Source organism: Zootoca vivipara, chromosome 9 (assembly GCF_963506605.1).
Source record: "Zootoca vivipara chromosome 9, rZooViv1.1, whole genome shotgun sequence".
NCBI lineage: Eukaryota > Metazoa > Chordata > Lepidosauria > Squamata > Lacertidae > Zootoca > Zootoca vivipara.
Window position 1 is genome coordinate 40,963,505 of NC_083284.1, and position 144,179 is coordinate 41,107,683.

The 144,179-nt window shown below is 41.4% G+C and overlaps 2 protein-coding genes across 3 annotated transcripts; both read left to right on the plus strand.

Annotated features, from left to right (window-relative positions):
* The first annotated feature begins 37,624 nt into the window (after positions 1-37,624).
* On the plus strand, positions 37,625-82,973 carry GUCY1A1 (guanylate cyclase 1 soluble subunit alpha 1). Of its 2 annotated transcripts, none has more exons than XM_060278673.1 (9): positions 37,625-37,647; positions 64,663-65,020; positions 68,737-68,798; positions 69,736-69,794; positions 71,232-71,941; positions 72,795-73,280; positions 73,768-73,911; positions 78,605-78,759; positions 80,282-82,973. In XM_060278673.1, exons 2-9 carry the CDS (start codon positions 64,775-64,777, stop codon positions 80,481-80,483), a joined length of 2,064 nt encoding a protein of 687 aa, XP_060134656.1. In that variant the 5' UTR covers positions 37,625-37,647; positions 64,663-64,774; the 3' UTR covers positions 80,484-82,973. The 2 variants fall into 2 exon arrangements, with proteins under 2 accessions (XP_060134656.1, XP_034968216.1); XM_035112325.2 differs by lacking the exon at positions 37,625-37,647 and adding an exon at positions 45,247-45,416.
* Positions 82,974-92,193: 9,220 nt separating this feature from the next.
* Positions 92,194-135,163, plus strand: GUCY1B1 (guanylate cyclase 1 soluble subunit beta 1). Its single transcript, XM_035112309.2, has 14 exons — positions 92,194-92,377; positions 92,936-93,009; positions 112,198-112,298; positions 114,327-114,445; positions 117,670-117,867; positions 123,797-124,027; positions 124,666-124,782; positions 125,021-125,154; positions 126,405-126,602; positions 128,434-128,671; positions 129,924-130,064; positions 130,809-130,963; positions 131,612-131,738; positions 132,897-135,163. The coding sequence occupies exons 1-14, from the start codon at positions 92,375-92,377 to the stop codon at positions 132,918-132,920; spliced, it is 1,860 nt and encodes a 619-aa protein (XP_034968200.1). The 5' UTR covers positions 92,194-92,374; the 3' UTR covers positions 132,921-135,163.
* The last annotated feature ends 9,016 nt before the right edge of the window (positions 135,164-144,179 follow it).

The window sequence follows — 144,179 nt, forward strand, 5'->3', positions numbered from 1 at the left end:
GAGGGAAGGTGTAGTGGGGTTTAAAACCTCCGTTTGATCCTCACAGCATCCCTGTTGAAAGATAGCAACTTGTCCAAGACCGCCCAGTGAAGTTCATGGCCAAGTGGGGATTTCAACCCAAGTCTTCCCTGCCTTAGTCTAAGGCTCTAACCACTACATTGGCTCTCTTGTAGTCTTTAAGGTACCAGAGATCTCTTACTTGCTGTAACAGAGTAACACAGCCACGCCTTTGGATTTTTCCACTCCAATTTGTATCCCACTGTCAGGTGAGGACTTGGTAGGATATTGGGCAACAGTCCAGTCAGGCTGTCAAACAGTGACAACAGCCGTTACTCTTTTGCAAACAGAGCTCTGCATAAGTTATAACTTGCCAGTTGTGCTACATTTTTATGTCCTTGTATGTATATATTGTTATAGAGGTGTATAATATTTTTGTGCCCTTCCCCTCCTTCTTGGACATTGTCTAGTCCAGGGGTTCCCAACAAAATTTTCTCGAGGACCCCTCATCGAGCCGCTATTGTGACAAGGACCCCCATTAATTCCTAATCCTAAAATTAAAAAGTGAGAGCCAAATTAAGAGTCTTTTTATATTTTATATGTTTTTTACAGTTACAACAGAGTACTCCATCAGTATACAGTTAGTTTTAATTTTCAGTTCTTAATGAGATGAGTTAAATCTGTCCTTTGAGTCCATTATTTCTGAAATATTAGGTTCCAAACTTGAAACTTTCACTCTGAAATCCGACCGCATGTCGAGCCGATTCCTATATTTGTTTTTCCTGAAACACATGGAAGAAAATGCTTGCTTTGTTTACAAACACTACTGTTTTGCAAAGAGGCAGCGCGCGCCAGGGAGGAGGGAGGGGAATGGCGAAGACAGGGTACCTGCGCAGTAGCGCACAAATGAAGCCGACGCGCGCAAAGCATCTTGGGGAGGTGAGCGTTAGTAGAATGTGCACGCTGCCTCTTTGCAAAACAGACTCTGCGCTAGACTCTGCTCATGCAGGAAGCGGCCAAAACAAAAAATCTGTTATCATACGAAATATATTTAATATATTATATTTTTTATTCTAATAGCATCTTGCGGACCCCTCTGGCATAGCTCGCGGACCCCTGGGGGTCCCCGGACCACCTGTTGGGAACCACTGGTCTCGTCAGAAGCTGTAGCTGCTTTGGGTGTTTAGCAGTGCATTTATATCATCTTCCAGATAAATGTCTATGAGCCTACACAGGAAGCAAAGTTTTAATTCAAAGAGGCAGAGTAATTGTCACAGGGGACATGAGGAATCAGGGCTTATCTCTGGAGGGTGGACCTCAAAGTGGATCAAAGTTAATGAAGAAGGAGTTGAAGCTTGGCAGCATTGTTTGGGACCTGCCTTATTTTGTAGAGAGTCTTTAGTATCCATGAGAAATAAACAACAATCTCTCACTGATCTTTCTGAATCCATGACAGGCAGCCACCACAACTGCCCTCGCCACAAGCTGGCCCTGCACAGGGGCGTCTTAGCCATAGAGGCTACTGGCGCAAGGCGCCACAGCAGCAAGTTCTGGAGGGCGTTGGAGGGCGCCTCAAACATGCCGCGCCACGCCTGGAGCCTCCTCCCTGCCAGAGGAGCCACCTCAAGCCCCGCCGGCAGTGCCGCCCTCGCCCGCCTCTTCTCGGGCTGCGGACACCGTTGCGGGGAAGCCGGCTGCAAGCCTCCCGTCGGCGTGGCAGCCAGGGATCCCTCGATGGCAGCGCCACACAGCCTCTTCTGCCGAGCAGGTGGAGGCAGAGCACAGCTGGCAGCATCCCCACCCATCGGGCCACCCCCTCCGGCTGCCCGCCACGCCTGGCCCTGCCCAGCGGAGTGCGAGTTGGCAGCGTCGCCGGCGTCGGTCCTGCCCATGGCAAGCAAGAAGCAGAAAGCGCGCCATGGTGGCATGGGGGAGGGCGAGGTGGGCTGCAGAGGGGCCCGAGGGAGAGGTGCTGCCTGCCCAGAGGGAAATGTGGGAGTGGGGGTGGGGGTGCGCCTGAAGGATCCCTGCACCATGGCACCAGATAACCTTAAGACGCCCCTGGCCCTGCACACCAAACAGTTCCAAACTTGCTTAGCCATCAAGGCTTGCAACCAAGGAATCATGGGAGGAAGAGTCCTGGAAAATGCCTCAGTGTCACAAATTCCTCAATTTCGTTTCAGGCGAATGATAACAGTAAAACAGAGCATAGTCAATGTCAGGGTCAGAGTACCCTTATCTGTGTCACTAGTCATGGGTGAAGAATCCCAGCTATTTTGATGGCCATTTTGATGTCCAGAAAGCACAAACCATTTAGGAACTGCATGACTGCAAAATGATATTCCAATGGAACCAGTACCATTTCCCATTTAGGATGAAGCATATGGGTAATAGGGAATGAATGCAACAAAGGCACGTCCAGAGTATTGTGTTTTTAGGATGTGTGATTAAACAGCATACAACCAATTTCATGTTGTGCAATTAAAGTGGGATTGTTGCTCTTGCACAACAAACCTCAGACTTTCTTTGGTAAGGTACCTGGTAGCACCCAAGAACAATTGCTTGGCACAATGTTGTTCAACCTCCACACAAACCAATCAGAATGAATACTTAATAGGCAGGTTATCTGTAAACAAATCTCCCTCCCTGCCAAGCAATAATCTATGTATAGCTAAAATAGAAAAAGCAGAAATTCCTTTACCATTTTTGTGGGAGTTGATGTTTTCTAAAGGTAAAATATTTTCCCAACAAACAGGTTTATTGACATATTTGGTGTGCACATTCTTAGCTGGTTTAAAAGAATAAAAGGATACAGTGGTACCTTGGGTTAAGAACTTAATTCGTTCTGGAGGTCTGTTCTTAACCTGAAACTCTTCTTAACCTGAGGTACTACTTTAGCTAATGGGGCCTCCCACTGCCAGTGCTACCGTGCCGCTGCAGCACGATTTCTGTTCTCATCCTGAAGCAAAGTTCTTAACCCGAGGTACTATTTCTGGGTTAGCGGAGTCTGTAATCTGAAGCGTCTGTAACCCGATGTACCACTGTAATTCCTTGGATGCCTAGATCCAGGTTTAGGGCAAATACTCTCTTGGTGAGAGAGCCCAGGAGATATTTTAAATCACAAAACAGACAGCAAAGCTAAGCAAAGAAACAGAAACTCTTAGACCTTTTGAATATCCCCAGTTATGTTTCTCTCCCAAGCTTCCCATTTCTTCCTCTTTAGCATAGAAAAGGCCACACAGTTTGGTAAGTTAAAATGGGTTTTTAATTGCAAACTCTCCAAAGCTCAGATTCATGTGTTCCCAAGGTACAAAGCCTTCCTGGGTCTATAAAGATTGTGTGTATCTTTATTTGGATATGGAGAAACTATCTCCTTGTTGTGGAGTCCATCCCATGGAATACTGTGAGCAAAGGCAAGCAGGAAGCTGTCAGGCCTTTGCTGTAAGTTTGTACCCTTCTTTAATAAATTGTTACACCTGATCACTCTGTCAGTTAGGGCATCATTCTATGCATCCAAAACTCCTGAGAGTCCTCCTATAGCTCTGCCGAGTGTTTCACATGGTAGACTAAGGGTTTCTGAATTATTTATGTAGAAATACAAATATGTCCTTCCTAGTTGGTTACATGGTGGGAAAGAGAGAGAGAGAGAGAAAGAAGAAACAAAGAAACGCTCCTTCCTTCCAAGGTGAGGTTGTGTGACCTAGCTGAGTCTAGGAAAATAGCTTACTTTCGAACCATGCATGCTGCCTTGGAGCTCTTTGGAGAAAGAAAGAAAAAAGGTGGATAGAAATGCAATAAATAAATATCACCTCGAATGCCACAGATTCTCCATCTCTGCCCTAAGTTTTTAACCCAGGCTTCCTCAACCTCAAACCTCCAGATGTTTTTGGCCTACAACTCCCATGATCCCTAGCTAGCAGGACCAGTGGTCAGGGATGATGGGAATTGTAGTCTCAAATCATCTGGAGGGCCGAGGTTGAGGAAGCCTGTTTTAACCTATATGGTAGTCCAGGCATCCCCAAACTTCAGCCCTCCAGATGTTTTGGACTACAATTCCCATCTTCCCTGATCATTGGTCCTGCTAGCTAGGGATCATGGGAGTTGTAGGCCAAAACATCTGGAGGGCCGCAGTTTGGGGATGCCTGTGGTAGTCTGTAGGGGTTTGCTGTTGTTGTTCTGTTTGAAATATTGGGCACTTGAACTAGCTCCATCGTCCTGCCATTCTAAAAGCCACCCTGTGAATGCAGATTCTGTTAAATGAAACTATTTTCATTCATAGCACATCATTTCACTGAGGTAAGTGCTAAGTAATCAGGCCTGGCAAAGGCTGATAAAGAATGGCTGTTAGGACCCCCCCCCCAATACTCTTGTTTCTAATTATGTAGAGTACTGGATAAATTTTAATTTAAAATATGACCTAAATACTAATTTGCTTTTTCCTAGAGAAAAAAATGTATTTGTAGAAATTTATAGATTGGACTATCAGGAGCCTAGAAATGCTTAATTTTAGATATGTATTGTCTGTTAGAAGACACTGAAGGGGATGCATTTAAAAGAATGAAACAAACACATGAAATGACCTTACTTTTTGATTATTGCCAAAGCACCTGTTGTTAACGTGAGCCAAACTGTGAAGCAGCCTGTAGCTCAAGCTATGTCAAGTAACATGTTTATTTGTCTAGACTTGGGGTCATGGCAAGATCCATAAATCATGAATGCTATCATAAAACTAGACAATAAAACATTCCAATGTAATTGCAGTAACCAATTATGCAAAAAATGAATTGCATTGTATGCCGGCATTACTGAGCTAGGAATATTTAGTTGAACTCCTAACCATCTACTATGGGTGCATCAGAATTAATTTGGGATAGTCTCTTCTAGCCATGGTCTTGATGCCTGTGAAGCCTCCATTCATAGGAGCCAACTCCTAGGGGCTATGTGCACTTCAGCCCCTACAATAAAATATTTGAGGGGGCCAGGCCCCCATGAAGTTGTGTACACTGGTGTGTGTACACTGCATCATGTGATCGAATATGTAGGGCAGGGCTTACCTGGGCCCACACAATATTTTATCCAAGTTGGCACCCATTCTTAGCATGCTGTCTGATTGTCTTCTGTACATGTAAGGGAAAATGGTGTCATCTTGCCCTTTGCCTCAGGCAGCAAAATGTCTCAGGCTGGCCCAACCCAGCAGGAAATGGTGTTTTCTTGGCTCTCCTCTCGTTTCCCTGCTTCAGCATTCCTTTTTCTCTCCTCCACTCTAGCACTAGCCCCCTTTCCAACCCTTGGCTCTTTTCTGTCATCAGTATTCCTCAGGCTCTGTTGTTGCCCCAACGCCACTCTGGCTTTCTGTCTGCCCCCCCCCCTGCAATGTTTCATATTTCCCCATAAGAATTAGGCCCTCATGTAGGGGACGTGGGTGGCACTGTGGGTAAAACCCCAGAGCCTAGGGCAGTGTTTCCCAACCAGTGTGCCTCCAGATGTTTTGGGACTACAACTCCCATCATCCCTAGCTAGCAAGACCAGTGGTCAGGAATGATGGGAGTTGTAGTCCCAAAACATCTGGAGGCACACTGGTTGGGAAACATTGGCCTAGGGCTTGCCGATCAGAAGGTCGGCGGTTTGAATCCCTGCGACGGGGTGAGTCCTGTTGCTTGGTCCCTGCTCCTGCCAACCTAGCAGTTCGAAAGCGCAAACTGCAAGTAGATAAATAGGTACCGGTCTGGCGGGGAGGTAAACGGCGTTTCCGTGTGGCTGTTCTGGTTTGCCAGAAGTGGCTTAGTCATGCTGGCCACATGACCCGGAAGCTGTACGCCAGCTCCCTTGGCCAGTAAAGTGAGATGAGTGTCACAACCCCAGAGTCATCCACAACTGGACCTAATGATCAGGGGTCCCTTTACCTTTACCTTTTAGCTTATGTACGAGAAAGTAAAAGGACACACTCGGGTGCACACATGCCTTGCTGGGCTTCTGATATTAAACCTCTTCTCTCCCCTAGTGCCTTAGTTTGTAAGAATAAAAAATGCATCTCTCAGCATAGCCCTGCCATGGGTTTGCACCATAAGTTTTATTGCATAGTTTACCACTGAGTATGAGTTTTTCTCTTTCACAAAGCCAGCATGCAATAGTGGTTAGAATGTCAGACTAGGATCTGGAAAGCCAGGGTTCAACTCCCCACGCAGCAGTATTGCTCACTGGGTGACTTTGGGCCACTCACAGTGTCAGGGAACATGCTGAGGAGGGTTGCATTGAGGAGGAATGGTGGGAGCCTCCCCCTCCCCCTGCTCCTGATCAAGATCCTGAATCTTCCCAGGAGCAGGAGGACAGTATAGATTTGGAACAGTGGTTTGCAGAGGGACATAGTTCAGAAGGCAGAAGCTGGGAAGTACTGGGTGGGGAACAGCTAGGAGGAGAAGAACTGCAGAAAGCGTCCATCTGCTCAGGCCAAGGTCAAGGAGAGCAGATCAGGTTACAAGACGTGGGAGTGATGGGGGTGAGAAGGGAGGAAGTGCGTGGGACCCTTAATTGGGAGCACCTTCATTCCTAGGAATGGATTCTTTGTTCTCTTGCTGAGATTACTGTATTGAAATTTCTAACTGGTAAGAGACTGCTTTCTCTTTGTTCTGCTTATCTACTGCCAAAGTTTGGGGGGGGGGGAGGAAGCTGAGTCTCTTTCAGCCTAACCTATCTCACAGGGTTGTTGTGGAGATTAAATGAGATGGGAGAGAACCATGTATGTGACCTTGAACTCCATGGGGAAAGAGGTGGACTATAAATGCAACCCATCAAGCATTTGTAACTAGGGTAGGCATTCCCTAGATTTTTATGAGGGGTTTGGGTGGTGTGTGAAATCCAGGTTCTAATTCCTGGCCACGAAGCTCCTTAAATAGTATTGGGCAACACACCAGGTCTCTGTGCAACTTACTTGGAAGGCTTATTTGGAGAAAGGGGAGCGTACGAATGTAGCAAATATAATAATAGATTAATGTGTATGCTTCATTTTTCCCTATAGCCTAAGTAACACTAGTATGTAAAGACAGAATTCAAGTGGGGGAAATCAAATTAGAGGCTTAGAGAAACTCCTGCAAAGTGGAGAGATTAAAATGTCATTTTAATCCTCTTTGGTTAAAGTGCGGACAGATAAAAGAGGATAATGCAGAGCCTTACAAAACCATAGAAGATGACACAATGACAGTCACATGCTCTTTTGTGATAATGCAAGAATTATAGGTAATCAATGAAATTAAAAGAAAACCAGTTAACTACTGCTTAAGGATTTCCCCCCATTACACAACCATCTATTAGTGTGCAAGGCTTAGACTGAAATTATAAATAGGGTACATAGTCTACCAGCCTTGTAAATTAAGCAGGGAAATGAAAACAATTCCTCATAATGAGGTTTGCACAGGAGAACTTTACAGTGAGTTGTTCCCATAGAACTTTGTGGATCATACATGGAAATTTGAGCAGTAATATTTGTGTAAAAGATGTTTATTCATTAGATAGTAATTTTGGGATATGTGGAATCTTCTCATCTTTCCATAGCTGTACACCAGTATTGTTTGCTAGATATGTACGTGTGTGTCTATATAAAATGGCATAATTTATGTTGGCGGTTTCTTAAGAGAGATGCTTGGGCAGTGTTCTTTGGTGCCATGGAGCTTTCACTGTTGGATTCCTCAGGGTTTGATTTCATCCCCTATGCCAGGCATCCCCAAACTGCAGCCCTCCAGATGTTTTGGCCTACAACTCCCATGATTCCTAGTCAACAGGACCAGTGGTCAGGGATGATGGGAATTGTAGTTCAAAACATCTGGAGGTTTGGGGATGCCTGCCCTATGCTGTTTAACATCTACATGAAGCTGCTGAGTGGGGTCATCTGGAGTTTTGGAGTATGCTGTCATGACAGCAATATGTTGATGACACACAGCTCTACTTCTCCTTTACATCTGCAGGTGGGCAGTGGATGTGCTAGACTCTAGACCAGGCATGTCAAACCTGCGGCCCTCCAGATGTTTTGGCCTACAACTCCCATGATCCCTAGCTAGCAGGACCAGTGGTTGGGGAAGATGGGAATTGTAGTCCAAAACATCTGGAGGGCCGCAGGTTTTACATGCCTGCTCTAGACTGTTGTCTTGCCTTGGTAATGGACTGGATGAGAGCCAATAGACTGAAGCTCAATCTGGATAAGACTGAGGCACTGTTATTGGGTGGTTCCTTAGACTGAATGGATGGGAGATTGCCTGGTCTTGATGGGATTACACTCCCTCTGAAGGAGTAGGTTCGTAACTTGGGGGTTACTCCTGGATCCATTGCTGTCAGTTCAGGTGCTGCAGGAATTTCCACAAACGTTCTATTGTTAGCATTGCTGTGTTTGTCTCCTAACCTTTTATCTCTTTTTTCAGCCCTGGGCTCCTTTGAGAGAAAGGGTAGCATATAAATTTAATAATAAAATAAAAATAACCACTTTATGATTATTCTGCCTGAAGAGAAGACTCAATACTCCCAACAAAACCTATAGTTGATTTCTGTACTTGATACAACCTTCCTTTCTTCCTTCCTTCCTTCCTTCCTTCCTTCCTTCCTTCCTTCCTTCCTTCCTTCCTTCTACCAGTTTCTCATATGTGTCTGTGACTACTCTGTCTTTTTTTTTTTTAAAACTGCATATAGCCACGGAAAGTTAAAATGGGTGATTGGCTGCATAATGTGACCCTTACACCCCAAAGGAGTTTATGCAAGTGTTGAGTCATAAAAAGGCTGGCTTGTCTCCACAATCCATTTTTAGACTCTGGATTGAAAGATAGCGTGAAGCTTGTTATCCTCCTGAATAATGCTGACCTAATATGGACAAATTCTTGCATGAAAGGTTGTGAATCACATGTCAGAAAGGATTACCGAGAAAGAAAAGAACCTCCTTCGTCGGCATGCAGAAAGCGGCCACAAAGTGCCAAAAAACATTCCTAGCATCAACATAAAAGTGTGACACCCCTTGCCCCACGCTGCCTTTTTCACAGCTTCTGTCAGAACTATTCCGTAGGCATTTCTTCCTTAAAAAAATAATAATAATCCATTTGAGCTGGCTCTTCAGTGTTGCTCTGTAAAATCAAACAATTTGAAAGCATGATTAAAATGTTGCTCCTTCCCAACCCGGTGCACTCCAGATGTTTTGACCTATAGCTACCATCTTTCTTGAACGCTGGCAGTGCTGACTGGGGCTGGTGGGGGTTGGAGTCCACCCCATCTTGGTGGGCAGCCGGTTCAGAAGGCTGACTCACCCAAAATGTCAGCATCTTTTTGCTCAAGCTGGCATCAGACACTGATGTCACCCAAACGAATCATCCAAACTCCACTGGGAGACAGAGAGGCAAGAGCTGATTTAAACATTCAGGAATTGCACAGAATAGAGTCCTCAGAAAGCTTTGCTATCTGCACATGAGAGGTTGTTAGTTTGAATACACCGCCTTATCAGACTTTCTTGGCAACAATTTATTGCAAGAATCATAGTGTTGGAAGGGACCCCATGAGTCATCTAGTTCAACTTCAAAGAGTAATAATAATAATAATAATAATAATTTTTTATTTATACCCCGCCCTCCCCAGTCAAAAACCGGGCTCAGGGCGGCTGACAACAACAGAACCACAATAAAACATAAAAACAATTAATTAAAATACAGATTAAAATACAGTATTAAAATTTAAAGTGCAGCCTCATTTCAAGTAGGCCATAAGTGGCTGACACCAACAGAACCACAATAAATCATAAAAACAATTAATTAAAATACAGATTAAAATACAGTATTAAAATTTAAAGTGCAGCCTCATTTCAAGTAGGCCATAAATCCAAGCCATGAGGGAGAAAAACACAGGGGTCAGGCTCAGTCTAACCCAAAGGCCAGGCGGAACAGCTCTGTCTTGCAGGCCCTGCGGAAAGATGACAAATCCCGTAGGGCCCTGGTCTCCTGGGAAAGAGCGTTCCACCAGGTTGGGGCCAGTACTGAAAAGGCCCTGCCTCTAGTAGAGGCCAATCTAGCCATCTTATGACTCGGGATCTCCAGAATATTATTATTTGTGGACCTTAAGGTCCTCCGCGGGGCATACCAGGAGAGGCGGTCCCGTAGGTACAAGGGTCCCAAGTCGCATAGGGCTTTAAAGGTCAAAACCAGCACCTTAAACCTGATCCTGTACTCCACCGGGAGCCAGTGCAGCTGGTAAAGCACTGGATGAATGTGATCCCGTGGCCGGGACCCTGTAAGGAGCCTCGCCGCGGCATTCTGCACCCGCTGGAGTTTCTGGGTCAGCTTTAAGGGCAACCCTGCGTAGAGCGAGTTACAATAGTCAAGCCTGGAGGTGATCGTCGCATGGATCACTGTGGCCAGATCGGGGCGAGAGAGGTAAGGGACCAACTGCTTGATGCGGCGGAGATGGAAAAATGCCACCTTTGCTGTGGATGCAACCTGCGCCTCCATGGAAAGGGAGGCGTCAAAGGTTACACCCAAACTCTTGACAGAAGGCGCTGGTACCAATTGAGCCCCTGCAAAAGATGGGAGTTGGCCCCCCAACCCCATGTCGCCCCAACCTAGCCAGAGGACCTCTGTCTTCGAAGTATTTAACTTCAGTCGGCTCCCACGTAGCCATCCAGCCACAGCTTCCAAGCACCTGGTGAGTGTGTCCGGGGCCGAGGCAGGGCAGCCGTCCATCAACAGATAGATCTGGGTGTCATCAGCATATTGATGCTAGAGTAGAGAAAGGGATGCAAACATGAAGCTCCCATGTTCACAAGATCTTCCTCAACTGAGCAAAGGAAGTTGCCCTCGCACTGAGATGAATGGATCGTTGCATTTTTTCTCCATCTTGTGTATTCTCCATCACATCAGTCCAGCGTGTCACACCAGTGTGCTTCAAGATCAAGCATTGTACCCAGTCAGAGTTCACAGAGAAATTATGATAAACACGTTGAATTTTTTACCGTAATTCAAACACAGTGAATTAAACACAGTATTAAGATTAGTTCTGTTGTCAGTCTGGAAAGTACCTGAGAAGGAGCTAGGCTTTCTACAGGTGCAAAAAGCCAACATATTCCATATTCAAATAGTCTTATTGAACAGTAGCAAATAGAAATAAGGATTCTTTAGAAAATTAAGTGTAGGGCAAGATATTATAGCAATGGTGTATTCCAGCATGACATCAGTAGATTTAAATGAAAAGTTGGTGCAACATATTGGAAAAATACCCTTTCTTTTTCTTTAAAGAAAAATGGAACACGTATGGTCTGTTCATCCTTCAGCAATATGATTGCCCAGAGCTATTCGTCTCAATATGAATACTCCAGCTATGCAGGGCATGCATGAAAATTGACAATAGCTTAGACTTGTCTACTCAGAAGCAAGCCTCATTGAGTTCAATTGTGCCAACTCACAGGTATAATTCTGAAGCCAAAGTTTGTCACATTGGAAGATGTCAACCTAACAACAGTGGAAGTCGCCATGCTAGAATTCTGGCTTCTGTATCTCACAAGATTTGTAATTAGTGTACTTATTTGCTTCTAAGATGTAACCATGAAAGCATTTTGTTATTACCTATAACCTTAAGCTTTACATATGTTATATCCATGATCTTCAGTCCAGCATTTCCCTAGAATAGTCATTGGGCAAAGAGCCATAAATGACGTGTACTTTTCTTTTCACAACACACGAGTCAAGAGGATCATAAAATAAAATAAATATGTGTAAGCAGTGTTTTATGAAAACTGAAGAGATTCTGGACCCTTCTAAGACTCTAAATGAATGAACCGGTCTAGTTTCTGAGTTAGCCATTGGTTTAAACTTAAACCTTAAAGATTATTACTAATATGAGCTGTCTGTGTGCAGTGTTTATTCAATCTGGCAGGTTTCATCTCTGGATTCAATGCACTGAAGTAGAAAGAAATAAGGAAACTCTTTTCCTTTTGTTGAGTAAACACATAGTACAAGGTTCTGCTGTCCAAACAAAACCACAGGTGAGCTCACATACACATGCTTATCAACTGATGAGTTCTGCATCAAGTGATGAATGTTTGCATGTATGAAATAGCCAGAAAAGATAATAAAACATCTGGAGAACTACCTTATCACCTCCCATTATCCCAAGACACACAATATATTTCAACAGAGGAGCTTCACATCTGTAACTGAGGGTCATCAAGTGACAATCAACTGAACGATATGTGGGATTTTCCTAATTCTGAATATATTGATGAGTAATTAGGATAACATAGAATGAGAATTGAATTGAATCTTTTGAGGAGCTGGAGATGGCTTTCATAAGTGGTTCATGTTTCACAAGTGTACAGTAAAGTTGGTAGTACAATAGCTTTATAAACAAGCATTTTGGTTTCCCTGTGGATGTCCCAGTTCTCAAACCAGTGCTGGGTGGTAAGCCATCTACTTACATTAGAATTTGAAAGAATTATTGTTTGTATTGATCATTTGATTGTAATGTTTGCTTTTTGTTTTTGTTTTTTTTAAAAAAATGCATTAAAAAATACCAGGGAGCTATAAAATAATAATAATAATAATAATAATAATAATAATAATAATAATAATAATAATAAATGATCTGTTCAATTAATGCTCCGTTATTCAGCCAACTGCACTTCCTGTCTCAGATGCATGTAGAATAAATGTCCAGTCGGAACCAAGTTGAGTTAATGATTGCAATAAATGGGAGTGTTACATAAAAAGGTCTTGTACATTTTGTGTGAAAAATCAATTCCGAATGAGCTGTGCAATTAAATGGGGTTGATCTGTCATTCTCTAAAGATCATGACAATGGACAATGCCAATAAACAACATAGATTCAAATGAGGTTGAGCAAGGACACGACTTGTGTGCCAGTTGAGCTTAATAGGCAGCATGACAAATTTGAAAAACCACGAACTGTGTAGGCTGTTTATGCTGGCCAGATTTAATATGTTCCCCTCGATGATGGTGAGAGGAAGATATTTGGGTCTCCCAGAATCAGAGCGTCTCTGCAAATGTAGTAAACAAGAACCTGATACTTTGGAGCATATTTTCTTTTCCTGTGAATTTGGAACTCATGCCAGAAGACAACTATTAGAGGCCTTGCAACTCAATTGGCTGATTTCCAAACTACCAACCGTTCAGGTCCTACTATCGGACAGGGATGATCAAATTACTACAGCCGTAGCTGAATTTTTGAGTGCTGTCCATGCAGAAAGGCTGGGCCATTACAAAGAGAGTTAGTGCTCCTTAATTGGTAGGTGGTGTGGCAGTGTTCGGTGTAGTATTTATATATATCTATACTCTTCCTGGAGTTAAGGAACTGACTGGGATAAGCCTTGCTCAACTGAGTCTGTATTTTATATAATCTGTATATAAATTTTATGTGATAATGTGTGGTTTGATATGCCTAATAAAGGATATTTGAATAGGCAGCAATTATATTTCAAGCGGAACCCTTTTGGTTTCAAAGTTCTGGAAATGCGGTCACATCCAAAACTATAGCTTTTTAAGACAGAAGCTTCTCAAACCTAGGAGAACAAGAAATATGAACAGCTCCCAGAAATCTGCTAGGGGGGGGGATGTTTTCCCATATTGTAAGTGATTCTTATGAGAGAGATGATTATTCCACTAATGCCCTATTTGCTGGATTCCCAGAGGCACCTGGCTGGCCAGATGTGTCTTTGGCCTGATCCAGCAGGGCTCTTATTAATGGAAGTATGCAAGGATTATAAGCTGGATGTGCAATTTTAACACCATGCAACTGACAGGCAGTATGGCATTTTTGGACTGGCCTCAGAAAGCTTCTTGGTTGGCTGGACTTTTGCCTTTACCTGGTCAGCAGAGTCAAACCTATGTCCAAGTTCCAGTTCTTCCAGTTTTCACTTCCAGCAGGCTACTGATCTCAAGGACCCTGAATTGGATAAGACCACCCCCCCCCCCCCGGTATGGAATATGCAGAAATGGCAAAACTTACCCGAAAAAATAAGAAATCAAGATACAAACTTTTTGAAATAAAAGAATGGAAATGGTTTGTTGAATATTTACAAACAAACTGTAAACTGATAAGAACATTGGCAGGATTGTTGTAATAACCTGTAGTTTGATGAGAGTACACATTTAAAGTAGATGAATAAATGATTAAGTTAAGTTAATGAGGAATACGCAGAAAAATAAAAATAAATAAATTTAAGGAACCACAGAAAGAGGGGGAAGGAAGTCGAGTTTTAAAATATTTAAATGATTGTAAAATTATTGAAATGTATAAAATTGAAAATCAGAAAAAGATTCCCCCCCCCCCCCGCACAGAACCAGCCTTCCCTGCCTGACATCCCCTTGCTTGCAATTGTGTGCTGATATCAGAGAACATTCTTAAGGAAATCAGCCCTGAGTGCTCCCTGGAAGGACAGATCGTGAAGCTGAGGCTCCAATACTTTGGCCACCTCATGAGAAGAGAAGAATCCTTGGAAAAGACCCTGATGCTGGGAAAGATTGAGGGCACTAGGAGAAGGGGACAACAGAGGACGAGATGGTTGGACAGTGTTCTCGAAGCTACGAACATGAGTTTGACCAAACTGCGGGAGGCAGTGGAAGACAGGAGTGCCTGGCGTGCTATGGTCCATGGGGTCACGAAGAGTCGGACACGACTAAACGACTAAACAACAACAACAATCAGAGAACATTATAGCAATTGCATCTATGCATGTATTTCCTGAGGTTTTCTCAGGAGTTCTAATCCAGGCACCATAAAAACCACCCAAGGAGGCAGAAATATACTCTGAGTTATGAAGTATTGACAATCAAATTACACCCCCCCTCCCTGTGCTTAATAAAGGTTGAAATTTCAGTTCAGGCAGTATTTATTTGTTTTCAAGACTAATTATTGCAGTTGGCAGTTTTGCCATGCAGGAGGGATGAGTCAGAATGAATCCATATATCCACAAGCAAAACGAGAATGTTGCAAAATAGAATAGGGTGCAGGCAGCATACAGTTGTGTAACAAGCAACACCACACTGTTGGTACATGTGAAGCCTAGCCCTCAACATTCATTATGTAAGTGCCGAAGAAGAACCCTGCCAAATCAGACCAAAGGGCAATCTTGTCCACCATTATGTTTCCTCCAATGGCTAACTGGATACTCCTGGGAAGCAGAACAACAAGACATGAGGGCAATAGTCCTCTCTGGCTGCTGCCAGAGACCTGCTGTCTCTAGTCATGGAGGTAACATATAGCCAGTATGGCTAGCATCCACTGATGGCTTTCTACTCCATGAATTAGTCTAATCCTGTTATAAAACCATCCAAGTTGCTGGCTGCTACTGCATTTTGTGGGGACGCAGGTGGCGCTGTGGGTTAAACCACAGAGCCTAGGGCTTGCCAATCAGAAGATCGGTGGTTCGAATCCCCGTGACAGGGTGAGCTCCCATTGCTCGGTCCCTGCTCCTGCCAACCTAGCAGTTTGAAAGCACCTCAAAGTGCAAGTAGATAAATAGATACCACTCCAGTGGGAAGGTAAACGGTGTTTCCGTGTGCTGCTCTGGTTCGCCAGAAACGGCTTAGTCATGCTGGCCACATGACCTGGAAGCTGTACACCGGCTCCCTCGGCCAATAAAGCGAGATGAGTGCCATAACCCCAGAGTCAGTCACGACTAGACTAATCAGAGGTCCCTTTACCTTTTCCTTACTCCATTTTGTGGCAGCAAATTCCACAGGTAAACTATGTGCTACATTTTAAGGACTCTGAGACCACTTTAAACAGTCATGGCTGCCCCCAAAGCATCAAGGGAAGTGTAGTTTGTTAAGGGTGCCGAGCATTGTTAGAAGACCCCTATTCCCATCCCAAAGCTAACATCCCCAGAGTTCCCTCTGAAAATGGATCAATTGTTAAAGCATTCTAGGAATTGCAGCTCTGGGATCTCCTAACAACTCTTCTCTCCTTAACAAACTACACTTAGGGTGATTCTTTGGGGGAAGCCATGACTGTTCCAAGTGGCATCATAGTGTTTTGAATGTAGGGTGTGAATGTGGTCATATAAACATACAACTTCAAGATCAGCAGAACAGCTCAGGGTTGCATCCCATCTACTCGAGATGTCAGGGAATGCTTAGCCTGTCATGGCCCCCGTCAGTCAGAGGAAGATGAGACTGGGGCTGCCAGCAGTGACTCATGTTCCGAATGTGATAATGATTGGTTCTGGCTTTTCACCTAGTGAATGTGGAGAGACACAAGAAGATACCATAGGAGCTTCATGGTCCAATAATTCTATTTTGCCATATCGCATTTTAAAAATAGACACAAGCTTCAAATGTCAATGTCTCTTTCCCCATTTTCATTTATTAAGAAGTGGGGAGGGTGTTTCTTGAAACTGCTTTTTGGTATGCAGGAGCCCTAACATTTTGCTGATGGTGAAAGTCTGCTAAAACTAAAATCGGGGTATTGACGTGAAGTTCTCCTGGTGGCACGCAGGTGAGGGTGGAAGCTGCAGGCTCACATTTTATATCTTCCAGTAATCTTCACTGAGCTTCTGTTTGTTTCATGAGATATTGATTGGAAAAATATACTTTGTTCCTTGTGGTCTGCCAAGTAAGTAGTGCATGTTTTAATGAGACAGGATAGCTCTCTCAAAGTGGTCATCACTGTCAAAGAAGCAATATTCCACAAACCGCGAGTGCTGCTTAATTAATTGTCATTTGGTGGATCACAGGCAACCACTAACAGCATAAGTTTGAAACCCAATTAATGGATGTAGTCTCCCTTGCTGCTGCTGGGTTTATTTCCATTTGTAGAAACTAGGGTCGCATGATATCCTTTGGCTCTGTGGGAATACATCTCTCTCTCTCTCTCTCTCTCTCTCTCTCTCTCTCTCTCTCTCTCTCTCTCTCTCTCTCTCTCTCATTAGCTATAGTTATATTAGAAATGGGTGAGCTTGCCCAAGCTCACCTCAGATTAATTCAGAAATAGTCCAAGATCTTTGGGGGGTGGATGGGAATTGGAAACTTGTGGGTCTTTTTTTTTTTGAGGCAACCCAAAGTCCAGAAAAACATCTGCATAACTTGTTGATATTACTGTTGAGAGTATGTTCTCTTTTCTGCACTACTGAGAGTGCATTAGGTGGATAAGTCACAATCCACACACACACACAATTACGCTACCTCCCAAAGCTCTGCATGTTTTCAATTTGAACTTAAATGAGAATTGACAGTGGTGAGGTAGTGAGGTTCATAAACTAGGCCATAAAATCCTGGGGTTAAGGTCCAAAGGTGGGTGCCACCCTCCTTGCAGACAATGGGATGCTTCTGAACTAACAAGCAAGCTCAGTGCTGAGATAATACAAATATGTATTGACAGTTACTGTGCAGTTATATTAAAAAGTTATTTCAGTTGTCCTTCACAGCTCAGCTTCAAGGGCATGTAGAGATGGCACTTTAGAACTGAGATACATACAGAGTCTAGTGATCTGTCCCAGAGGGAATGCCACTGATACATTTTTGAGGGTGACTTTCCTTTCCCCTGGGACTCTTACAGAGGTTCAGTGCTGCAAATTACAAGCCTGGCTACTTCAATTAGTCTTCCAGAGGGATGGGGAAAGAATCAATTAGCACAGCTGATTTGTTCCATTGCATGGAAAAGTCTGCATTCACCTCATGCAACCTGGTCTTCGGAAAGGGTCCACCACTCTAACACAGCAGTCCGTTAGCATGCGGCTGGCAGTCTTCACAAGCTGCGTGGCTATATGCAAAGCGGAAGTTCACAAGGCATAGCGGAGGGCTGGTCATATCAGCAGTGTTGTCATATGACATTTAGCAAAAGACATGATGTGCAGAAAAGAAGAGAAGAGAAAAGAAAAATACCCAGAAAACCAGATTTATAGAAAGCAATCTCTGAAGGTTTTTGCAGGTGTCATTTTTAACATAACCAATGTGTAGCTCTTACAAGGTTTTCCTCCAGAGAGCACGCCTTTCACAAGGAAACAGCATTTTCCAAGCATACATTTTATCTCTAGAAAAATTCCATTCCTGCTCCATCTGCTACTCAACAAAATTTGCTGTGGCTGCTTCTGTCATGTGGAATGCAGAGGCGTGAGTGCCGCTGGGGCACTTATTGGCTAGCACCCATGACGTCAGTGGTGATGGATAGTACAATTACAGCCACATACACACACCTGTGCTGTTCTATAAACTTTTCAAAAGTTTGATGTTATTTTTCAAAAACTTCTCCAAATGTTTAGTGTTATGCATCAAGGACTAATGCAGCAGGGAATGTCACAGCATCCTAGCCCCATAAAGACAACAAAATAGTAATAAGTAGCAGCAAGGCTCCTCTTGCCCACAGAACAGTAAAGTACTATAGACGAAATTTAATGAATCCTTTTCCTATTTCTATTTGGGTTTTTTAAAAACTCTGTGCTTCCTCTTTCCAGTCTAAGGTTGTACATGTCTTTAAAAAGAGTAGCAAACAAAACTGGGCTATTTCCCTACAGGATTTTTTCTTCTTCCTTGGAGCAAATATTATATGCCAATGGAATGTAGTACCACTGGTGCCAATTGTTTGAATGTAAGCACTAAGGAGAAGGAGACAGATTTAAGGTGCTGGTTTTGACCTTTAAAGCCCTTTACGGCCTAGGACCCTCGCACTTACGGGACCGTTTCTCCCTGTATGCCCTGCGGAGGACCTTAAGCTCCATAAATAGTAACACCTTAGAGGTCCTGGGCCTGAAGGAAATCAGATTAGCCTCAACTAGAAACAGGGCCTTCTCAACACTGGCCCCGACCTGGTGGAACGTTCTGTCTCCTGAGACCCTGCGGGACCTTTATTTATTTCCGCAGGGCCTATAAGACAGAGTTGTTTTGCCTGGCATTTGACCTGGAGCCAACCTGTTCCCCTCCCCCATTTTCCCTTTCTTTTTCCCTTTTGTATGAGGTTGCATTTTTAATTTTTAAATTTAATGTATTTAGTCTTGTTGTTGAATTGTATTTTAACTAGTTGTTTTATATTTGGTGTTAGCCGCTCTGAGCCCGGCCTTGGCTGGGGAGGGCAGGGTATAAATAAAATTATTATTATTATTATTATTATTATTATTATTATTATTATTATTATTATTATGTTTCCATCATGCGGAATAGCCCTAAGACTTTCTGCAAGTTGGATCTGCCCATCTTCTTGATCAATTTTTCAATTGGCTGCTCTAATCACATGGGACACAGGCATGTTGCTTTATTCATAAGGACATAGGGAGAATCCTGCTGAATCAGATCAAGGCTCCATCTAGTCCAACATCCTGTTTCTCACGGACGCCAACCAGATGCTTATTGGAAGCCAGAGTATGAGGTCAAAACCCTTCTCTGGGTGCTGTCCCCCAGTGACTGATATTCAGCAGCAAGCTGCTTCTGATCCCAGAGGTTGCATATAGCCATCGTGGCTTGTACCCATTGATAGCTTCACCCTCAGTGAATATCTGAGGCTGTGAAACACAAAGATGCACATTTCTTTCCAAACAGGCTATGTTGATTTCACATGTAAGGCAGAGTGACTCAAACACATAACAGTTGTCCAGTCTTTTTAAAAACAAACAGTTAAAAATTACAAGTAAGTTATTTCCAACTGGCAATGCCGATCCAACTGCAGAAAAGTTAATAAATCTGGCTTAGTCATTCATAATCAATTTTATGTCCATTGGAAAAATAATAAAAGGTTTTTTGTTAATGGCATTTTCTTTCTGTGGGTTTCAAAACACAGAACAAGCTACACTGTGGCAGTCACGTGGCAGTAGCCAAACACATTCTGGTCAAGCTAGGGAGGGTGAGGGCATATTCTAAGGCTGTCGTCTCCTTATTTATGTAGCTACATTGTAATCAACACACTTTATTGATGGGAACCTGAAATGCATGACTGCTTGTCCTCCCTCCAATTCATACATAAAGACATATAAAGTCTCCCCCTCAAGTTCTTGCTGTCCTGTGATATCACCCAAGTCCTTAGTTTGAGTTACCTAAAGAATGTGTGCATGTGAGTCTCTTTTCTGCAAGCTGTTTATCAATGAAGAGCTTTTTATATCCTGGGGGGAATTATTGGGAGTGACCCAAGATGGGTTTTTTTTCTTTTTCTTTTCTTTTTTCTTCTCTTTTTTCTTTTTTCTTTTCTTTTTGTCTTTTTTTTGTCTTTCTCTTTTCTTTCTTCTTTTTAAATTACCGGTAGTTTTTATTAAAGATTTTCTTGTTTTACAAAACAAACAAGAAAACGTGCATACAATGACTCCACTTTCTTCTTTTCTTTTTAATAGTGTTGCAACTTTTTCACTTGCCACCCCGAGCTGCTTTGGGAAAGAAGGTCAGGATAGCAAATAAATACATGAATAAATAAATAAAAGAGCAGGCAAGCTATCTAGGCGAAGCTGGTGGCAGACAGGGACTGTTATCTTGGGATAACAACTCTTGAGAAACAACCCCTGAAATAATAATATCGGAGGCTTGGATCCAGCATTCTGCTCACACCGCAGGGTTTTCCCCCTTGTTCCTCCCACTAAGGTCCCAACCCTTGGAAAAGTTGCTCCTGAGGGTCATGGGATCCTGAGATATGATGTGGGGCTGCTCTGGGTGATGAGGATTGGCTGGAGCTCATGGGAGCTGTCGTTCAAAACCTCTGGAAGACACAGAGTTGGGAAAGGCTGACAGAGAGCATTAAACTTTGACATATGTTAATGCCTTCAACGCTGTCGCCTTTTAAAACTTTAATGAGGATATTCCGTTGGTTGTTTCAGCTTGCCTTTACATAACCTTCACCAGAATCGGTGTTAATTGGAGAAGTGTTTGTTTTAATCCTATTTTGCATATATAGGATTAAAGCAAAATGTACATTGAGATCCATGCAGTTAACTGACGTTTTGAGATAGTTGCCACCCAAACACAGTCTAGAAATCTTTGAAACACTGAAGCCTTGGAATGCAACCCATGCAAGCAAAAGCATTTACCCAGAATCTCAACGGATGAAACCAAACATCTAATTTACCATCTGTTGAACTCGGCTTGCATTTCAGTAGAAATTTCTTTCCCACAGAATACTTTCAAAGTGCTGTGTGACAGAACCATTTCCTTTCTTTAGGGGCAACACAGTTAACCAGGGAGGGGTGGGAGCTCAGCAATAAACCATCTGCTTTGTACAGTATGCTGAAGTTCCCAGATTCAATCCCTAGTATCTCTCAGTAAGGCTAGGAAAAAACACCTGTCTGAAACTGCAGAATTTATGGGCTGATTTTGAATATACCTGTGTTTAGTTAATTTCTTAGATTGAATTTGTTCAACTAGGCTGGTGGATAATTAATGGAAGCCATCTAGTAAAACTGCTTCCTATTATTTCTGTCTTTGAGCTGATCTATCAAAGGTAACAGCCACACAATATATTTAAAGCACATCCACACCCCATTTGACCCCTATGTGATGATATGCCACTGTGGATCAATAAAATGCCATAACTGTAGAGTAAAAGGTTCTAATCTGCTAGAAGGTAACACGGTTATTTTTTTAAAAATGCATTAACATTTTCCCACTCCCCTTTTCAACAAATGTCTCATGTTTATTTCAAAAGCCATGTGGCCTTGAATTTAAATTAATCAATGAGAAATCTGTTAGAATGTGATGCATTTTTTAAAAAATAATCTGGCATCTTTTAAAAATGAAACAGACCCAAAAAAGGCCTGCATTAACATTTCTGGCAAGGTTTGTTGCCTCATGAGTTACAATTTTGTAGCACACATATAACCAGGCATTGTTTAAATCTATATAATCTTCACCATTTCCAGCAAGGAAGAATTCTAGTGGTGCTCCTTCAGTTAGGGTGGCCATGGGTATCTAGGGGCAATCCATCGGGAATACAATTGTAATTTTGAGGAGTTAGTTCAGGCATCCCCAAACTGCGGCCCTCCAGATGTTTTGGCCTACAACTCCCATGATCCCTAGCTAACAGGACCAGTGGTCAGGGATGATGGGAATTGTAGTCCAAAACATCTGGAGGGCCAAAGTTTGGGGATGCCTGAGTTAGTTGATCTAGATCTGGTCAAAGCAGTCACCCAGAAAAAAACATTGTCACTGACAAAAGAAAACCTAGAGGCTGCAAATAATTTTTTGAAAGTACTGGTGGAGCTGAACATTCTCACCTCTCTTGTGGGCAATTTTTCCATTGGAGAACAATGAGAGAAGTTGCAAAAGCCAAGCCCACACCCCCTGAATGAAGCCTGATTGGTTGAATGTGAAGAGGTTGCCTGCAATGCCTTTCACTCACAAAGCCCAAATGGTTAACATAAAATAATAATAAACAAACACTGTGCTTTATTTTTATTTACTATTAATTATTTAAATCATTTGCCTTCCTTCTACCTACAGTTTATATTTCTACAGTATAGATGTTCAATGTATTGTGAACCTTTAAACACTTTGCATGTGACCTTATGGAAACTCCGCCTTAAATCCATCTCCCAGGACATTCTATACAAGATCTCAAAGCAGCTGTTTTATTACAGAGAAATTTCAGGAACAGACTGGAAAGGGAAGTTGCTGAATTGGAAATCATTACCAAGCTTAAAACCATGGAAGCACCTGGGATGAATAGAGATATCGGATTCTTATCTCATTATGCATGATCAAGCTTTCTTTAGCACCTCAGCCCAGGACTAATTGCAGCCATCAGCAGCCATTAACACCCATCTACAGGTTTACCACTCCCATCAGCCCATCTCCCATTCCCACCCACCCCCACCACCCTCTGTATATATATAGGGTCTGACACTTCTGTTTCTAGTGTATCTGAAGAAGTGTGCATGCACACGAAAGCTCATACCAAAATATAAACTTAGTTGGTCTTTAAGGTGCTACTGAAGGAATTTTTTTATTTTATTTCCATGTCAGATTGCATTGCACTGGAGCCAGGCTAACTATGCAAGCCTAACCATGTATGTCCATGCAGTAAGTTGGAGGGGCTTATTTCCAGATAAGCTGAGCTAGGATTGCAGCTTGATGCTTTATTCAGGTGTTATATCTCCTCTGTATAGAACTACATGGGAGCAGATAGGGAGCATGCCAAGCATCCGTAGGCTTTGCATCACATGGTCCAGCTATCCCCTCCCTCTAGCACTGGCACATGGAACATGATAATCTGCAGGGAAATGCTCTCAAACAAACTGATTTGGGATTAAGCCCCACTGAGCACAGTGGGAATTAATTCTGAGTAAGCAACCTTACATTTCTAATTTCTAATATAAACAAAATCACTTCCATGCAAGTTTATATAGCAATCCTGAAAAACAAATTGGATCAAAGAGAACTAAATTGAGAGCCTTGTGTGAGCTAAACATATGAGCAGATTTTAAAAATAAAATAATGTATGTTTGTGCTCAGTATTCCCTGACTTCATTTATACTGACATCACTGGGAGACCTAAATCTGAAGACTGGTTTTGGCCTCCTGACAGCTAAAATGCAACAAAAGCTCTTTCAGATTTGACTGAGGTAATAAGTGGTTTGTACCATGGACTTTTGTCTAGAAAACCAAACATATCTCTTTGTGAAACCCAACTTCTGTTGTGCCCGGGACATTTGGTTTTTAGAAAGACACTACAAGGCATATGTGTTATTTTGCAGATATATTATTTATGTACAGTATTGTACAAAGGTTTGCTTATTTTGGAACAGATGCACATTTCAAGCATATTTTTTTAATGATTATTGATGCCATTGATACTTTAAACCAGGGGGAGCAAATGTGTTGTTGAAGTGCTATTCCCATCTTCCTTTCTCATTGGTCCTGCTGGTTGGGGCCGAGTTGGAGATGAACACCACATTACTATCCATGCTTTATGCCCTAGTCATAGCATGATGATGTCCCTAAGGGCTGCAGGTTTTGAAAATAGGATAATTCAGACCACCAAGCTACAATCATAGTTTGACTGTTATGACTCTCATTCACTTGTCCCGTTGACTGACGCTGACACATGCTTGGTAACTAATGTGAAATTCATGGAATAAAATTATTTAATTATGCATACTTAAGGGCCATATTGTACCATCAATTTTTCATGGGCTTCTCATTGCTGTCAAGAGGGAGCTACTAAAACATTGATGGCACATTGCAAACTGGTGTGCTGTGTTCTATTTTAAACACAGAACAAAGAAAGATTTTTCTGGAGTGCAATCTAAGGGGAATAAACTGCAAACACCCCTCCCCCAGCATGTCATGTGAGGACATAAGACAAGTCAAACAACAGTTCACATTTTTGCCAGTAAACGCAATTGCATTAGGTCAAAAAAATTCCACAACGTTAGAGTTATAGTGCCCTAATACTTCAAATAAACCATGCAAAAGTGTCAAGGATCAATTCTGCGTATACTTGAACTCAGTGGGGCTTACTTCTGAGTAGACTTGCAGAAGATTAAAGTACTTTCCTGCTTGTCTGCTGTTGCTATCACAAAGCAGCTTTCTGCAGATAGAAAGGCTGGTTTATTTCCTTTATACTGCAACAAAGTCCCCCCTCCTTTTTAAAACACCCTTCATTTTTCTTCTTTGACTCAACCTCCTTGAAGCTTTCCAGAACTGGCTTAGAGAAGAAGACAGGAATGAGCAAAATATTATATAGCTCTTTAGGCTTTTCTTCTGTCACAGAGAATAATAGCACGATTTATACCGTAGCTACTGCTATGCAAGCTGTTACAAGAAACAGAAAATGTCACACACTTCTTAAATTGCCAAGAACAGAAAACGAAACTTCAATTCCTAGATGCTGGACGTTTCCACATCAGAGTTGTATGCAACCACCTGGGTCCATCAGAGCCACACACAACTGGAAATTCAGTTCTTTTAATATTTTAATGCAAACCTACATAATTTTCACTTTTGAAAACAAGACACAAACCAAAACATGGCCATCCTTCAAAACTCCCACGTCTCTGAATTTTGTGATGTAGTTGTCCAAACAAATAATGTGCACACAAAAGTTTATTGTCAGGTAAGACATGGATAAAATGGCATATATTGATGAAAATAGAATTTTAAAATGTATTATACTTGGGGAAATTGCTTGAAAAGTGTGTATCAGGCAAAATTCATACAAAAAATGAATAATGCAAATTTGAACTATAATACTGTTGAATTTTCATGAGGATTTTTTAAAAATGCAAATTGATGCAGAAATGTGGGCTACTGAACTAAAGTTTGGAAAAATTAGAAATTGAGAAAAACTAAAGTGAGGGGGGTTGCTTTTCCCTATGCACACAACTGCCTAGAAATTTTGGTGTTGGTTTCCACAATTTGCTGAATCCACACTCTGAAATCTTTTAACTTTCAGATCTCAACCACAAAACATGGGTGAACAAAACCCAATTGGCATGATTGCTACTGGAGATGCAGTTGGGACACGTGGAATGAACAATTTCAATCCCAAAGGACTATATAACCATCAGTCCATGTCTGGAACATGTGAGGCCATAGCAAGAGACATCAACATACAATATATTTAGGCACCAGGCAAAAGCTTTCCTCTATAACCAGGCCTTTAGTCTTTAACTATCAGTGGCCTTTTAGAAATGGGTGAGATGTTTTAAAATGTATTTGTCTTTCCTGTTGTTTTTAATGTATCTATGGGGGGGTGTATTGTCTATTTGTTTGGTTGTAATTCGCTTTGGGTTGCCCTGGGCAGGGTAGAGCAACTGACAAACTAAAATAAATAAGGAAATAAAAGCCATCTCTTAGGTGGCCCTCCAAAAGTTGCTGGGCTCCAACTTCTATCAGCCCCAGCCAACATGACTAATGGTCAGGAATGATGCAAGCCCATCAGCAGGTGAAGGACCAACAGATTAGCCACCCACCTTAAATTATCTTGATCTATAACTGCAAGCAAGCCGTGCAAGCAAGGCATGCCTTACAATACATTGGGCATCACAAATAAAATGTTGATTTATAACTAAGATAAGGTGTATTAGAAAACATTTTTTTAAAAAACAACAACAATACAATACCCATTCTTTCTCAAGTGTCCTTCTTCCAAATTTCCAAACTTTTGCATTTAAATTAACATAGAAGGCATAAAAGTAGAAACAGCAGTTGGGAAGCCACATCTGCACAATCTCAGAAAGAGATAGCCAAGTTCCACGATGCAATTAAAGACCTTTAGACTTGTTGGTGCTACAAAAGGAAAAGAAAAACAAGCAAATGTACTGGGGCCCAGAGGCAAAATATTTCCTTTCCAAGATTAATGAGTATTTTCCACATTTGAGAATATTGACCATGAAGTTCTATTAGCAGCTCATGATGAGATTTTTGGTGTTTGCGTGTGCATGGGTGGGGCGAATAATCTTAGAAATAAATAGATAGGGAGATAGATATCTGCTTAAGTTACGGTAAATAAAGTAAGGCAATAGTGAGTACTGTATGAATAAACAATTCATCACTCTTGAGTTTAGCAAATATTCTTTTTGTACAGGAAGCCAAAAAAAGCATTACTCTTCTAACCATAACTATGCATTTAAACAAACCAAGACTGAAAAAGCTGAGTGTTTGTTTAGTCTTGTTTAAAAAGAGAACCACAAATTCTATCTTCCAAAGAAAACTCTAAAAAGGAAACCCACGAGCTTTTCATGACTGCACGTTAAATTTGCTCGTGGCAAACGTGCGCATATGATTATGTCCTACACGTGTTTAATATCTGTGTAGAGGGGAAATGTGTATATTGGCATGTGAGGGCTCCAACAAGTACTTATTTTGTTGCAAGTGCTTGGGCAAAGAAGCTGTTCTGACTGCAAGATAAAACACAGCTAATGACTTTTTCTCCATTTCCCTTTGCATTGAGTATCACCATAAAGGTTTTCGCAAGCCCATTAGCACAAACTTCAGTCAGAAATGGGAATTATAATACTCTTCGATAAAAGAAACTGCCCATGTGTGGGTGTGTAACTTTCTCTATTGCTCGAAATTTGGGGTAGAAAAACCTATTCATCTTAATTTTAGTCTCTTATTTCACTCCTTATGCATGATAAAAAGCATCTCTCTCTCTCTCTTTGAACAATACCCCTTTGGGAATTAACAATAGATGATGTAACATACCTCACTTTTTCTTCAGTCCAATTACCAAATGCAATCATCCATCTCACCAAGAAAGGAAGAAAAAAAACTATAAAGGAAGATAATTGCAAATAATTTTCACTTTTTTTAAAAAAAAATATTTTATCAAGGAAATAAATGCTTTTATTCTTAAGCTTCATTGTGAGTAAAATATTCATTAAAATGGTTAGGTATCACTCTCTCATTTATGCTGGGCAGTTTTGGATTGCTACGCAGTTCACCAGACAGGAAGCTGACATTCATAGCTGCCAAGTTATCCCTTTTTTAAAGGGATTTTCCCTTATGCTGAATAGGCTTCCTCATGAGAAAAGGGAAAACTTGGCAGCTATGCTGACATTTGATCCCCATGGAATCCCATTCAGAGTGATGGTCCGAACATTTTGAAATAGCAGAAACTTGGATCAGTCCAAACTTCAGGATCCTGCTGGCCAACTAGATACCCATGAGCAGCCTGCAAATATTGTATAGCCTTACCCTCCATGATTTTGTCTAATCCTTTTTAAAATCTGTCCAAGTTGGTAGCAATCACTACTTCTTGCCTAGAAGCAAACTGCTTGGGACCAAGGGGACTTCAGACCTCCCAATAAAATCATTGAGCCCCCCTGCATCAAGTTGATGGACACAGCCATTCAAATAGTGTGTGCGCACAACATCATGTGCTCAGTTATGTGGGGCAGGGCTTACCTGCCACCCCCAATATTTTATTCAAGTTGGCACCCCTGAGTTCTTGTGGGAGCAAATTGTTAAGTTTAACTATGCAGTGTGTGAAAAAGTGCTTCCTTTAATCCAGGCATCCCCAAACTGCGGCCCTCCAGATGTTTGGGCCTACAACTCCCATGATCCCTAGCTAACAGGACCAGTGGTTGGGGAAGATGGGAATTGTAGTCCAAAACATCTGGAGGGTCGAAGTTTGGGGATGCCTGCTTTAATCTGTCCCAAATCTTCCAACAATCAGCCTTGTTGGATGCCCCAGAGTTATAGCATTACGAGAGAAAATCTTTTCTTTATTCTCTTTTCCTTAGTTTAAATAATGAAAGATGTTTGGCATACTCTCATTCTTTCGTTATGAGAAGCCTGCAAAGATGTGATGTCATGGTGCTGGTAAGTCCTTGTTTTGGAGCTGATGACAGACTATGAAAGACCAGTGTCTTCAGAAAGTGCTTTCATCCGCAGTCATGATGTCAGATTATTTCAAGACCTACATTGACTGTTTTCATCTTCAGAAGGGATGAGAAACCATTGGACTTCCAGATGTTGTTGGCCGGGGTTGTTGGGAGTCTAGCAGATTGGAAAGACCACAGGTTTCCTATTCCTGACCTACAGGAACATCTCCTGATCTTAAACAGTTTATTTTTATTTAAAAAGCTTATTTGCTGCCATTCAAAATATTCCCACAGCAGCTTACAGCACTTAAAACAACCTGGCAACAAGCATTGAAATAGAAGCATGCTGATTTTTTGGGGGGGGGGGGTGGTTTGAAAAAATATGCTAGTTTTACAACCAGGGCTTTTTAAAAGCTGGAGCTCACAGCTCCAGCACCTCTCAGGTGGGTACCATTACCATTCTAAGATGATAAGGCAGAAGTTCATGGTGAGCTCCCGCACCTCTTTTCCTTGAAAAACAGCATTTTTCTAGAATAGTAATTCCAAGCCTTAAGTAGAGAGGAAGGGCTGTAGGGAATAAGAAATTATTTTAAAGGAGCAGACCATAATCGCCTCAAAGCCAGATATTAATTTATCTATTGTATTATTTCTTAGATACATTTATCATCTGCCTTTCATCTAAAGGTCCCATGACTGGTTACAAATAAATAATAATAATAACCATGTCACAATCTGTTAACCATCAAAATAAAATCCCTAAAAGCAGAGACAGTATAAATTTACTGAACATAAGGGTAAACAATCAGAATTCAAAAAAAGGTTGAGTGCATGTTTGAAAATAATAATAATTTTGTTTTTCCTTTTACACTCTCTACATGTCCACGTGTTTCACACACAATGTTGCATTGATAAGCCCCGAAAATCTGTTTACTGCTGCTCACTCTTGATATACTAAATCTTAAGCAGGTGAATGAAATAGTAGAAATGTTTCTGCAAAGAGAGTATTTAATTTCCTTCACCATGGGATACTTACAACGCATGGCATAATACAGCAGCTGGAGGCACAGAATTAACACATCATGATAGAAATATCTAAATAACAGCACAGAGCAGCCTTCCTAGATCTGGTGCCCTCTAGATGTTATGCAGTACAACTCCCATCTCAGCCCTGGCCAGCAGTGCCAATGTTAGGGATGATGCGAATTGTAGTTTGAAGCTTCTGGAGAACAACCAGTTGAGGAAAGCTGGAGTGCAGGCATAGCAGTCAGAAAGACACACTGGAATCAGTCCAGTCCTTTTAAACACAAGCTGATTATGCAGTGTTGCAGAAAGGTGACCTTCATACAACAAAATATTATAAGGATATTATGCATGTTACTAATGGCATTTATAAATGTAAAGGAACTGCAGTCAAAGTTAATGAATATGTATTATACAGGTGGTGCACTTGTTGCCTTCTAAATGAAATCTTGTAAGCATTTTGCCATTTTCAGATGGCTCACTTATCATTGTGAATTCCTGTGCTAACATTTGGAATGAAAGCTCAGCCGGCATTTAGACCTCAACTGGGACAGGCAAAGGGAATTGTAACTTCGCTTTTGAGGTTTGAAATCTAATTACAGTACAAAAAAGGCAGGGGTACCTCAGCCCTAAGATATTTCATATAGCTCTTCTTTTATTTTTGCTCAAATGTTAAACTGGTTTATCAACTAGCCAGATAAAGGAAAAGATACAAGGATGTGGGGATCGTGTATGAAGAACCATTGTTCTGAGTTTATACTTATAATGCAGACTTCAGAACAAGTACCTTCCATCTTGCCTACCGTGTACCCTTTAAAAATTATGTTTAATGCATAATCATAGTGGTTAAAAGATAGAAAGTTTTCCCCTCACCCTTTCCATTCGTTATGGGTAAAGTAATAAACACTCCATAATCATTCATGGTTGTCCTTTTTAAATACAGTGGTAACTTGGTTCTCAAACACCTTAGTACTCAAATGCCTTGGTTCCAAAATGTCACGGTCCGGTCGGCGGGCGTCAGGACCAGAGGCAAGATGGTGGTGTAGAAGCAGGAACAGGTGCAGGGCTGAGGGTCCAGCAGCAGGCAGTCGCAGGGTCAAGGAGCAAGGCAGAGGCGAAGACGAAGGTCTGGGAGTCAAGGAGCAAGGCGTTGACAAGGCGAAGGTCCAAGGAGCAAGAAGCAAGGCGAAGGTTCAAGGAACAAGAAGCAAGGCGAAGGTTCAAGGAACAAGAAGCAAGGCGAAGGTTCAAGGAACAAGAAGCAAGGCGAAGGTTCAAGGAACAAGAAGCAAGGCGAAGGTTCAAGGAACAAGAAGCACGGCGAAGGTTCAAGGAACAAGAAGCAAGGCGAAAGTACAAGGGTCGAGGATCAAGGCGTCGGCAAGGCAAGGGTCCACGGAGCAAGGTTCAAGACGTCGGCAAGGCAAGGGTCCACGGAGCAAGGATCAAGACGTCGGCAAGGCAAGGGTCCACGGAGCAAGGATCAAGACATCGGCAAGGCAAGGGTCCACGGAGCAAGGATCAAGACGTCGGCAAGGCAAGGGTCCACGGAGCAAGGATCAAGACGTCGGCAAGGCAAGGGTCCAAGGAGCAAGGATCAAGAGGCCAGATGCAACCAGGCAGGGATAGCGTTGCTGTGGCCAAAAGCTGAAGGGAAATGCTGGGCTTTTATCCTTCCCAGCTCCTGCCACCAGGTGCAGTGAGGTATCAAGTGGCCTCACCTGAGTGACTACTCCTTGCCTCTCCAGCACAAGCTGAGGTCTTCACCTGTGTGGCCATGCCTTGCTTCTCCAGCACAAGCTGAGGCAGGCCCCAGTCCTGCAAAGCACTACAGGCCCCAGAGCCTGACTCCTGCCCATACTCCTGACACAAAACGCCAAAAACCCAGAAGTAAGTGTTCCAGTTTTCAAACATTTTTCAGAAGCTGAATGTCCAACGAGGCTGTCGGCTATTGTTTCTGGGGTGCCTGCACCAATCAGAACCCATGCCTTGGTTTTCAAACATTTTGGAAGTCAAACAGACTTCTGGAACGGATTACGATAAGTTCAAGAACCAAGGTACAGTGGTACCTCTACTTACGAATAACTCTACTTACAAATGTTTCTACTTACGAACGGAGCTCGGCCCGCCATCTTGGATGTGGTTTAGATAGGATTTTTTCTACTTATGAATTTTTAGATAGGGTTGCTTTGACTTACGGTTTTTTTCTCCCAATGCATTCCTATGGGATTCGACTTACAATTTTTTTCAACTTATGAATGAATGTGCGTTTGGAACACATTAAATTCATAAGTAGAGGTACCACTGTATTAGACGCTTTTGTTTTTGATATTTATTTTGCGTTTTTGTTTTTTGGCTTTTCAGTTAATTTGCTTTTGTGACTGTATGGAACCCAGTTCAGCTACTGATTGATTGATTGATTGATTGATTGATTGACTGATTGTGTGACTGCGGAAATGGATAAAAGCCCCCCATCCAAACAATGACTATCATCAGTGCAGGTTATATTTTGGAGGGGTCATCTAGAATACTGTCTTATTTATTTTATAGTACAGTACATTGAATATTGCTTTAATTTTATGGATCAATGGTCTCATTAGATAGTAAAATTCATGTTAGATTGCTGTTTTAGGGGTTGTTTTTAAAAGTCTGGAAAGGATTAATCTGTTTAGCATTACTTTCTATGGGAAAGCGTGCCTTGGTTTTGGAATGCTTTGGTTTTGGAACAGACTTCTGGAATGGATCAAGTTTGAGAACCAAGGTACCACTGTACAGAAATGGGGGCAGGGATAAACCATAGCAGATTTAGTGACACTCATTGGTTCTGCCAGTGCATCTGCACCATGTTGACCTCCCAGCTGCCTCACCCCTTTCCTTCCTGCTTAGTAGTAGTGACTTGGCTGTTGTGTGTACCATCGCCCCAACATACCATCCACTACTGGGAATAGAAAGTCTAGATCAACTAGTATGGAATTTATAGGTGTGGCCTTGTGTGTGCGCACAGTAGTTAAAGAATGGGAAGAAAAGACTGAGTAGTTGATGGAGCCATGGCTCCTCCAGTCACAAGTAATGACCTGCAATGGAGAATAAGCAATTACCAGCCAGAAAATATACCAATAATAGTATAGTGCTGGTAGCTACTCTTTGCATTATAGCTTATGCTGCACCAGTGGGAAACTGACCTTCTATATGTTGCCAGCTTCCTTTTACTGTTTTTATAGCCTTCTGTCAATGTTTTGAGTGCATCTGCACTTACTTTTCCCCACTTTGAGTAATTACGTCTCATTCTACTCCTGGCAACTGTCTTCCTTCTGTTCCATCCATATGTTGTCATTATTTCTTGTTTGCATCCATTTCTTTCCCCACCACATATAGTGTGTTGGTTCCTTAAGCAGTGGGTTGGAGCCATATAGCAAGGATCTAAGTCCCAGTGATTTCAATGAGCCTTTAGTCTGGACCCAACCAAGTAGTGGCTGGCAGGACAGGGCAGACCATGGTGGGGCAGCATTGCTCAATTGGTTTCCTAATGTGGAGCTCAGTGCTGGTAAATGAGAAGGAGGGACGGGGTAGGTGGGAGGTCAGTGCAGAATGGGGTCAGCACTGGGTGCATGAGTCTAGCTGGAGCAACCCAGTTAGATGGGTGGGGTATTGTTGTTTTTGGATTGTCTCTGTTGCTGTGCCACAGCTGAGCCATCCACGCGCTCCTGATGCTGCACCTGTACTGCACCAACCTCCTTGTCACTTCACAGCTGCATTAGGGAGCCAGGTGAGCAATGATGCTGGATTGTTATATGTGTTGCTCTTTAATAATAATAATAATAATAATAATAACAATAATAACAATAATAACAATAATAATAATAATTTATTTGTACCCCGCCCTCCCCGGCCGGAACTGGGCTCAGAGCGGCTAACATCATACAAATAATACAAATGCACAAAAACAAGCAACCATATAAATAATACAATATGCATAAAAACAAGCAATCGGTCGATTAAAATGCACCCCAGAATTAATTCAAATAAATTAAAATTAATGTTAAAACTGGACAAACGACAATCCTCGGGTTAAACTTGAAAGCTGTGAATACTGACCAGGACCAACTGTTTCCACTAATATTATAAGGGCCTGTGAGCAGGCTGGGAAACCTCCTTCGTGCTTGTTCTTATACAAAGAGAAAATGAGTCAGACTGAACCCTAACCAAAGGCCTGGCGGAACAGCTCCGTCTTGCAGGCCCTGCATGAGGATGTCAAATCTTTGGGGAAGGGAACATTATTACAACGTGTTGTAAGATGGCCTTGAGAAGCAATCCATTGCAGTGATGCAACTGACAATTTCGAAGTGTAAGAATGACTGCCCCAGAACCATCCCCATAAGGAAATTTGGGGGGGGGGGAGAGCAGACATTTCTATTGATCCATTACACACAGCAGCAGCAGCAGCAGCAGCACACAACATCATACTCAATTGATTAGGGTCAATAAGCAGTCATAGATTGCTTCTAGATGGGGGCAATGAATGCATTAATACTGCAAACAGATTGTTTGGATGTTGCCAACGGACCTGTGCTCTGCCATGTTCCCCATCCATTGCACCACTGTTCAGCTGAAACATGGTGTGCAAGTCTTCTAAATAAATACATACTGAAAAGCAGTGCATTTCCATATAACACTTGCCGGGGGGCGGGGGGGGGGGGACACAGCAAAATATAACAACCGAAGTAGCAGTTTTAATCCAGCATCACCAAGAGGAATGCAGATTCCCCAACCCTTTGATAACAATTTACTGCCTGATAGGACTATGATAGGAGAATATGAAGATGCTAAATTTGACAATGGTATTCCAGTCATGAGGGCACTGAAGAAGTCATGCCCGAAATTTTGAAAATGTGTGCGCTGTTCTTTTCCCCCTGAAGAGTTGTTAGGTCTTCTTCCAGTGGTTACAAAAGTGAGTTTAATACTAGAACACAAACTCCATTTTGACACAATTTAATGTAAGTCCATAAAAATGGAATCCCACACAGCTGAGGTCAATGTGCTATTCATATCTGCGGTGAGTTCAAAGAAATGGACCATCTTTCCCAGTACACTGTGTAATATCTGATTCTAAGGCTTCCTGAAGAAAGACTGTTTCTTCAAAATGGTGGGAGGGGGCAGGTAAACACACAAACTCTCTAGAAATAGCTTTATCCATGTTTGGTTATGTATGTTCATAGTCTATAAATAAATCTGCAGCGTATTAGAGGAGACTGGAATAGGCTGGAACTCAAGTAGCACCTTAAGTTTCCTCATAATAAGAAAGGCATTTCTCCACAAAAGTAGCTGGAAGATACACTTCCAAACAGCATAGCTGAAAACAAATTTATATTTGCAGGAGAATCTATTCAGCTTTAGGTTATTCGGTTTCACGAAGAGAACTTCACAGCAGGCTGAGATGATACCGAGATTATAGATAACATCATCCAAGTCAAAAGCAGAAGGATGGTGAATGCAATCCCCAGTGTCCTCGGCGTCGTTTATTTCAATGGCACTCTGTGTGTCTCATATTCCCTAGACTGGATGCATTTGGGGACAAGGCATCATTTTGAATTTTCAAGCGGCATCCGACTCCTTTTGTGTCCCCAATGGTGCTTTGGAATTGTGCTTTGTGAATGACAGCCCCTCTATGCTGCATAACAAAAGACTTCTGAATGCAAGGGGAGCTTCAAAAGCAGTTTGTGTTTTAACAGGCAACAAAGGGAGGGGAGGATTTGCTGTTCAACGAGGGGGGGAGAGGCAAAAGTTCCATTGGTTAAGCAAAAGCCAACTTTTTCTTTATGCGAATCAGAAAGGGAGTAGCCTAAATTAGCACCCTGGATCACAGCACTGACTCACCTGTGTGGGAACTGTCAAAGCAGGCATAAAACAACTTCTATGGAATACAGGAAGTCAGTCTTCCATTGGTCTATCTAGCACAGTCCTGTCTACATCAGCGATCTCCAATCTGGTGTCTCCAGGTATTTTGGACTACAACTCCTATTGTCCCTTTGGCCAAGGTGGCTGAGGCTGAGGTGAGTTGCAATCCAACAACTTTCTGGAGAGCACCAAGCTGGGGAAGGCTGGTCTGCCATGCAGCTCTCTAGGTTCAGGCTACAGTATTTCCCAGCTAAACATGGGAGATGCTAGGGATTGAACCTGGGACCTTCTGCATGCAAAACATGTGATCCACCACTGAGCTATGCTCCCTGCTATTCCCCCAAAAGTTTTCTCCATTCACTTCACTGGATTTTTTTAAAGGGATGATCTCTTGCCTACCAGACACTGTTGGACTCCAGAGTCCATCATTCCCAACCACTGGCCATGCTGGCTGGACTGAAGGGAATGGGGCAATATTGAAGGGTCACACAGAGCCTCCACCTCTGATTTATGGGAGGTATTCCATTTGGATTCTGCCCATGACTATCACTTGTACATTAAGCATTAGATTTCATCTTAAGTAACTAAAAGGCCAGATGACTGAAGCACAACTTCACACACAGCAGTGAGTGCCATAGCAGGTCATCCAGGTCTTTGCACTGTGCAAACCAGCTCTGACACATGTTTATCTAATAAGCTATTTTTAAAGAGTCCACTTCTAGTGATGGGGCCGTTACAACTTCCCTTGCAATTTGTTCCATTTCCTAAATATTTTTATGTTTAGAAAACTCTCTCTTACACTTATCTTTCTTCCTGCAACTTTATCCCACTTCCTCTAGCTAACTCCTCTGTTGCCATGGCGAGTCACTAGCCTCCAAATTTTGTCCATCTGTGAGCTTGAAGACAGCTAGAAGGCCTCCCTTCTGTTCTCAGGACTAAATCTTCCAGAATGCGACATTTCTGTTTAATGTGTCATGACAGATTGCCATATATTAGAAAGTGTTATAATTTTGTTTTCCATTGCCATGGTTATTTTTTCATTTCCTGATGTTTAGTTTCGCATTAGGCTAGGTTATTTGCCCATATGTTGGAAACATAAAGAATAGTTACTTGCCGAAATATCCAGAGCAGGAATGGGGAACCATTTTCAGTCCAAGGGCTATGTTGCTTTCTGAACAAGCTTACAAAGACCACATGCCAGAGGTAGGCAGGGCCAGAGGCAAAGACGGGTAGAGCAACTCATCTGAATTTCACTGTTATGCAGCTGCCTAATTTCTACACATGCTCTAGCCATCATCCAGACAAGAGGTGTTTTCAGAGTTCAATGACACATTGTAGCCAGGAAAGAACACTCAAGGAGAATGCAAAGCAAGGCCAAGGAGATGTGTACCCTGGGGAGAGGAGATATGGCTTGGGGAGAATCACAAGGGCCAGCAAGATGCCTTGGGGGGAGGCTGCATTTTGCCCTCAGTTCCCCATCTCTGATCAGTCACTGAGTTCAGCCTGTACTGAGGTACAGTGAGTTGGATTCCAAGAATGCACATATTCCCATGAAGACTCAAAGTGTGGTGTAGTGGTTTGGATGCTGGACTAGGACTTAGAACACCCATATTCAAATCCACATTTGTCCATGTAGCTCACTTGCATACCCTCCAACATTTCTCCAGTGAAAATAGGTAAAAAGGTAAAGGGACCCCTGACCATTCGGTCCAGTAGTGACCGACTCTGGGGTTGCAGCGCTCATCTCGCTTTATTGGCTGAGGGAACCGGTGTACAGCTTCCAGGTCATGTGGCCAGCATGACAAAGCCGCTTCTGGCAAACCAGAGCAGCACACGGAAATGCTGTTTACCTTCCCACCTATTTATCTACTTGCAGTTTGTGCTTTCAAACTGCTAGGTTGGCAGGAGCTGGGACCGCGCAACGGGAGCTCACCCCATCACGGTGATTCGAACCGCCCACCTTCTGATCGGCAAGCCCTAGGCTCTGTGGTTTAACCCACAGCGCTACCCGCGTCTTATTATTATTATTGTTTATTATTATTATTATTATTATTATTAATTATTATTATTATTATTATTATTATTATTATTATTATTATTATTACCCTGCCCATCTGACTGGCTTGCTCTAGCAACTCTGGGCAGCTTCCAACATATATAAAAACATAATAAAACATTACACATTCAAAACTTACCCAATCCAGGGCTGCCTTCAGATGTCTTCTAAAGGTTGTATAGTTCCTTCTCTCCTGGGCTTGGGGGGGGGGTCACATAACTCTATACCCTCCAACATTTCTCCAATGAAAATAGGGACATCCTAAGGAAAAACAGGACATTCTGGGATTCAATCAGAAACTGGGATGGCTTCTGTAAATCTGGGACTGTCCCTGGAGGACAGGGACACTAGGAGGGTCTGCACTTGGTGACCTTGGCCTGTCACTTTCTTTCAGCCTAACCTGCTTCATAGGTTTGTTCCAAGGATAAGAAGGAAGAAAGTGCCATATATATCAACTTAAGCACCTGCTGGATTGGTAAGTGCCTGCAAACTTGATAAGTGTCTTTTCAGTGATGATTCTGATTTTAGGTATGCTTTCATCAGAAAGGTACAATTTAACACTCTGTGTTTTCAAGTGCCAGGTGGAAAACCTGGCCTTTTGTTGGAAGGCATTTGAATTGGCTGAAGCTATTTGGGTTATTTTCTGCATTGCTGCTGCAGAATTACTGCATCAATGAGTGATTCTATTTTTCAATTTCTTCCGCTGCTATTTGTGTATTTGCTCCTTTTGAAAACATTGTTTACATTCTTAAAGTTGTTTTAAAGTATACATTGGTTGTTTTGAGTTTATCTAAAAGTATTATGGTGTACACAGGAACTGATCTGCTGCAGAGACTTCTCAGCCAGCCCTTTGGTGACTTTTAACACACAAAACCAGGAGCCTGACGAATAGCTTCCAAACAGAAATGTACTTCACTTTAACAACCACCAGTGTAATAGATAAGAAAATGTATCTGGTTAAGGCATACTGGGTCCAAATGCATGTAAAGTCTTCCAACACATTTCATACAAAACCTCCTAATTAGATATTAGCAAAAGCAGTCAAACCCCAATATCTGCTGAACTTTCCTGCTGTTTGCAGAATCTGTATTTTGCTGTGATTAATCAGATTTACAAGAATTTAACCTTTCCTGGACAGTTCGTTCTAGCAGCAATGATGGCTCCTGCAGCACAGCGACAGTGAGGCTGATAGCTTCTTATGCCAGTGTGGAATTGCACCAGATTCTAAGTCACTTCTCTGTCTGCTGCCCACTGCTCAGCATCTGCTGCTTAGGGAAGAACTGGCTCTGAAAATGACTCAGCACCCCAGTCATTGGTTTGGACATGTTTGTTGCAAACAGGAATAGGGACATAGCTCTGGGGCAGAGCATCTGCCTTGTCTGCCAATGGTCCCTGTTTCAATCCCCAGTATCTTCAAGTTAGGCTGGAAGAAACTCCATCCGAAATTCTGAAGAGCCACTGCCAGCCAGTGTAAACACTATTGAGCTAGATGGACCCAGTGGTCTGACTCAGTATAAGGCAGCTTCCTACGCTTTTGAGGGCCTATTATATAACCATGAGTGACGAGTACTAGGTAGGGTGAGCATTGGAGACCCAGCCAGTAAGACATTTGATTGGCATAAGTAAATCTGTAGCGCAAAGACTCTCAATTATCTAGCTTTTAGAGATGTAACACTTTAACCTTTAATTTGGTTTAATCTATTTATTTTGCTTGTACTAAGAAGCCAAAGTGACTTTCAGAATGTCACATTTTTGTACAGATTCGTCTATTTTTGTCTCTTTGGGCGAGAAAGGCTGTCATTTTCCTTTTACGGTTATTGCATGTAATTACAAAAGAATTCACTTTAGAAGTGAGCATTGTCCCAGTTTTAACATTCCTTTTGTTCTAATGCCCTTTACAGTCTGAGTATGCCTGCAGATATCACCCTTATAAAAAGGAGTACTAAGTTCTTCTTATAAGTGAACAGTGTTGTATTCCAAAATTACATTCTAAATTAGAAGATGCATCTTTAATGAGCTATACTTATATTTGCCATGTTGGCTATGACAACCATAGCCATACCATAGCCATACCATAACCATGCTGACCAGGTCCAACGCAGAGACCCACTGCCCCACCCCAGATCGGGCCCTGAATCAATTTGTGGGTAGGGCTAATGATAAAGTAGGGCTTAAACATGCATAACATGCAGCCAAAAATATTTCATGTTTATAAAAATGAGCTAGGACATTCAGATCAGGAATATAAATTGAACAGCTTTGCTTGCTAATTCCTTTCTTAGCTAAGTGGTAATGAAACACGTCCACCTACATAATCTTGCATTTTTAAAATATATTTTCATGCTATTTTTGTCTACTTACTCTCTAGAATAACGCAATTTTATTTAATGAGGACCCTGCATTGCATCCATGATTATGTATGAAAGGACGTCATGCCCAGATTAGCAAATGAAATGCAGAACTTTGGCTGAGTCAAACAAAGTTCTCCAGTCTCAAAGCACCTTCCCTATCCGGTATTTGTTTTAGGGTGCCCAGATTTGCCCTAGGACTCGTTGGTGGCAGCAGTTGTTAAGAAACAGTCTTTGCCAACAGTTTACATTACTAAGTGGGCCTATTAATCAACTACAGCACTGTGAATGTAAAAGCTTAAAAAAAAAAACCCAGAGAAAACAAGGGTAAAAAGAAGTAAATTGTAGGCAGAGACCAGCAACTGGATAATTCCCAAAGGACAGCTCTGGCCCCTTGAGAAGTAACAGGTTTCCTCCGGTTCCGGTTTCCGCCTGCAGGAATGGCGGACCTGTTTTCCATCTCTCTGACCTTCGTAAGGAATTTGGCGGTTGCTAGGGGAGTAAATGGCAACCCCCTACCCTCTCCGGGGGTTACGGAGAGGGGCCGCTGGCCCGCGATGCCCCCAGACCCACTCCGACTGTTTTTGGAGTGGGGGGAGCTTGGGCTGAGCACTTACGAGGGCCAGGACTCCCGGACGCTAATCTGCATGGCGGGGATTTCCATGGTTAAAGAAGATAATTAGGCTTAAATCTATGGACATACTTCAGAAGGAGGGGAAGAAGCGCTGTTTACTGCTGAGAAATTTATGCTGCTGAGGGAGAGGAGTCAAAGACTGTACTGCATCTGGAAGAAGGATTGATGGGGACGGAGCGATAAGGGAAGTGAGTTTTTATTTTTTTTCTTCATATTGTTGCCTCGTACCTTCCCGGACGCGATGTCCTGGCTTGTTTGGAGTGAAAGAGAAGCAAAAGACTGTGTGAGTTGAACTTTATAACTGTTGTTACTGAGCATATTTTTTAAAGATGTGGAGTTGCCGATGAGAAAAGCCCCCCCCCCCTAGTCGGACGGAAGGAGTTCTGGACGCGCTCGGAGGATTTATGAGCTGTGACGCACTTTAAATTGGAGCAGCGACCTGAAGCTAAGTTCAGCTATAGGGCAAGGAGATCCATTAATTTACCAAGAGTTTATGGTTTGATGTTTGGGTCTCCTGCCTGGAAAAGCTGTAAATTCTATAATGATCGTAAATCTTCATGGCTATGAGAGAAAACGAAAGTGATTTGAGCTTTTTAAGATGGCGCTGCTTCGAGCTGCTTCGACGCAACAGGGAGCTCCATTAAGAAGATTTATGGGGAGGCTGGACTGATTAACTCACACAGGGGAAAGAACATCTGTGAAACTTTGTTTGATATTTATCTCAGCAGCTGGGAAACAATCGGATGAAAGTGGAAAACATCTATGTGACTGTAAGGGGAAGATCTGGATTATTATGAACTTGGAGGACGATTTGAACTTTAGAAAAAAGACGGCAGTAGACAGTTGCGAGGAATTCCCAATTTCTTGAAGCATGGGAACCCAAATAAAAAATTCTTTAGATGATTTGGCATAACATTCGGTTTGATTGATATATATATGTGTATAATTTGAAATATTGAATGTGATATAATTGGTTTTAATTGGAAAATTAATAAAAATATTTTTTTTTAAAAAAAAGAGAAGTAACAGGTTTCCTCCTAGCCAACTCAGATGCAGGAGTGATATTAGGAATGTCCTGACAGTGCCGTCTTAAGCATATCTGACGCCCTCCAGCGCCCCCCCCTGCCCGTTTCCCAGTGGGTTGTTATGTGGCGGCCGCAGGCGCTGCAGCGCAGCGCTCCCCTGGCGGCCCTGCGCCACCCAGCCTTGCCATAGGGCCAGCCCTGGGTCCTGAAAACAGGATGTTGGGAAGTAAAGAGGGAAGCTAGCTCACCATTCTCTATTCTCTTCCCTTAAAGGCTCTCCTGTTAACACCATCTGTTGATTAAAGGTTTAAAATAAAATGTATAAGGGTACAGTATTAAGAAAAAGTTTTCTTAATACAAGAAAGAAATAACAGGAGGAAGGCAGAATAAAAATGGTTCATTGTTAAGCATCTAGAAAACACAGGGACAACAACACCATGACATAATTTTACTATGAAGTGCCTACAAAATCTTCTTTGGGTGGGTACCATTTTTTTTTGTATTTTTTTTCCTCAACGAAGTTGGGAGTTGTGGCTATTGTCATTATAAAATATCCGTCTTTGAATTTTGCATGTTTATTGCAAAAGCTGTGTGTGTGTGTGTGTGAGTGTGTTTAAAAAAATCCCATTCCAATCAATGTTGGTGTTTAAGAAGAATTGTCAATGGTAGGCTCATTTGCTATGTTGAAATAATGAATAGAGAAAAATCTGCACACTGCCTCAAAACATGAGACCTGCATCAGGGTCATCCAATTAAATTGATAAGGCAGCAGGTTCAGGAAGGCTAAAGGAAGCAGCTCTTTGCAGAAAGTATAATTACCTATGGGATTCATTGGCAGGGATGGTGTGATGGCTACTGAAATGGGTGGTTTAAATAATAATAAAAATGTTTCAAGTACCTATTAGGTCTGATATCCAGCAATGCAAGCTCCTTGTTTGGATGCATTTTTATTTTTATTTTTGCTATCAGGTGTTTGGTAAAAGCAACACAGAATTCTTGCACTTCCTTGCCATTTGCTTCCGAGTAAGAGGTAAAGGTAAAGGACTCCTGGGCGGTGAAGTCCAGTCATACTTCACTATCAAGTTGCGGCGCTCATCTTGCTTTTCAGGCCAAGGGAACCGGTGTTTGAGCATAGACAGCTTTCCGGGTCATGTGGCCAGCAGGACTAAACCAACTAAACCATGACGGAAGCCAGAGGGCACAGAAACACTGTTTACTTTTCCGCCACAGCGGTACCTAATTATACTTGCACTGGCGTGCTTTCGAACTGCTAGGTTGGCAGGAGCAGGGACAGGGCAACAGGAGCTCACGCCGTCATGGGGATTCAAACTGCCAACCTTCCGATTGGCAAGCCCAAGAGGCTCAGTGGTTTAGACCACGGCACCACCCACATCCCTTGTCTGCTTCTGATTACCAGTTGCTGGGAATCACAAGGGGCGAGAGTGCTACTGCACTCAGGTCCTGCTTGCAGTTTCACCATAGGCATCTGGTTGGCCACTGTGAGACCTGGATGCTGGCCTAGATGGGCCTTGGTCTAATTCATTCCTGGACCACAAACTCCTCCACCCAATAGTAACCCCTTCTTATTTGTATTAGGTTTCAATTAAGATTCAGTTGGTCCCCCCCCCAATTCATTCCTTTGCAACTGCCATCCAACAAAACTTTTTAGAAGTTTCCTTAGGGTGGTTCATTACTGCTTAGCCATGAAGAAGAGTGGAAGACTGGTGCAGAATAATAATTCCCAGCCTAACCTACATCACAGATTGTTGTGAAGATAAGAATGATAAACCATTTTATAAACTACAGTGTATTACAGATGTGATAAATAACACAGCCTCAGATTGAAATAAATGAGTTCAACTTTGAAAGCCGGGGGGGGGGGGAATCTAATCCAAAACAAATCTTTTCTAATAACAACAACAACAATAACAATGACATACAATAATTATAATAATGATGTCAAAATGTTTTTGGCATTTATTACCACTTAAGAACATAAGGTTTTTCATCTGTATAAATCAAAGTAATTTCAAAACTGCAACCAGTCAAATGTTAGTCCAATTAATGATTCAGCTTCCTGAATGAGAAGGGTTTCATCTGTGTTCAATTTGTGTGCATGTATTTACACTGAATGATTTTTTTAATACACACACAGAGGATTTTCCCATAAAGTGAAGAGTGGATCCAGATGTTTTTAAAAGAAAAAGAAAAAAGGAGGCATTTCGTGATCAGCTTCTTGAATATTTGCATTTGTTTGTTTATTCATATGTAGCTAGGGCCAAGCCACAATGCATTATAAAGTTACAAAATACAACATACAAAAGAACATGCTAAAATCCAGAGCAAAATGAGGGCTCAGGGATCAATATAAAAAGGTAGGCACAATTCCCTATTTGTAAAATTCATAAGCCAAAGCATAATGAGGAGTTGGGTGGGTGTGCCAAAACTGGGCTGCTTTTCCAAAGAAGAGGAAACCCAAACTTGTTGCATGCACACAACTCCACTGGAGAAAAGCAGGTACTGGTAAAGATGTACAGAATGATCAGTTTCAAGACACTTATGCATTTTTTTCACTTTAATGACAGCATTTCCTTTCTTACCTGCGTTTGCACCTCTAGCTATATGAATATCAGTATCATAATGCTTGCACTCTGCCCCCCCCCAATATTTACGTCTTATCACATTAATGTGTGTGCACCCATGTGGCATGTGTGCACACTCAGTTCCCCACTTAGGATAAGGAATCCTAAACTGTATCCTACACAAATCAGTTTGACATTTTCATGAGCAGCTGCCCTATTTTTTTTCTTAAAAAGAAAAAGGAAAAAGAGGTATTATCTATATAGGAAGAGAGATTTTCTTGGTAACATTCAAAGGCCTTAGTTACATTTGGTTATCCTTACATGGGGAAAATGTTGGGTGGTAGCCACTTAAAGTTTACTCAGCATATACCATTGAAAATCAGAGGTTTCCACATGCACACTGACTTCTCCATCCTCTATCCATCCAAAAGGGATTTCACATTACAGCCAGTCAAAAACAACTGATGGTGCAGAGCATGAAGTCTTGAGGGCCATATAGACAGGTCTGGAGGGCTCCATTTGGATCTTGGGACTGAGGTTCTCCAATGCTGGTATAACTGCTGATAATGGCAGGCAATTCATGACAGCTTGCACCTCATCTATAGCACCCAATCTGTAGGGTATCTGTAGCATCTCCCCTTCTGCTTCTCCTGAGCATAGTCTTTATTGCAGGTGTTTGACAATGGCTGTGGCAGGCCACTCCCGGCTCAGAAGCAAGTTTCTGGCATGATGCCAAGTTGAAAAGGTCCATATAACTTGAAGAGATGGATTAACGGGGCTGTCCTTCTCATTACATAGGCTAAGGCAGTGGATGCTGGGGGTGGAGGTGGGGGAGGAACGCAGACTGGAGGAATGGAAGAGTTCCCAGTGGCATCCAGGTATGTTTATCTGTTTGGGGCAAGTGACATATGATGCAGTGTGGTGTAGTGGTTTGAGTGCTGGACTAGGACCTGGGAGACCAGGGTTCAAATCCTTGCTTAATCATGAAACTCGCTGGGTGACCTTGGTTCAGTCACTCATTCACTCTCAGCCCGACCTACCTCACAGGGTTGTTATGAAGATAAAATGAGGAAGACGACGGGTGCCACCACCTTGAGCTCCTTGGTGGAAAGATGGGATAGAAATTCAATAATAATAGTAATAGTGAAGGTGTTTGAAGTTAACGCCCAACCATTCTAGAATAAGGGGGAAGGCTTTACGTGGCAGCCAAGAACCTATCCGTGTTTGTATTTAATCGGCAATTGAACACAGCAGAACCCAAGATGATGGGAAGTCATTAATCTTAAAATGTGCCACCGAATGAGTGCCTCGCTCTTTCTTCTCCCCCCCTCCCCCCGCACCTTGCTATCTTTCCTCCTTTTGTGTCGCTTCGGCTGTCCCCCCCCCCCACTCCGCTCCTTCCGCGGCGGCTCTTCCGATTGGGCGCCCAAGAAAGCACCTCCTCGCTTGGAGCGAGAGGCCGGGGAGGGGCCAGAAGAAGCGGCTGAAGCCAGCTGTCCAAGCGCACGTTTCCAACATGAGTTCGCCGGGGAGAGGCTGTCGAGCTGGGAAGGCGAGCGGCGCTTTTTCCTCAGGCACCGCCGCCGCCGAAGCAGCAGCAGTCGCCTGCCGCGCGAGCGCCGGGCGAAGCAAAAGGGGAGAAGCAGCGCGACGGGGTGAGTGGAGGAGGCGAGCGCCACAAAGCAGGCGGCAACGGGGCGAGCGCGCGGCGGTGGGGCTGCTCGGATCGGCGGCGCTGGTGCGCGCGCGCGCGCGCGCGGCCACCTCTAGCCGAGGCGTCGAGTAGAAAAACGTCTCGTCTCAGCCAGCCGGGGCAAATGGGGACCCTGGACAGCGCTAGGGCGCGGAGGGGAGGGGCTGGCGCTGCCTGGCGCGCCGGCCGGGGTGTGGCCCTCTCTCGCCCTTCTTCGCCTGCTCAAGCGGTGCCTGCGCCGCTCCCTCGGTCTAGCGCCCAACCTTAACCGGGCGCTACCACTTCCCTTCTACTTCTGCCCTAAATTGCTTCGCGAATGCCTTTCTCTGGACATGGTCCACTTAAGGCAGGTGATGGGGGAGCGAGGGGTATTGTTGCCGTTTCCCTCACCTTCCTATGCGCACCATTCCTTTAGTGCCCCCCCCCCACGCGGTTGGTGGTTTGGAAGCTCCGCAAAGTCATGCCAATAGCAAAGCGGGTTCCTCAGGCAGGACTCCTCTCCGGACCTCCCCGCCCTCTCCAGACGGGCCGCTCTCTCCTTTCCCGCCCTGCTGCTGCGAGGCAGGTTCTGCGCCCGGCGAGAGGCTCGCGCGCTCCGAAGGAAACCGGAGCCGCCGCGGGAGCCTGCGGGCCCCGCCTTCCCCTCGGCGCGCCCGTCCCGCTCTCGCTCTGCCTGGTTCCCACGCTCTGGCCTCGGGAACGCGGCAGAGGGTGAAGCGTCCCGGGTCAGGGCAGCAGGGTCAGGACGAGCTCCGGACTTCCAGGCACCGGCAGCGGGGCAGGTTCGTGGGAAAAGGCGGAGCGAGCTGCTTCCACCCTCACCCTGTCAGTAGCTGGAGGGAAGGTCGCTGCCGAGGCCGGGCCGGCCTTTCCTTGGGCCGAGTCAAGAGTTGTCCTCAGCGCCCCGAAAAGCAGCTCGCATGCTGTGCAAATACTTGCTTAGGCTGGATAGCTGCTTCTTTAAATGTTATTTGTTCGTTATTGTTTCATAACAAGATTTGCTCGGCGCTTTACAACTCTAACGGTTCTCAAAGCAGTTTGCAAGGATCTGTTGCATTTTTTATAAACAAACAAACAAACAAATCATAACTCCCCTTTCTTCCAACGTCAGGATACTGTCCGAGGTTCTTCGCCCCCTTTTAGCTTCACAGTTGTCACTTTGAGATCAAGGCCAAAATCCCCACTCAGCCATGAAGCTCATTGAGTGACCTTAGGCCATCAAGTCTTTCGGCACAGCCTACCTCGCAGGGCTATTGTGAAGATAAGATAGGTAGGTAGCTGTGTTGGTCTGCGTAGACAAAACAAAATAAAAAAAGAAGTGTGCATGCACACAAAAGCTCATACCAATAATAAACTTAGTTGGTCTCTAAGGTGCTACTGGAAGGATTATTTTTTATTTTGTCTCTCTTGTTATCAATTAAAATAAGGAAACTAAAACTAGAATCAGTAGTTAACAGAAACAAGGAGGAAAACAGCAGATGAAACCTTGGTATAGTGTCAAATGATCAGGAAAAATTAATCTGAAATGACACAACCCAAAATAAGGCATTTATTCCTGTTAGAGAAGAAAGAAGGAAATGTACTAGCTCATTTTCATGGGAGGAGGAGAATGTCACTGCTTTGGCACCAACACTATCTCTGGTCTGTGGAAAACTGTATCTGTAGATTTTTGTGCATCAAGCCCAACCAGGCCAAGGCTGGTTTTTTCCTGGTTATTTGGCCATTGTATCTGAGTATGCAAAATAAACAAAACAAAACTCCAGTACCCAGTTGCTTCACTATTACCACCTTTCTTGGAGATAGCTCTAAAGTAGTTGCACAGGCTGCATCTTAGAGTGCAAGTCTGGCTGATTTCAGACATTAATTTATTGATACTTGCTTCACATTCTATAAAGAAACATCCTCCTCCCCCATCCCAACTCTTGAAATGTTGAACATGATGTAGGTGTAGGCTATATGGCAAAATGCTGCTTGTTTTAACTCTCCTTTCTTGTCCTTATGAATTCTTTGCGTCGGTCTCATCTACATTACTTCCAGCAAGTTTAGAAAATAAGTTCTTATTTTAAAACCAACTGGACTAATTGGTGCCATGCTATCGTATGCTCTGCGCTTTGGAAATGTCTATTGAAAGCAGAGTTAAAGTAGAATTAATCTCTACAGGTTAGAAATATATTATTTTTCTGGTTTATGATTGAGCACTTGGGGACAGTATTTTAATGTTTATCAAAGGCTCCATTGTTGAATCTGCTGTTTCTGCCTTTTGAGATCATGGTTGTGAAGCGAAAGCTAAGAACTGTTTAAAAAGTTGGCTAAGCCTAAACTGTTTAAAAGTTGAAAGTTTCTTTGTTTCTTAGCAAATTTGCCCCTTTTCTAATCCAGTATGAAAACATGCAACTAACATATGAATAATAATAAAAATTAGTATGGTTTCTATTAATTATCTAACTGTATTATTGAGTGGTTGGAATTTAGGTGGCACTTTAAAGACTTCACAGCACAGCTCTTTGCATCTTTACTCAGAAGTGAGTCCTGCTAAGTTCAATGGGACTTACTCCCAGGTAAATGGGTATAGGACTGCAGCCTAACATATTTACTGTGGCATAAGTTTTCATGTCCCTGTTTTGTCAGGTGCATCTGACAGAAATGGATTCTGGTCCACAAAAGCCTATGCCAGAATGTATTTGATAAATTTTAAGAAACCACCAGAAACTTTGTGACTTTATTATACTTCCTTATGGGTTGTAATTTGCCACCTACTTGTTGTTGGCATCCATCTGTCTCAAGAGGCAATGGGTTGCACCTCCTGGGAGCCTGGGCAGTGTGTTTGGAGGTCCATCCGGCAACTCCTGCAGTCAAGCTGATGCCAAATGTATTGCTCTGCTTTTGTTTGACCACATCATTGAGGTCAAGAGTGGGGGTTCTTGTCGTCTGGGCCACCTACTGCATGTGTTTTATTCTACTAACTTTAGACAGTACATTGTGTAATACCAGAACAATGTATGGTAGTAAGTGAGGTTAATAAGGATTATTTCATGATACATCTTTATGCAGTCACAAAAGAAGGTTTTATTATTTAGCTCCCTATCTCACTGGTTAAGGAAAAATGAGTATACTACAACAATTAACGCTGTTGTCAATATATATTTTTGGGGGGGGGGAAGGCAACAGTTTTGTTAATGGACGGCTAAGATCAGTTTCAAGGGTATGTAATTTATTGAAGGATTTGCATGTCAGGTCCAAAATAAAAATGTGGATGTGCAGAGTACAGTTTGTAATGTGTTTTGTTTTGTTTTTTTAAAATCCAGACAGTCTGGATAAGGGGTTTATGGTTATGCTTCCTACTGTTTGAGTTCATAGAATATTGTGAATTCTGCATTTTTAATGTTATGAGATCAACACACTCAAAATGCAGCCTGACCTTTGAGTGAATAACTACCACCACCACACTTTGGGTTGGTACTTGATTAGAATAATTAAACAGATCAAACCTGAAATGTTGCAAGTTCAAGTATATGTCTGTGGAATTCACTGCTGTGGATTCTGATGTGAGTTTTGAATACCTAATGGATCGTTCAACCTTTGTTGACATAAAACTGTCAGTAGTAATTACAGTTTTGTAATTGGATTGTTTTGTATATTTTTAAAAATTAATTATCTTGGGACACTTTGTTTAAAAGGTAACATGCATTTCTTTGATAAATGATTGAATAGTAGTTTTGTGGAAAATACAGAGGAGTGGTATGAATAAATTAAAAAACAAAACAAATCAGAAGGTGCTGCCTTCATATTGCAGTTCCTAGATTGGTGATGACAACAACTCTGATAGGGGTGGCAGCTACTGGAAAATATGGCTTCTTATATAATAAAACTAATATTTGTTTGAAATGGTTACATTGGCCAGTATACTTTTTATGCCATTAAGGAGAAGTCATATATTGTTTTCACTGCTATCAAAAAGTAGTGAAACAGTCAATTTGTCTTCAATTTTTTATCAAAAGGTAGGGAATGAAATCTTGTTCCTATGTGTATTGCTGTGATTCTGGAGCTGAGATTAGGCTTTATTATACTCTGTCAATCATGAGTAGACCAGATAGGCTGCTAGATTAAAGACAGGCAGAGATACCCCAATCAGCTCAATTGATCATTATCTCTAAATAGAAGAGCAGTCAGAAGATTCCTTTCACTCTACAGTTGGGAAGGAGAAGAAACAAAGCGGAAAAGGTCACTAAATGATAATAGCCAGATAATTATTTTGGTGCTCCCCCGCTGACATTGCAGTAGACTAGAGTGTAAAGCTGACATTGCAGTAGACTAGAGTGTAATGCCGTTGTTGAGCAGTTATTCAAAATATTTTTATACTGAGTAATTATTTTTATTTATCAGTTTATCAGCTATATGAACTCCTTTGAGGTAATCCATGAAGTACACAATTCTGCTCCTGTGGCACAAACATTTGTTAGATTGCTATTTAATAACAATAGGTACATTTCTTTATTTTCATTTGTCTTGCCTTCTTTTCCCTTGGCCCCATATGATGCAGTCTCCATCACGAAGAAACAAAGTTGATAACTGGGTTTATTAAACCTTATAATGCTTTGGAGGGCATTGTTTGGAACCTCAAAGCTGCAACAACCCACCAAGCAAAAAAAAAACAAAAACCTGTTTGCTTGGAAGTCATACCCCACTGAAATAAACAGGGCTTAGGGCCAATTCACACCAGTAGGTAGGCTCCACACAGGGCTAGATTCCACACATAAAGTAGAACGAGCCTCAGTCTTGTGTATGTTCCCTGCAAAACATATATATATATATATATATATATATATATATATATATATATATATATATATATGATACAGAATATATGTAGGATTTAGGATTGTATGTTTAGGATTGCGTCCCTGAGGGAGCAAGCTAATCATAACCGACTATCGGCTGAACCAATCTTGCAAAATGTTCTGCCAAAAAAAAAAAAAAGAGCAACATATTTCATGGATATAACCTTTCTTGCCTTCTGTGTAGAGAGAGAATAAATCAAAGTGGAGGCCCATGTACCTTTCTCAGATGTTGTTGTAGAGGTCTCTTTCATCGCTCAGGGTTTACAGCTGCTAAGTGCTTCTGTTGCAGCAATCACATTGGGCAGCAGCTGAAACCATGTCTTTAACCTGAGTTTCCCACCCTCTTTCTTTCTTGTGCAACTATGGATTTTCTCACCTCAAATGCATACGGGTATTGAAATAAATCTGTTGACTTTTACAGCTTCCTGCGAGTATGAAGACAGAACATGTAGGGAATTACAGTAGTTAAGTATCGTTTTGAATTTTTTGAATGGTTTAAAACCAACAAGAGTTCAATATAATTCATCTGAGTTCCACTTTATGTTTATTTTAGTAGAGTAGTAGGGGAGCGTGGATAGGCATGGAATGGATATGAAAGGTTAAGAGAATAATGGCTTTATGTTTCTGTATATTACAAGTCAGGGATAATACACATAAACAGTTTTTGGAAGGGCAGATTTATCACTTGTATTGCTATATCCTTTGAACACAGTCCAGCCCATATAGTAATTAGGTCACTTGTAACATGGAGAATCTTGGAGAATAATTTGGTTTGTTTATGTGTGGGTGGATATGAATGGGGCTAAGTATCATTTCTTAGGTCCTTCTGTTCAAAGTGCCCAGGGTCCCAGACATGCCAGCTCGAAAGTGATTGCTTAAATAACATTAATTCTATAAATATGCAAGAAAAATGTTGCAATAATGAATTTATTACATTGATAGAATTTGGATGGAAATTTCCATTTGCCCAGTTTTTTTAAATGTTTTAGACAGCACTCCCTAAATGCTATGAAATACAGTTCACAAAAAGGTTAGTTATGTTAATCTTTATTGCTTTTCCCATGAATTCAAGGAGGTTAATGGCACTGCAATAAATATGCTACCTTTTACAAAGCTTGGACATACTCAGCCACTACTGATCCTTACTAAACTAGACTAGGTCTTCCAGATGTTTGGAATGCAAGTTATATCTATACCTCTCAGGGTGGGGTCTGAGATCAGCACCCCTGCCCCGCCACGCCCAGGGAATGTATCACCAAGTAGGGATGGACATCTGGTCATGTCAATTTTGCATGTGTTTATTCATGAGTCTGTTCTGCCCCATTCGTGCATCAGTCTGCATTTTTTTTAAAAGTCCATAGAAAAATGTATTTAGATATGCACTTTATAAAATATATATTTAAATGCTTATTCTATCTCAATGTGCACATTTCTTGACATATTGTATCACAAAAATGTATACTTTTTTGCATTTTGGTGCATTTTTAAAGCTGAGAACTATGTTAGCTATTTCAGAGAAGCATGAAATCCAGTAGATAATTACATTCTGATCTGTGCATTAGTCCAGAAGGTGTAAGTTAGGTCAGTTTGCTTAAAAGTGTGACCTGAACGAAATTCTTCACCCTCTGTACTGCCAAGAAAGGGGGTGAAAGAAACACTTTTGAATTTAGACAAAGAGAGATACAGTTGCCTTGTTTTTGGACTTGACTGGTATAAGCCTTAGGGATGTCCTGTTGCTTTTGACAATTGATGCCTGTTTATAAACTTGCTTCCCATTCAACACAACTTGTTTGTTTGAAGATAACCAGAGCATACAAAAGCAGTACAAATCTCCAGGACTCTTTCCTCACAAGGACACTGACCCTGTGAAAGGCTATTCCCTGGCATTTTCTGTGGCTTGGGAAAGTGGGCAACATGAAACACTATTGTGTAATATGAAAACACAAAACTTTTTCACCCAAAAGCTTCACAGTATCAGTGAATTGTGTCGCCTTTCCGTGGAAGAGAATTACAATATTTCAAGTAACCAATGGACCAGTGCTACTAAGTTAGTAAATAAATTGGAGAAGCTTGTTCACATTTATTTATTAGCCTGCCTCCCCCACCCCCACCCCGACAGGGACTAAATTCAGCTTACAGATAAAATAGGAACAGCTAAAAACATAACTAATGAGAAATATTTAACCACAAATTTAATATATTTAGTTCATTTAAAAATACTGTGGCTTATGGAAGGAATGTTTTTTGGTCTCAGTGTCAGATGAAAAATGGGGAAACCATTGTACACGTTAAGCTCTACTTGGTTGGTTAAGCTTCGTTAGGAAAATTCAGAAATTGGATGGTTTCTTTTCCATCAGTTTTGATCTTCTCCATTGATCCCTTGATATCATCCTTGAAGCTGTTTGAGTGAGATGAAGTTGGTGTCAAAAAGGTGAATTAAAGGTCTGTGAAACGTTAAGACAATTTGCCAAGGTGACATTAGAGTCATTTTAGATGACTTAGAAAAAGATGAGTCTGGGGGGTTTCCTCTAGTTTTTAAAGTTTAGCTATCCAGTGAGTCTTATAATTGCTGGCCTAGTTCCAAATCAAGCTGAAGGGAGTTAGCAGTCTCTACTGACTACAATAATGTTTTGCACGTCTATTCTAGAATGACAAACACAAAGATAAAAATTAGAAAAATCACAGGATGGGTGAGATTCTAAAGAAACACACCAGAAAATCCAGCAGAAAGGTTACACTGTGTGTGTGTTTGTTACATGGAAGGGGGCTGGGTAGAGGCCAAACAGACTAGAATTTGATTAAAATGTCAGTTAGTTAAAAGTGTTATTTATAATCAAAGCAATTTATGCTAGTTGGCATGATGATGAGTTCCAACAGTTAATATGCTGTACTTTCCCTTTTTTCTTAGTGTACTGAAACAGCTCAAAATGAACCTGATAGCACAGATACTATGTCAGGATTTCTAAATGTATTTCATCCACAATTTACATAAATATAACATTGAGGAGTACAGTATTCAAATGTGCAATCCCTCCACATATAGTCTGAAATGGTACAGTTTTCAAGAGTGCTATGTCAAAAGATCATTCTGAATAGGACAATATGCTTTCAGAGTAGTAAGTCTTTTGCAGTAGAAACAACAGTCTTGTGGCAGCTTGAAAACTATCAAATGCATTACATTGTTATGTGCATGTGGAGTGGCTGGTTCAATGAGACATACACACACAAGCTTCTTAAGTGGTATGACAATGTTATGAAATAATAGGATGGGTTGTTGTTTCTTTTTTTAAAAAAATGAACAAATCTACATGGCAATGTAGAAGGCATGGCACCACTAATTCATCACCTCAAGTAAAAACCCAAAATGTTCATGATTGTTCATGTGTACCCAGTAAACAGGAGCATTTCGAGCTCAACGAAGGGTTATAAAAGAGTTAATGCTTGCATTGAGTCAAAAGCACATTGATTGTCTAGAGGCCTAGACAAAGCAAATAGTAATTAAATAATCTCTTTCCAAGCCAAAGGCTTCCAGTGACCTAGAGATGATTAATATAGTTAATATGCCCTTCAGGAAAGAAAGGGGTTGCTAAATATATGTTTCAAATAGACACATTTAGCATCAGTCAGTCCAGTGCAATGTAGTTCAGTCTGGTGATATCCTTTCCCCCTACAAGTCTTGGCTGGGGTGGGGTGGGGGGGAAGAAAGTGCTTTGTAATGCAAAAGACAACAAAGATAGATGAGAGAGTTAGGCAAGATGTCAATCGTGGCTTTTTATTTCCATAAGTACTGCTTATAACCTCTAGTATATGAAAACTGTACATATACAGTTGGGGATGTGAAGAAGGATGTTCAGTTTTGTACATGCATTGTTGCTCACAGTGAGTGCATAATGTGTGTGTGTGTGTGTGTGTGTGTGAAAACTTCAATAAAACATTAAGTAGGAAAAAAGACAACAAAGTGGACTGAATGAAAAAAGAAAAGGAAGGAGCTACTATAAAGTACAAACTGTATACAATGCATTAGTCATATGGAAGGGAATACCTGTTGCCCCCCCCCAAAGCATTGGAACTATATGGGTGTAGCAACATGCTTTGTGGTAGAAAAGTAAGAAAACTGATTGAGTATATATTGGAAAATTGTTCTGCATGGTTATCTTTTTTTAAAAGGGATGTAACAGTTGTTTAGATGGGAGAGGATTTATTTTGATCCTGTAAATCTGCTTTCCTGTTATGGAACAAACACTGACCTTCTCCACAAAAGCTAAAACTGTATTCTGTGTCTGGCACAGCCTGTATGACACCGGCAGCTCTAGTGAGACAAAATGGCTTGTAAAAAGCTGGTTTTTTATACTATTGATCCATGTAGCCTGTTATCCTCTCCACTGATTAGCAGTGGTGCTCTAGGGTGTCAGAAAAAAGGTCTTTCTCATCTCTGCTACCCAAGATCCTTTTTAACTGGAGATGCTAGGAACCAAACATGGCTTTTGTGCATGCAAGGCATGTGCTTTACTGAACCACAGCCCAGGGTGCATCCAACGAGGTTCTTCTATGTTGGAGTGGGAGACTACGACAATGATGGTGGCTGCTGGCAGCTGTACTGTGCTAAGCTGAAGTTTGTGTTCAATTAATAATGATATAATACTTTATTATTTGTACCCCGCCCATCTGGCTTGAGTTTCCCCGGCCACTCTGGGGAGTGGCTCTCTTCAAAGTGTAGATTGTGAAATTGCACAAGTTCTAGGATCCTTGTGCTTCATCCTATTAGTTCTAGTGCAGAAGTCTTCCAATACTGGATTGCTAGGCTCTGCTTGTAAACAATTATTTGCAAGAAACTTGAGCATATTCCTTGGGTTTAAGAAAACATTTTTTTTTCTGTTGAAATTAGTAAGAACAAATAATTGTAAATCAAAATACTTCACCTTTTACCTAAACTGAGAAGTGAATTGTGCTCATTTGTATATTTAGTGCTTGAAAAGCAATGCACACTGATGCAATTCATTTCATTCATTTCTAAAATCTTTATGCTGCCCTTTGATGGTTTATAAAAGGAAAACAGTATCAAGAAGAATCAAAGCCTCATTATAGCTTTATACACTGAACACTGCAATCATATACATGTCTTATCAGAAGTAAATATTGCTGAATTCTATGGTCCTTACTCTCAGGAAATTGTGCATAGGAATGCAAAAGTATTTGTTTAAAACAACCATATAATACAAACAGGTCGTTGTCAGCCTTTTAAACTCAACGGGGGAGGGATTTGGGAGGGATTTGCAAAATTGATAGTGACAAGTAGCAAGATCTTTTAAATGGTTTCACCTGTGCTGTCAAATTTTGAAATTCCCTTAGAGCCCTAGTTAAGGTGGCAGGTGGGATATAAAAATTTCATAACAAAGTGGGGGGGGGGAACAAGAGAGAAGGTGAGGTTTTTTTTGTACCTCTGCCCTAGGCCATGTAAGTACAATCAGATAGAATGAAGCCCAGAAACTAATTGGCAACCTGCAACAACAGTTTGCTTCTTAGGGTGGTCACTTAACACATATCCACAAAAGAGGACACTGATTTGTGTAAAATTTGCTTCCACTAATTTGTATGTACAGGTACAAATGTAGAATTGATTACTACAATTTTAATAGTTGTACAATATAGTGAGAAAGACTGGACAGGTGGTCTGTGTGCTTGCTTAGTCTGCTGTCCAGGTGCTGCTTTTGATGGGCAACTTCAAGGTCCCTGCTCTCCCTTCTTATGGGTCTTTATCTTTGAAACCAGACAGCTCACCAACTAGAGGATTCCTTCAAACAAAGGACTGTTCTCTGTAAAGGAGAGCATATGAACACCTTATTGTTTTTGCCCATTGTGGCTGATACAAGTCAACATCCTAGCTGTTGAACAACGAAGGGGGTTAAAATACTTGTATAACTTGTTATGGATTACAAATGAATATTAATATTAATGTCACAGAGCAAGCATGGCAGTTAATGAATATTAATTCACTTGTTCCCAGGGGCCACTCCAAACTTCAAACTCAGTTATTTTGAAACCAATGCATTCACAATTATAATCTTAAGGTACTTTATTCTTAATGACACAGAAGCTAAACTACATGGGATATGGGAGATTTGTGACTGGTTCTCACTTTTAGTTTTTAATTAAAAATAGCCATGGGGTGCTTTGAATTGAGTTGGATCAATGGCTCTGTGGGAGGGGCAGTCCAGCAGTTTTGGTGCTGACTCCTTCCTCTGTATTACAGCTCTGAACTAATTTAGAGCTGCCTGTGGCTGCCTTGAACTGAAAACTAAAATATTGGGAGGTTTAATCAAAGATCTCCTGCAGTCACGTGTCATTTGGACTCAGTTTCTTTCAATAAATTGCACATTCTGCTGTAACCAATAAGCCATACTTTGGATAGTAAATTCAGTCTATGAATAGCATACTTGCTAATAGGCCAGAAGTATTATGTACAATACTGACTTATTACACTGCAAGTTTCAGCTGCTAAAATGGGACAAACCTTTAAATGGTGTGTGCAGGTTTCTATAGAATCATTCTGTTGCTTGCTCCATTCTATGTTCTCTAGCTGACTGTTGTTCACATATTAAAAGAAAAATGTGTGAGGCAAACTTCTTGTGTTTGTGTTTATTTATAATGTATTTCCATAATTTCATTTCAGGAGTAACTGGATAGGTGGTGGAAAACATTTGACATTTTAAGTCAAATATTAACAGCTCTCATATCTCAGCTCCAGCTTTGCTACTTTATTGACAGTGTCTTGTCACTTTGGAATATGCTCCTGTTGTCAGCTTGATGCATTGCTTGCTATGTAGGATTTAATTCTCTGCTGCAAACTAAGTTTAAAGATTCTGTCCCCAGTGTGGGGTGTGGGATGGGTGTGTGAATTATCAAAACTAGAAAATTGGATGCTTTTATTTCAGTTTTAAAAAAAATCACAGAAAATAAGTTCTTTAAAAAGAATTTGTCATGTTTTGGCTCTAGTTGAAAAGAAAACATCAAGGTTTAGACATGTGTGGTGTATCATTCATCTCCTCTCCCCACCCCACCCCACCCCAGTGCATCTCCAATTGTGTTCCTTCCTAGGAAATAATCCAAATCCCCAGAAGTAATGCATACCAAAAGCTAGATTTACTAGGCATTTCAAGAATGATAATATGCCACCCCAATCTCTGAGTAGTGCAAGATTCCAGGGGGTTCCAGGAGCTTACCCAGGGTTCAGTTTCCTTGGAATGAGGGAGAGCAGATACACTCTGGTGTCTTTTCAGTACAGTATGTGGTTTATTTCTACATATATACAACCTGAGCCTAAAATGGAGGGGATTGCAGCATTAAAACGCCCAGAAGGTCTAGCTTCTCCCATAGCCACAGCTTTGGAGGCATGCACAAATCAAGCATTGGCCTCACTCTCTAGCTAAGGCACCCCCAAACTTCGGCCTTCCAGATGTTTTGGACTACAACTCCCATCATTCCTGACCACTGCTCCTGTTAGCTAGGGATCATGGGAGTTGTAGGCCAAAACATCTGGAGGGCCCAGTTTGGGGGTGCCTGCCCTAGCTTCTGCCTGCTTCTAGCCCAGCTTCCTCACACACTACCTATTGTGCTTCTCACTATCAGACAGGTGAGGGAGGAGGGGGCCCACCCATTTGATGTCTGGCACAAAGCCATTTCCTTTATTATACTAACTACCGGTATCATGCTTCGGCCCATTAATGCAACAAGAAGCTGGTCTGGCTTTCTCCAACAATTGAATCCTCCATTAGATTTTAACCCTTGCTGGATCCAGGATGCCCCAAATTAGAAGGGACCCTGGCATCGTACAGACTAACCCCCACCCTCCCAAACTCACAACAATAACAATTATCTGGTTTGTTCCACCCAGATTTTGATGTGAAAGACTGAAGTCTGCATAAGCAGAAGAGATGAGCAAAAGCAGGCATCTGATGCAGTTAAATCAGTGTCATACTCCTTTCTCCCCATTGGTTGGTATATGAAACCTGTGCCAGCCTGTTAGGAGAATGGTGGCTGGGTGGGTACTGCTGGGGCAGAGGATCTTTGCTTCAAGTAGCCAATGTGACACAGGAAGTGAAAGCAATGATATTTTACACTTTACACCAGAGATGGGGAGCTCCTGTTGCTCTTGGACTCCAGCTCCCATCAGCCACAGCCAGTAGGGCCAATGGCCAGGGATGGTGGGAGTTGTGGTTCAGCAACATGGGAAGCAGGCACAGGTACCTGTATCTCCCATCTCCAACACCCATTTATAAAGCCTTCCTTCCCTCGGTGGTCCTGCCTCACCAGAGGTACTCCTCTTGCTTACAGATGCATTTGCAGTCTTAAATGGAAAACTAGATATACGTAAAGTTTATGTTCCTGTCATGATTCCGTAAGACTTGTCTCCACACAGCAGTCTTCAGACATTTATAATCATGTTAGCCCAGACTCCAGATTTCTGGAAATTAACTTTATGCCTAATACAAAATTAAGTAAGTGCCTCCAGAACATGACTAATCTATATTTTAAAAATAATAAGTAAGTACAAAAGATCATCCTGCCAACCTAGCAGTTCGAAAGCACGTCAAAGTGCAAGTAGATAAATAGGTACCGCTACAGCGGGAAGGTAAACAGCATTTCCGTGTGCTGCTCTGGTACGCCAGAAGCGGCTTTGTCATGCTGGCCACATGACCTGGAAGCTGTACGCCAGCTCCCTCAGCCAATAGCGCGAGATGAACGCCGCAACCCCAGAGTTGGTCACGACTGGACCTAATGGTCAGGGGTCCCTTTACCTTTACCTTTTTACAAAAGACCAATAAGTTATGGGAGAGACTTTGTGTTTGAAGGTTAGTATTACAAGATTAGTCCTGAATTTGATAAACCTTAAAAAATAGTCTTAAAATGTTTTTCCATGCAAAAAATTATTGCATGCATTGTGGTGTCAGAATCAAAATGAATTCTAAAGAGTTCCTTAATTTCATGTTTTACTTGTCATATATGTTCATATTCTGTTCCTGTCTGTTGTTTAGAAAGTTTCTACCACACCATGCACGGTAGTAGTAAACATTAGCATGGGAGAAAGGATGGGCCTATTGGGCAGTCTTACCATCGCACTGAGCCTTGATGAGGACATTGTTTCTATATTTAGTTGCTTTATGCAGAGTAAACATAATGGTGTGATTTATGAACAGACAGTAATACAAACAGATGTTATGCATGCACAAGAGATAACTATGTACTGTATGTAGAGCTTTGATACTCTTTTTTTGTTTGTTTTTATACTCTTGTTTCAGTGTAGCTCCCCTGACCCTGCAGGCTTGCAAAATATTAACTTAGAAGCAGCCCTTAATTGTTTTTAAGTTACAGTATCAATACCACACTTCACTATCCTCCAAATGGTTCAGTAATTTTGCTTCCTTTGTTACACTGTACCGTGTTTTGTCTGTGAATACTTTCTTTCTTTGGGTGTTTTCCAATGCAACCTTATAGCATTTAAAAAACTCTACTGCCTTGCTAATACCGTAAAAGAACAGCTATTTAAGCAGCTATTAAGTTAACATTTCTTTGTTTTGTGCCTACTGAGAAGTAAGGAAGGCTTGTACCCTCCAATATCACTGGCATTTAAGGTCTGATGGCTTTTTTATGGGTAATGTTCATCCCTTGAAATCCATTGACTTGTTATTTAAGTCCATTCTGAGTATAACTTAGTTGATAATAATCCTATATGTATGACCACATTTCTATCTGTGCAGAAGACTTGTTTGTGTAGATATTTACATGTAGAAGAATGGCAATTATTTTTTCATACCTTCTGAAATCTCCTGCCATTTCCATATGCTGCCTTTCTTGACTAGGTTTTGCTGACACTGACAGGAGCTTGATTTTCATAACTTAAATAAAAAGAACACTGCATAGAACATAGCAATAGATGTAAATATTGCAGTTTTCCCCGTGAACTACTGTGTTTTACCTTATACAGTACTCAGTTTACCTAGTATGCAATCCATACCCAGCTGAAATTATTTTCCATGGACTGTAATGACTTCAGCCATGGTTTTCAAAGAAAGCCAAATCTTTCTTTTACACATCTTCATAATAAAGCTAATGGCTTCAGAACTATTTTTGTAATACTTGTTGCCCAGATAGATCAAAATAGTTTGATTCTGCCTCCTTGTTCCAGGAATATTTCCCAGTTACTTGGCAACGAAAAGTAACCCTTTGAGAACTCCTTTGAAATAACAATAACCCCAGTGTACCAATCAACCTCCTTTTGTCAGACAATGAGTAAGTTTGGTTCTGTGATACATAGACAATGCAAGTTGGGTTTGGTGAGAAGATGCTTGTTTTCTCCAAGCAGCCAAGGTAGCTTGGTACTCAACAGAGATTCAGCCTGATTGAGGTGGAGTTAAGGCTAAAGAAAGTAGCTATGTGACAAATATGGCTTCATTTGCCCTTACTTGTTCTTGCTCTTTCCTTGTGGCAGGCTGAAACCTGGAAAAGTTGAGTGAATCTTTTCTGGAGTGTTGAGTTCAGAGGATCATCTTGATAGAGGGAATTAGACCAAATTATTCTACATTTCTATGGTTCTATCACTGTCCTGTTTATCTGAGTCCATTATTGTTTATCTCTCTTATAACACTGTGTGCAAAAATGAAGGGGGTGGGGTGGCAAACTGTTCAGTAAAGAATAAATAAATGTGTTTATCTTGGACACACAATGTGCTTCAGTTTGTTGAGTTTTGATCTTTATTTAAATCATGCATAGCCTCTTATTCTCTATCCCACCCTCTCAAATAGATCTTGCACATAATATCAAGTTCATATGGAGTACACACTCCATATTCTCTTCTGGCATGTAAAGTTAAGCCAGCTTGTTTATATAATCTAAGTACTTGTCAGTTTGTGTTTTTTTGAGTGTCGTGTGCGATTCTGTTTGCTTATGTATATTATCAGTTTGGGTAGATCTTTTGCCAACCTGGCTGGGTGTGCTTTTGCTTTGTTAATAATATAATCAGATTGGTTGGGGGACATAATGATGATATAGCCAAACTGGCTTCTTTTGCAAAAATAAACTGTTTGTATATCCAGGGCTGTACTGTGTATATCTGCACACTTTAAAGACAACAGAAGAAGACAATCTACACATATAATTGAAAATGTGTTTTGCTGTGCCTTGCACAAATCAACCTAAAATCTCTTGTGTAGGTTGAGAATGAGTAAAATTGAGTGGATCACACTTGCAGTGATGTTGTGAATAGCAAAGTAGTATGGGTCATATCTATCATTCTCCAGTGGCTAGTGCAGGAGTCCTTGTGCTAATGAATGGGCAGAGTTGCATAACAAAATATTCCACCTAGGAATTGCACTAGCAGAAGTTTCTTACTCAACAGCAGGTTTTGGTTGAACAATCTTAGGTCATGTACTTGTGTTTTCTCTTGCACCACAATGTTCCGCCAGCACTATGTGATTTTAACTTAATGTTGCACTGGATACAGTCCTATGTATAATGTCCTTTATAATGTTTCAAATATGTTCGTGCACTGCAGGGGGTTGGACTAGATGACCCTTGTGGTCCCTTGCAATTCTACAATTATATGATTCTACCAGATTAACATTTAGATCATGAGAAATGTTACCATGTTCTGGCCAAACTTTGATGCATCCAGATGATTGCAAAGTGATAGCAATGGAAGAATCCAAGCTCGTAGTTGCTGGTACTTAGCATCTGTTTTACACATTATTTTCAGAATATAACCTACTGCCAAAACATGTGAAGGAAAAGTAGGGAGTTAGGTTTTGTACATTACCTTACAGGGTATTGAAGACTGAACTTTAGTTATATTCACAAATAGAGTAGGTTATTTTTGTTGTTGATCTGGAGACGTTCCAAATTTTCTGTACATAAGGTACATAAAAGGTAAAGGGACCCCTGACCATTAGGTCCAGTCGTGACCGACTCTGGGGTTGCGCGCTCATCTCACATTATTGGCCGAGGGAGCCGGCGTACAGCTTCCAGGTCATGTGGCCAGCATGACAAAGCCGCTTCTGGCGAACCAGAGCAGCGCACGGAAATGCCGTTTACCTTCCCGCTGTAGCGGTTCCTATTTATCTACTTGCACTTTGACGTGCTTTCGAACTGCTAGGTTGGCAGGAGCTGGGACCGAGCAATGGGAGCTCACCCTGTTGCAGGGATTCGAACCGCTGACCTTCTGATCAGCAAGCCCTATAAGACTAGCCAAATATTGCTCTTCAGCCTCCAGCAACAAATAAGATACCAACCTTTACTCATATTATCTTATTTTAGTTACAGAGGTGGAATCTACACACATATAAAAAACTCTGTGAAAGTGCTTTTTTAAAAAAATGTTTTGAACAATACATTGAATTTTCATAGCTCACTGTTGCCATGCAATATACATTTGTATATTGCACTTTACAACACATTTAAAACATTTTATTTGCAGCTTTGTAGCTGAGTCCTTAGTGCCATTACTTCCTGTAATTGCACCATAATGGCCGTGCTAGTTGATGCTGCTAGTTAATTGCCCCCCCCCCTCCAGCAGCAATCATTGCAGAGGTTGGTACTGTCCCCATTGGACATGCCAGGCACACTGTCACTCACTAACAAAAGAACACAAAGTTGGAAGTGTCTTTATGGTCAGTGAAGGTCTTCTAGGATTGTGCCAATTAATTTGGAGAAGCTATAATTTATCCAGCTGATCTCCAGGTGAATTTATTTTGAAATGATATGCATCCACCAGAGGAGAATAAGAGACCTACAGAAACACCTGGTGGCAGGGGGTGGTCTGAGGGGGGGGGAGGGGGGAGGGAAACCCAGACACGAAAATGGATTTCCTTTGGAAGGCCGCACCTCACGGGTTCCTCTCGTGGCAGGAGGGGACTCGTGGAAAGGGGGCATGAAGAAGGAGGAGGATAAAGTGAATATTTGAAGGAAAAGATTTTGAGTTAAGATTAGAAAATCCGCCATAATTATATTAAGATACTAAGAAAACCAGGAAGAAGAGATTTGAGGAAGTCACAAATACAATGTTAAGAAATAAGATTTGAAAATTTTATTTGTTTGTTTTATATGTGTGTCTTGAAGGAGCAGCTGGGGGAAATCCAAACCTTACTACTCCTCCGCCCCTGACCTCCTGGTGGCAGGGGGGGGCTAGGGGTGGAGGAGGGGGGGAGGACAAACTCAGCCCTAAAATGGACCACCTTTGACTCCCAATGCCTACGGGTCCTACTGGTGGCAGAAGTGGACTGGTGGGGGGAGGGAGGATGGAGGGATGGAATATATATATCATGTTGTGTTTTGTCTTTGTTTATACTAAAATCAATAAAAATTATTTTTTAAAAAAGAGAGACGTAATTCACAGTCAGGGCCATCTTAAGCATATCCAGTGCCATGGTGCAGAGATCCCTCTGGCACCCCCCCCCCATTCCCAGAGTTTTCGACCTTTTCCCAAGCCTCTGCGGGGATCGCTTTCTTCCTGCGGAGGCTTGGGAAAGAAGCTGCATGCCCGACAGCCATATAGTTAGCGGGGTGCAGCTTCAATCCTAAGCCTCTGCAGGGATCGCTCTCCTCCCATGGAGGCTTGGGAGGCAAGCTGCACGCCTGCCAGCCATATGGTTGACAGTGCACAGCTGGCAGGTGTGCAGGGAAAGGGGAGGCCGCTGGCAAAGCTGTGCAGCTCCCCCACTTGCTGGGGCGCCGCGCCAGTAAGCCCAATAGGAAAGACGGCTCTGTTCTCAGTGGTGTACTGGAAGCCCATATTCCTTTTCTTTTCTTTTCTTTTGTACTGAAAAGACAAGTGAAAAGACTATTACCTTCTCTTTTTTTGTACTGAAAAGACAAGTGATACTGGACTGAATCCTGGAAAGATACACGAGTGAATTTAGTTTTCCTTTGGAACTTATCCACACTTGCCTTTCCTCCGCTCTTTCCAGGCACTCCATGTCCAAGTGCCGCTCCTTTTTTTGCTCCAGAGTTTTCCCCATGAAAACCCATTCTTAAAAATTGAATTGGAGTAAATGGCAACACCTCTACCTTTTGACATGAATGGCATTTTGAAGTATATGGTGTTGAAGGTGGGTTTGTAGATTTTTAATTCTTTGTGCAATTGTCCTAACCTTTCAAAGTATTGGACTGGGTGTATTCTTGTGGCTAGTTCACACATTACATCTACCATTTGGCTCTGTGTTGTATGAAGTAACTGAACATTAGGTCAACTGTGAAGTCATGATTGTGCATTGCAAAGCCAGAGCCTGCTGAATTAAGGAAACTTATATTTCTGAAGTTGAACCAAATTAATCAAATGTACAAATGCAGTGCTTCTCTTTTCTGTTTCATCTTCTGTTGCAGGGATATAAAGCTACAGTTGTTCCTACCATCTTCTGCTGTCAGTTAATAGAACAGACATGTTCAGCCCAAACTAGAGAAATTCACAACTTTGGTGAACAGAGACTTGTGCAGTATGTTCTGTACCAAACTGAAAGACCTGAAGATCACTGGCGAGTGCCCTTTTTCATTATTGACCCAAAGTGGGATTTCAGATGAAAATGAGGATGAATGTGCAGAAGTGGCAAATAGTTCCAAGGCTGCTTTGCCAATTTGCAGAGAAAAGACTACGCACGGGAACCTTCCACAAAGGAAAACCAGCAGGAGCCGAGTGTATCTGCACACTTTAGCTGAGAGCATCTGCAAACTCATCTCTCCTGAGGTATAAATTATTATGATGCTTTGATGAAAGTAGTGTAAAAGACCATTCTAAGGGAGGTTTTAGAAGAATGCCTTTTAAGCAATTTTAAAAGCAAGAGAATTTTCACTTGATGAATGCTCCTTTTCAAATTCTGCTCTTGACATTGGGTTCTGTTTTCATTTCTAATGATGCCTAATCCTGTATTTTGAAACCCTTTGCATTTATTTAATCTTATTTCACTACATCTTCTGTGTTTTGGGAAAGGAAAGGAAGGATGATTAAAAGCAACTCAAATATGAAATGTTTACTCACACATTGATTTAGCAGTTACTTAGCAAAATTTACAGAGGTTAGCAACCCATGCAAAGTAAGAGTGGATAATACTTTGTGCCAGATGAACCACGTCAACATCTAGATGGAGCAGGTTTACTCAGATTTATTCCATGTCAGGGCACCTTAATTTATTAAAGCAGTGAATTTGTTGCAGCATTGATGAGAGAGATGCTTTCTGGAGCTTCTTGCCATCCTAGCATACTAACATGTGAAAGTTCAGAACCATGTGAGTGGGCCCAATCACATAGGTCTTTCCCAACCAAACATATCCTGTAAGGAAGAGGTAAGAGGAAGGATCTTTGCAACTGGCCTGCTGCACTTGGCTTCCTAATGCTTTGATGACAAAATAGGAAGCCATAGGGAAGCAGCTGTGGTAACAAATGAAAAACCCAGGATTGCAATCCCATTATCACAGCCAACCACCAAGTTATGTTTTAGACCACATCTCAAAAAACAAAAGATATTGTAGAGCTAGAAAAGGTGCATGGAGAAAAACTACTGGAAACCACCTAGTTATAATGGAAAACAGTTGGAGCAACTGACATATAAATTGGTATAATATTGAAAAATTGATGTGCAGATAAGTGTGGCTTGCACTGAGCACCACGGGGTGTGTGTGTGTCTGTCATCTCATCTACTGAGCACTGTAGAAGGAATGATGCTTGCTGAAGCCATAGTGTGGAAAGAGAATTGCTCGTTAATAATAATAATAATAATAATAATAATAATAATAATAATAATAATAGCTGTGGAAACTGGAAAGGGGGAAATGAAAACTTATGGATTATAACCACAAACTATCAGTCCAGAAATTCAATAACTATTAAGGGCAAAGGCAATTTTGCTAATTGGATGCCAAATCTTTACATGCTCTTTATTACACATCTCGGCCCGTGTTTTTTACGGAATGCCTGTTTTTTAGTCTTCTCCCCATTGTAGTTGTAAGAAAGGCATCCATAACTCAAAAGCAGTTTATAAATCCATGGGAGAGTGTGACAAGAAGCAAATTTAGTGGTCAATGCAGCAGTGTCTAAAACATAGCTGCCAAGTTTTCCCTTTTCTCGCGAGGAAGCCTATTCAGCATAATGGAAAATCCCTTAAAAAAAGGGATAACTTGGCAGCTATGATCTAAAAGCATTCCTTAGTGAGACAAGTAGCCTCCCAACATTGAGTCAGACTAATGGTTCATCTGTTTCAATGCAGTCTGTCCCAAATATCATCAGTTTTTTTGGATTCACTGAAGCATAAATCTTTTTCATTGCACCACTGCATGGGGTTCTTTAAAAAGAGATTGGGCAAGTTGTCTTCCACATGCAAAGTATACTGCCTACCAGGAGTAAGGTATAATATCCATGCTGCTCTCTTTTAATTAAGGGTGCTTAAGCTTAAGCTCATTTACCTGAGTGTAAACTCAATAAGACTTATTTCTAAGTAGTAATATATAAGATTGTGCTGTAAAGTATATACTAAAAGAGACATCTCATTTTGTTTATATTTAATGTTACATAATGTTAATGTATATACTGAAATGATAGGATTCAGATATAACCATAGAACCTTCATTGTTGCCTCTAGACTTGGCTTGCAGTTCATTGAACTGGTACATTGACAGAGAAAATGTCCCAACATTGCTTTCAAAGGTGTAGATTGTTGCATGGACATTGACTGCATTATATTTGGGGGGGGGGGATATGTCTATCTATAAAAACTGGGGCGGGGAGATTTCAGGCTTGCTGGATTTACCAGCAAGCTTTGTTTATTTCATCCTAAATTTCATCCTAAATTAGAGAGAGGGAGTCTTTTAGTTGTTGCTATCATTAAATAACCGAGTCAGAAACCCTTGCTGATCTACTGCGAAGCACCCAGAGATCTCCCAGCAGATTGTGACCAGCTTTCTTTCCACCCCTGCCTTAGATGGTCTTTCTTAGATTTGTTTAAAAGTTACTATCTCTCTTCACTGGATGTACACAGTTTCCACATGGAAAACTCAAAAAACCGAGAAGGTGACTATCGTGCCTTGGATCAACACATGCTGCTTCCATTGACGTCAGTGAAAGGTTGTGTGCAAATATCATGGGGAGTGTATAGTGTGGCCCAAAATAGCATTTGATGAGATTCAAGATACTAGCAAATTCATGTGGAGCTTTGTTTGTTTGTTAATTCATTGGTTGGTTGATTTTTAAAGAAGATTGTAAGTCCAGTCTCAAATAAGGAGTTGGAAAGCACTGCACATATTGTTTCTGTTTAGATATGAATATTAATTACATCTTGTTTTAATAAGGTATAACATTCGTTAAGTTGTTTTTTCCCCCAAATGTAGAACACAGTCTTCATTACCAGTGTAGGTTTTTTTTTATTGAGGCAGCATGGTCATACTAACATTCTTTCTCTCATAAAACTGATTTCTGCAAAGTTCTGTGTGTCACACAACAAGGTTAGTGAAAGACGATAAAACATTATGTGCCCAAGCTTGGAGATCCTGTAACTTTCACAATATGCTTTCTGCTCATATATACTAACTCTCATATTTGGAGGCTAGATACGGTACATAAATAGTTAAATCCTCTATTGGGGATTTCCTGCACTGAGCAGGGCATTGGACTAGGCGACTTACACAGTCCCCTCCAACTCTATTATTGTATAATTTGGGCATTCTCATACATATATAAGTCCTGAGTCACAGTTGACCAAACTTCATTGTGTTTTAACTGAAGGGAATTGCAGCATTATCTTTCTGTCACAGAAACACTTCAGTCCTGAAAGCTTCCATGTGTTCCATTTTCATATGTGACATCTATCCTTCATTTCAATGAACTGAGTCAATGCAGACACAGATCACCTTCCTTCATTGAAATAAACGAACAGGCACATACAACTGGGAAACTATGTGTGCTCATCAGAGCACTCCATGATTAATCACTGAGTTGGAAGGGCTGAGGAGTAATGAAGTGTATCCAGTGGATATGAGTGCACTACATCTTTGTTTGACCACAGTGGCATGTGAATATGGACAGAGTATTTGGAGACTAACATCTGTAGCTGGGAATCTTATCAATGGAATGGCCTGTGTAGTAAATTTCCATGACAATGATATAGGCCCACAGTTGCTTGTTGTGTTAGTATGGGAACTTACAATGTGATCTCCCTGATCCGTATCTAGTCTAGTGGCATGTGATTTGGCACAGAATGCTGGCCATCTGAAAACATCAGTCACATTGCACTACACCATAATGTAGACAGGACAAGTTGGGGACTCCAATGATCTACAAACAGGTGTGTTCTAATTTTGGATAGAATTGTATTCTACCTTTAGTATAAGGTCTGCAGCTTATTCCAATATGAACTTCTAATATATGAAATGCTTAAACTTGACATTTGAATTAATATGACTTTTCTCCTTTCAGTATGAAAGGTTATATCTTGCATTTCAGAGGACACTAGCAAATAATAAAATAAAAGAAACAAGGTAAGTTAAATAAGTTAACTTTTTGTAATCAATAACAAGTGCAAAAACCAAATAGGAAGTTGGATCCCATTTACGGTAATGACAGCACAGATTATATAACAATCCCCAATGTTAGTGGAATCAGGTACCATAAATGCCAAACACAGTCTCAAGTATTAAGGTATCAAACAATAATTCAACATTAAGACACTGGAAACTTTTATCAGTATGTCATTGTACCAAGACTGAATTTTGAGCTGTATTCCCTTTAGAGGTTTCCTGTTTCTATTGCAAGGACATTTTGTGTTTGCCTGTTCCTACAAATGGGAGTTGCAAAGTTGTCCTTAGGCATGAGAACTAATAGCTTTCAAAAGTAGCTGACTTTTACTTATATTTAATAATATATTCAGCTATATATTTCCCCTAAGAAAGGGGGGGGTTGCATAAGAGTCATGAATCTTTATAAGGAAAATTCAAGACAAAAGCAGGGATTGGACTAGGAGGCAAAATTCCATAGCAGTATTGCCTAGTCTCTGATTCTGACCCTCTTGGAAGCTAAAATTCCTTTCTTAATAACTTGAGTTTGTAGAACTTGAACACTGTGGCACTATGATTTTAAGCTAACTTAGCTGTGAATCCTACTGATACTCAAGTGTAGGATTTGCTTCCAATTACTTGGCGGTGGTGGTGAAGATACAGAAAGATGCTAGTTCTTTTGCTAGTGGTTGTGTAGGACCAGAATAGGTTGTATGTTTTTCTGCAAAATTGCTTAGTTAGCAGATAAGAAAGAGTAACAATTTTTTAGTAAATAGGAATCTAAATAGTTTTCTCAAATTAACTTTGCGAATTTGGTTGCTTATCTGTTGTTTTATTTTCCCCCAGGTTTTATTACCTGAAAATTAATTTTTACTGTGGATTAGGTAGTTTTTTTTTTAATTCTGTTTTGCATCATTTATAGGAATTCTGAGGAAAGAGAAGACTTTGAAAAGCTAATCACCGACCATGCAAATGCATCAGGTAATGAGATATATATGACAAGCAATTCGACTTAATGCAATTAGTTAATGCTTATTAAACATTTGAAGTGGATTAAGTTCTGCACACACCACTCACATTAGTGACCAGCAATAGTGATGGATCATGTTGATGCAGTTCATAAATTACTTTCAGGGCTAACAGTGCAGTCTTCATTGTACGGTGTTGACAACCTGGTTTTGGCTACTGTGGGAGGTTGACAATACCAGCAGATATTTTCTAGTGCAATTGTTGCTTAGTGTAAGAAAATATTTGTGTTGCAGAGGATTTGTATTTTCTAGGCACTCAAACTACTTGGTTGCTGAGAAAATGTTATCCTTTCTGCTTCATTGTGATACTAAGTGCTTTGTGTCTATTACACACAAGCTCATCTGTTGCAATAGTGAGTATATGTGCCTTTAAAAACAAGCTTCATTTTAATTATTTATATATTTTAAAAATTTTATAGCTCAGGAATGGGAAACCTATGGCCTTCAATATATTCTTAAACTCCAACTCTCATCATCCCTGCCCTGGAACTGATGGGAACTGGAGTCTAACAACATCTGGAGAGTCCTAGATTCTCCATCCCTGCTTTAGAAGGAGAGCACTCTCTCAAGCAGCCCCACAATACTTAAAGTGATTAAATATAAACAAATCTCCCTTCCTCCCCAAGTCATTTGGTGAACCCTTTTGCTTTATTTTGCTTTTTTTGGATGGGGAGCTGAACACTCCTTCGTCTTTAGTATTGGAGTACACACCTCCTCTGCAATGTCATCTCCCTGTCACGAAGTGATACATGAACATTTTGGCATTTCTCCTCTAGAACTTGCACACATACCACATGTGTTGCTTTCCCGTGGAAACGGGCCACCTCAGACTCCTCAATCCATGTTTGATACCAAATGCTTAGTTCAGCTCTTAGATTTTAGCAATCTACTTCCTTTTTGCACATCTGGAAGGGCTCTTATTCATTGTCCTACATTAGAAAAGGGTTACCAGCTTTTTGCGCAAAACAAATAGACGTGCAAAGTTGTTGTTATAACTTGTATATCATTTATATACCCAAATGACTTCTAAACAGCTTACAACTACAAAATAAATCCATAATTAAAATACCTAACATAAAAATTCCTTAACTAACATGTACAATAAAACAATTAAAGACGTAACAATTAAAAGTTTAAAATATTTAAAATAAAATAAAATTGCAAAGCAAAGTCAACAAGTGCTTTGCTCCTACCATACAAGGTTTTGCAAGAACGAGAGGAGATGCCTCCAGAGACCGATCTGAAATGGCTTTGTTAGTCTGAAAATGTTTAATAGTGGAAAACAGGTTTGGGGTGAAAGAAAATGAAGCGCAGAAGGATTTTTTAAAAATCAAAAATCAAAGGCATACTGTTTGGAAGAATGCTGGTATAAAATGTTTTAACTTTGCAGGAGTTCCAGTAAACATTATGAAGGAATCGCTTGGTGAAGAGCTTTTCAAAATATGCTATGAAGAAGATGAGCATATCCTAGGAGTTGTCGGGGGCTCCCTTAAAGACTTTTTGAACAGTTTCAGTACTCTTCTGAAGCAGAGTGCTCACTGCCACGAAGCAGAAAAAAAGGGTAGACTTGAAGAGGTCTCAATACTGTGCTTGGAAAAGGACCCAGATTTCTTAAACGTGTACTATTTCTTTCCCAAGAAAACAACCAGCATCATCCTGTCCGGCATTATCAAAGCAGCAGCTCACATTTTGTATGAAACAGAGGTTGAAGTGACGGTGATGCCCCCTTGCTTCTGCAAAGATAGCGCTGAGTTTATTAACCAGCCATATTTGTTGTACTCTGTGCAAGTCAAAAGTGCAAAGCCATCTTTATCTCCGTGTAAACCTCAGTCTTCTCTTGTGATTCCTGCTTCTATGTTCTGCAAGACTTTCCCATTTCATTGCATGTTTGACAAGGATATGGCTATTCTGCAAGTTGGCAATGGTATAAGGAGACTGTTGAGCAGGAAAGAATTTCAAGCAAAGCCAAACTTTGATGAGTGGTTTGAAATCCTGGCCCCTAAAATAAACTCCACGTTTGGTGGGATCATGACAATGCTAAACATGCAGTTTACTATAAGAGTGAGACGAGGGGACAACACTCTTAAAAGGTCAACAGGGGTAAGAACAGGTTTATCATATTTATATTTCTTATTTCTTCATCCCATCTCTAATTCAAGTGTGCAAATGCAATAGTAGCTTTGGATGTATTGCACAAGGCAATGAGGGAATAACTATGAATGACTCCTCCTCCCATTTTGGGGGGCTTTGACATTGGGAATTTTGAATTTGAAGTTTTTCCTCATGCAAGTTTCCTTTCATAGCAAGAGCACAAAAGTGAAAGCATAAAAAATTCTTGCATTTATTTGTTAATGCTTCCATCAACAATGGAATGCTTGTTTGAAGTAAGCTATTCTCCACTTGTTACATTTATTTTGGGGTCATATCACTTTGGACTTCAGGTGGAAGGAACGCATGTTTTAACATTACCTCATGAGGAAAAGACCCTGCTCATGGAAAACAAGCATGTCAGGGAGAAAGCTAGGTTAAAACTCCACCTGAAGATATATTTCAATGAGGAGGTTTTTTAAAAGCAAACAATCACAGGAGAGCATTTAAACGTGTTGGCCCTTGCCAGAAAATCTGTAGGCTAGCTTATAAGCTGCATCCAGACCCTACTCTCAGTTTTGTAGCTCTCATTGACCCCTATTTGTGCATGTGAGGTGCCTCTCCTTACCAAATTACCCCATGGGAATGATAGTTGTTAAGTTCCACCTAGCAGAGGGACAGCCCCTATTTATCTACAGCTCTTCAGAGGTGTGAGATTTGTGAGATCTTTGAGCTTCCAACCCAAATCAGGTTGTCTGGAGTGAGTTTGGTCCTATGGCTTAATAACTTGGCTATCACTGCATTAGTAAACTTCCATAATGCTCCAGAAGTCTCACATCACCTCATCTTTCTCTCATTGTTTCAGGTTATGGACCTTAAAGGACAGATGATCTACATCATTGAGTCCAGTGCCATCTTGTTCTTGGGATCCCCCTGTGTGGATCGACTAGAAGACTTTACAGGACGTGGCCTCTATCTTTCAGATATTCCGATTCATAATGCACTTAGGGATGTTGTTTTAATAGGAGAACAAGCCAGAGCTCAAGATGGACTGAAGAAAAGGCTAGGAAAACTTAAGGCTACTCTTGAGCAGGCACACCAAGCCCTTGAAGAGGAGAAAAAGAAGACAGTAGATCTTCTGTGCTCTATTTTCCCCGGAGACGTTGCACAGCAGCTGTGGCAAGGACAAGTTGTACAGGCCAAGAAATTTTATAATGTGACAATGCTTTTTTCTGACATCGTAGGGTTCACTGCTATCTGTTCCCAGTGTTCACCTATGCAGGTTATCACAATGCTCAATGAGCTCTACACTCTCTTTGATTATCAGTGTGGAGAGCTGGATGTCTATAAGGTAGAGAATTTATTGCATCAATTTGTCTTCCTAGAGAGGGGAATCAAGCTTGTAAGGTTATTTGAATGATATAATGCAACTTAGAGAGGATGTTAATATGGAATAAGTCATTTAACAAATTATATACCTCAGAATGCAATCCTTTGTGCATTTAGTGTGGAGTAAATCTGCTGGCTTCATTGGCACTATTTATGAGTTAATGCCTCAAGGACTGATAATAGAACCTCATGGATGGTGGATGAAAGATGAATATTTTTGTCATAATGAAACACCACAGTAAACCAGATTTTACAGCTCAAAATAATCTGCTCCAGCAACTGGCAAGTTGCACCATGCAATTAGCACATCAGAACTCAAATTCATGTGAATCTCAAGAGGGTGTGTGCGTTTTGGAGGGGACAGAGTTATGGACAACCCTTCCAAGTGTGTTCTGTGTTTTCTTCATGTGATTTTACTTGTGCTCTAAGGTATTTATTTTAACGTTCAGGTAGAAACCATTGGAGATGCATACTGTGTGGCTGGAGGCTTACACAAGGAAAGTGAGACCCATGCTATTCAGATTGCTTTGATGGCTTTGAAAATGATGGAGCTGTCCAATGAAGTGATGTCTCCACATGGAGAGCTCATCAAGGTTAGCATGTTATCTCAAATTCACTAAACTACTGATATTTTAAATACTGGCTGGTTAAAAAAAAAGTTCCTTATTTTCATTGTTTAGTGAAGTATTACCTAAAATGCTTTTCTTTCACAATGATTTAATTTACCTCATGACCAGTGCTCTAAATTCATTTGTGCTTTTCTGTGCAGAATTGGGACCAAACCAGGTAAGATGTGAGAGACCCATGATCAAACCACCTATATTTTAGAATTTGTTTCATGGTATTTATATGGAGGGAGGTGCTCTTTTGAGGGCTGGAGAAGGTGGTTTTAACCATCTCCTTATGCTTGTTGTTGTTGTTTTGTCGTTTAGTTGTGTCCAACTCTTCGTGACCCCATGGATCAGAGCACGCCAGGTACTCCTGTCTTGCACTGCCTCCTGCAGTTTGGTCAGACTCATGTTGGTAGCTTCGAGAACACTGTCCAACCATCTCATCCTCTGTCGTCCCCTTCTCCTTGTGCCCTCAATCTTTCCCAACATCAGGGTCTTTTCCAGGGAGTCTTCTCTTCTCATGAGGTGGCCAAAGTATTGGAGCCACAGCTTCACGATCTGTCCTTCCAGTGAGCACTCAGGGCTGATTTCCTTCAGAATGGATAGGTTTGATCTTCTTGCAGTCCATGGGACTCTCAAGAGTCTCCTCCAGCACCATAATTCAAAAGCATCAATTCTTCGGTGATCATGCTGCTTTCCCACAAAAGTTTCTATTTGCCCCACAAATATTGCCCCACAAATTTGTGGTGGTGATACCTTTGAAACTGGCATAGCTGATGTGTTGCCACTGGATGTTCAGTCACTCAGAGTACAAAGCAGAAATCCAGATTCTATGAAGAAAGAGAAAGCTGGGTTTGGCTAGAAGGAAACCCTCATGCAGGGTCAGACTGAGGACAAGGAAAAGTCCTAGGATGTGGGGAAGTTATGACATAGATTGTCCCAAACCAGGGGGGCTGAAGAAAATTAAAAAGAACAGAGTAAGAAATGAACCAAGACAGGAAGTTGAAGGAATGATAGGTGGCTCGAGAAAGAGCAGGGGAGATGGAACTGAAAGAAGAAGAGGATAATCAGCCAGATAATCAACTTATGGCTGGGGGACCACAGTGTTTAAAGCCGCTGTTTAAAGTCAGCTGCTTAAAACTATTGGCTACCTCTGTCCAAAAGGACTGGTCAGGTCAGTGGGCAGGGTTGCTAAAGAAAGTCATTCCAAGTTGTGGAGTTCATAGCAGTTATTCCAGCTCCTGTTTCTATGGCAACATTATCACCTGGCAACTTTTAGAGAGTAATGAGAGCCCCAAAGGGGCCAAGGACTGAGTTTTAAATATTGATCTGAACTGCACAATCACTTTCTTTGACTGCTAGATTCTGCAGAAAAGATAAACATGCCTTGGCAGGGGGGGGAATTATGTTTGGATGATTTATTTTCAGCCCAGGCAGCATGTGAACATGAATCACCAAGTGGACATTAATAAAAATCAGGAGAGCACTGCTGGTGTGCTAAGCTCATCTTGCGGTCACTGTTCTTGCCTTCCAGTACAGTTACCAATTGCCTTTCTCACAAAGACACTTTGTCTAGCCAGAATCTCAGGGCTATCTTTCTTCCCAGACTGCTAGAATCAATCTTCTTTTCCACTTGAGTTTCCACTGGTGTCTCATCAGCCCTCACAGACCTGATCCTAGGCTGATATCCCCCCTTTTTACTTTCTGTCTCTTCTTCTGTTTTTATCTCCTTTTCCCAGCAGGGCATTTTTCCACTCTGAGGCTGCATTCACACGGCAGTTTATTCCATGTCCTTGATGCTTTCCTAACTCTGAGATTCCAGACAGCATAAGAGCCACTTCCAGAACTATAGTGGAATTTGGTGAACTATAATCGAATACAGCACATGTTTAGCATTCATGTCCATTTTATTTGCAAATGGGTTTCTTCTGGAAGCAAATTACATGGAAGTGAGCATTAAACTTGTACTATATTCCACCATAGTTCCACAATGCAACCTAGCAGTACATGTCATAGATAGTGCTATTGGGAAATGTAGCCCTTAGACTTCACAGTCCTATTCCATAATGTTAGACTTTCCAAGAAAGGGGCTTGATGTGGTGACTAGTGTGTTATCTATCCCTAACAGCTGGCATGTGGGCTTAGCTCTTGGACCTTATCAATAGAAGTTGTTTACACTTAATGTTTTCAACACACTTAATCATAGTTAGCTCTTACAATATTTGACACTTGCTGTGTAATTGTATTCTATCTCAAAAGCTATCTCAAAAGCAAACTATTATTATCCTAAATTGAGTTTTCATTACTGTTAATCAGCATTCCTCTGGAAAGTCCCCTTGGTGCCCATAAAACCATGTTAATGTCACTGTGGATAGCTCAGTTGGGAGAGTATGAGACTCTTAATCTCAGGATTGTGAGTTCGAGCGCCATGTTGGGCAAAAGATTCCTCAATTGCAGGTGGTTGGCGCAGATCATAGCTGCCAAGTTATCCCTTTTTTACAGGGATTTTCCCTTATGCTGAATAGGCTTCCTCGCGAGAAAAGGGAAAACTTGGCAGCTATGGCGCAGATGGCTCTCATGGTTTCTTCCAACTCTACAACTCTACAATTTTATTATTTATCCCTTGCTTTCCTGTGGCCTACTAAGAATGCAGCATCTGCCTAGTTTTAGGCATAGCATGAAGAAATGCAGAATTTTCCCCTTTTAAAGCAGTCCGTGCCTCATGAGATATTGTACCTTGCAACTCAGCAAATCCTAAATTGGTTGTGGTTTCACTATAATATTCAAAAGGCACTGACCCCTCCAGTTCCTGGGAAACACCTGCCTTCTGTTTTCTGGGCTCAATCACTTCAGTAGCAGGTGGGTGGATCCTAGTTGAGAGAAACATTTACATATTATAAGAGACAGAAAGTTACATATTATAAGAGACAGAAAATACATATTTATCTATTGATTCCAGGCTGCTAGGAACTGGAAAACATGTATGCATTGCAGAGTATTTTGTTTGATTATATTAATAAAAGTTTGAACTGTGATTTGAATATGCTTCCATCAGTCAATGCAGGCATTCTCTTGATCCTTGTGTAAAGAACTTTCAAGTGATTGTCAATGCCAGCCTGTAAATTAGGAGACTATTCCTTGATTGCAGCCTTGTATATAATTTCTACTATGCAATATGCCCTTCTTTATTAACAAACCGCAAAGAAAAGACAGTGTGCATGTAACTCTTGAGAGGTGTTTGTTTTTGAGGATACAATATAAATAACTAATTTTTCTAGCTGTAAACAAGCAGTATGATGCAAAGCATTTTGTTGGACATGGAAGAATAAATTGGCTGCATAGTATTTACTATTTAAATGTAATTGTAAAGTACAGAACAGGATTGTAAGTCATGGTAAGTGCTTGATTTGAGGGGAAGCCAAGATGATAGAACTGTTGAAATTGTCTTAAAATTTGAGAAAAGAGATTTTGACCAAAATACCAAAGAAGCCTTTTTCAGGAAATGTGGTATCTTTTATTACTTTTTGAGCTTCTGATAAGTGTTGGAATAAATGAACCTTGATTTTGGCCCTTTTCACACTTGAAATTCATGCAAAGGATGCTTTGATGCTAGTGCTTACTTAGAGCTAGAGTGCTAAATTAATGCACATATTTCAGTTATCTGTTGATGCCACTGTGTAGGTGTTGGTTGTCTTTGATTTCATGCAAATCAGCTTTCCCATTTCAAACAGTTCAGTGCATAAATCTGACACTTATTACAGCTGGATTTGCAAAAAGGAAAATGAAAAGGAAAGGATTGTCTTCTGTACACCTTTATTGCGAATTATTCTGAATTCACAAATTATGTGACCTTCTCTGCTTTCCTTATTCCCATCTGGAAACTAATGCCTTTAGCAAGATCTAAATCTGCTCCCTACTGATGAGGAGTATTTTTACCCCTCACTTTGCCACCCAGGGCTCCTTGGGGAGGAAAAGTAGAGAGTGTGAGTGTGTGTGTGTGTGTGTGTGTGTGTGTGTGTGTGTGTGTGTAAAATTTCCATATTTTTACTCCTCACTGTATCTTAAGACATCTATACACGTACAGCCACATTGTAGCTGCTTTAGGCAATATCATTTGAAAGTTAAGGTCATTTAGGTGGTGTTTGATAGTGGAATGAGCTACCTCAGAATTTCTGCATTGTAGAGGGTTGGATCATAGGACACTTGGGGTCCCTTGAAACTCTACAAATCTGTGATTCTCTTATTCGATCTCTGGCAACTTTTAGCCCTCCTATCAGGGAAACATGATCTCCCACAAGTTCCTTAGCTAGAGGTTAATGGACTCATTTTTCAGAAAATGGTCCACAGAACACCAGCTCCATTTGTCCCCACAAGGTTTTCTGGAAAAGAACAAAACAAAAACTAACATTCTGCATCAACCGTGCCTGTTGGACTTACTCAGACATCTCTGCACAAACATGCTTTGTTTAGGCGAATGGTTATGCAGAGTAAGCATCAAAAGAAGTTTTCTGTTTTACCATCTGACTACTGCTCTCCAAATTGCACTGCTCATATTCTGGTCATAATCCACAATGATTGCAAACGAGCTAATAAAACTTACTGCGACCTTGATAGTTTGATTTTCGTCAAGTGTAACAATCAAACAATATTATATATCTTCTTTTCTTTTCAAAAGATGCGCATAGGTCTGCATTCCGGCTCGGTCTTTGCTGGCGTCGTCGGTGTTAAAATGCCGCGCTATTGCCTATTTGGAAACAACGTAACACTTGCCAACAAGTTTGAGTCTTGCAGCGTTCCTAGGAAAATAAATGTCAGCCCAACAACCTATAGGTACAGTAGTTTACTATGCAAAGTTCTTACACTATGCGAGTGGTGGCTTGTTAATCACTTTCACATTTATCTGCAGCTTTCTCCCCTCTGCAAAGTACCACATCATATCCTATGACATGGTTCTATTGAATTAGCAGAACTGTGGGGGGAGAGGTTGGAAGAGACTGTATTTAGATTTTTGTACTTCTTGGCTTTGTGCAATGCTCAACAAGAGAACCACTGTCAGGAATGGATAAACCTGAATGTCATGGAAGGTTGAATAAAATTATCAAACAGTGATGTGTTTTAATTTGGTATTGTATGCTTTTTTCCTTTCCTTTTAAATTGTAAGTCACTTTGAGACAATTTTTCCTCTGTAACCAACAAGCAAAACAATAACAAATAATAGAGTCTTATTACCTATTATTTACTGCATTTATTAACAACTAGTATCATGAAGCCCGTTAAATTAACGGGTGCTAGAACAGTGAGTTTGATAAGGGTGCTGGGCCCCCAAGGCCAGAAGGAGCGCCCAGGAGCAGCAGCAGCAGCAGCAGGTGGCGGCGGTATTAACAATTGTATGATTTGCAGTACAATAAAAACTTACACAAAACAATTCCAGATATAAGAATAGTTAAACAATTGCACATATGTATACCTAGCACATTTGAAAAGCTAAGCAGGGTCAGTTATGATTTCAAATTGGATAGGTGGACCATGTGGTTGAGATTTCTGCATTGCAGGGGGTTGGACTAGATGACCCTCTGCTGGTTCCTTCCAATTCTATTATTCTATGAAAAACATTGTTTTTTAAAAAAAGCATATACAACAATTAAAAACAAGCAAATACCCTTTGATTCCAGTAAAAACGTATTCAGATGGGAAGCCTATATGAACTAGCAATTTGTTTGTATTGATGGCAGATACAGCACACCATCGTGCATAAAAAATTAGGGATCTCAGCGCAATGTGATCCATAATGAAGTGAAGTAAGAAGTTATGTCACTTGCATTTATACCTCCAATGCAGTAGTTTAATATATGCATAAAGCTTTGCTGTGCAGAATTCACTTGTCCTGGGGCTTTCATTCTCTTCAATATCAGAGACGGATACAGTCATACCTCGGGTTGCGAACGTGATCTGTGTGGGAGGCACGTTCGCAACCCGCAGTGTTTGCAACCTGCACCACCGTGTCTGCGCACACGACTGATGCAATTCGGCGCTTCTGCATATGCACATGACATCATTTTGTGCTTCTGTGCATGCGTGAGCACTGAAACCTGGAAGTAACCCGTTCTGGTACTTCCGGGTTCAGCACTGAGCGCAACCCAAAAACACGCAACCTGCAGCATTCGCAACCTGAGGTTAGAAACTTGAGAATAAATTCTCCAGATCTTTGCATTGCAGTGGTTAGTTCGGAGTGAAACTGTCACCCTCCCATGCAAAAAAGCAACAAACATGAATTTATTTTGATAATATTGATCACCATTATTTAAAGGTTACATATATATTATATTTTACCGCATTTCAATTTTTCTTGCAGGTTACTAAAAGATTATCCAGGATTTGTATTTACTCCTCGTTCAAGGCAGGAACTTCCTCCCAACTTTCCAAGTGATATTCCCGGGATCTGTTACTTTCTTGATGCTTACCTTCAAGGAACAAATTCAAAGCCCTGGTTTCAAAAGAAGGACGCTGAAGATGGAAAAGCAAATTTCTTAGGGACACCAACAGGAGTAGACTAAGCTGTGCTTTCTTGCATTTTCAGAATGAGTTCTGTATGAACTGAACATTCAAAAAAAGGAAACATGACAGCACTTTAGCTTGTTAACACCTGAAAGCCAGTATTAAAATTACCAAAAAACAGGTATCACATACTACTTTTAATTTTGGCAGTTTGGAAGGGGAAGAAGCAGGAGTAGCCCATATTAGTGACACCTCATGTAACAATGAAAGGGGGAAAGCCCAGGCACCTAATATTTCTTTTCCTCTTGCAAACAGCTGCTTTACCAAGGTGAGTCTGATAAGGGCCCCCTACTTCCCTAGAGTATGTGCTTGACACTTCTCTCGACTTCCCAGTCTTTAGGAATCACTTCTGGAGGGACAGCATTCAAAACAAGCAGAACTGAGCTGCTTGCTATATGAACAGCATAACATGTAGCACTGCTCTTTCTTGAAATATATTTGGGTTACTTAGTGGTGGGTGGGTGGGGAGGTGTTGCTCACCAGGCTTCTCAACACCCAAGTGCCACTGCTGGCACCAAGAAGGATGGGGGAATGGCAAAGTGGGCAGGGAGTGTGGTGCAATGGTGCATGCCTGGAAGAACCAATTCATGCTTCCATTGCCATGCCTGCACCACACCAAACTCTCTACCACCTTATCTCTTTCTTGGTAACTAGTAGTGATGCTTGGCATTGGGAAGCCAGGTGAGCAATGCCACATTGCCCACTGCTGGTTTTAAACATGCACATTGAATACATTGCAAAGAGAAGGCCTACCTAGATGCAAATGGAATTGGTGTCTAGCCTCTCATCCTCATTCTGCCTACAGGGCCTCACAGATGCTACAGTACCATCTAGGTTGTAGCCTGGAATGACACTATAGGCCACCATTGATTTGATGGGGAGAAGGCTGTTTGGTTCATAAGTGGGGGAAGCGAAAATATGCCCAATCTCAGTTATTGCACACTGCAAGCCATGCAGCCTTTTCTTAATTTCCATTTACAGCCCATTATTACTATAGTGGTATTTTAAAATGTATAGCAGAAACAAAGTTGACAAACTATTCCTAATCTTAATTCTTCCAGCACCATACCTCAATGTGCTTTTCGTTATGCGGTGGGTTTTCACACGGTAGCTCAGAATGCATTTGTAGTGCATGGCGTTCACGTTGCATGCATACAGAATGCACTACAGATCAGGATCTAGGCCCCATGTGTACACTGTGATACTTTATGCATTCTCAATGACACCAAAAATGGCTTGGCTGGACATTTTTTCTGCCTTTGCATCCATTAGTCCTGGCAATTAACAAAGAGAGTAAAATTCTTGTCAGGATGGTAAAATACTGACCAATTCTGAAACTAAGTTAGGAGGGATTTTTCCTTTTAGAAACTGTTTTTTTCTGCCACACTCTGGGTCCAAGCAATTCTGTGTAGTAAGATCTCCTTCCTCTGTCCTCTCCCTCCATCTCTGACTTGTAAATGTTCCTCTTCATTTGTACAACACCCTGAAATTATTCTTGACATACCTGTCTGAAAATGGAATTTCTTTTTTTCTAAAACTTACTGCTCTGACTTCTCTACTTCCTACAGTTTCCTACTTCTTCTCTCATGTGATATAAGAAGTATGTGTCATCATTAATATGTGTCATCAAAATAATTAGGAAAGAGAGGAAGCATAACATGATGGCACAACCTCAATTTTTGGAAGGCATGGAAGCCATCCATGAATCAGAATGTCATACTGATTTTTTCATCCCAAATTAGAAAGCTTAAGCAGGATCATAGAATCGTAGAGTTGGAAGAGACCGCAAGGGTCATCTAATCCAACCCCCTGCAATACAGGAATCTTTTGCCCAACATGGGGCTCCAACCCACGAGCCTGAGATTAAGAGTTTCATGCTCTTTTACCAGCTGAGAAGCATATAAAGTGGCCAAAGTGTCCTAAAATATGGGACATCCTTTTTCACTGCATTGCTGCATCATTTTAAGTAAAGCTCTGTTCGGTATTAACCATTTCCTGAAAGGCACAGGTTAATGAGGTATTAAAAGGCCAAGCATTTCACTTAGACTGCAATCCTATGCACACTTACCTGCAAGTCCCTTTGAAGTTAATGGGACTTAATTTTGAGTAGGCCTATATTTGATTGCTCTTGCATATATGGTTATCAGCTGTTTTCAGTGCTAGTATACAGATATGTCACTTACTGCTTCCTGAACTTCTTTCACTGTCAATAAATTATACCAATGTGTGTATATGTGTGTGTGTGATTATAATCAAATGCTAAAACCTCTGTAATCAAACTTATAAATCTGATTTCAAGGGGAACAAATCTCCCCTGTTATGTATTATAGCAATAAATGTTTTCTTTTCGTTGCTATTTAAGTTTATATTAAAGTGTAAAGTAAACTATTCCACAGTATCGACCATTTCTAAACAGATTGCATTGCATTCAGTACAGAAGTGTAAGGAATATATATACGGTGTATATATATATATATATATATATATATATATATATATATATATATATATGGTGTACTCATGTTTTGATATATGATAACTTCAATAAAAGGAAAAACACTTGAATAATGTACAGAACATTTTTTCCTATATGCATAAAAATAAAAGGCTGTCAGTACGCTGCATAAACAGCCATGTCAACTCCAGCATAATGACAGGGTGGAAGGCAGCCTAGCCAAGTTGTTTAATGGAATGAGGGGTTTCACAAAGCAATTTGGCAAACTACTCTGTGAAGTCCCCACCCCCATTCAACGTAGCTGGAGTGAGGTTTAACAAGGGCACTTCAAAAAACTGCTGTCTGAAGTGCCTCTCATTTCAAAAGGCTTGGGGGTTGGAATAAGATGTGAGTGGAGGGTGGGTTAAGCTGTGGTGGGATAGGTGAGGGGGTGGGTGGGGTAGTGGAGCTGGCAAGGTTTGAGGGAAGGGGGGTGGCAAAAGGGTTGGATGGCTTAGGTTGAGTGAAGTGAACAGGGGCAGTAGCTCCTAATTGCATAATAAATGCATAATAAATGTACAAAAAAACCCTGCCAGTCTTGTCCTAGTAAAGGTCAGTAAAGTTGAATCATAAGACACCAGAATAATGTAATTCAAGTTCAACCTTCTCCTTCAACTCTATGGATCCTGACCAAGACTTATGGAGCAGAATGGTTGCAAATTCCAGGGCTCTGGCACAGTCTGCATGAGGAAAGGTTTTCCATGTCAGGCCATGGTATATCCCTGCTAGACTCCAGTGATTGATCCGACATGGTTACAGATTGTAAGTTATACTTTGCTGATTTGGAAATCAGTAGGTGAACCCACAGCATGATAAAAATGTCAAAGGGGCCCTACATGAACAGACCAAAGATCCAGTATTCTCTTTCCCAAAATGGACAACTAGGTGCTTCCAGGAAGTCAACAATGAAGAACCTAAAGACAGTATCCCTCACCTAGTGTTGCTCCCTAGGATACAGTAACTAGAAGCATCCTATCCCTCCATCCTGATGACTAATCGATGGTTCCACACGCCATGAATTGGTCTAAACCTTCCTTAAATTTATCTAAGCTAGTGGCCATCTCTTCATCTTGTGTCTGTGAATTCCATAAAATTTGATTAATATATTCTTTGTGAAGAAGTGCTGCATTTCATCTGTCCTGAATCTACTACCAGTCCATTTTCATTGAATGACCCATCTAGTGTTATTAGATAATAACACTTTGTGTGTATGTATGTATGTATGTATGTATGTATGTATGTATGTCTGTACGGTATAGGCACAAATTGATGTATTAATCACTGTCTTGAGGCAATTTACATGTAAAATAATTTGTTGTTGTTGTTTAGTCGTTTAGTCGTGTCCGACTCTTCGTGACCCCATGGACCATAGCACGCCAGGCACTCCTGTCTTCCACTGCCTCCCACAGTTTGGTCAGACTCATGTTGGTGGCTTCGAGAACACTGTCCAACCATGTCAGTTAAACACAGTTAAGTACTCAAAAGTACAAAAGAGAGAGAAAAGAACATTGAAAATAAGACCAAAATTCCAACAAGTGGACACTCGTGGTAAAGAGCCACTTATCCAGCTGGGAAAGCCTGTCAGAACCAAGATGTCTTCAATTGTTTCTGGAAAGTGCAGATAGTGGATGCCTGTCATATTTCAACAGGAATGCTATTCCACAGAAAATGGGCAGCCCTGCTCCAAGTTACTGTAGAGTGAGCTTCTTAAGATCTTTGGAACTTGTAGAAGAAACTCCACAACCACAGTCACTTTCCCCCCTAAATTACTCCTCTCCCCTGCTTTGCACACACAATGCTTTAGCCTTTCTCCTAGGGAAGATGCTTCAATCTTGGTTGCCCATTTAAACAGCTCTATGCTATCCCTTTTTGGAGATGGAGCCACTAGAATTGTACGCAGTATTTCAAATGTGGCTACCTCATAGATTTGCAATGCTACTGATGAAACAAGCATACAGAATTGTTTTCCTGTTGTGTAGTCTTGCCATAAGATAAACTGCTGGCTTCTCTTGTATGTAGAACCCAATATTGTGCCCAGATGTTGACTGCTTTTGCATGTGCATGGCCTGGCCTACTTTGGTGATCCTATTTGTCTCTCCTCACTGTGGCCAGAAATAGCTGCTTTCCCACCTCATTTATTTGCATAAAAGGGCTGCAGACCTGAAACCGCTTAACTCTGGACCAGTTCCAGGTGACTGAACAGAGACTAGTCAAGTGTAAATTGTTTGAGGATTCAGGCTTAGAGAGGCAGGAAATGTATCTCCTTAGAGTGTGAGACTCCAAAAATAGAAACTCGGCTGCCATTTATAGTAAGGCTTACATCAGGTCACTGAATCATCTTGCATTTTATTCTCTCCCCTTTTACTTCTAACATGTAACAGCAGTAGTTTTTTTTAGGGATCTTAAGTCAAGCCTTTGAGCATGACCATACTTTCAAGACTGTATTTCATTTCTAACAGTAATAGGATTGGGGGTGGAAATAGATTTTAAAAAATGGTTCTAAGCCAAAGTCTTATTCTATGACTTGAGGTAAATCTTTTAAAGCTAGATTTATAGAACCACAGAACTGTAGAGTTGTAAGGGACCATTGGGGTCATCTAGTCCAACCCCCTGCCATGTAGGATTATATTTTTTTGCCCAACATGGGGCTCAAACCCCCTGACCCTGAGATTAAGAATCTCATGAACAATTGACTGAGCTATCCAACTAGGATCTTTGAACTTTTGATACCAGTTTTGCACTTTTGACTTTTCTCAACAACAGTATAAGATCTCAGAAAGATTGTACTCACCTGAAGGGAAAGAGCAGATCCATTCCTGCTGGCCTGTCCCCATAAAATCTGTCGTTGCCACCTAAACATGGGGCAGGGGGGCACATCTGTAACAGGAACATGGTCGAAATGTTCAGTCCCTTTCCTAATGATCCCTAGCATGGAATTTGCTTTTTTCAAACCTGCCACACACTGGGTCATGTGTGCTTCCCATCACACATTGCAGAATACTTTGGCGGTATGTCTAATCTCATGTTCCAGCATAACTGTATATTAAACTTTAGATCAATCCTTAACATTTAAGAGAAAACATATCTCAGGCTGCTGTCTCTAGATGTTGTTGTTGTTTAGTCCAGTGTTTCCCAACCTTGTGCCTCCAGATGTTTTGGGACTACAACTCCCATCATCCCTAGCTAGCAAGACCAGTGGTCAGGAATGATGGGAATTGTAGTCCGAAAACAGCTGGAGGCACAAGGTTGGGAAACACTGGTTTAGTTGTTTAGTCGTGTCCGACTCTTCGTGACCCCATGGACCAGAGCATGCCAGGCCCTCCTGTCTTGCACTGCCTCCCGCAGTTTGGTCAAACTCATGTTCATAGCTTCGAGAACACTGTCCAACCATCTCGTCCTATGTCGTCCCCTTCTCCTAGTGCCCTCAATCTTTCCCAACATCAGGGTCTTTTCCAAGGATTCTTCTCTTCTCATGAGGTGGCCAAAGTATTGGAGCCTCAGCTTCACGATCTGTCCTTCCAGTGAGCACTGTCTCTAGATATGGAAGGGCATTTAGAGCAGTGGATCATTATCTGTGTTTGCCAGAGTCATAGTTGCAGTAGTTCTGGTTGTTAGTAATGTGTTTTCCTACATGGAAATGGTGTCCATCCAGTTTCCCTTGAACTGCATGGCTGGATGGTTGTTTAAAATGATGCTACTTTGTTGAGAAGGATGCCAAAGTGTGTACACACAGATGATCCATTGCTCTGAATGCCCCATCATATCCAGATACAGTGGTTTGAGATGTGTTTTCTCCCAATTTCAAAGGGTGGATCTGAATGTTAAATATGCAGTTGTGCTGGAACATGAGGTTAGACATACAGTCAAAGAAATAATAAACTGTGCAGGAATCTGGAATAAAATAAACAATCCTCTAAAGATATATGTCCCATGGGCTTCAGAGGTTTTGATGCTGACAGCCAAATAATCTCTTCTGCTTACACAAGCAAATGGTAATGAACCCTTACTTCTGCTAAAGTCTTCACCGCAACAAAACAGTTTTCAGAGACTTAAACTGGGAATGCTGGATTGTGTTCTTTATACTGTAAAGATGCAGTTCTTCTGCAGCTCAGATGAAAACTACTTGGCTCTACTAACTTTGTAGATGAACATACATTGAGACAGTTCTAAAAGCATCAAACTCAGCACCACTGTCCTCTTCCACCAAGGCTGTCTCCTGATGACACTTGAACAACGTATGATGTTTTTGTGACTTGCAGGAGGGCTATGGAATATAGGAGCTCCTGGTTCATACATCTCAGTATTGTCTATACTGCCCACAGTGGCAATCCAGGATTTCAGAGAGGGGACATTACCAATTCTGCCTGGAGACACCAGGGATTGAACCTGACTCCTTCTGCTTGCAAAGCCAATACTCTACCACTGAGATATGGCCCTTCCCCGATAAGGGAAATATATTTATGGCACATATGGATCTCTGACCTATGCACAGTTATCTTGGACACAGATACTGGACATCGTATCTTCAAGGTATTTATGTACCTTGAAGGGATGGTGAGGAAAGACTTCACAGTGGACCTTTCCTTTATTCTCTCTTTCCTCTCTTCCTATTCTTTTTTGTCTGCCGCATTTTGACCTCTACATAGCCTGTTGCCAGCTGAAATTTCCCAGCTTACAATGTTCCTTTTTAGCCTTAGGCCCCTCTTAACTTGCAAACATCCTTAAAACCTGATCTTTGTTTGATTCGATGGCTTTTGAACATCTGCATGTTCTCTGGTTAGAAGATCATTTGGAATGGATTCATCTTCCATCCGGTACAGATGACCAAGTTGAGATGTCTGAATGAGAAGAGTAATTGACTTGGCAATAGTGCTTTCTCAAGCATTTCAGCAGCGATTATTTTGGCTTCTCCTTTAATACGCCGGATATGCTGAAGGCAGTCTGTTTAGAAGGTGTTGCATGATCTGTGATCAGTTCCAGGTTCTCCTGAATTAAAGATTGCTCTGATGATACAATTCACTATTATTATTGAATTATTAATCACCTTCTAAAGAAGCATCTCAAGGTGATTTATACATCAGATAATTATAAAGAGTTAAAAGCACAAAAGCAAAGCTTTTGAAACAAGACTAACACCCTAACAAGTGGACACTTGCGGTAGACCCATTTATCTAGCTGGGAAAGCCAGTTGGGACAAAAATTGCTTTCAGAAAGTACAGATAATATCTCGACAGCAATGTTGTTTCACAGGTCAGGGGCACTCACACTAAAACCCCTGCTCTGAGGTACAGTGGAGCAGGCTGCTGAGATCGTTAGAACTTGCAGGATGAACTCTTCTGCAGACTGCAGAGATGTATAAGACAGGGGCCAGCAAACTTTTTCAGCAGGGGGCCGGTCCACTGTCCCTCAGACCTTGTGGGGGGTTGGATTATATTTTGAAAAAAGAAAGAAAGGTGCAAGAGCACCATGAGCCCCAGTGGCTGCTTACCTGCGTCTTGCAAGTGGCAGGGGCTGGTGGCAGTGGAGGGACGATGAGCGGCATGCAAAAGGGCTCCAGAGAGGGGCTGCTTAAAATGGCAGCTGCTCAAGTGCTGCTGCTGCTGGCACCAACAAAGCCCATCCCCCTTCCTCCTCTAGGCAGGGCACAGAGAAGCCAGGAGGAGGGAGGGAGGAGGTGCCACTGCCACCACTGTGTGAGGGAGAGGGAGGTAGAGGGAAAGAACGCGCGCACTGGTAATCTACGCGACAATTCCTGGACCATCTGCAGGCTGGATCCAGAAGGCGATTGGGCCTGATCTGGCCCGTGGGCCTTTGTTTGCTGATCCATGGTATTATAAGATATACAGTGGTACCTCAGGTTACAAACGCTTCGGGTTACAAACACTTCAGGTTACAGACTCCGCTAACCCGGAAGTAGTACCTTGGGTTAAGAACTTTGCTTCAGGATGAGAACAGAAATCATGCGGCAGCATGGCAGCAGCGGGAGGCCCCATTAGCTAAAGTGGTACCTCAGGTTAAGAACAGTTTCAGGTTAAGAATGGACCTGCAGAACGAATTAAGTGCTTAACCAGAGGTACCACTTTAAGACAGTCTCTCAAGTAACCTGGTCCTGAGCTGCATAGGTGAGTACCAACACCCTGAACTTGGCCTGGGTGTTTTTTGCAGGTGTTAGTTTGGCTCCACACGCAACCTACAGACTGTGGTCTGTGTCAGCTGCAGCCTCTGGAGCAAGACCTGCCTGCCCAGGAGGAAAACTGAGGCAGCTGCCATGGGGGGCCCTGCCATCTCCACCACCAGCAGAGAAATGGTGGCGGCGGTTGCTGGAGAGGTCTTCCCCAAATCTCACCAAAATCTTGTGAGATCTCACCAGAACTCATTGTCATCGCTGCCACTTTGCCACTGTGCAACCCAGGTAAGGAAGGCTGTAGAGGAAGCAGGGTGGCACGGGGGCATCACCTTCCTGTTTTGCCTCAGGTGGCGAAAAGGGACGTGCAGCCTCTGCTCCGGACCTTCCCCAAGGCTAACCCCATATACAGTGCATTGCAGTAATCCAAATGTGAGGTTCACAAGGCATGGAGAACTGTGGTTAAGTTATCCTGATCCAGGAATGCCTACAGTTGTTTTACCAACTGAAGTTGGAAAAAGGAACTCTTAACTGCCAAGGTGTGCAACAATGGGAAAGGGCAGGGGGCTGAAAACATGTACATATATTGCAATGAATCTGACGATAATTGTACTACCTGTTTATTAATTTAGTGTATTAATTATACACTGTTTGCAATAAAATATACCTATCTTACAGCCCAGTCCTTTGCATGGTGACTCTGAAATAAGTACTGATGAATTACATACAGCTTACTTCTAAGTACGTGTGCATAGGTTGAACTCCCATGCTCACAACCTTAGAAGTAAGTCCTAGTTGCATCAGTGGGTCTTATTTCAGAGTGGATCTGGATAGGCGTATTCTGTAATTGTCAAATACATTTCCTCCAGGTAAGTCACACTGATTCTACAGAGATTATTTAAGAATTATGATCACCATATAACTTAATCATTTCTAAAATTTGCTTTATCCAGCAAATGTCCAGAAACATTGTCTTTAAACCCCCTCCCTGCTGATCTCATTCAATAATTTCCCCACATTGTTCTACTGTTAAATCTATTATTTCTATAAGTTAAAGCATGGTTAAGTGCACACTGGGATATAACAAACTCAATTAGAAATTTGAATAGTGCAGATTCAGATAATGATGGTTACTAGGTGAGTCTGCTGAGCTTCTCAAAACAGCACATAGTAACTGCTTTGGCTGAATCTAATATATTTCACAATCCATCTTTTCTCATCCAGCCTGCACAGCTCTGGGTGGGTCAGCAGTGTTAATCACTACAATCTGCATGCAAGTCCAATATTCAAAGCACACACTCACATGTCTTTGAATTCCTGCTACTGCACTTGACCATTCTGACCTTTATCCATTACATTTGAACACCAGAAGGCACCAGTTTGGATCACTTCCCTATTGGTACATTTCTGCCAAGAGAAGAGTTTATTTAACCTTCATTTCCCAGTAATCATGACGGCCTCTTGCGGGTATGTATTGCAAGAAAGCAGTAATTAATTCCTTTCCTTAAGAGTCTGTCTTCGGTAATGAGCATCCTGTTTTTCATTGTCTCAATTTTTATTTTTTTTAAAAAATGTTCTTATAAGGGGGAGTTTAAGAAAGTATTTTTAATACCCATGGCAGTTTTTGGCCCTCTCCCCATTTATAGAAGCCTAGTTTTAGAATTGCATAGCTATTACCTCCAGTTTTTGATGGCCAATTTAATGATTACACTGTAATCATTCCTTTTCACATAGGAAGATCTTGGCCAGTTTTGCTCTTTAAGCCCCAACTATCCAGCAGCAATACTGCCACTGGTTATTAATTATTATTATTATTAGTAGTAGTAGTATTATTAGTATTAGTATTTGTTCCAATACAGCTTTTCTTCTGGAATTGTTTTTGGTGTGTGTGGCGTTGTTGTTTTTTAAGTCAGTATCTTCAGAGACTGAGGAAGGATTTGGGCAGAAAGGTTATAAACTCTACTTTCATAATGTTCGTTTGGAGATGAGGGTACCACATCCAAGAGGCAACATCAACACCCCTGATGAAGATGTGGAATTGGAAAGATACAGATACACAGTTTCTTGAAAGGACAGGAGTATTGGCAATAGCAGGGCCAGCCTGTCCATGTGGCAGAGCGAGGCAGCTGCCTCAGGCAGAAAATTCTAAGGGGTCGAAAGTGGCTAGAAATGTGAGCCATGTGGTCTGCCCTGCAGCCTCTATGCCAGCTTGCTGCCCTAAGGGTGTGGTGGAGGCCTCAGTTCCATCACCATCAACTACCAGTCTAGTTTCTAGTTAGATTCTATGCAGCAAATGGGCAAAGCACCATCTTGTCCTTCACAAGGCAGAAAAATGGCTTGGGCTGCCCCTAGACAACTTTGCCAGAATCCACACCTCAATTGTTCTAATGAATTCTGGAAAATAACAGTTGACTAGCGGGTTTAGATGAGTGACAGCTCTCAGTGCAGCCAGGGTGACCTTTGGGTAATTATTTTGGAATCATCATCGTCGTCGTCATCATCATCGCAACAGCGAAAATCCTAAATGGAGTTATAAGCTGTGAAAATGCAGACAGAGAGGATAGTTGCCACTCTTCCGAAATACAGAGGGGGCTCTAGAAAAGGCTTAAGGATAACGCACGAATGATGAGCCAAAATGATGAAGCCGGTGGGAACGTGAAGAGCAATCATGCCTGTTAAATATTTACCATGCAAGCCTCAGAAAAGCCACTGACTAGAAAGGTGAGTCGATGTATTAATCAAAGTAAAGCAAACAGGTGAGCAAGTCCCTGGGAAGCAGCCAAGAACAGAGAGGGAGAGAGCGAGAGGAATCTGGCCCTCGGCGCACACGCACATCCCTCAGGATGACTTCAGGGCAGCCTGGTTTGCATCAGCTCAAGCGTCTCCTTCGTCCCCCCATTGTCAAGGCAATCACGTCTCTGCCTCCGATGTCGCCTCTCCCAGCACTGTCGCCACCAGCCCGCATCGACCTGCCTTCCCCATCCTTCGCCACCCCTCCCCTTTCCCCCCTCCCACACCAGCAGCATCCGAATTCCCTCCTCTGCTTCCGATTGGAAGCCACCCTCCGGGCCGCCGTCGCGATTGGCTGCGTTCCGGTGACACTCAAGAGGGCGCATCGAGGGAGGCCGGCGCGAGAAGCCGCTGCTCGCCTGGTCGCCGCCGTCCTCGTCTTCCTCCTCGCCTGCCTATACAGTATCCCCTCGCGGAGCTGCTCCTCCTGCTGCTGAGGCGGCGTCCCTGCGCGGTCGCCGAGGGGCGATCCGGCAGGCGCGATGGTGAGTGCGAGGCGAGAGGCAGATGCGCCACGGGCTGCCGGGTCGCCTTTATGGGGGGGGGACAGCTATTCTGGCAGGGATGGGAAGGGAAGGATGCGCGATAAGGAGCGTGGCGCAGGGGACGGGAATAGCTTCGGAGGAGGTCGCGAGCGGGGAGATGCGGCCGCAACTGGGGCTCCCACACAGCCACGCGCTTTTCTTTCCTGGGCACAGTCCACCTGGAACAGGGACGGGGGTGTTAGGGGGGGGAATATTGGCACCCCGCTCCTTTCCCTTGCAGATGAGTACCCGGGTTGGTACCCATCTCCAAACACCCCTCCTTGGCTTTGTGGTTTTGCCTGAAGCTAGGCTCTCCTGTAGGCATCATCCACCTGGAGCAGGTGAGGGGGGGGGCGGGGGAGAGAATAATCGATGCACCTTTCTTCCCCGTTTCCCGAACCCAACCCGGATTCGTACCCGTGTTTCCACGCACAAGCACATCATAAGCTTCGCCCCCTTTGCACATTTTTGAGAGCCTTCCACCAACGCGGCTTTCCCGCTTTCCCCCCTCTTTGGCAGTACGGATTCGTCAATCACGCTCTGGAGCTTCTGGTGATCCGGAATTACGGCCCCGAGGTCTGGGAGGACATCAAGTAAGTGGGCGCCGCGCTCGGCCTCCGCCTTCACCTGTCCGAAGGGCGCGCGCGCCGGCGCCTCGTGCCCGCCCGGCTGCTCCCCTCTCCTCCTTCCCGCGCCCTGTGAGGGAACGGCGCGACCTTTCCCGCCGCCTTCCTCCTGAGGGGACTCATTTTCCTCGCCGGGTTCTCACGCTCCGAAGGGGCGCCGGCAGGAGGCCGAGGGAGGGAAGCCTCTCCCGGGGGAGAGAGAACGAGGAGAAGGGCGAGCGAGCAGGGCGGCCCTGGTCTCTCGGGTCCTCGCAGCCGGCAGCGGGCCCGTGGGAAGAGGCGAAGCCAGCCGCCTCCACGAGGCCCGGCTCCGCAACTGGTGGGAAAACGAAGTGGGCCGCGAGGAGGAGGAGGAGCAGGAGGCCTGTGGGCTTTCCGCACTTCCCACGGCGGCTGCCTTCCAGGGGTGCGCAAGTGCCGTTGTGCTAGGTTGCAAAATCGTAGAGTTGGAAGGGACCCCCAGGATCATCTAGTCCAACCCCATGCAATGCAGAAATCTCAGCTAAAGCATCCATGACAGATGGCCAACCATCTCATTTACACCCGAGAAGGTAAATACGCCTTGAAAAGTCGCAGTAAACCCACATCTTACCAAAAACACACCTAAGGTCATATATGCAAGGACTGCAGCATCTCCAGACCAGAACTCTTCTTGAAGTTTTTAAAAGCAAAACAGGGGAAGCCATATTTGTGTTTGTTTAAAAAGTGGGGACTTCTATCAAGCTTCCCCTCCACCTTCATCTTGTTTTGTTTAATATGCACACACAAAAAGAGTTTGGGAGAATTTGAAATCTTAATGATGTTGGAGTTGGTTCTGACTGTCATTATTATCTTACTGTGGGCTATTCATAGAACTGGCCTGTACGGTAAATTATTCTTCAGCAACCACTGTGATTTTCATGCATGTTTTGTGAGTCTCGAAGATTGGGCCCAAGAGGATATAAGCATATAAGAGGATGCTTTTCAATCAAATCCACATTCCCGTCAATGTAGGTTGCACAGTTCACATAAATTGAAAAGGGCTTTTAAATGTGAGATGAGTAATTGAAAGCGTGAGTTTGCTATGCATAAATAAGGGTGAAGAGGTATTCTTGTGCTATATGCATTATGCTATCAGCACAGCCTTACAGATTTGCTCTCTGTATTAATTCTCAAGAATGATCTCCATTGCCCCATTACTGAATTTAGAATGAAAACACCTCTTGGACATCATTCAGAAGCATATACTGTACTGAAACAGTGAACAAATGTGGAATTTTGGAGCATAGTGTAGAGCACAGCTCTACATCTCCATAACATTTCACTCAGAGGCTGTGAAAGCTCTGGATTGGTGTCTAAATGCAATGTTGGAATGGACGAGGGCCAATAACCTGCTTGAATTTTGGGAAGATAGAGGCTCTTTCAATGGGTGGTTCCCATGTCCAGAAAATAGGCAAGTTATCTGTTGCAGATGCTGATGACTTTTTAATTCTGTCATCCAGACAATTAAGAATACATTTTCCCACCATGGTTAGCTGATTTCTGATTTTAATTTTTCACATCATATTTATTGTATGGTTTTATGTAAAGTTGTTATAAACTGCTCTGAATTTTTTTTTATGAATAGTGATACAGAAATAGTTTTATAAATAAACAAGTAATCTTTAATTCACACACACATGCATCTAGCCTCTCAGAATCACAATTTTGTATTTAATCAGTGCCTCTGGTTATGTGCAGAATGCATGACTAACACCAGTCACCAACCAGAGATGAGCCCAGTCCAGGGTTTCAACCTTGCTTTACAAAGATATCAGCTTACTTTAAATATCATGCAGTGAAAGTGTGTCAAAGAGAAGAGCTTAACTGACTAATACGTCCTCTCTCAAATGCACTCTCCGATCCCTCTTGATGGAATGTAGTTTTTCTGAAATCATTCATGCTGATCCTCAGAATGTGCTGCTTTCAATCAAAATTGAGTCTATAGCCTGCCGACCAGAAGGGTAATGTGGTTACTTGATATACATTTTATAACACTCCCCTTGATTAGGTTATCCATGCTTTTTTTCTCCTTACACATACCCCAAGTAAATGAAGAAGGAACTGGTGGTTGCAGTCTTGGTATGGGTCCACCCACAACATCTTGGTTTATGCCCACCAAGAATGCCTTTGGCCCATCTCCCAATGCTGAGACTCATTGCCTCTGTTTGTTTTCAAATGGACACACTGAGGCAATCCGCAGTGAGCTTTTATTTTCAGAACGAAACCCATTTCTCAGTAAGTGCATTTCAGGGGCAAACTATGCAAGATTGTGTGTGGACTTTGTAGAAAAAACAAGCACTCAGTTGCCATTGAGTCTAGAATAAACCATGTGTATGCAGCCTCGTGTCCTCCTGTTTCACTTCCACCAAATGACTGCTGCTACTTACAGAGGTTCTTCAGACGAGGGGAAAGAATAGGTGGATGCTGTTCCATCACAGGCTTCCCTGATTCTACCAAGCTTGCCCATGATTTGCATGGTGATCAAGTTGGGAACCTTGCTTCCTAAAGCCAGACTACTCCCACCCTCCTTCATAAAGCACAGTTACAATCTATCAAAAATTGTCAGGCCCCTGACACTGAAGGTGAGGTGAAAAAGAAGGAATTATGGAGAGAAGCTGGAAGGATTTCACCAGATTGTGCAGGAGACTGGACAAGTGCAAAAGAAACACACTGTATTTATTATCTATTATATTTAATAGAATTTATATACTATTTACTGTGCCTCTCTTTCCCACATGTCACTTTGGCAGACAAGGCAAATAATTTCTCTTGTGATAGCATAACCCCTATGTATTGTTTTAGCTGTGAGCAGTGTGTTGAATAAGCACCTTTGAGAGATTATTCCCCCCCCCTACAGTAAGTGAACTATACAGTATATTTCTAATTTGTAGTCTCTAACTCTTGTACTCTCATTTCCTGATGTGAATTGTAATGGTGATGAAGTAGTGTGTATGGCTTTAACTCCTGCCCAGACATGTTACTGATATATACTTCAATTTTCTTAACTAAATTTGAGCTAAGCCTGGTATAAATTAGATTTGAATTATGCTACCTTAATTCTTGGAGGGAATGCATAGAGAGGTCCATTTGGCTATAGCTGAATCTAGTCATTACAGTTCTTCTATGATACGGTAGTATTTTCAACTGGTTAAGCCTGTCGTTAGCATAAGAAATAACAATACAATCCTATGTATGTTTTCTCCGAAGTAACATTAAGATGCGTAGACTAAATTTCATTAAAATTCACAAAGTAACGCAGTTTTCAGGCTTCAGACATGACCAACCACAAGAACATACACTATATTGACACTAACAAATACTCCCCCCCCCAGGCAGAAATAAAACATTGTACTTAAAAAAAATCCATAATAGCCACTCCTTATGCATCATGTTCAAACTGACTAAGATGTTTGTTTCAGGGGTTTTTTTCCCCAGAAGTCCAACATGGCTGTCTGCTTTACCCTCAGTTAGGGCTTACATCATGGTACCAGAGTTACTTACCTGGAAATTACAATAAAGCAAGAATTTTAGCTTTGTGTGCACACAGATAGACACACACACACACACACACACACACACGACAGATGATGATGCCAAATTTTATTTCATATTGAATGTCTGTAGCCAAGTTGCAGCTTAGTTAGTTTTTATCAATTAGCAAATTTAATTTGTACTCTCACTCCACTGCCTCTTAGCCTTAATGGTTTCTCTCAAATTTCCATTTAGTGATGGGAGAAATCCCACAAAGTAGAAATGATTCTTCATGCAACTATTAAATATGGAGGACTCAAAAGTAGAGTCACAGTCTAGAGCAGGGGTAGCCAACCTTTTTATACCTACCGCCCACTAATCCATCCATCTTGATGGTAAAATTGCCTTACCGCCCACCAGTGCTTGATGGAAGGAGGATTCAGCTTGTGCTGTAGTACCTACTACCGCCCACCTAGAATCCTGAAACGGCCAATAGTGGGTGGTAGGGACCAGGTTGGCAACCCCTGGTCTAGAGGTTCCCTGGCCCATTGTCCTCAAGAGTTGGAAAGTCATTGCCAACCCCCCCCCCAAAAAAAAACATTTTCCATGATGTAAAATCATTTTTTTTAAAAAAAGAAGGAATATCAGTGTATCTCTGTCTTTGAAGTGTTGTATATGGAAGTTCATGACAAAACTGCATTTATTTATATCTTCATATTTATAGTCCACCTGATCTCACTGCATCAGGATGTAGCTGGATCAAAGGCTAGAATTTCTCCTAGAATTTTCTAGCTGGACAAAGTTATCCATAGCCAAGAAGTGCCACATCAAGATCAAAGGCATGCAAGCAAAGGTCCAGAAAACAGATTAAATCCAGATGTGTGAAACCACAGAACAACCATTCTGCCAAGAAACATTCTCAGAGAGGAAGGCTGAAAATAGTGGAGACATAGCAATCAGGTTTGGCTAGAGCAGTAGCATCCAGGGTTGAGTTTCATAACAGAATCCCTGAAGATTTCGGTTCATTTGGTACTCTGCTCTTTTTGACAATGAAACATGGCCAGCAAAGAGATCCCATCTTGTCCTAACTGGCTTTTTTCAGTAAGCTATCTTCACATGTTCCTTCCCCTCCCACGTCTATGTGTCAGGCAACTTAAAATATAGTTAAACCAGGAAGTGAATAACTTAGATCCATTAATTTCAGTGTGTCTACTCTATGAGAACTTTGCTGGATACAACTATCTGAAAGTCCTAGTCAGATAATTGGTCTGTATGTATTCAAAGAACACATGAAAGGAAAGCAGGGCTGCATGTACCTGTCCTGTCAAATACATCTAATCCTGTTGGTAGCTCCACTTCTGAATGCACAAAGATGTGAAGGAGGATTCTAAGCATGTTCAAAATCATCATGTGAATGTTGGGAGTGAAGCAGATGGGATTATTGGGGGTGGGGGCAGAGCATGTTTCCCTTGCATGTGTTATTTGAGCATGAGTAGACCTAATACTTTGGTAGTGCTAAACTCATCATACTCAGGAATGGCCCTGATTCCATGTAGATTCTAGGGCTGTTGCATATTTGGTACCAGTACCTGTCATTTTTAGCCTAAAGTTGCAGAATAGTGCATGCTGCTTACTTGGCACCAGTTGAGACTAGCTTAATTTACCACTTAGCGTAATACAGTGGTACCTTGGTTTAAGAACAGCTTAGTTTAGGAACAACTTGGACTAAGAACGCTGCAAACCCAGAAGTAGGTCTTTTGGTTTGTGAACTTTGCCTTGGAAGCAGAACATGTTCCACTTCCTGTTGTGTGTGTTCCATTTGTAAATTGAGTCCCCCACTGCTATGGGAAAGCACACCTTAGTTTAAGAATGCTTTGGTATAAGAATGGACTTCCGGAACGGATTAAGTTCGTAAACCAAGGTACCACTGTATGTTGAATTTTGTTTTCATCCTTTATAAGTGATAAGGGCAAGCAATCAATTTTCTTCATTAAAAAATAAATCTGACCACAGTGAAAATGTAATAGTAATAAAAAGTGATTTAGCATCCTCTCCTGCTCACTTCCCAAAAATAACAGAGATATGTATGATGGGATCTTTGTAGCTTGTTAAAGTACAGTTGTCATATTTAGCTTTTAGGAACTTGGGGAAATTTGCCCAGCTGCAATAGTCTGTAGGTTTAGGCTTCTATACATAGAAAACATTTTGCTTCTGCTGAAAATGCAAAAGAGTTTTGTGCTTAGATTTTCCAAGACTTGCTAACACAACTAACTGTGTTTTGTACAAACCTCAGCAATATGTAGATGACAAGGTGATACACAGCAGTAACATGTGTATTTGGGGTTTTTGTGTGAAGGCTTGAGAACTTTCTTTCATGACGTGTCTCAAATGTTTTAAAAGCACACAGAAATTGACAGAAATGTGACAGCATATCCAATGCCTATTTACTAGAGTATACTCATCTGTATGCTGCAGCAATCTCAGAACTATGGAGGAAATACAACAGTGTTTATCAACCAATGGAGCGGACATTGTTGGTGGAATGGAGTCCTGCCTGCGTATCCCCTGCAATCTTCTCCAGAGGGTTGAGGGAGGGATTGGCTGCAGAGGTAGAAGTCCCATTACGCAAGTGAAAGTTTGCTCTTCCACTCAGTTGTGTGAATGGCTTTCTTATAGTGAATTGCAGACACATGGGGAGGAATTTGTATCAGAACCCTCACATGGGAGTTGGAAGCTTTAGCCTTCAGGCCCCCCATTGTCCAAATCTGGATTGGGCTCCCAGTATTTGCAATTTATTTGCATGGGGAGAAGCTCCCTTTTCTTGTGACTGGCATCTTGCATATTTGATACTTTAAAGATACTAAAAGATACTAAAAAGATACAAAGAACTATCCAATTTCTGAAGTTTATAATATTGTTACAATTCTCATCTACAAAGGGATATTTTTGGTAGGACTATAGAAGTCATTGTGTTTCAGCTGAATTTTAAAGAATTTAAAATCTGCAGGCACTGGGAGAGTGAGTAGGATTTTTGCCTGTAGTCTTTTACTTCATGCCCAACTTAAATGCAGTTTTAATGGCTATGAATAATCCATCCAGAATACATCAATAGAACAATTCATTTCTTTTCTATGGCAGAAAGAAAGTAGATTTAAATTGTATTTCATTGTAGCAGTTAGCTATATAAAAAAATGAAAACGTATATCCAGGCTCAATATAATGCATGTTTTTGCTCTTGGGTAAAACAAATGACTAGTGGTCTTCCTTGACTTGTAATTATTTTCACTAAACAGATATATTAACTAATCAGTCATGTTCATAATGACTAGAAAAGGAGCCACATTTTCTGATTCCTCAGTGATAAAAGATTGATTAAACTAACGTGGTTAATTCCATTTTTAAACATTTAATAGTTTTCAACCATTTAAAGATGTGCACTGCAACCCTATATATGTTTATTCAGAGCTAGGCATCATTGATTTCAGTGAGACTTACAGGTAAGTGTGTATAGGACTGCAGTCTTAAAGAGCTCAGTTGATACCATCAGCCATTGGGTCTTTCTGAACCATGTTCAGAGGTTCAAAATTCTATGTGGAATCACAATGTGTAAAGTATTTTTTGTTGCTGTCTTGATCCAGAAGCATGATTGGTAGTCCTAAGCCAGTACCTGGAGGCTATTATCAGATGAAAACTGAACCAGAGAACATACAGTTGCAGATGGCTTCCATTAAGTAATATTAATGTATTCAGCATTATATTAACATGCAGTTTTGAAGAGGTTGGGTTGCCCGTTCTGGATGGGTCACGCTGCCCTAGAAGCATCAAATTCATTCACATTTTAGAAGTGCTTGTTGACCCCATTCTGCTTCTGGATGCCTGTAACAAAGAGTGCTTTTAAGCAGCTGAGGTTTAATTGCTTGCTGCACTTGACTTGATCCTGTAGGACAAGAAACCTGCTATAAATATCCACAGTTTGGCAACCTCCTGTATTTTCACTGTAAGAGAACTCTCCATGGGGCTACAAGCCATGTACTAAATGGCTATCTAGCTTTTCACTGGTACAGACTGCAAAGAGCATGCTGCAGCTGCTCTTGCTTGACTTAATTACCGGTAGCTACTAGTGAGCATCTGTTAGGGTAAAGGTGTTAAACTTTACATTTATCTGTTTAATCAGTCTTACTCATGAGCATATTAATAGGGGATATTCTGCCAACTATCAAGTTCTTGCAGTTTATCATGGGCACAGAAGGAATTGATGGATTCATGGAGTTGACTCTCCCACAAATCAGGACCCCCCCCATTTTCCTGCCACTGGGGATATATATATATATATATATATATATATATATATATATATATATATATATATATATACACACACAGAGAGAGAGAGAGAGAGAGAGAGAGAGAGAGAGAGAGAGAGAGAGAGAGAGAGAGTCTGCATTCAATACTTAGGAATTTGTATAGGAGTAGAAACTGTACAAATAAATTCTTAGGTAGCATTACTAGATTTTAAAGCATCTAGCTAACAAGGTGAATATTTTTCCACCCCTATCACTTGATTTATTCTTTTCATATAATTTATATACATCTTTTAACTAGAAATTCCAAAACAGTATACAGCAGGGACCCCAAACTAAGGCCCAGCCCAATTACCTTCTAAATCTGGCCCGCGGACGGTCCGGGAATCAGCATGTTTTTACATGAGTAGAATGTGTCCTTTTATTTAAAATGCATCTCTGGGTTATTTGTGGGGCATAGGAATTTGTTCATCCCCCCCGATAGTTCGGCCCCCCACAAGGTCTGAGGGACAGTGGACCGGCCCCCTGCTGAAAAAGTTTGCTGACCCTGGTTACAGCAATAGCAGTTTGAGATAACCTATATATACATAGCAGGTCTCTTGTTCATGGCAGCATTTATGAAGCTCTGAATCAGGACAGTTGTTTCAATGAAATTTGGGATGAAAACACTTTTGTCCAGAAAGGGATGCATGGGATTGAAAGGTTTACCTACCAGCAGCCTCTCAAAACTTCCTTTTAGCACATTAAAAGAAACATTTTAAAAAACATGTTTATTTTGGTTCAGACATGCTAATTCATTCTGTAATCATGGTAAACTGTGAACGTTTTATATCATTGTTCAACACCTTCCCCCGCTCCTTAATAATATTAAAAAATTCACAATTCCCTACATGTTATACACTATCATATTGCTTCATTGCTTGAATGTTTTCAATCACCAAGAAGTAAAATAAATATTCAACACAAAGCCTTGCTATGAACATGTGTGTTTTGTTGGATGATTTTTTTCCAAGTGTCACTTTGCATTTTTCTGATATTGAAAAAGATAAAATACACCATGTGGCAAGAAGGCTTCCTTTAGAAAATGGAAATCTTGTCCAAATGAGGAGAACAAAAAGGAACACAAAGTTTGGCAAAAGAAATGCAAGTAGACGATAAGGGAATATAAACTAAAAATTGAGGAGCACGTTGCTAAAACAAAGGCCACACAAGAAATCTTTACATGCATTAGTAGCAATAGACTGACTAGGAAAACAGTTCCATCTTGGGATGATATGGAATCGAAAGTTAGCTGAGGAAATGTAAGGAGATTGCAAGAAGTTGAATGGATTTTTGCATGCCTCTGTCTTCACACTGGAAGATAACTTTCAGGGGAAGAGAGTCCAAGGGACTGAGGCAATAATGGTTACAAAAGATGGAAATTATAGGCCTTAAAAGACAAAACAGACGAACTGCTGGGTCCAGGTAACATCTACTGTACCCAGGAGTTCTTAAAGAAGACAAATGTGAAATTGCTGATCTAACAAAAAATTGTAGCTTGTTCCTAAGATTAGCCCCCGTACCTGAAAACTAGAAGGGACATCAGAAATTACAGGCCAATTAATGCCTCTTTCAGGAAAACTGCTGAAAAGTACTGTATTAACAAAGATAAAACTCTCAAACATATAGAAGAACAAGTCTTGCTGAAGTCCTTTCTTGGTAACCTGTTAGAGTTCTTTGATAGTGTCAACCAGCATATAGAGGTGATACACTTCACACCATCTGCTTAGCCTTTCAAAAAGCTTTTTATTTTATTTTATACAAAGTACTTTAACAAAGATTTCCTGAGTTAACTTAGCAGTTGTAGAATAAGAGGAAAGTTTATCTTTTAGTTCTGGTTAACAAATAGGAAGCAGAGAGTAGAAATAAATGGACAGTTTTCCCAGTTGGAAAGATGATTGTAGAAAGTGGAGTCACCCAAGGGTGGATACTGGGACTTGTTCATAAATGATTTAGACTTAGGTGTGTGCAGTGAGGTAGCAAATTTGCTCACAACCAAAAGGGGTTGTGAAGAGCTTCAAAAAGATTCTTCTGTGTGTAAGCAAGTTTAAAGTGCTGCACACTGGGACAAAAAAAGAGCTAAATTTTCAATGCTCATTGAATGAGACTTTGGATCATAGTGAAGCGCTCAATAAAAGTGTCAACCTAGTGTGTGGCAGGTGTGAAAAAGGCAAATTGCATGCTCAGAATCATGAAGAAAGGGATTGAAAATAAAATGCCAGTATCATGATGCCATTATACAAATTTGTGGCATGATTGCACTTGGAATACTGTGTACGGTTCTGGTTGCTTCACCTCAGAAAGGATCTTGCAGTGTTGGGAAATAGCAACAAAATGAGCAAGGGAATAGAGCAACTTCCCTGTGAGGAAAGGCAGCGTCATTTGGGGGGTTTAATTTAGAGAAAAGGAGTGTAAGATGAGTCATGAAAGAGTGTACATATATGCATGGCGGAGCAAGTGGACAGAGAAGTTTTTTTTATCTCTCATAACTCTAGAACCTGGGGACATCCAATAAAGCTGAATGTTAGAAGAGTCAGGAGAGATGAAAGAAAGTACTTCTTTGTGCAGCGTGTATAAAACTATAGAATTCACTCCTACAAGAGGTAGTGATGGCCACCGGCTTAATGGCTCTAAAAGATTAGACAAATTCATGGATAATTAAGGCTACCAATGCCTATTATCCACAATGGCGAGCTTCTACCATAACTGTTAGAGGTTAGTGTGCTTCTGAAAACCAGTTACTAGGAACCACAGGTGGAGAAAGTGCAGTTGCACTCAGGCCCTGGTTTTGCACTTCTCATTGGCTTCTGGTTGACCACAGTAGGAACAGGATGCTTGGGCCAGATGGGCCATCATCAGGCTCTTCCTGTATTCACCATGTTTGCAGACTGGTTACTATTATTACAGAAGAGTCATAAATATGATTTTTTTTAAATGAAGCATTCTTTTAAATTAAATTTGTTTTATAAAAGAAGCTAATGTGTGTTTGGAATATTAACACACAGTTTATTTTATATGTTACATCTGATTTTTTTTTAAAAAAATGATCAATAGATTATATGATTTTGAAAGCCGGCATTAAGCACACTCATGCACAGTCCAGAGAACCAGCAAAAATAGCCATGCATTCTGAGTGTTATAAATAGAACTATTTACTTTATGCAGAAAGTCAGTTCCTTGGACAGATTCCCATTTTTATTTAATTTTGTTACTCATAATTTTTTCCACTAACTGAATGTTTACAATATTTACAGAACCTTTAGGAATGAGGCCGGCAATACACCCAGCTTATGAAACATATATGACCTTGTGTTTGACCTACCGGTGGGGAAACTGGAGGTGAAAGAGAACAGGGCTTCTGTAGCTCTAACAATTGTGTAAAGGGAGCTTTGGCTGGTGCAGTTTGTTATATAAAACCGATAGAAGTTGAATTCCCCTCTTCTACGCAATATGGCAGGTACTGGAACCCTGTCATCCTTTGCTTTTGTCACCATAATTCCCCAAGTGGTATTTATGGAGAGTCACCCATGGCATCGATTCAGGGCCACACTGTGACCTCCAGTATATGTCTGCCATGTAGAATTCAGGCCTTACTCTCATATTTTATTTGCAAGCAAAATGCTTGCCATTTTGACAGATGAGGAATGCAGGCTTGCAATCCATTGGGCCTCTGTGTTCCCTGCCCACTGAGGTGTCCTTTTCATTGGAAGTTGGGGAGCCCAGTGTTGAGAATAGGTCAAGTTTTGTTCTCATCGCAAAAGCATCCAGACCTGCAGCACTTCACTTTCTCATAAAAATGAATGAATGCAATTTGTTCCTATAGTAAGCAGGAAAAAGATGGTGACATGTAGTAGGCAGCTTACTCTGTTCTGCACTTTGGTGATGCTAATCAGTGAGAATCAATCCTGCTCTGAGCTGCATAGCCCAATTTTTATTTTTGCAACAGCACTTTGGGATCAGTTAGTCTGACAGACCTATTTGCCCAGTGTGAGCTTCTTCAAGTGGGGAATTGTGCCAAAACTGCCCATGTGGAAACTCAATGCCTTGGCTGCAGCAGCATACTGAGAAAGAAGCTTTCTTTGTAACAGAATGATTAACCTTTAGGTGTGTCAAAACAAAATTAAAAAAAATCCTTCCAGTAGCACCTTAGAGACCAACTAAGTTTGCCATAGGTATGAGCTTTCGTGTGCATGCACACTTCTTCAGATACACTGAAACAGAAGTTACCAGACCCTTATGAATAGTCAGAGGGTGGGGGTGGGGGTATTACTCAGAAGGGTGGTGGAATGGGTGATTGGCTGATAGGAGTGGTAAACCTGTTGATCACTGTTAACCACGGCAATTGGTCTTGCAGGAAAAAGCAAGGGATGAGGTGCTAAAGAAAGCTTTATCATATATAATGAGATAAGAATCCAATGTCCTTATTCAGACCAGGTCTCTCCATGGTTTTAAGCTTGGTAATGAGTTGCGTGTTATGGTGTGTGTTATTGTTATGGTGTTAGCACTGGTATCATACTCCAGCACACTATATACAGAGATCACCAAATATTTCACGATGTGAACCCAGAGAGAGACCTTAAGTGACCAATGTTAAAGTTTTTCAAATTCCATATCTTCCCATGGTTGATGACCTCTAAGTGCTGTGCCTCCATCATTTTACCTTCTGGTTTACCATGCTGTTGGTAAGTCGGTGAGATCCAAATATAGTGCCATGCACATACAGTAAGATGCAAAGCTTCGTGCTTCTATACAAAGGAGGAAGATATTCAGCCAATGTGATGAGTTTGGATTCTTCTGGCAGCCAGGCTGTAACACATGAGGTTATGTTACATGCATGCATCTGGGTGTGTTTGGGGTTTATTCAGAGGTGAACATTAATCTCAATTGAGGTGACTTTTAAAAACCTGATTTGAAATGGCTGCATGATAGTATCTGTTGAACAACAAGGGCTGCTTACACACAATAGTGGCAAAAGGCCCAACAGAAACAATGCCTGACATATAAGAGCAACCTTGGATTTTTTTTTTATTTTAAAAAACCCCGAACGTGTTTTAAGTGCCATACACATACGCAGGAAAAGTTTAATTGCAAGGGAATACAGTTCTGTGCTATATTTAATTGTTCATGGCAGCATAGTACGTAAATTTTTCCAGGGAAGCTTGAATATATTCACATCTATGAAGTTTGTAGCACTTTCTTTTACCCTTCTTGCATTGTAGCCATTCTATGTTGCAATTGCCCTCTTGGGAGCATTGCTACAAATGAGCTCTTCCTCTTTATATTAAACATTTATCGTAGGGAGTTTCATAGTGAATAGGAAATGTATTATAGATAAAATGTCAAGGTTATATGTCACAAGACTGAAAAGCTTCTAATGTGACCATAAATCACAGTAAGGAGAAACACTGCAAGCTCTTAAGTTTGACAATTGTAGGGGGGGGGGATTATATTGCGATCTTGTTTGTGTGTTTGGATACTTGCAGTAAAGTTTTACTTTACAGTAAAACAACCAGAATGGCTTGACCTCAGCTGGAAATAGTATTTGCACCCCCCCACACACCTCTTGTATGATTTCATCCGACTGAAGTTAAGAACTTTTCAGTCCCATATCTACAGTGTGAGAGTTGATCACATATTTTAAAGCTCTCCCACTGACTTTAATACAACTTAAATGAGCTTAGCTTTGTTTGAATTGTGTCCATTTAAAGTGAGTTCTGCACTCATTGCAAATTGATTTACATGTAATGCTAATCCAGACCTTGGCTTAGTACAAATCCACAAGCATGGTGGTTTCTGGAGATGAGATCATGACCGCTATGTGAACATGTAACTCCAGCAGATAAAACACCCTCATGCTTTCTCTGCATTTTCCAGCATAAGCTTCAAAACATCTAGAAGTAGGGGGGGAATCAGATAAATTGGAAGAAAACGAGGACAGCCCTTTCATACAGTAAGAAGAACAGTCTGCTACGTGTGATAAAATTTAGGGAACAGGTGAAGGAAGAAAGTGATGTCTGAACTTTTAAAAGTTTATCTTGGCTGTGGGGGTTGCCATTTGGAGCTCTGCTTCAAACAGCAAAATCACCTGGGCACTGAGAGAAAAAAAGGTTGGATGCTGAACAAATGATGTGGAGAAGGAGTATGTCTCATTAGGTTATTTCTCAGAGTGTGTACTTAGGATTGAAACCTGAAGTCATAGTATTTGCACATAGTGAAATAATGCTGCATATCCAAACTTGCAACTGAACTCTGTTGTCTCCAAATCCTCAAAACTAAGATGCCCAATTACTCTTGGCCGTGCTAGTCCTGTGTCCTTTTAATGGCTAATTCCTGTTAGTGTTTCAGCAGATACATTCTGCAAACTAGAAGGCAATTTTGAAAACAATCAGTTCCTGTTACTTTTTTCATCCTCATTTCTTGTGACATATAAAAGCATTACAGGGTTTGAAAACAGTTGTGAAATATTTAGTCATGGTTGTAAATTAATACCTCCACTACCAGTGACTTGAGAGGAGAATATATATATATATATAGAGAGAGAGAGAGAGAGAGAGAGAGTCTCTAATACTTGGCAGGTATTTAGTACATTTTAGAGAGCCAATACATTGTATTTAGTTACAGCACAGTTATCATAATAATTTGGTATATATATAGATGTGTTTTCAAAAGACAAGTTGATTATCTACAGAGATCTGGAGTTAAACTCCTTTGTTCGCCTTTCTAGAGCTGTTGTTAAGCTCCCTCCCCCTTCAATATACATTTACTGGGTTTTTTGTACAGTACTTTAATCTAGTTAAGCACTGAAGCACACCCTGTTTTGAAAAGAAAGATGACACCAATCATAAATCACATTGTTTTTCTATTTGTTTGACTTGGCAGCCATTTTAAAAGAAAACCTCCCACGCGTAGACATTAAAAGCTTGCTACTATACTGGATGAACTTCATGAGAAACCAACCTCAGCTGCAGATGGGAGTTTCCCAAAGATTTCTGCCCAAGGCTAGTTTTGAACCAGCATCTTAAGAAGATCACAGTTACTGATTTTATTACCTCAGTGGTTAGGAACCTACAATTTGTATAAGGATTCCAATATTTCACCACAGATCACTACCTTTGGAAGATAATTTGCATTGAAAAGTATGGATGAAATCTCAGAAGAATATGACCCCCACAAACGTTTCTATTTTGAGATTTCGGCCTTACTTTCTATGGCAAGCTTTTTTCATGTATCTTTCCATGTGGCAATATTGCTAATATTCTCTTTGTAATAGAGTATTTAGGTTTGGATCCAGACTTCCCCTTCTGCAGCTTCAAGGGCTCCTTTCATTGTAAATGGCTTCAAGATCCAGCAGAGCTTCCCTGTGGAAGTAGGACCCAGGGAGGAGATGTTTTTCATAGATTGTTCACTACTGCTCCTTTCATCACCTGTCAGACTGTTCTAGGGGTATGTCAATCATACAGAGGAGATTTTCAAGAGATACTGGGGGCTTCAGGGAGCAGGAGAGATTGACAAAAATCACCTTCTCCTCTTCTGCCCTTGGATGTGTCCACTCTCTCGAGTTCTGCCCCCAGCGAGTCTGATTTCAATCCCGAGTGAACCAAATCTAAGAGATACAATGTGGTTGTGGCCAAGCAAGGTTTTGAAAACTCTCTTGAGGTCTGAACCAAACACCCTGTTGTGCACCATATCTTGACTTATCCCTCTCAATTTCTTATGAATATATATCCATAACTGCTCCAATGTATTAATATCAACAGGACCACATGAGCCAACTGCCCAGATTGGCATTTTAGTCTGCAATTCCTATTATAATCAGTGGGAATTGCACCATGTTCCCAAGAGTAGCTTTTCAGAAACATTGCAATGTATTTCAAAACAAACAAAATGCTTTTTCCCATGGAAAGTCCAAAGCAGACAGTACATGAAATAAAAATTAAAGGCTTTGCTGGGTTTAGCCATTGGATTTCTGTTGTGGGCCATTTTACACATAAACAGAAAGTTAGTACTATTGTAGCCATACTTAACTAGTGTAAATGTATTTTAATTTGTTTATGACCAAGTTTGTTTTATTTATGTTGCTCACAACCCAGTCTCACAGCCACCTGGTCTTGCATTGGACTTATTTTGTATCCCAGGTGGTATAATGAGAAAATGGTGGTGGGGTGGGAAGAAAGTTGAACATGTGTGTGTTTGTGTGTGTCCTGTTATTGATGCCCTGATGTGTGTGTGTGTTAGAACATGGGGGAGCCACACCCACTTTGGCACATGGCCTCCAGAAGGAGATGAAACTCTTTGCCAAAAAATGCTAGCCACCTCCTGTTCCTGTGTGACACACACAAATGCTTTCCCCTTGATCACTCTAAATTCCAAGGACTAGATAAGATGGTTGAAGAGAAATAATATGTGTGCATGTTTGTGTGGAAAGCAGAGATGTTCACTCATCCTTTACAAGTTTGCTTTCAGAAATAAGCAATGCCTGCCCTAAGTATTCTGCAGGATCTTGGTACACCTCCCATTGTTTTTTTATCTATGCAAACCCTTACTGAAAACAATTAATGCTTCTTGTCCCTGTACATGTTCCCACAATTTAAAAATATTTATAAAGTGTGTATCTACTTCAGAAACAGTGCCCTTGATTCATTGCATTGTGACGCTTGTTCCAAAGCAGACGCAATGATATGAAGGCTTGGCTAAATGATATGCTAGTCCCATATTCTTTGTGATGACGTAGGATGAGATTGTCTACAGTCTGCTAAGGTTCAGGAGTCACTGAGAGAGGATAGACATAACCACCCTGCTTGTGGTAACTGTTCGTTTCTTCTCTTTTGTTTTCCCCAAAGCATTTTATTATATTTTTTGGGCATAACAACAAGCAGCTAATGTCCACAACTCTTACCGTACAAATATACTTTTTTAGTGTGGAAAGATGCACACAGTAAATACTGCTCTATATTTCTGAATACCGCTCTATATTTCTAAGAAGTTCTGTCTAGCCTATTCTGATGAGTTAATCATTCTGATAGTGTAAGTTGCCATGTCCTGGCAAGCCAGCCTGTAGCAGCATAAACTGCTTATACTTCCCAGTTACATGCTACCTCCATGCCCACAACCTCTTGAAGTAATAACACCAAATTCTTGTAGAGATATTTTTCCCAATGGCCCATGATAGACAGAAATGCAAGCACTTGTTTAAATCATATCTGAGAAGCTCCTATAAACTACAAATCACGATCTCTCTGGACATTCCCATTGCAAATGAAAGGAAGTTCCTCTCATTCCACACTCCTTGGCAACACTTGGAGGGCAGTGAATTATTTATGTCATGCATTCTTTGTGAGATCATATGTCAGCACTGATTTGTGTATTCTAGCTATTCTATAGAATTGTATTATATTTTCTACATGTATTCCTATTCTGCTTGGGGCATCGCTCATTTGTGCAGTTCTGCATGCGATTCCCCGGGCTCCACTGAGATGGTTTCTGGGCCAGCATTTTATCAAAGAAACTGAAATAATTTTTCCATTGACAATTTGCTCAAGCAATCTTTCCTTTCTGATGAGCACTTTCCAGCGATAACAACTTTTTGCTTGTCAGATGAAGGTTCTTGATGCTCAAGTACTACATAGAAGTGAGTGAGTTGTATGAAATCACTGATGGAGCATATTAGGTTTCCCAGCCCAAGGGCAACATGTTTGGAGGAGGGGGCATGCATCTACATGTTTCAGTCTTAAACAAAGACAGAAGAAGAAGAAGAAGAAGAAGAAGAAGAAGAAGAAGAAGAAGAAGAAGAAGAAGAAGAAGAAGAAGAAGAAGTGTGCATGCACACGAAAGCTCATACCAATGACAAACTTAGTTGGTCTCTAATGTGCTACTGGAAGGATTTTTTTTATTTTGTTTAAACAAAAAAGTTAGTTACTATGATTACAACTGATTCATTTTCTTTGGGAGTGGCATGTTTTTCAGGGTTCATTGCTGCCTTGCCTCACTCTCAGCCCCAAATGTTTGCATAAATAAAGCTATGGCTTTTCATGCCATGCTACTTTGTGTGTTCTGATTTATTGGTTGAAAAAAAACAATGGAGGCAGGTGCAGGAGCCTGCAAGTTAACAATTAACTCCATTTATGGTAGCCATTATTTTTAACATTTGCTTTCTGAAAAGTATCTCTCTCTCTCTCTCTCTCTCTCTCTCTCTATATATATATATATATATGATAATTTCTGACCAAAATGAACATAATATGGCTGAAAATATTTCTTAAATGGGATCAAAGAGGCGAACATGTATTTTTCCATCATTACACTCCTCTAGGAAAATAGCATTTCCCCAGCATTTTGTTGCTAGGAAAAATGCAAGTTCCTTTCCCTGCACAGCTGATAAATGTGGAATGTCTGGGATATGGATGAGTGAAGCTCCTAAGCACATCTTGACATTTGTAATACTGCCAGTGATTAAGGAAACAACTCCTCATACTGTAGTTTGGGGAAAGTTTTAGATTCTGTTACTTTGGTAATTTTCCTTAATGGTGAGGCTGAATGTTGTTGTGTTATAGCACCTGAAAAGTGGGGTGGCTCATATAACTATTCACACACACACACACACACAAACAAACAAACACACACAAGCTAAAATGGGATACAGCCATTTCGAGACTTGTTTCTCTTGCTCCATTTCTTCTTCAGTTGGTTGAAACCTGGATGTTTCTGAACACACATCTTCCATGTGAGAGAATCAAGAAACTACTCTCCTATAGTACTGCCTTCCTTCTGCAAAAACCCCCTGCTTTCTGTCCACTGGATAGGGGTGGATAATGATGTTAATAGTACCGAAGAACTGGGACTTGGCCTACTTGATTCTTTCATTTTATCTGTTCATCAACAGACAGAAAAACAGTACATTGCAGACTTAATTATATTTACAAAATTACCGGTAGAAAATCAATCCAACTATTATCCATTTCTCCTTTCTATATTGAAAAAAATTATTGAAAATGTTATAGTATCAGCACATTATCTCTTTCACTATCCAAACTTTTTAAAATTGGTAAAATTAGATTAATTTCTCAAGGTATCATTGAGGGAACATCTTCCAGTTTTGAGCAATTAGTATGTTAGCTGCTGATATAAAATGAAAACCAACTCTGTAGTTTGTTTATTCCAGACTGCCTTCAAATAATTTAAGATTGCTGTCTCTGGATTGTATGGTACCTTTATACCTGGCATACTCTCAACCTTCTCAGCTAATAAGCAACTGCAATATTTACTTTTTGGCTATGTTTCCCACATACATATATTGATTTTATGTTTTTCCTGTGCTTTGTTTTAGGCGGGAGGCACAACTGGATGAAGAAGGTCAGTTTCTAGTCAGAATTATCTATGATGATTCAAAAACGTACGATCTGGTTGCTGCGGCAAGCAAAGTCCTTAGTAAGTATATCTTTATTTCCTTCAGCACTGATTAACATTTAAGGAAAAACTGAAGTTTACATGTAGTTAGTTCACAATGTTTGCTGATTTGCATTAATGCATTTATTGCGTTGCAGTTTTTCATGCCACACAAGCATCTTGGGAATGCCAGTTTTCATTGCTAAAAGAAAGAGAAGGTGCTTGCGTTTACCTTATCATGTTAATGAGGTCCGGCTTGTATGTTTTGGGGAAGTTTTGCAGTCTCTCTCAATGGTGCAGGCCTATTTGCAGGCTATCATACCAGCCTCTTCCTGCTGTGAATAATGCAGAATGTCACATGGCCATACCAGAAATAGCTCCCAGGCTGAAAAACAGTCTGCAAAGAGTCCCCACATGACTGAGTGATCTCAGTTTCATAAAACTTTTTGAAAGAAAAAGGACCAACCAGATCACACACACCTTCCCTGTCTTTGGCCATACAACAGGACAAGAAATGCTCATTCTCAAGTGCTGTATATAACTAATCCTAGCTGAAATCATGGTTAGTGTTTAGGTGTCATTGTTCTTGTTTATTTATATGCTGCCGGTCAGGGGGACTCCCTACAGGGAGCCTCCCCCCATCATCCGGACCAGCACTTCGCCCAGCGATAGCATGAGCAGCGAGTCAGGAGGAGGGAACGAGGAATGGAGCAGAATGGAGGGAGGGCTCAGTGAGGCGTCCGAGCCCTGGCAACGCTCTGGGGAACAGAGCAGGCAGGAAGGGCTCAGAGACACGTCAGAGCCTTGGCACTGCTCTGGTCGAGGGACAGCGGATGAGGGGCTGAGTGAGGCGATGGAGCCCAGGCACCACCCCAGCCAGCAAGAGGGGAGACCTCTCCTTCCGGCTCCCAAATTGAGGCGCGTGCCCACATGTAGGGCTAAGGGGCGGCGTTTTGGTGTGCCCAGGCATTTATGCTTTTTTTTTTTGGTTATTATTTTTTATTAGATTTTTCAAATAATAATAAAGAACAATCATGACAATCATACTTCCAGTTCCATATAACCACATCCAATGTGTAACATAAAATAACAGCAAAAAAGAAAATACAAACACAGATGAGGAAAATAAAAAAGAAATAACAATGACATATAACCTACAAAAAAGAATATTGTATTAAAATTTCATAATTGTAGATTTCATAACTCCTTAATGGAGCTCCTCGAGTCCCCTTTTTAACGGTTCCAATATCAGTTCCACTTTACAGGTTCCACTTTTTAAATCTCTTATTTCATAATCTACAGCCTGTATAGTTGCTTAGAATCTCCCTCATATGTCAACTCTACAATACTTCTTAAAATATATTCTAAATTTCTTCCAATCTTCTTGCAACTTCTCTTCTCCCCGGTCGCGTAGTTTCCCGGTCAGGTCAGCAAGTTCCATATAGTCCAACATTTTCATCTGCCATTCCTCCACTGTAGGTAACTCGGATGTCTTCCAGTACTTTGCTAGTAAAACTCTTGCCGCAGTTGTGGCATACAAAAACAAATTCCAATCTTTATTAGGTAATTCTCTTCCCATTATGCCCAGAAGAAAGGACTCTGGTTTCTTAATAAACGTAGTCTTAAGAACTCTTTTCAATTCATTATAAATCTTTTCCCAGAAGTCCTTTACTAGTGGTGCCCAGGCTTTTATGCTGGCCCCGAAGCAGAAGGAAGCCATTCCCGGGTTCTGAAAGTGACTAGGTGGTCATGTTTTCTGCTATCTCTGCACTGTAAATAGTATGCACAATAAAACTCTTAAAGACAGCGCGGACTGGAGCGTCTTTACTTGGGAGTAGCCGCAACAACCCCCTGACACTGCCTTTTGGGACAGAAAGGTCAAATGCATCAAAACAAAATTGAAGTACACAAAAATACAACTCACAGAATTGTATGACAGTGGACTCTTGCAATAAAATATTAGAACCCCAGTGCATTCATGTTCCTCGGTAAAGTACTAAATGTGATTTTTTGGTTCTGCAGGGGCTTCAGGAGCTTCAGGTAGTATATAATGTTCCATGTTTTCTTTAGATCTTAACGCTGGAGAAATCCTTCAGATGTTTGGGAAGATGTTTTTTGTGTTTTGTCAAGAATCTGGTTATGACACCATCTTGCGTGTGTTGGGCTCCAATGTTAGAGAATTTTTGCAGGTAAGAAATCTGTGGCAAACCATTAATGGTCAAATTCCAGTGTAATTTTTCGATGGCAGCACCAGTTGTGGCCCAGTGTGGCCTTGGGCAAACTTGAGGTGGGGAGGCAAAAACCTTCCAAGCATCTTGTTGGTCAGCATCATCAGTCCCAGCCAGTAAAGGGGTCCAAGGGGAAGGATTCTGTCCATATGCCCAGATGGGGGTTAATGGGCCATGGAAGTTATGTTTGGCTGATCCAGGATACATACCCAATGGCTAAGCTAAAGCCTTCTTGTAACTGTAATCAGTAAAGTTGTGGCCATTTCAATCCCACAAAGGTTACCATGTCATTTATTGTTTACTATACCCCTCAGGGTTGTTGCGCCTGGGCCTGCATGTTTAGTAAAACCAAGCCTGTTAAGTTCCATGGGACTTACATGTTCATATAATTTCAAATGACTACCTATTCCATTAATAAACTGATTTTACAATTCACATTTAAGAACTGAATTAACACATTTGGTACCATCTCAAGTTAAGGTTCCAGTTGCACACTAAATTACACATGCACATATTCTTTAAATTAAAAGTTATACAAATATGTGAAACTAAATTTGAAAGGCAAGCAAAAAGAAAGAAATATAATTAGTATTTTTAAATACATTCAATTCTTCCTTTTTATATTATGTAGGGATGAAAGCATTACTAATGGAAATACAAAGCAGAATGTAAAAGAGAGGCAGCTTTTAGATAAGTGCAATTTGAGAAATCCCAAGGGCATTATTATGTTAAAACCACACACATACACACACAAAAATCAATCAGACACCAAGTGGTGCTTAACCTAAGATACTTTAGGGAGTAGTTTATTTGCCTTCTCATATTTTAAAATTAGCAACACAGTATATGTTCTATGGCATTTTATAGCACTCAAAAGAATTGCTTGCAGAATATGTCCAACAATGTGCCCCAGGGCTTATTTTTCTGTTTTAAGCTGCATATGCTCCAAACCTATCTACTTAAGGAACACACTGGGCAGTTTACCTGTAACATGAAGCCATGGCTAAGTGTGAACATGCAAGTACTCTTGCTTACTGGCATTGAATTCCGTGTTGAGAAGCCAGGTAAGGAACATGACTTCATCCCATTGGCTGCTACTGTTTGGGGTGAGTTTTAGCAGCCAGGTGATGTTCCAGCCCTACTGGCTCCATTCAACACCAGCCAATAAGAGCATGGGGCACTGACTTCCTTCTCCTCCCCACATTTTCACCTTTCACTGGTCGTAATTTGCATTTGATCAAAGAACTGTATCCAAAATATTTCATTGGTTTGTTATTAATGTCTCTTACATTATCCCCCTTCCAGACTCCTACCTCCCACTTACTTTTTACCCCACCCCCCTTTTGACAGACCAGCTGCTATTGGAAACTCAAGAGCCAAAGGAGCAGGTGCTGCTTAACCCAACCCCTTTCTTGCCATTTTCCCACTCAAAATTTGCACCTTCCCAAGCTGCTTTTCCACCCATGGAGGAAAATATATCAGATCCCTGTATACTTTACCATTGTATGGGGAAAAGAAGCTACCCTAAAGATCTGCTATTATTTTGAGTGTCCAAATGGCAGAAAGGGAAACGGTTAATTAGCCCCATCATTTCTCCGTTGAAGCTGGCAGTTGCTTTCCTGAAGTATTTACATGGCATGGTCATACATCTTCCACTTAAGCCCTAAGAAACTGTTAACATATCTTTTTGAGTGTCTATACACGTGTGTACATGAACCTGTTATCTTAAACCCATGTTCATGGAGTTATTTCTTCATAGCATCTTGGAAAAGTGGACCAGTAAGCAGCTTAGTAAGTGTCTGACCCACAAGACTGAACTGGAAGGAAGCAGAGAATGAAATAGCCTGAGTTGGGGAAACTGAGCAAATTGGGGGGCTGAGAGTTACAGGAAATGGTTACAGGAAATGGATTTCCTGATTAGTGGGGAATCTTGACACACAGGGTAATTTTATTAAGGGCAGAAGTGGCTAAAAGGGACATTGAATGGCAAAAAGGCATGTGGTGGTAAGCTATGATTAGTTACCAAAAATGATTCTTCCTGCTAGAAAGTTTCTTCTTCTTCTTCTTCTTCTTCTTCTTCTTCTTCTTCTTCTTCTTCTTCTTCTTCTTCTTCTTCTTCTTCTTCTTCTTCTTCTTCTTCTATCACTAGTACAGCCGAGTAAGATTGCTAGAAAGTGGCAGGGAGGTCACAAGGGGGTCTCTGGGCCAGTCAGACTATGCTGTTATCTGCATTGGGATATTTTCACAGGCAATGTAAATTTAGGCAATCCAATTTCCAGGAAAAGGTTTTACTGAGTGGTGCTCCTTGATTACTGCCCAGAATTAATTTAATGCTAAGTAAGGTTTCTTACTTACCATTATATTTGACAAAAATTCCAGGAACCAGTTAGAACCACATACACTAATTTTTCTGTACAGGCACCATTGTGAGGAGGATTCTTGAGAGGAACCACTGGACCATCCCATAATACTTAGCTTGAGCTTTCTTTATTGTGGAGGGTTTAGCTTGAACTACGATCACTTTCTCTGACTCCTTTGGAAGAGTGCCACACTCCTTAGTCAGACAAAACCAAAATACAAGCATAGTTTTGTGAGCTGAATTTCTCAGTAACAAAAGAGTCCTGAAACAGGCCTTTGGAATGGGCTGATCTTTCCCTACAGCCATCATAGTAATCCATTCAGACAAATGCATGGGTTAAGTATGCTGGCTATTGATAAAATGTAAATTTCAAATTAGAAAATAAAGTAAACCAGGAAGCTCTAAGCTGAGTTTAGCCCGAGGAATTAATTTACAAGATGTTCATTTCCTTTGGAGACCTCCCAAGAGAAGAAGCAGCTGTTGAGGCTTTTCATTTCTCACAGAAAATAAAGTTCAAGCTATTTCCAAAGTTTTGAGGATCTGCAGATGCTCTGTAATACAGCTTGCTCTCATAAAACAATGTCATTATCTATTATGTTTTAAAAACATCAGCGCCCATATGAACATTAAACATTAATGGCATTAGAAAATGCAGAAGGACGATCGACAGAGCAGGTAGCAATGCTTGTGCTACTGTATGGAGCAGAATTTGGTACAAATATTTTTCAGGCAATTATGTTGCCTTCGCACACCATTCACTTTTCCAGTGAAAATGCTGGAAAAATAGGTTCTAATGGTTTCCTGTTATTAAATAATCTCCTTGCAGAACCTTGATGCTCTTCATGACCACCTTGCTACAATATACCCAGGTATGCGTGCCCCTTCCTTTAGATGTACTGATGCAGAAAAGGGGAAGGGACTCATTCTGCATTACTATTCTGAGAGAGAAGGGCTCCAAGACATTGTAATTGGGATCATCAAAACAGTTGCTCAACAAATTCATGGCACGGAAATAGATATGAAGGTAAGTTGTAGCATAAAGTTTCACCAACTTTTGGCATGCCAAATATATATCACAGGTGCTTTACTGTTGTTTGACTTAAAATATTTAATATTGTTTAATTTAAAATATTTGTTCACAAAGGGAAAAAGAATTAATACCATATTCTCAATGTGCATAGCTGCCAAGTTATCCCTTTTTTACAGGGATTTTCCCTTATGCTGAATAGGCTTCCTCGCGAGAAAAAGGAAAACTTGGCAGCTATGTCAATGTGCTGTTCTCCCATTGTTAGAACACAGCCACCATGACTAGTAGCCATTGTTAATTTTATGTTCCATGAATTTGTCTATCTTGTGGGAATGAATTTCACAGCTTAGCTATGTGCTGTGGGAAGAAGTAGTTTCTTTTGCCTGTCCTGAATCTTCCAACATTCACTGACATTGGATTGGAGCTCAACTGGTTTGTCCTAGGTATCATAAAATGTGGTACCAATGCTGAAGATAAGGAGGGAGGAGACACTTGTTCGGATTTCTTGTGGATTTTTCAGCAGGGTAATGCATATAAACAAATTTTATATATAGTCAAAATTATAGTGTGTCACAAAGAAGAGAGCTCAAATAGAGAATATAAGGCACAGAGGCTCAAATTTTCCACACCAGATGGACTGTGTATCAGACAGCTATGACAAAATCGAATCACAGCCTGCCACAAACACAGAGGCCATGTGAAAGTCAAAGTATGTCTAATATCCTAACCTAGAGAATTGTGACACATAACTGTGGAAATACGAAAATATCTAAGTCCCTAGTCAGTATGATCTGGAAGTAAACACACACAGCTTTTTGAGTGGATAAGAAATTAAAGGAACAACAACAAAAAAGTCTACATTGGAGCAGTACAAATATTGGAACATACTCCTATCTTTGTTGGTTTCCTATTTTTCTTCACACAGTTGGCAAAGAGTTTGTTTTGTCTACAGCCTTCATAGATTTCTATTTTTAAAAGGTTGGGATTTATTCATTTCTTTTGCTAAATGTCAAGAAAATTATCGCAATAGCACTAAACTTGGGGAAATTGTACAAAAAATATTTAGCCTGACAAGACACCTAGAAATCAGAATGTTTGATACTCATTTCACCTGATTGTCACATCACATTTAGCTTAGGCAAAATGAACAGAGGCAGCTGTAGGATGGGAGAAATGCAAGGGCAAAAGGATAGGCTATCACATTATAAGGTTGATTGCCAAAATAGTTGAATTTTTAATCATTTGACTTTCTCTGCATATTTTTGTAGCTTGCTATGATTTACGTAGGGAATGTGGGTGCTTGCCACTGCAATACGGACATGTGACATCACACACACTATGTGCAGGCGTGTGTGTCATCACACATTCACATTGCAGCTGCTGGCAGCAGCAGCAGTGGCTCCTCTTCTTCCTCCTCTTTGCAGCCAGCGAGGCACCCTTTTCCACAGGGAGGTGCTCAGACTTGGAGGCAGACTCCGCCCCCGTGTCTGAGTTCCCCCCTCCAGAAAAGGGTGCCTCGCTGGCTGACTCTGGAGGACAGAGCTGAACTACTTCTCTCTTGGAGGCAGCAGCACTGCCACCTGTTGGCTTTTCTCAAGGACTTTGTGGGTGCCCGGCTCCCACAATTATATTATTGTGGGTGCCCAGGCACCCATGGGCCCCTGGAGTTGGCTCCTATGGTGGGGACCCTGACCACCTTTGACCTGAAGCAAGCAGACAAGCAAACAACAATACTGACATATGAGCCATAAACTATGGTTAATCATAACTAACAATTTTTTTAAAAAACAAATCAACTTCATAAATCAAGGTTTGTAGTTGGTTTGCTACAGTACAGACATAATGGTTTCAGACATAATGAAAGTGAAAGCTTATTCTCTTCTTCGGTGTATCTCTGGAAGAGGGGAAGAGAGTTTGTGAAGCTTCATTCCTATAACGATAAACTGTAGTTTATTGTTACAGTATGTTTGAATGCCCTCTCACATGACATTTCAGAGGAATAGCACTGTCAGTCTGTTGCAGCTGAAACAACAGTCTTGTGGGACCTTAATGTCCAAAGGATTTATTCTAATACTGTACAAGCATTTGTGGACTACAATCCACTTTATCTTATGTAGTGTTAAATCAATGATAAATCAATGTCTTTATGTCCCATAAATCAATGTCTTTATGTCTCATCAAAGGATACCCATTTTGGTGAAGTGTTTCATTAGTGCTGGGTCTCTTTTAAAGCTGCCATTGATCTAAACTACTACAATTGAGCACTGAGTTAAATTTAGCTCAGGAGCTTTGTTCTGGTTGATATAAGCCAGGAGCATAACGTCTCTTTCAAAATCTAGTTGGCATATCTGTTCTTTTAAACCATAAAAGCACACACACACACACACACCACCACCATCATTTGTTAGTGAGTTGCCTTGGAGTATGTTAAGGAAAGGTGGGCTATAATTTTTATACATAAAAAAGTCTGACCTAAACAGGGCTCCCTCTTTGCAAGCAAATTCCCTCCACTGCAACACACACTCAAAGCAAATGCATTCATGTAAAAATGCTGCTTCACATATATCCTTGCCTCTCCCACAAATCTCCAGTTCCATGATGGTAAACAGTCACATACCTATCTTACTTAATGTGTTTTTCTCGGGAAAAGTGAAAACATAGGACATACTGTACTATTGCATAGCATTTTCAAAAGCTATCTTTAATGCAACACAATGGGCATAAGCACGAAACAATATAAAAAACTATCCATGTTTCCCCAAAATCTAAAAAATGTTCAGAAGGCCTTTTCTATAGCAGTTTGAATGCATTTTCAAAACTCTCTCCCTTATAAATGCCACTTTTCACACAGCCAAGCAGGAACATCAGTTTTGCAGAAGATTTTATTGCAAAGCACAGGAGAAAGAATCTGCTAGATATCTCTTTGAAGCTTAAAGAGTGATTTGTCTTCATTTTTATTGCTGTTACCATGGTGAAAGAGTACGTACGCATGATTGGTTGACGTAATTTGGTAGCTAGGTCCACAGAGGGAAACAAGAATCAAACTTTATTCCTGGCTGTGTCGCTGCTGGTGATGCTCTTTCATTTATTTAATATTCCACAGTCAGGGTGTTTAGCAAATTCCTGGACCTATTTGAAGTCATATAAAACATGAGAAGCAAGGAGTTATCTAATTCTGCTTTTATGAACTTCAGATGTTTAGGTTGTGTGTGTGTAATTTTGGTGTTTTGATTTTATGTTTTTTTAAAAAGAAAATGTTACTTGAACATCTTTAAATAACAAGCAAGTAACAAGTCTAATAAAAATAATAATAGTGTCAGGTGTTCTACTTCTACATGAGGATGTTTGGGGCAGAAATACTGTATTTGCAGAAGCAAGCCTCATTGGACTCAGTGGAACTTGCTTCTGAGTAGACATGTAAGCAGCACAGGCACATATGTCTTTAAAATGAAGTTAACAATAATTATAATTGATGGAAAGTGCAAGAGAATGAAGTAGATGTGAAACTTTTCGTACTCCTGGGGGAAAATACAATTTTTCCAGTGAGTTTTAAACACATTTTTTTTGCATTCAACTCTAGAGTATTCTTTTTAAGAGGCATTATTTACTTAAGGTGCAGTTTTTTTTAAGACCCCCCCAGCAGCGTGTATTCTGCCAATCACATCATCTTTTTTTTAGCAGACACTCAACTGCTTTCATTTTTTTCCCAGAATACAACGGAAATGTTTCTATTGATTTCAGCTGTGCTTTGGCTCAAGCACTTACTTATTTTTTAGTGTTCTGACTCCTTTACATCCTCCCCTCTCTCCCTTTATCTCAATTGCTCTTATTCATTTCAATTCAGCACTGTGAATTACGGTTGCAACTGTGCTATTATTGACACATACTCATTCGGTAGAGGCCATTGGAGACTGCAGAGCACTTGAACGAAACAGCAGATTGGTTTTCTGAAACTGTGGCAACTTGCTGCTGTTTAATAGTGGCAGTTTTTGAAACAGACTAGACAGTTTCATAAGTTTAGTGGCAGGGGGGATGCTGCTAGTATTCTGCAGGGACTTTTATAATGTACAAATCATTTGGCTTGTATGTTTTCTTTCGTTATATTTTCAGCATTATCCCAGGAGGGAGGGACTTTGAATAGAAAGAGACCTGCGACCAATAAGCAATATTTGTTAACATTGCAGGCTAAGCACTTTCAGCCATATTGTTTTTGTAAAACCTTTGTATTGTGTTTATTTTATTTTAATTAGGGCTGCAATATTTAATAAATTAATTAGTTGCATTAATAGATTCAGTAAACCTACGACTATCTAAAAAGATGCAGCCAGTGAATTAGGCAGCAGATTATTTGTATATTTAAAAACCCTTCTTCATTTCTTGCTTTGATATTATTAAAAGCTGCGGGTGGCAGGCACCATCTTAGAAACCCCCCCCCCTTATTATAGATGGTGGAAGCTGTGACATGTGCATGATTGCATAAAAACTATCAAAGTATGTTTCAGTAGCTTTGTTTTAATATACAAGTCTATGCAGATTTAATAAATTGATCAGTTAATAATCCCACTAATATATATAGTTAGTCAACTAAGATTCTGTTAATAAAGTGGCAGTTTATGTTTTAATGGATTATATTAAAAGAGGGATAAAATATAACCAGGGGGTGTTTTTTATATATATATAAAAGGCAGTTATATCTTGCCTGATAAGATGAATTGTTTGATTTTCAAAATCTTGGCACTTAAAAGGGCATTGCATGCTTTTTCACAATCCTAATTATGAGACTTAATTACAATGGAGAGAACCACAGGTGGAACTAAATAAAAAAAATCCTTCCAGTAGCACCTTAGAGACCAGCTAAGTTTGTCATTGGTATGAGCTTTCGTGTCATACCTATGACAAACTTAGTTGGTCTCTAAGGTGCTACTGGAAAGATTTTTTTAAATTTTGTTTTGACTACTTCAGACCAACACGGCTACCTACCTGTCACAGGTGGAACTGGTTCAGTTAATTTTGGAACTGGTCTTGCCAGTTAATTTCTAAAGCCCTGTGCTTCTGTAGCCTTCTGTGCTGTAAACTGAATCCCTACCCTTGGCTCCTCTCCATCCTGAGAAAGGAATTGAGAGTCTGACGAGGCCTCAGAAGACTGGGGCCTCAGAAGACTTTTAATCCACCTGGCCCTCATGCCATACCCTCCAACACTGGAAACCAGGCGCTGGAAACCAGGACATGCATCTTCCCAGCCCTGCTTCCACTTGAGTCACATGACCCATGAGAGATCACAAATCTCTTGTGAGGTTGCAATCTCGTGTGTTTCAGGACGCCATGCTGAGAGCACAATGTCCAAAACTGGCTTGTCCTGATTTAATCAGGGCAGTTGACAGGTATGCCATGCATGGTGGTCAAGACTTCTTAAAGGTGTGGCACTGTCTAGGGTTCCATTTCATTTCAAACCAGCCTTGGACTTCAGATGGCCTGGAATGTATTTATTATTTCTTCTGCTGCTCAGTGGTCTGATGCTCTCACTGCCCTTTCTACATTTGAACATAAGCGTCAATCTTACAAGTGTCAATCTTCTTTGGATACCTATTTATACACATTTATTGTCTATATTAATTTGTATATTTAAGTCAGGATTGATGGAGCCTTTTTTAGTATTAATGCCAGCTGGTGATATTTTTTCTCTCTCTGCTATGTTTGCATTAAAAAATAAATAAAAATGAACATATTTCTATATAGACATCCTGCTCGAAAAAACAATGAAACTGAGTTGTGGTCAAATCCAGGGTCAAAATCTGGAATTATAAAGATCAATAATAGCTCTTGTTCCTTGCTATAAAAGAACAACCCTACAAAAGTGTTATAAAAAGTAAAATCTCCCATAATTGTTGTTGTAATTCAGGTTTTTGTTGTTGTTGTTGTTATTCAGGTTATTCAACACAGAAATGAAGAGTGTGACCATATTCAGTTTTTAATTGAAGAGAAGGAGTCTAAGGAAGAAGATTTTTATGAAGACCTGGACAGATTTGAAGAGAATGGCACCCAAGAGTCTCGCATCAGTCCTTATACTTTTTGCAAAGCTTTCCCTTTCCATATTATATTTGATAGATCTCTAGTTGTCACCCAGTGTGGCAATGCAATATACAGAGTCCTTCCACAGGTGAGAATTCTTATTTTCCCTGAAAACCTTAAACATTTTTATTCCTCTGTGCTCCCACCACCATACCGGGTGAACTAGTGAATGCTATTCACTAGCTTATATTGGTTGTGGTATTTATTACGTATGGACAAATTTTGTATGCACTGCTAGAACGCCAAAAGACAATTCACATTAATGTATTTAACTAATTCCGTCTTTGTTTTCATAAAGTATCACAGTCCTTCATTTCAACAGCCTTTTAACCAGTATTTTAGCATTTTTATTTTGTATTTATTTTACATCTGTTGGAATTGATCAAAAGTCCACATTGGTCCCAAATTGATCAAAAGTCCACATAGGTCCCAAATCCTTCCATATTTTGAGTCATATGACTAGTCATGTGGAAAATGCATCTCAAGGTGGTGCAACAAATCATTCCTTGATTGGAACTGACTGTCGTTAGACAGTTTACTAATATGGTAAAATCTAGTATTGTGTATATGTGTTTGTATGTGTGTGTGGAGGTACTCCTCAACATTGTACTGATAAATTAGCATAGATAGAGCATTGGGAAACAGAATTCAAATACTACACATGATACAGAGTATAAATAATTTCAGGTCTTTGAAGTGAAATTTGTCTGTCTCATTATATTTCAGCTCCAGCCAGGGTATTGCAATCTTTTGTCAGTGTTTTCATTGGTTCGGCCTCATATTGATATTAGTTTCCATGGAATCCTCTCACATATCAACACAGTCTTTGTGCTGAGGAGCAAGGTAACCATACTATTCACCTGCCATTTTTCAATGGATAATCATGTTTTACTTGGATGAACAATAGAATCTCAAATTTCTTTACCACATTTTGACATGTTTCTGCTTGAATGAAACGGAAGTAAAAACAACATTAGAATGTGGATGGCATTAAAGTAGTTTGTGGAAAGATATGAAAACACACAGACATAACTCTGACACCTTTAGCTGCAGTTATAGGTTTTGTTTTTTTCTTTACAAGGAAGGGCTGTTGGATGTGGAAAAGTTAGAGTGCGAAGATGAATTAACTGGTACAGAAATTAGCTGCTTACGCCTTAAGGGTCAAATGATCTACCTACCAGAAGCAGATAGTATTCTCTTTCTTTGTTCTCCAAGGTAAGCAAACACAATTTGTGTATTTTGCAGTGCATTGTTACAAAAACTTGTACAGTAACTCACATCTTGCACGAGGGATCAGTTCTAGGGCTCCGCATGTATATCTAAAAATGCATAAAGCCCGGAATGCCCAGAACCAGGTCCCTTTGCAAGGTGGAGGGCTGCTTACTCGACTTTGGGAAGGAAGCAGGAGAGCTCTGGTAGGGACATAGAGTCCCTCCCGCCTCCTTTCCAATGCCCAGTAAGCTCTTGCCCAGCTTTGGGAAGGTGGCATTGCCTTGCAGTGCCTTCCCTAAGCCAGGTAAGCCCACAATTGCAGCTTTGTGCAGGTGGGTCGGGGGGGAAATAAATAAATAAATGTAGGGTGGGCTTCCTCTGCTCTCCATTTATTTATTTCACCCCTCAACCTGCGCAAATCTATGATCACTTAAGTTAAATAAGCATCAGATATGAATTACCTGTATTCCAGACTCTTTGGGGCAAAATATCCATGGTGCAGATGGTTGTGTGTGTATTAGCAGCAACAGCAACAACAATTAATTTTAAAGAAGCCATTGGGGGAGCCCATTCAGGCAGAGCAATTGTACTTGGTATTTAACCCTTTTTACCCTGCACCATCTGCCTAATCTAAGCTTGTTTCTCAAGGTGCTGTTGACCCCACGGCTCCCACCCCCCAGGAGCTTCATGAAATGATTTAGATTGGGGAAATGGTCAAAGCCTCTTTCTCACCACCACTGCTCTGATGGGAAGTCTAGGCATGGATCTCCTTAATCATCTCTATTTTGGCCATTTGGCTTAAACATTTCCAGGACAACATTCTTCTGGAACAGTAACATAAGCCCATTGATGGCAGAACTTGCTAATTTCAGATATATTGCTCTGCATCTGCTCTGTGTCTTCTTATTCCCTATAATCCTCTGTTATGATATGTGAAAGAAGGTCTTCAACAAGCAGGCAAACTCACAGCACTATCACATCATGGATGTTTCTGTAGTGAATTTATTTTTTAATCTCACTTCTCCATACTCAGCTTTATCTCTCCTCCCTGTGTTGACAGGGTAGAAAAGGCGGCATATTCAGTGCATATTAAATAATGAGGTAGAGGTTCTCTCTTACTTTGGGGGAGTGTCAAAATATATTTGCAAATTAACTTGATCAGTGTTTTTAATGGCTGTGCAAGACAAATCTGAGTGCCAGGTTTAACCTACCATTTTCCCATCTGGTCTTTTGATTGTTTATTTGTATTACAGTGTGATGAATTTGGATGACTTAACTAGAAGAGGGCTATACCTGAGTGACATTCCACTGCATGATGCTACCCGTGATTTGGTCCTTTTGGGAGAGCAGTTCAGAGAGGAATACAAGCTGACTCAAGAGCTGGAGATACTAACAGACAGGCTTCAGCACACATTAAGAGCACTGGAAGATGAGAAGAAAAAGACAGACACGTAAGAGTTGATCTCTCAAGTTTACATGAGAAACAGTATAAGTAGTGGAGTTATTCTTCATCTTAACCTGTATTTTGAGGCTTCACAAACACATCTGATTTTGAATTGTCCTATCAGTGAATCTTTGCCACATGCATTATTGCCATAATTCTTACATAATTCTTGTGATTGCAAGATGAACTTCTTGAATGGATGTCCATGTCAACCTCTATCTGAGATCTGATTCTGACCTGCTCAAGGTTTTAGATCATGCATGTCCCTGTATCATTCCCCCCTTCTGCATTATGAGGCAGCCATTGAGATTATGATGATCAGTTTAACTTAGTGCAATAGTTAATATTTTATGAATCACTATTATGAAACTATGGTGTTTTGTTTTGAAAGTGTTGACATTTTGGCCTAAGGAGTTCCTACCTTGGACAGGATAGCCTTCTCAGTCTTGGTATCAGTGACATGGGGCTGATGCACACATCACACTGATTGTAGAGATAGCAGCCACCAGAAGATTCCAGCAGGTACATGGAGGTCCTTATTGTAATGGCGGCCATCCACATTCTAAGCTGTTCTGAATGTCATAGGTGGGCCAGGAATCATTGTTTACAGTAGTGAGCATTCAACATAGTCACTGACCCTCTTTAATAGTTTTATGCCTTCTGACAAGCTGAATATGATTACGAATTGGAGCTGGTATGTGAAAATAAGGACACAAACAAGTTAAATGAAAACTAATACCTATTAACTCATTCAGAATACTATATTAAGTCACTGAATAGCTGTGTGAACTGTATTTCAATGGGCTCAAAATGAAAGCATACTGGAAGACTTCATGCACTAGTCTTTGAAGGAAATGCATCCACTTTTATTATCTCCCTTCATTATCTTTCTTCCCTCAGTTTTCTTCCCTCTGGCTGTTTTTCCTCAACGTCTCATTAGCTTTCATGTCTTGGATCCCAATGTTTGTTTACTGGCACATAATCTATCTATCACAAGCTGCATCAGTTGAGCTTTCAGAATAATAAAATATTTCTGGACACCATAAAAACTTTGGAAAACAGCTGGCTCAGGAGATCTGTGTTTAATTTGCATGCACGTAACTTAAGGGCTAAAAGAGATTCACACAATTAGCAATTATTAGGGGTAAAAGGTTAATGCTGCATGTCAGGATTCTGATCTGTATCAGGGCCCACACACTTCCAATTTGCTTTTAAAAAGCTATTCATGTGAGCATATGACCCTCCAGCTGATAATGGATACCTCTGCTGAAATATCAATTTATGCAGACTGGAAGTGCTTGAGGGTATGTATATTCATCTCACTGTTGCTTGTTTGACCATAGGCATTGATGACAAGGGAAATGAATACATATAACATGGTTAACTCTGCCTCTGTTGGGCCATTTTCATTTTTCTTAAAGCTATTGCCTGTCCCCAACCTTTCTCCAGATAAATCTAGAGTATGTGACTTCTTTGCAAAAGATTAAGGGCACATTCCATGGAACATTACGTATTTTTATGTAACATCAATTTCAACTACAGAGATTTAAGCACATGCCCTTAAGAGCTTAGCAGTGCTTTCTCATACCTATTTAGTTTTGCCCATTTTATCTTTCAGTATTCTAGGAACATTTTGAATGCACACCAATGTCCAGTGCTTAAAGAGTATTACTTCTGCCATTAATATTTTTTAAATAAGTGACTGTTGGAAACCTAAAATGTATAAAATCAGCTCTCACATGAAAACCTTATTGCACAAAAAATGACTCATGTTTCTCTCTCTCTCTCTCTCTCTCTCTCTCTCTCTCTCTCTCCTATTATTGTCCAACATTATGTAGCTTGCTGTATTCTGTCCTTCCTCCATCTGTGGCCAATGAGCTGAGGCACAAGCGCCCTGTGCCAGCAAAGCGCTATGATAATGTGACCATACTTTTTAGTGGCATTGTTGGGTTTAATGCCTTCTGTAGTAAACATGCCTCTGGAGAGGGAGCCATGAAAATTGTCAATCTCTTAAATGACCTTTACACAAGATTTGATATCCTGACTGATTCACGAAGGAATCCCTTTGTTTATAAGGTAAGCACCACTGCTCCATTTCTGATTTTTTTGTTTGTTTGAGATAATGCTGCATTAATTGAAAATTAATGTAGAAACAGCCCTGTAATGATGAAATTATGAAAGTCATTGTAAGAGGTGTATTATCTGTGCTCAGTTCTATGGAGTATTATAATTTCCTATTGACACAATAATGATTCAATTCTTGGCAAGAGAAAACATCGCACTGAAATAAATTTATTCTGAGGACAAAATAGCTGCATCAATATTGATTACAGAAATTGGGGGAAGTGAGCTCCTGACTCCAAAACACTTTACTGATGCTTTTTTCTGAATCCAAATACCTGAGGCTAAGCTGTGATTTCTCTTAGTGTCATGTCCAAGCCTCATGATTTGTCTCACTTGACACAAGAAATCAGCTGTAGCCAAGGTTTGTACTTTGTTTACTACTCTTGTATATAAGCCCATGTTCAGATGCTAAGCCAAACCATGGCTTACTTCTGGATAGTGTGGTAGTAGGAGGTCTGAAAGAGGAATGCAGCCACTACAGTCTTTGCTCCAGGAACCTGCATGTTTACTTGTTCACACTGAGTTTGGGCCTCTCTCCCTCCCTCCCTCCCCCAATTTATTTTGTTTGTTTGATGCAGCAATAGCTAGAACATTCTCCAAGTGTTTTAGCTGATAGCGAGTTAGATAGATTAAGACTCTTGCCCCCGAATAAGATTGTCTTCTAAATGTATTTGGTTGGGTATATCATATGCTATAATAAATTAAATTTTCCAATCTGAAATTTTGCTTGGGTTTCATTTTTTGTTTTGTTTTTTGGTGCCACCCTTCCTTTCCTTCTTCATTAACCTTTCTAGGCCTTGACACTTGCTACCTATCTTAAAAATAATGTAATTTTCTCCTATTCTTCTATATTTATACCATACGTTGCTTTTAGAAAGTATCCTGTGATGGGGCACAGATCAATGGGTTGCATCCAATGGAGCGCTAATTTAAAGTCACTTGGCGGTATACTTGTGCTGCCCAAACATTGTTACACAAGGGAAAGCACAAGCACATTACCAAAGATGGTTGCACAACAGATTGCACAACAAACCTTTATTAATGCAACTGTTGTGTTGGATTCCTTTGCTGTGCAACCTTTTAAACTGTCCCATCTGCTAGTGCAAGGGCCCTTTCTCTTTCAAAGGTATGAATAGTGTTTGTAATAACACTGTTCCAACATAATCAGGAAAATGGAATAACTTCCAGCTTCACATTTTACTAGGTTGAGACAGTTGGAGACAAGTATATGACAGTAAGTGGCTTGCCAGAGCCATGCATTCACCATGCACGTTCTATCTGCCACTTAGCACTGGATATGATGGAAATTGCTGGACAGGTTCAAGTTGATGGAGAGTCTGTACAGGTTAGTAATTGACAACATGCTACTGGTCCTCAGGGAGTTTTTATATGAGGAGAATTCATACCTAGATTTTTCAAACATATCTGAGTGCCAACTTTCAGGTGTATGTAGCCTAGAAACCATGGGGCAAGATTGTATAGTATTGGGCACTGGTGCAGAATGCAATAGGGAATGGTTGAGGAATACCACCAAACTAAATATAATTCCATGTGAGAATTACTCCATATTTCTTCCCAACATTCTCATCAATGCTTCCCCTTCCCCTTGATAGTGTGCATTGAGATTGGTGGTCTGGAACATGCTGAGATTGTTAGGTTGTTCCTTCCCTCAAGACTGGTGCTTGGGACAGATGAAGGGGACATTAGGAGAATGTGGGTTGAGATAATACAGCAACATTGTTCCATCCTCTGGATAACTCTGTCTTTTGGAAGCTCTTTTGCTTAACAAGCACTCAGGTCGTGGCTTCATTTGTTTAATTTTTAACAAATTTTTATAGATCCCTTTGTTGTAGTGAAGCTTCTAAGTCGTTTACAGAAATATTAAAATCATCAGTAAAACAATTTAAAAGTAGTTGTGCAATGGCTAAATTTATCTTCCCACAAATGCTAAGCCATCTACCCACTACTTATGTCATTGTTTATTGTGCAAATGCGAAATTGCAGTACGGTATACATTACACTTCAAACAACTTGGTAACATGTTTTTATTATTGTTACCGTTCATCTATATTTTTGTTCATTTTAAAAGATAACAATAGGCATCCACACAGGAGAAGTAGTCACAGGTGTCATTGGCCAAAGGATGCCCCGTTATTGTCTTTTTGGAAACACCGTTAATCTAACAAGCAGAACAGAAACTACTGGAGAAAAAGGAAGAATCAATGTTTCTGAATATACTTACAGGTAAGAAATTGAGTGTACAGATGGCTTATAGCAATATCCAGAAAACAGCTTTCTTAGAACAATGGGCTCACTTTTTCATTGATTTTAGAGACAGCTCCTTATATCAGCTGTGTTTTCTTTGTTTTCTGTGTTTTCAGACAGAGTGAAGAGAGTATATCTGGCAGGCTGGGAGATGGGGTGTTTTTGGGTTTTTTTCTGTACCAACTCCAGGCTGCCACAGTTGAGAGGTACATAAATTGTGACCTTTGGGAGATCCATAAGACTTTGGATCTGGCAGATACAAAATTGCTGGCACTTTGGGCCTTCCCAAAGCATGAAAAATGCTGCTGGAGGCTTCCTATCTGACTGGGTACAACGAGGACCTCCATAGCGATGGAGCTCTCACCTGTCATCAGAAATCACAAGAAGGTCAACTCTTCCAAATCCTAAAACCCTCCAGCTACAAAGATCAGGGGGCTACAGTTGCATTGTTAGTGCAAGCAATCATTCCATATGGGGAAAGACAATCACCTTCAGATACTCTGGGTGTTATAGGCTCTTTAAGACATATTCTGACATCTTTACACTATTGCAAGTCTTGGCCTGAAAGCACTTCATGAAAGTGTATTTTGCTGTTAACGGTTTAGTTATATCTCTTTTTATTTGCAGGTGTCTAATGGCTCCTGAAAATTCAGACCCACAATTCCATCTGGAACACAGAGGTCCCGTTTCCATGAAGGGTAAAAAAGAACCAATGCAAGTTTGGTTTTTGTCCAGAAAGTGCACAGAGACAGAGGTATGACTAATCAAAAAGTGCTTTTAAAAAGAAGAAGCACAGAATATGTATGAACAGTCAGAATCATGACAGACATTGTTTTTTTTGCAAAATTGAATGTTTCCTCAAAGAAATTAAGCTTTTTAAACCCATTAATATATTTCTTGACAATATATTAATTTGTCCCTGGTGTTTATGCATTTGTTAGAAATCAGGCTTTCTGCTTCAAAAAGTCAACGAGGGAGTGCTAAGTCTTTAAATATTAATCTCACACACTTTCTATGTCCTACTTTTCTGGAATTGGTATTATGCAGTGTTTGTGGCTAGGAGTAGCAGAAATTTCTAACCTTGCTTCTCTTCACTTAAAATGATCTTGCTGTCACTCACCTGTGATATGCACACAACATCCCCTTAGTACAGTATTTGTTTTCAGAAACAGATTGATTTTACCAAAGCATATTTGCAATTTAGTCTGACATAAAATTGAAAGCCACTATTTGTTGAAGCTCTAAAGTTGAAAACTCTTCACTCCAAATAAATTGCTTTAAAGTGGTAAAGTGCATAGTAATTATGGCATCCTAACAAGCAGGCTTTACTATAGAGCAATAGATTTATATTCTAACAGATTGTGAACTGCTAGCAGAAGTATCATAGCTAACTAATTGCTTTAGGGTGCAATCCTAACCCCTGGCTTTCTGAGATGGGGCTTGATAAAGCAGCACAGCCAGTGCTCCATCCCTAGTGCTCATGTCATCCAAGGCAAAAGAAGGAATAAAACACTGCACCAGCTCCCAGAGAACATGCCTGAATTGGGCCTATTGCTGGCATATGACAGCAGCAGAGTCCTTTTTTAAAATGGGAATTTTCTCAAACGTCAATATTGAATTGCATTACATGGGATATTGTGGAATGTTCCAGATTCCACAAGACAATTGGAGACCTCCGTGAGGAGATATTTTCTTATTTTATAGGAATTTAAACTATCAAGTACACTTGAGAATAACTCTCATGGTTAAATACGGGTTAGTGTCACTACCAAGATACATAAAGTATGTGCTTCCTCAAACACCGTTTTAATTTGTTGCACTTCACCCATGTGAGAATGTATCTTAACTTATCACACATTATTACCCTGAGCTCAACTGTTCCCTTTTCAAACTTTTCTCGCATGCCTTCAAGGATGCAGCGCACGATGCTAACTGAGCCAGGCGAAATGCAAGAGGACAAAGAACAGAGGGGAACACTGTGTCCTGCCACTAATACAGCCTGTTTGTAATTAGATGTGACTGCTGTTGCTACATTTGTGTCTCTCCTGTTTTTTCATTCGATCTGTGCCAAACAATAACATTTTCACTAAGCTCCTCTGCCTCCCCCCCCCACCGTGCTGCTATTTGGTCACTCCCCTTTTGATATTGTAGTAGGTCTTCTGTGGGTCTGTGTATCTCAATGTCTTTTGCCTCCCATTCTTTATCTAACATAAACTTTTTCACATGCCATAAGGGATGTTGTGCTTCACACATATGCTTCTCATCTACATCTTTAGTGACTAATCACCATGATCTTTATGATGCTGTAACTCAAACTGTTTCTGCGAGGGGGAAAAATTCCAATTGATAGCAAGCATCATGAGCTCAGAGAACTGATATTTTTATAGCCGTGATTTGGCATTTTGTTGTAAAGTTTATACTAATCCATCTGCTTTCCTCCAGTCTGCTATTGTGAAATATTGCAGTTTGTTCTAGAAGGTAGCTTCAGTATGCTGGTGGTTGCTCTTTTACTATGTATTGACTGTCTGCTGGTGCAACATACACATTTTGTACATGGAAGAGAAGGGTGGGTTGTTTAATATTATGTTATAGAAGAAAATGTGAGTCAATTTCTGTTCAAAATCTAATTGTGTTCTCTCCTATTTCTCCTACTGAATTCTGGGGGTAAAGATGATTCATGCATACTTGCATAAATATAGGTTGTTGGACAACTTTTAATATAATGCATAATGATATTATTACTTTTTAGACCAGGGGACATTTCAAAGAAATTTTTTTGATACCCAACCATAATAATGAAGAATTTCTGGGACTTTGACCAAGTTTATTCTGAAATTAGGGGACCTATAATAAGTCACAGGTCTCTGTCATTCTGCTTCTTGCAAGGCCCATACAGAGGCATTGGCAAAGACTCAGTCCCACATGAGATATACAGGAAAGGCGTGTTCAAAATGACCCGTGAATGCATAGCATGGATAGGCTACAAAGCATGGATTAGATACAGTGGTACCTCAGGTTACAGATGCTTCAGATTACAAACGCTTCAGGTTACAAACTCTGCTAACCCAGAAATAGTACCTCAGGTTAAGAACTTTGCTTCAGGGTGAGAACAGAAATCGTGCTCCGGCGGCGCGGTGGCAGCAGGAGGTTCCATTAGCTAAAGTGGTGTCTCAGGTTAAGAACAGTTTCAGGTTAAGAACGGACCTCCGGAACGAATTAAGTTCTTAACCAGAAGTACCACTGTATTTCTAAATTGCAAGACAAATAGCTGCTCCTCCCCACAAAAGTATCCAAGAATACAAGTAAGATTGTTATGGAAGAAAATGCCATGCTTTATACTTTTTAAAGAAAGAAGTCACTCTCCAAAGGCACTAGGAATTTTAAAACATTAGGCTTTTACCATACAGTCTTTTTCATTGTCCTGTCCCTCTGGGCAGAGCACTAGGAATGATCAGATGTGCACTATGCAAGAAGCCTATTTCCACAATTAGCATGGTGGCAAAACCTGCTGTGCATTCTTAAAGATTCCCCTTGAAATTTGCTTTCCCCAGGATCTGGTCAGAATGCTCTTTTGGGTGAAATTGAGGCAACAGTATTATTTTCTACTATTTCCCTATAAGTGAAAGACATGTTTTGGATATGGTTATCAAGAAAAACCATTTTTTAGCCTCTCTCTTTTTTTAAAAAAGCCTTGTTTTATTGCTTGGGGGAAAAAAGTATATCCATTATTATATAAAGAACCTTGATTATCCAGGTTCATCATATGTGTGTCTACATAGACCCGTGTAAATGTGAGCTGCACTTGTATTTTTATGAACTTCTGATTATCTTGTATTCTAAACCTGTCAGAACTAATGAGCTCAGTTTAGATATATTGTAGGAATAATACACCGACTCCTAATTCATTTCATATTTTTTGATGATGCCTTTATAAGATATAGACATGTACATATATGTATATATACATAAATATGAATGTAATGTATAAAATATGTCAGTCTCTAGTTTATATAAATATATATTATCTAACCAACATAAAATATATGTATAAATGTTTTATGTTAAGGTGTATAAGGAAGGTCTTTAAATTATGGGCTTTTTCTCACTGAAAGGGTTTCTCCCTGTGGAAAACCATATGTTAATATTGGAAATGGTATAATAAATACAATTTATCCCCTATCTTCTGTATGAAGTCTCCCTTATTTAAGTAGATCATAATCCAAGGGTGGGGAGTCTTAGACCCTGCCTCACACATCAAGAGTTATTGCCTGGCTGGAATGTGTCCTTGAGTGATGCCTCTTGCTTGTTCGGACGGCGTTTGTGAGTTTGCAAAGAAGCTACCCTGCTGTAGAAAGGTGAACATTTACATGTGTTGCTCCTCTCACTTTTGTTTATGCCCCCACTGACAATCGGCACATGACACATAGAAGATTGGACAGAAGTGAATGTGGCCCACAGGCTGAAGAAGGTTATATTCACCCCTTTTGTAGTCCATGGCTTGATCTCAGACTCACGGAATCCATAGGCTGCATTTCGTTCCAAACCGTAGAGCTGAGATTTTGATTTCCAGAAATATGAATCATGCACCCAAACAATCTCAAGAATTTTATAGGCCATATTGGGCATGCTAGTATATGTCACGCTGCATTTGCTGAAGAAGAAGAAGAAGAAGAAGAAGAAGAAGAGGAGGAGGAGGAGGAGGAGTTTGGATTTGATATCCCGCTTTATCACTACCCGAAGGAGTTTCAAAGCGGCTAACAATCTCCTTTCCCTTCCTCCCCCACAACAAACACTCTGTGAGGTGAGTGGGGCTGAGAGACTTCAAAGAAGTGTGACTAGCCCAAGGTCACCCAGCAAGCTGCATGTGGGGGAGCGGAGACACGAACCCGGTTCCCCAGATTACGAGTCTACTGTCTTAACCACTACACCACACTGGCTCTCTTTAGGGTCTATTTGGATGCTCTGCTAAGCAAGAAAAAAGTGTATGTGACCCCTGCTTTCTCTGTCACCACTTCTGCATCTCCTAGGAAGTGGAGGTTTCCCTCCTCACTACTTTAGTAGAATTTTCAAAGCCAGCCTGTGTATAATAGAGCTTAAATTTGTACTGTAACACCACACATCTTTTCATGTTGCATTGTTCATTTAGGTTCCAGCCCCAAACACACTTACCGGTACTTAGGGGACTGACGTCTGAGTGTTGGCATTTGTGTGCTATGTTGGCTGAGGGCCATATTTTCATTGTACTTTATGTTCCAAAGGAAAACCTTATTAGAACCAAGTACTGTACTAGAATTTTCCACACCTGCAAAACAAGCAAACAAAAAAGAAACTCACATAAGGTTGGTTTCTATAAAAGTTAAACCAGCTCAGTATATTTTATTTTCTTCCAGCATTGCAATCTATAATACTGCATCAGAACTGCAGAGCTGATTAATGCCAGAAATAGCTGCTATCAACAACTGTTCAAAGCCTTTAAAATGACAGGAAGGGTAGCTGCTGGAAACAAGTCATGGTGGGTACAAGATATGAAGAGCCATAAAGTTTTGAGCACCATTGTTCATTTAACATTGGTGCAAATCTAATACACACTTCTTAATTATAACCATGCTCCTGGGGGCACTAAATTGCTTTTGAAAAAAAGATGACCAGTGCTCTCATTTTGAGCTCCTGCTTGCAACAGTCTGAACCATGCCATCGATTAGAGCTAACAGTACAATCCTATGCATAGTTGCTTAAAAATAAATCATTTTGAGTGCAATGGGGCCAACTCTGAACTACGTGTATATACCGTGTTTCTCATATTTTAAGGCATCCCCAAAAAATAAGCCATGACAGGATTTCTAAGGGTTGGTGAAAAATAAGACATACCCCGAAAATAAGCCATGTTGTGTAGCCCCGACCGAGCGAGAGGCGAAGGCGCGGAACCCAGCAGGAGCTCCCTGCCTGCTTCCCCGAGCCGTCGCGCATCGGGGAACAGAGCCGAAGATCGGCGGGCGCTCCTTGCTGGGCTTGACAAGCCCGGGAAACAGCGCCCGCCGATCTTCGGACCTGTGCTGTGTGACAGACAGGGGTGGGGGGAAGCGGAGATCGTTCTCCGCTCTCCCCCCACCCCCGCCTGTCACCAAAGATCGGCGGGCGCTGTTTGCTGGGCTTGACAAGCCCGGCAAACAGCGCCCGCCGATCTTCGGACCTGTCCTGTGTGACAGGCGGGGGTGGGGGAGAAGCGGAGATCGTTCTCCGCTTTCCCCCCACCCCCGCCTGTCACCAAAGATCGGTGGGCGCTGTTTGCTGGGCTTGACAAGCCCGGCAAACAGCGCCCGCCGATCTTCGGCCCTGTGCTGTGTGACAGGCGGGGGTGGGGGAGAAGCGGAGATCGTTCTCCGCTCTCCCCCCATCCCCGCCTGTCACCGAAGATCGGCGGGCGCTCCTTGCTGGGCTTGACAAGCCCGGCAAACAGCGCCCGCCGATCTTCGGACCTGTCCTGTGTGACAGGCGGGGGTGGGGTGGGGAAGCGGAGATCGTTCTCCTCTCTCCCCCACCCCCGCCTGTCACCAAAGATCGGCGGGCGCTGTTTGCTGGGCTTGACAAGCCCGGCAAACAGCGCCCGCCAATCTTCGGACCTGTCCTGTGTGACAGGCGGGGGTGGGGGGGAAGCGGAGATCGTGCTCCGCTCTCCCCCCACCCCCGCCTGTCACCAAAGATCGGCGGGCGCTGTTTGCTGGGCTTGACAAGCCGGCAAACAGCGCCCGCCGATCTTCGGCCCTGTGCTGTGTGACAGGCGGGGGTGGGGGAGAAGCGGAGATCGTTCTCCGCTCTCCCCCCATCCCCGCCTGTCACCGAAGATCGGCGGGCGCTCCTAGCTGGGCTTGACAAGCCCGGCAAACAGCGCCCGCCGACCTGTGCTGTGTGACAGGCGGGGGTGGGGGAGAAGCGGAGATCGTTCTCCGCTCTCCCCCCATCCCCGCCTGTCACCGAAGATCGGCGGGCGCTCCTAGCTGGGCTTGACAAGCCCGGCAAACAGCGCCCGCCAACCTGTGCTGTGTGACAGGCGGGGGTGGGGGGGGAAGCGGAGATCGTTCTCCGCTCTCCCCCCACCCCCGCCTGTCACCAAAGATCGGCGGGTGCTGTTTGCTGGGCTTGACAAGCCCGGCAAACAGCGCCCGCCGATCTTCGGCCCTGTGCTGTGTGACAGGCGGGGGTGGGGGAGAAGCGGAGATCGTTCTCCGCTCTCCCCCCATCCCCGCCTGTCACCGAAGATCGGCGGGCGCTCCTAGCTGGGCTTGACAAGCCCGGGAAACAGCGCCCGCCGACCTGTGCTGTGTGACAGGCGGGGGTGGGGGAGAAGCGGAGATCGTTCTCCGCTCTCCCCCCATCCCCGCCTGTCACCAAAGATCGGCGGGCGCTGTTTGCTGGGCTTGACAAGCCCGGCAAACAGCGCCCGCCGATCTTCAGCCCTGTGCTGTGTGACAGGCGGGGGTGGGGGAGAAGCGGAGATCGTTCTCCGCTCTCCCCCCATCCCCGCCTGTCACCAAAGATCGGCGGGCGCTGTTTGCTGGGCTTGACAAGCCCGGCAAACAGCGCCCGCCGATCTTCGGACCTGTCCTGTGACACAGGCGGGGGTGGGGGAGAAGCGGAGATCGTTCTCCGCTCTCCCCCCATCCCCGCCTGTCACCGAAGATCGGCGGGCGCTCCTTGCTGGGCTTGACAAGCCCGGCAAACAGCGCCCGCCGATCTTCGGACCTGTCCTGTGTGACAGGCGGGGGTGGGGGGGAAGCGGAGATCGTGCTCCGCTCTCCCCCCACCCCCGCCTGTCACCAAAGATCGGCGGGCGCTGTTTGCTGGGCTTGACAAGCCCGGCAAACAGCGCCCGCCGACCTGTGCTGTGTGACAGGCGGGGGTGGGGGAGAAGCGGAGATCGTTCTCCGCTCTCCCCCCATCCCCGCCTGTCACCGAAGATCGGCGGGCGCTCCTAGCTGGGCTTGACAAGCCCGGCAAACAGCGCCCGCCGACCTGTGCTGTGTGACAGGCGGGGGTGGGGGGGAAGCGGAGATCGTTCTCCGCTCTCCGCCCACCCCCGCCTGTCACCGAAGATCGGCGGGCGCTGTTTGCTGGGCTTGACAAGCCCGGCAAACAGCGCCCGCGTGCACTTTATTAAAAAATAAGACATCCCTCAAAAATAAGCCATGTCGTGTTTTTTTGAAGAAAAAATTAATATAAGACATGACTTATAATATGAGAAACACGGTAGAAATGCACTGTTATACCAGAATCATTGCAGCATGGCATAAATTGCAGTGCTGACTGTGCTGTCAGGTGTTTCATAAGAGCTGCTCAGTTCAACTTGTACCAATCATGCTGCCCTTGCCACATAAAGAAGATAACCACGGATATGTTTAAGGTATGTGCCTTATGCAGGGGCACCCCAAGAACTCTTCCTGCAGGAAGAGAAGATTATGCTCCCTCACCTGCATTCCAGGAATAGAAGCTACCCAGGGTGGCAGTTAAATCTTCAACATTGGTGATAGGTGCAGCGTCGTCCTCCACACCCAAGGGCAGCAAAGTAGCTTAGGTTGTGCAGTGTTGCCCATGTTGCACACTCAGTTCTGTCCTCTTAAGACCACCACTAGCTCATCACTGCTTGATGACTTGTTCTTCAGCAGGCAATTGAGTGAGACAGCCAGCCAGTTCAGGCCAGCAACAAGTAAGAATCGCTGCTACCAGGACACTAGTCCACGAGCACAAGAGTTGCTGGAGGAGGACCTCAGGAGGACCAGCCAGGGGGAAGCTGCCACTGCCTTCAACCTCCAAACATCTGCCTCACTCTGCCTAATGGGTACAGTTGGCTGAGTTTCTTTGCACTATAAAAAAAATGAAGTGGATATTTCCCTCATTTTCATAAAAAAAATCACAGGTGGCCACTTGTCTATAAATTAATAGCCAACGTGAAAATGCTGAATGCGAGTGGGTTGTAAAGTTAGAAATAAAACAATAACTGACATACAGGGTTTAAATAGATGTCATGTCAAGATACTGGGATTCCACAGACTTTGTGCTGAGCTAAAACAGTCCACTTCACAGGAACAGAAGAAAAGGATATGCATAACAGCAAATGGGGAGAGCTTGTGTACACTTGTGAACACTTTAAAATAAAAATAAAAATTGGAGCATATCTAACTTTCCAGTAATAATTAGGTTCTTGGTATGAAAATGCAAGTTAAGTTTAGAGGTATGGGGAAGCCTGATACTGAAAATAGTTGGTATCAATTCACAACATACTTGAATGTTTTGAAAGGTCATTTCCTCACTGCTTTTGAGAAGTTCTGTGAAAAACCACATGCAGACATATGTTCCGGAGTTCACACTTTGAGGAGAGATTAGGCAGATGCAATGAAGATGGTTGTTAAGGCAAAACAAAAACAAAACAAAACAAAAAACGCAAGTTTCATTTCTAAATAAGGAAGGATATATTATTGTCCTGAAGCCGTAATATTGTATAATTAATGGGATTTTTAAAAGTCAGTAAAAGAACCAGTAGACCATCTATTCAAAGCATATTGGCATTTTAGAATGGAGGACTGGCTAGAATCAATACCTATTGTAAAAGGCATGTTCTCTCTTATTCAGCTGGCCTGTTTGAGTTGTCATTATGGTATTTAACCATTAGTTGATGTGTCCTTCTGCTGGGTGCTCTTGCTGGCATAATCAATCCTGCTGTACAATGTTTGTACCTCAAAATTGGCATGACATAATTTACATGATTTTAAAGTGGTGAGGTGTTTACTGGCGATTCAGATTTTGGTGCTGATATTACAAACTGTGTCATAAAGACAATTCTCCATATAAACAGAACTGTGCACTGGCTTGTTTGAAACCTCAAAGTATTTAAATAAATAGATGATCTACTAGACCAGGGGTCCCCAAACTAAGGCCCGGGGGCTGGATGCGGCCCAATCGCCTTCTAAATCCGGCCCGCGGATGGTCCGGGAATCAGCATGTTTTTACATAAGTAGAATGTGTCCTTTTATTTAAAATGCACCTCTGGGTTATTTGTAGGGCCTGTCTGGTGTTTTTACATGAGTAGAATGTGCCCTTTTATTTAAAATGCATCTCTGGGTTATTTGTAGGGCCTGCCTGGTGTTTTTACATGAGAAGAATGTGTCCTTTTATTTAAAATGCATCTCTGGATTATTTGTGGGGCATAGGAATTCGTTCATATTTTTTTCCAAAATATAGTCCAGCCCCCCACAAGGTTTGCTGACCCCTGTACTAGACTGAAGCCTTCCTGCGTATTTTCCAACAGTCCTTGTGTGCACCTATAGCACCTATAGCATCTGCATGCACACAGGGACTTCCTTGATGTTTGTTTCTGACTTGCACTTGATCCCACTCTTGGAGTTACCCTGACTTTCAGGAGCAACATTTCAGGGTATGTAAATAGCTTCTGTGGGAAACCTGGCCTTTGGATCCCAATCTGTTTATTTTAACTGATCAGTAAACAGGAAGCTCCATTGCTCACTGGTTATGTCTGTGTGACTTTTTGAGTTAGCTAAACTATGGCAGAAAGTCACAGACGGTGTTGTTGCATTTCAAGAGGTGGCAGTGTACCCCACAAGCTAACTGTTGTATAAGTGCCGTAGGCTGTCATGACGTTTCCCTTCAGTCCTTAAGGATTTCAAAGAACTAATTGTTCAGCTGAAAAACAGCAAAGCCAGACCACTTACTAGTTTGAAATAAATCACACATCCTACATGCCATCGTCACGTTGTGCTCCTTCAGGAGGAAGAATGGAAAATATATGGACGGAATAATAACAATCCTCAAATAAAGGTAAAGTGGGTGGCGCTGTGGTCTAAACCACCGAGCCTCTTGGGCTTGCCGATTGGAAGGTCAGTGGTTCAAATCCACACGACTGGGTGAACTCCCGTTGCTCTGTTCCAGCTTCTGCCAACCTAGCAGTTCAGAAGCATACCTGTGTGAGTAGAAGGTAAACTAAGCATACCTGTGTGGCCCGAAGGTAAACGGTGTTTCTGTGTGCTCTGGCACTTGTCACTGTCCTCTGTGCACCAGTAACGGATAAGAGCTAGAAAGCTGTCTGTGGACAAATGCCAGCTCCCTTGGCCTGAAAAGCAAGATGAGAGCCGCACCCCATAGCTGCTTTTGACTAGACTTAACCATCCAGGAGTCCTTTACCTTTACCTAATCCTCTTGAAGGGGATGTAGCTGCTTTGGATACAGGTTTCGTTCAGTGTCTGGTAATTTATGGCAGGAGTGGGAAAGGCTCATTTATGAAACCCTGGAGGGCTACTTCCAGACAGTATAGTTACAGCCTTATGGGTGCTAGAATTTAATTAAGGTTTGGGGTGATACCTAGACTCATGTGTGTTTAAACCAGAGACAGTGTGTATCTAAGCCTGTGCTAGACCTTGTTAATCCTTTAACTGAGCCAAGTGTAAAAGCTAATTAACTAAGATAATTTCATTTTGAGGTGATAGCCCGGGGATGAACCGTTTAGGCAAGTCAAAGGATCAAAAGCAAATCTCATTTGCAAATGAGTGGGTTTTGTTCCTCCCTCAACTAGAGGGTTTAGTTTAAAAGACAATGCCAGTGTTTTGGGAAACATTAGAGTTCAGAATGGCAGCAGAGTTACTAAGCAGGGGGCTGGAGAAGAGTTAAAAAGCAGGATGCTGATGTCTGTTTTGAATTCAATGCTATGGCTGTGGGAGAAGCCAAAGTCTCTTGGAATCTAATGCTGGAGATCCTTCCATGGTAGACTTAGGTTGTGTATATGTGTAAATAAATCATAAAGTTAAGACACCAGTGTTTCCACTGTGCCTCATTGTCCAAAAGGAAACATAGAGCCTGGGTTGAAGTGCGTTTGCAACTCCTGGAATCTTGAACCACTCAGAGATTGGGGTGGCTTATGATGGTGTAGAGTTAGGTAGACCAAAATAAGATAGCCTTGTATGTTCTTGATTAAATTCTGTCTTTGAAGCCATGTGGGTCTGACAGGCTTGCATGCACCTGGAAACATCGTAGAGATCCATGGAGAAACAGCAGGGTACAAGGAAATATCTATTTGGGAAGATCACAGCAAAAATGGTACCTAGGTACAGCAAATGGTCCATGTTCACTTTGAGGAATGGTGCCATCTCCAGAGTCCCTTGTACGGTAGGTGGTATTGAACAAAGTCATTATGCTTCTTGAAATTGATCACAAGATAGTCTCGTGGCTTGGGCCTCTTTTGTTGCCCAATGATTTTGGAATTCAGCATAAAAATGATTTTCTTAAAGGAAAGAGGTAGTGAGGGCCACTAGCCTGGACAAATTGTGCAAATAAATACAAGGTTATCAGTAGTTGCTTCCACTGTTGAAGGCAATATGTCTACAGCTGCAACAATATTTACACAGCATTATCAAACACAGGCTTTAACTTTTTAAAGAAATGCCTTCTTAAATTTAATGTGTCATGGTATTATTGAGAGTGAAGAAATGTTGCTTTAAAACAGCTCCCTTTAGCCGCTGCGTGCTTTTTGATAGATACCCATCAACACAGATCAAAGTGAAGAGGACTGATGGTTATGATATCAATAAAAGACAACATGCTTTACATATCTGTAAGTTTGGGGAAACAGCTATGTCTTTCTTCCCCCTCCACCCAGCATTTGTGTGTTTGTGGTTTCCTGCAAGTAATGTGAGATAACACTTAGTATTCTAAATGGATAATAAAAATTAAGATCCAAATCCAAGCAATTAGAAATGTCAACCTCTCCCAAGAAAATGAGTTCCTATAAGTATTACCTAATACTCTTAAAAAGAGTTCCAGTGAAACCTGAATCATGGAAGTATTTTGAAACTTCATTATTTCAAAGAAATATCAAGACATGAAAGATGTTCAGAATTAGCAAGATGTCCATCAAATGGTGAGGATACATAAAGAAAGGTGTAGATATGTAAACTGAGTTTAGTTGAGATGGAAATGGAAGTGCCTTATCATTTGGTCAGCATACTGCACCCATTTCTGCTCACCTGAGCATTTCAGTTGATGGTAAAATATGATAGCTGAATCCAGGTGTGCCTCGCATGCATGCACCACACCTTTGTCCTGCCCCAGGTCCCTGTGCATCTGGCTATTCAGAAGAAATGTGTCTCTTAGAGCCCAGAGCAAGATGCCACTTTGATTATTTGGATCAACTGTT

Bases quoted from the DNA above. Each gene is read 5' to 3' on its own strand.
- GUCY1B1 (XM_035112309.2), top strand. The intron at 124,028-124,665 runs GTGAGAATTCTT...ATTATATTTCAG, and splicing joins TATACAGAGTCCTTCCACAG to CTCCAGCCAGGGTATTGCAA. The intron at 130,065-130,808 runs GTTAGTAATTGA...TCATTTTAAAAG, and splicing joins TTGATGGAGAGTCTGTACAG to ATAACAATAGGCATCCACAC.
- GUCY1A1 (XM_060278673.1), top strand. From the start codon at position 64,775: ATGTTCTGTACCAAACTGAAAGACCTGAAGATCACTGGCGAGTGCCCT. The intron at 69,795-71,231 runs GTAATGAGATAT...TTAACTTTGCAG, and splicing joins CGACCATGCAAATGCATCAG to GAGTTCCAGTAAACATTATG. The intron at 73,912-78,604 runs GTTAGCATGTTA...TCTTTTCAAAAG, and splicing joins CACATGGAGAGCTCATCAAG to ATGCGCATAGGTCTGCATTC.